Here is a 144,179-nt window from a genome sequence, read left to right as displayed (position 1 = left end):
TTTTTCATTTTAATAAAATCCAGCTTACCAATTCTTTCTTTCATGGATAATGTCTTTGGTGTTGTATCTAAAAAGTCATCACCATAACCAAGGTCATCTAGGTTTTCTCCTGCGTTATTTTCTAGGAGTTTTATGGAGCTTTTTCATTTTGGTTTTTCAAATTTTTTCTTTTTTTCTTTTTGAGAAATAAAAACTGTATATATTAATGAATGCAACATATTTTTATATATGCATACACTGTGAATTACCACAATCAAACGAATTAATGTATCCAGCATCTCACATAGTTAACTTTTTTGTGTGTATGGTAAGAACACTTGAGATCTACTCTCTCAGCAAATCTCAAATATGAAATATATTATTATTAACTATAGTCATCATGTCATACATTAAGTCTTCAGAACTTATTCAACTTATAACTGAAAGTTTGTACCCTTAGATTAATATTTTCCCTTTTCCTCTACCCCTCAGCCTCTGGAAACCACCATTCTAATCATCATTACTATGAGTCTGACTTTTTTTTTTTAGATTCCACATATAAGTGAGATCATGCTTTTCCCCCTCTGTATCCAGTTTATTTCACTTAGCACAATGTCCTCCGGGTTCATCCATGTTATAAATGGCAGGATCTCCTCCTTTTTTAAGGCTTAATAATACTCCATTGTACATATATACCCACACCACATTTTCTCTATCCATTCATCTGTTGGGGCCACTTAGGTTTTTTCCACATCTTGGCTGCTGTGAATAATGTTGCAATGAACATGAGAATGCAGATACCTCTTCGAGGTTATTATTTTATTTAGGAGTTTTAGAGTTCTGTGTTTGATATTTAGGTCTATGATCTATTTTGAATTAATTTTTGAGAATGGTATAAGGTCTGTAGATTCTTTATTTTGTACGTGGATTCAGACATAGGTCTGTCTGGGTTGAGAGTCTAGGAATTTCATCTATCTAGAAGAATAACCCCTGAAAACCTCTTTCTCCTTGCTGGAACATACTTGCTTAAAAATGAAACGCAAATAGAAGGCAGCATAATGAGGTTTTCCATCAAGAAGCTAATAAGAGAAGAAAAATGTTCTATTTCTCTTTTGTAGATAATGGGGCTTACAGATAATATTTTGTGTCATGCTAGAGTTCCACTTTACAGACTTTTATGTCCTCCTCTTGAATGTTTTTTATTCCCACAAAATCTCTATTCCAAAATGCCTTTTAGAACAAGACAGTGCCAAATGGTATGACCAAGCTAGTGAAAACAACGAAGACAAAATAATTTAAGGACCTATTCCCACAGATGACAAAACTGGCCAACGATCAATATTCAGTGAGACTCCCTTTCCATGAAAAACCATTTTTTAAAGTAAATAAAGCAGTAGACAATCCTGATTATGCTAGTAAGATACATAAATAACCACATATTTTATTTGCTTTCTTAAAAATAGCATTATTTATTAGAACATTTATTAAATATGTACTATCTGCCAATTGAGCTAAATTGATCACATAAGTTATATCATACAAGCATCACAATAAACTAATACACAGACATGGCAAAGTGATCATATAATTTATAATCCAAACTAGGATCACATTGAGAATGAGGGATGATGCCATTAATAATTGGGCAGCACTATAGCCTTACACCTGGACTCTCTCTCAAGCAAATACGGATATGGTCACCATTTATCTCAAACTTTATAGCTGAATAAAGTGAAGACTTAAAGGATTTAAATGGCTTGTCCATGGTTATGCCACAATGAAGTAACAGTTCTAAGACCTGGCCTCAGATACACCTGACACCAAAGTCCATTTTGTTAGATTGTAGCCACTACAAGCAGAATGTACAATGCAGTGTAGTGGTTCTCAAACTTGAGCATATGTGAGACTCACGTGGGGTGACCTGATAAAATTCACATTCCTCGGTCCCACCCCAAGAGGTTAGGGCTCAGGAAATAAACATTTTTGCAAGCACATGGTTCTTCTACTTGAACAAGCACTTATGAGCCAAGATTGTATTTTACTAAACTTAACATGGTCAAAACATGAATAAAGGAAAACAAAAGGCAAGGCAGTCAAGACTTGGCCTGCTCCTACTGTAACACACAAACCTTTAAAACTCTAAGAGAAACACTATAAAGGGAAGTACTTTGTCAACTGGGGTTAGATTAGCTAGTCTGTTATCTCATTAAGACATGTCCTAAAGTATTTTTTAAATAATTTCTCTCCCACTCAGAAACTTGTTGTTTACATTCTTTATACTATTATGTTCCTTGCATTCACTCCAAGCAGAATCAAGCTGCTTTTCTCTTGCCAGCTTAGTGTTGGAATTCTTCCCTTTCTGAATTGTAAAGATTACAAACTGTGTTGTAAATTATAAACTCCAACTAATGCCAAAGAATAACATGTACATATTTAAAAGATGCAAACTAAGCCATAAATTAATATTTTCACTCTCGTTAGTTCAGTAACTTACATGGCATAGTGAGTAGGTCGTGCCCAAATATTTATTTATTTAATTTGTGACAAAAAGGTTTAAAAACCATCATTCCATGGTGGACTAAGTTGAGAATAACTCCCAAAAAAACTGAACAGTACCCACTTTGGTTATTTCAACTGCACTTATTTAGCTAATTATAATATTTTCCCCAGATTCCCCATGGAATTAAATAACACAAACTGTCACAAATCCATTTAATTAGCAGAAGGGTCAGCATAACATATGTGTTCAGGAAAAACCTATCACAGTTGAATTCTCAGCTGCATCCCATTGGCAAGCATTTGAGTTTAGCTAAAGTATTCAGGGGCAGCATTACAGAAGAGATATAGAGAGCAAATGAAGTTAACAGAACGTTAGAAATCTAGTATTCCTTTTCTCTCAATGTGTAACCATGGGGATAACAGTACCTCTATTTTGGAAAGTGTCCATCTCTAAGAATCACAAAGTATTTTCATATTTCTCCATAAATGATGTAATGTCCCTCAAAAGTTCAAGGAATTTGTTACTTAGTGATGAAACCAAAGCATAAAGAAATCAGGAGATACCTAATATCATACAGTAACACCTCATGGTCAAATATATAAGTAAAATTGAAACTATAATTAAAAGACAAATACCTTAATTTTTTTTAATTTTATTTTTGTTATTTTTTTTTTTAACATCTTTATAGGAGTATAATTGCTTTACAATGGTGTGTTAGCTTCTGCTTTATAACAAAGCGAATCAGCTATACGTATACATATATCCCCATACCTCCTCCCTCTTGCATCTCCCTCCCATCCTCCCTATCCCACTCCTCTAGGTGGTCACAAAGCACCGAGCTGATCTCCCTTTGCTATGCGGCTGCTTCCCACTAGCTATCTATTTTACATTTGGTAGTATATATAAGTCCAAGCCACGCTCTCACTTCATCCCAGCTTACCCTTCCCCCTCCCCGTGTCCTCAAGTGCATTCTCTACGTCTGCATCTTTATTCCTGTCCTGCCCCTGGGTTCTTCAGAACCAATTTTTTTTTTTTTAAGATTCCATATATATGTGTTAGCATACGGTATTTGTTTTTCTCTTTCTGACTTAACTTCACTCTGTATGACAGTCTCTACGTCCATCCACCTCACTACAAATAACTCAGTTTCGTTTCTTTTTATGGCTGAAAAATATTCCATTGTATATATGTGCCACATATTCTTTATCCATTCATCTGTTGATGGACACTTAGGTTGCTTCCATGTCCTGGCTATTGTAAATAGAGCTGCAATGAACATTGTGGTACATGACTCTTTTTGAACTATGGTTTTCTCTGGGTATATGCCCAGTAGTGGGATTCCTGGGTCATATGGTAGTTCTATTTTTAGCTTTTTAAGGGACCTCCATACTGTTCTCCATAATGGCTGTATCAATTTACATTCCCACCAACAGTGCAAGAGGGTCCCCTTTTCTCCACACCCTCTCCAGCATTTATTGTTTGTAGATTTTTTGATGATGGCCATTCTGACTGGTGTGAGATGATATCTCATTGTAGTTTTGATTTGCATTTCTCTAATGATTAGTGATGTTGAGTATCCTTTCATGTGTTTGTTGGCAATCTGTATATCTTCTTTGGAGAAATGTCTATTTAGGTCTTCTGCCCATTTTTAGGTTGGGTTGTTTGTTCTTTTGATATTGAGCTGCATGAGCTGCTTGTATATTTTGGAGATTAATCCTTTGTCAGTTGCTTCATTTGCAAATATTTTCTCCCATTCTGAGCATTGTCTTTTCGTCTTGTTTATGGTTTCCTTTGCTGTGCTAAAGCTTTTGTTTCATTAGGTCCCATTTGTTTATTTTTGTTTTTATTTCCATTTCTCTAGGAGGTGGGTCAAAAAGGTTCTTGCTGTGATTTATGTCATAGAGTGTTCTGCCTATGTTTTCCTCTAAGAGTTTGATAGTGTCTGGCCTTATATTTAGGTCTTTAATCCATTTTGAGTTTATTTTTGTGTATGGTGTTAGGGAGTGTTCTAATTTCATTCTTTTACATGTAGCTGTTCAGTTTTCCCAGCACCACTTATTGAAGAGGCTGTCTTTTCTCCATTGTATATGCTTGCCTCTTTTATCAAAAATAAGGTGACCATATGTGCGTGGGTTTATCTCTGGGCTTTCTAACCTGTTCTATTGATCTATATTTCTGTTTTTGTGCCAGTACCATACTGTCTTGATTACTGTAGCTTTTTAGTACAGTCTGAAGTCTGGGAGCCTAATTTCTCCAGCTCCGTTTTTCTTTCTCAAGATTGCTTTGGCTATTCAGGGTCTTTTGTGTTTCCATACAAATTGTGAAATTTTTTGTTCTAGTTCTGTGAAAAATGCCATTGGTAGTTTGACAGGGATTGCATTAAATCTGTAGGTTGCTCAAATACCTTAATTAAAAAACAAAAAACAGTAAAGGATCTGTTTGGCAGATCCTCAAAATGTTCAATAGAGAATTACCATATGACCCAGCAATTCCACGTCTAGTTATTCCAAGAGAACTCAGAACAGCTATTCAAACAAAAACTTGTACACAACTCTTCATAGCACTACTATTGACAGTGATCAAAAAGTAGAAATAACCCAAATGAACACCAAACAATGAATGGATAAATAAAATGTGGTATATACATAACATGGAAGACTATTCAGCAATAAAAATGAATGCAGTAGTGATATACGCTACAACATGGGTAAACCTTGAACACATTACGCTTAGTGGAAGAAGACAGATACAAAAGGCCACATGCTGTTCAATTTCATTTATATGAAATGTCTAGAATAGGCAGATCTATAGAGACAGAAAGTAGATTAGTGGTTGCCTAGGGCTGGTATGGATGGGGGAATAAGAAATGACTGTTAATGGGGTATGAAGTTTCTTTTGGGTTAATGAAAATATTCTAAAAGTGGTTGTGTGATGGTTCCACAACTTTGTCAATATACTAAAAGCTACTGCATATGAGTGTAATTGTATGGTATGTAATTTAAACCTCAATAAAGCTGCTTAAAAAGTAAAGTGAAATAAAAATATAACTTACATTAGATGTCACAGAATTGTTCACTTTAAAATGGTTAATTTAATGTTACATGAATTTCACTTCAATTAAAAATATAAAATAAATACAACCTACAATTTGTTTTCATTTTGTACATGTCCAAGAAGTTTTCATTGATTAACATATCCCACTTTAATTACTCCTTTATTTTAGCCCCCAGTGCATATGCAATTTATATAATTATTCAAACATATCAAGATACGCAATGTTCAGCTATAGGCTTGACAAGAATATATAGTAAAGACATAACAACTAATTAATAATGCATCAACTTTATGCATTATTATAAATGATTAACCTTAAGTTGACATTTAGAATTAAAATTAAATTAAAATTAAAAATTAGAAGCAAAGCTAAGGGGGAGATATTGGGAATTAAATTGTTCAACCAACTCTGCATAAATTTGATCACATGATGGCAGTGTGGGTAATTGTGGACTTCAACTAAAGAGGAATATAAAATTTTGAATTTAGAGAAAACATACAAGAAAAATAAAGCTAAAATGTTTAAAGTAATTAAGCCTGTTAGAGTTTTAAAAAAAGAAAAGATATGGGACATTTTAGTACCAATCTTCATTTATTTAAAGGCTTTTAAACATTAAATTCAGCGTGCAAAAATTAATAAATTTTCCCCATAGTCATAGCACTATAAAACACAATACAGGTGAGAGTAGAGAAGAAATTATTTTGTCTTCCTTTAAGTAAAAGAATTTTTTATGCCTTAAATGTATCATGAAGACAAGGAAGGTTTTACATCCTAAATAGATAATTAAGACAAGCTTAAAATAAAATCAACAAAAAAGTGAAGAATTTTAAAAGTATAAGAAGGTAAAATATACACATATATTACAGGAACTTGATGTAAGTAGTTATCTCAATTGCGATGAAACTAGGTAAGTGAAGATTTCTGGGAAGGCATGAAACTTTAAATAGAGTCTTGAAGAGAGTTACAAAAACAGGTTGGCGAACTAGAGATTATCACATGCAAAGGAAAAGTGATGCAACAGAAAAGACATAGAAATGAGTGCAAGGAGGAAGTATTCAAGAGACAGTAAGAAGGCAGATCTGCTGAGATGAGGAGCCTCATTGTAAGAAATCGGAGAACTGGCAGGAAAATACAGGTAGCAGGGAATGATTGCAAGCCAGGAACCCCATTTAGCAACCCCCTCTTGGAAACAAATTTTGGATGAGTTAGGATTATGTCTGTCTGCACAAAAGAAAGACTACCAAACAAGCTTAGACAAGACAGAAGTTTGTTTTGGGCTCACATTAGAGAAGTCTGCAGGCAAAGGGACCAGAACTGCTTCAGCACTTTGATGGCATCATCAAGAAGTAAACTTCTCTCCAGCTCAATGTTCTACCACCCCAAGACTGGTGTACTTATCTCCATGGCCTAATACAGTTGGTAAGGTTCCAGATATTACACCTCCAACCCAAATAAGAGGATAATGAATGTGAAGATGAAGGGCATGCTCTCTTCCTTTAGACTGCCTGCCAGTCCCACCATTTATATTTCACTGGTGACACCTTGGAACAAAGATGGATGGAAATTAGCTCTCTGGTTCACATACAGATGAATCTCACTTTAAAATGATGACAAATATCTTCAAGTCTCCCTGGCACCAGCAGGTAATGCAAATCATTTCCATGGTCATCATATTCTTGTACTTGACTAGCAAGTATTTCTTACCTTTTGTCCATCTTAAACTTCCCTTAGCTGATCCCTCCTCCTTATTCTCAGACGATAATCTTGCTTTCAATTTTAGTGAAAAAGAGAATCAATAGAAACTGAATGATCCTATGTTTTTATGACAAAATGTAAAAAAATGTCCTTAACTTTACCTGTATAGTCTGCCTTTTTCCTAGCTCTAATGTACGTACTCTATAGAGTGGTTAAAAGTATAGATTCTGGAGTGACATACAGCAGGTTAGGAAACCAGCTCCACCGCTTACCAGCTTAATCCTCTGTGTTTCGGATCCTGTCCATGTAAAACAGAGATAATAACAGAACCTAGCTTAAATGGGTGATTTTGAGGATTAAATGAGTTAATATATGTAAATAACTTAGAATAGCATCTAATACATATTAAATGATGGCTAGTAGTATCACTATATGAGGACAAACCATCCACTGGCTCCACAGATTCCATTCCTTCTCATCTACTCAAAGAATCTCCTATTTTAAAATCCCCCTTTCTCTCCTGCATCACAGTATCTCCTTCTTTACTGGAACATTTCTGTTAGTATACACATATGCTATAATATCACCCATTTTAAAAACAAACTTCCTAGGTTCCATTTCTTTACTAACCTTACTAGGTCTTTTTATATGCTTCATTTTATAGGAAACTCCTTGAAAGATTTGTTTATACACTTGATCCTTGAACAACATGGGTTTGAACTGTGTGGGTCCACTTACACGTGGATATTTTTCAGAAGTAAATGCTACATTACTACAAGGTCTGTGGATGGGTGAATGCATGGATGCTGAGAAATGTGGATACAGTGGGCCAACTCTAAGTTATAAGCGGATTAACCTACTACTTCCTTACCTCTGATTTTGTTCTTTAAATGTAATTTTCAATTTCTCCACTGAAACTCTTCTTCTCAAGGCCAACAATCTTCTGCACCTTGCCAAATCTAATGATCAGTTTTATCACTTCTCATTTTACTGAAGCCCTTCTTAGTATTTATCAATCGATCATGCCTTCCATCTTGAAGCATGTTCTACTTGGCTTAGGGACCAAGACACACTCCTAGTTTTCCTCTAACTCCCTGACCACTTCTTGGACCTCTGTGCAGGTTCATCTCTTCTGCGCAATATCTAAAATTAAAATACCTCAGGACTCAGTATTTGGACTTCTCTGTCTATACTCACTATCTTGATGATATCGTACAGACTGATGATTTTCAATAACATTTACATTCTGAGTACTCTCAAATTTACAATTCAGACTTCTCCCATAAGTTCTAGATTCCAATGTTTAATTGACTACTCAACAGCTCCATTGGTATAGAGCAGGCTTCACAAACCTAATAAAGCTAAAACTGAACACCTAATTCTTGACAACCCCCCTCCCCCATAAATTTCCTCATTTTAGTAAATGGCCTCACAGTTCATCAGATGCAGAGACCAAAATCTAGGAAACATCCTTGAATTGGCACTTTTTTTCAGCTCCCTACATCCAACTCAACAGCAAGTCCTATTAGCTCTACCTCAACCTCTACACGGAGCTTGAATCACCTCTTGCCACCAATGTCACTGATGCCACTCTAATCTATTGACCATCATTTCCTAATGAGACACTACAATACCTTCTTTACTGGTATACCCGGTACTACTGGAGCTAGTAGAATAATCTTGGAAAACAATTAATATAGTTCACAGCACTGCCCTATCCACAACCACCTCATGTGTGCCTCAGAGTTCTACGCAAATCTAATAATGGCCCACAAGTTCTTACACGATTGCTGGCCTTATCTCAGATTACTCTCCCCCATGCTCACCACTGGCTTCCTTCTGTTCTTCAAAGGCATCAGCTCATTCCCACCTAAGAGCCTTTTACACTGTGGTTCCTAATGCTGAACATTCTACCACCAAATCTTCACACTACTTGTTCTCTGACTTCATTTAGGACCCTCTCTGCTCAAATGCCTCCCTCTCTGAACAGCCTTTCAAAACCGCCCTATCTACAATAGTTCTTCCCTCCAAGTCCCACGACTCTTTTAACTACTCTCTCTAGTTTTTGTGATAGCACTTCCATAGTGAAAATCATAGCGATTTCTTTTTAATTTACGTATCTTACTCTACGAAAATGTTGGCTCCATGAGGGCAGGAGCTACATGCCCAGCATTTAGTCTGGGTATGGCACAGGCACTCAAAAGCTATCTTTTAAAATTCACAATGTCAAGTATCACATTTTCTATTTAATCTTACCTATAAGTAAAAAGATGGACTAAAGCATCCTAAATGTCAATGAGACCTGTGTATTCCTGAAACTTGGTTATGCTTAACTAAATCACTGTGGTTCCAGACCACTGAAGGCAAACTGTTCGTTTTCTTCTTCCAGTAGAATACAGTGGCACCCCAAAATTGAACATTTTAGGTTGCAGAGATTTCAACAAATCTGGTAAAATCAAGAACAGTGTATATAAGGTAGAATTGTCATTAGGTGTATCACTGTGGGAGAGGAGAATATTCAAGAATACTAGTATTCCTTTGCCGGTCTTGCTCAGAAATATCTGTATTACATAATACCAAAAAAAACCCCAAAAGTAAAGCAGGAGTATAAACAGAAAACCAAAGTATGTCAGTTGAATGAACCAAGTTTTGGGAAATGGTTAGAAGTTTAAAAAATATATGAACGGCAAATGAAAAATAAATGGAATAGTATAAAATACTATTGAATCTATTGATACCTATTACTAGAGACAGCCCTAATATATGCTATATGCAATTGAAACACTGAATCATCTGAAGATTTTCATTCACCAAACCCCTTACCAAATATCTAAATGGTTGATATGTTGAAATCCAGGTACAGTAGTGGTCAATAATCCACGTTGTCTTTTTTAATTTATTTATTTTATTTATTTTATTTTTGGCTGCTTTGGGTCTTCGATGCTTAACGTGGGCTTTCTCTAGTCGCAGTGAGCTGGGGCTACTCTTCGTTGCAGTGCGTGGGCTTCTCACTGTGGTGTCTTCTCTTTGTTTCAGAGCATGGGCTCTAGGCGCACGGGATTCCACAGTTGTGGCACATGGGCTCAGTAGTTGTGCCTCGCAGGCTCTAGAGCACAGGCTCAGTAGTTGTGGTGCACGGGCTTAGCTGCTTCACGGCACGTGGGATCTTCCTGGACCAGGGCTCGAACCCGTGTCCCCTGCAGTGGCAGGCAGATCCTTAACCACTGCGCCACCAGGGAAGCCCAATCCACGTTTTAAAGTAACATATATGCAATGTAAGTCCTAGAAATGGTCTAGATGTGTCTTTCTCCTATATTTCTCCTTCTCTTTCTCCTTCTCCTTCCCCTTCCCCTTCCCCTTCTTCTTCATCATCAAAAAGACATTTATAACATTTACTATCATCATCATCATCAAAAAGACATTTATAGCATTTACTATATGCCAGACATGGTTCTAAGCATTTTACATACTCTAAATCACATAATCCTCATAACTTTGCTAGCAGAAAACATTATGTTCATCACTTAATCCAGGGGTCAACAAACAAAGGCCTGTAGGCCAAATCAGGCCAGCCATATGTTTCTTTAAATAAAGTTTTACTGGAATACAGACACACTCATTCATTTACATATCATCTATGGCTGGTTTCATGATACAATGGCAGAGCTAAGTAGCTGCAACAGAAATCATGTGGTCTACAAAGCCAAAGCCAAAAACATTTACTATCTGGCTCTTTACAGAAAAAGTTTGCCAGCTCCTGGTTTAATCTAATAATACAAGGCTTGGCTTAATTTTCCATGTGCTAGTTTAATGAGTATTTGGTCGATTGGTTTTCATAGTGTTATGGAGGTAACTTGAAACAGAGTTGTAGTGAGGATTCTAAGAGTTGCTATCAACCACTAACTTTTGGTCATTTTACACTGATAGTTTCAAAGCTAGCCAAGCCACTTAAACATATAAAAAGTCAAATGCTATGAAGAAAGCTTTTTTTTCATTTTTAACAATCTCTTGGGTAAAGTAATACATTCTTCCTGCAAAGCAGCTAGTCCCACTGGAGCCAGACCTGTCCAGTAGCTTGTGTCTGCCTTATATATCTTTGTATCCCCAGCACTTAACACAGCTTGTGGCATGAAGTCGGACCTCTATGAATGTGTGGCATGGATCCACCAACAAAATAGATCTTTCATATAATTGGAACTCTTTCCTCTGTCCGAGAGAATCATCAGATTGCACAACCGAACATGACATGATATATTCTAGGGATCTCATGACCTTATACATCTGCTTATAAATTTGGATTTCCTGAGAGAGGACTTCAGTTTCTATAAGGGAAAACTACTGATATGGCAAGAGACTTGAGAAACAAAGACCAAATGTTGCTAGATGTGATGGCATTATACAATTACTCTCCTGTATATCTTCAGATATAATTTGCATAAAGATATTTATCACCATAAAATCAATTGTTAATGTTATAAAATTATATCCCTTGAATTAATCAAAACCAAAGCTGTTGATTAATCAGATAGTGTTTTTTTAAATGCTTGTAACGTTTTAGATATAAATTATCTTTCTAAAATTATTTCTTCAAATTTCCTTCTTGGCCTTTAGGTTTCCAAAGCATCAAAAAATTAATCAGTCTTAGTCTTTTTTTTTTAAAGCTCTTCATTAATTCTATTGCTATAGGATACTGTGAGTTTTGCCAGTCTTTGCCAAGTCATTTCTAACAAATTTCATTTAGAAAAACCCCCTCTTAGCATATGATTCAATGATCTAGGTCAAGGACAAAAATAAACACAGGAAAAAAATAGAAGGTTAGCCAAACACTAAAAATAGTAAAACGAAGAAGTTCTAAAACCTTAATAAACAAAGTTGGGAAGCTTTTTGAGACAGTGGAGAAGGCTGAAGGATGTTGTGCATCTTTCTATTTTAGAAGTCTTAGTGAGGGTATGTGTGAGGAGAGATGGAACAAATTGCTCAATGAAAGTAATGGGATCATCCCCTCAGCTGCCTTCAGGGATGCTGTAAATCTGGATGTTCATTCTGTTTCTGTTCTTTTCTCTTCCTTGTGTAGCTCCCAGCGTTTGCATTTTAGAGCCCACTGTAGTTCATTACAAGGCACATTTCTCCTCATAGACAGAAGTGTTCTTCCAGCCAGTCCTCACAATCTGAGTTTTCTGCTTTTAAATACCTGCGTTTTCAGATCAAAAATCCAAGTCATATGTCCTGGAAAAAGTTAATGCCTTTATAATAAGAAGTGGTCTGTCTTTATTGGTCCCTCCATATTTTGCCCTTTTCTTGTGTGTTTTAGTCATCTTGAATCTGAGCCTTGGGTCAGACATGCCAGCTTGTAACCACTGGGAAAGTGAGAGAAATAAGGAGTGTAAAACAACTAAACAAGCTACCTGACCTTGCTATTATTAGTATGCTGTTCTCTTCCAGAGAACCTCTTGTGAAAGTCAGACTGATCTCCTTCACTTTTTATGCTGGGAGAAAACATGTTGAGAGCCCTTTTGACATTCTTAGCTTATTCAGTTATACCATAAGTGGCTCTCTTGTTTTTGTAAGGAAAATATTAATATTTCCGTTTAAAATGAAGTGGGTTAGTTCCTAGTCTAGTTAATGCTATGTTTGAAAGACATCTTGTTTTTTTCAGCAGTGTTATTTAGAGGAAATCTTACAAATAGATTTACTAAATAAATGAAAATTACAACAGGGAACAATAAAATATAGCTCGCATACTTTATATATTATGCTCTAACATTGTAGAAAATATGGATAATGTATATGTTGAAAATGTTGTTCCTTTAGATATATCTAGATTTGATTGTCAGTATGACTTTCTCGGTCAAAAAGAACAAGATTGGTAATGCTGCAGGGACTATTAGGCTAAATATGGGATGTTGCTCATTTTGCAACACAAGCAAAGAGAAGTAATAAGTAATTAGTATTATATATTCTCTCCTAAAATAACTTACACATACTTAACTCTCAAAACAGCCGATAAGCTATGAAATATTATTAGCCCCATTTGATAGATGAAGAGACTGAGGCACAGAAGTTAAATAACTTGCTTAGTAACACAGATAGAGTTTTATCTTGGTCATCTTCCACCAGTGGCCATGTTTTTCACCATTATATTAATAGTTTGAATTAAATTTTCTGCATTATAATAAACTGAAAAAGAGTGACAAGGTAATCATAGTTTAGGTAAAGTAATTTAGGTTAATACCTAGCTAACATTAGTTTCCTAGAGGATAATTCTTTAAAAGAAACACACAAATAACATGGAGGAAATGGTATTTTCAATGGAATAAAGGATTTTTAAAATATAAATACCATAAATTACTCATAATATTTCAAATGGTCTCAAACTAAGATGGATAGCAGGTAATTAAAGATTTTTAAGTATATTATTTAAGGAGTTGAGATCTTTTTTGTCGGAGATAATTACTGTATATCATACCTGCACGTATAATTAACTTATACTGTACATTCAAAAATGCATTTCTGCCAAAGTAATCCTCAGAAAGAAGAACACAGCTGGAGCTTTCAGTCTCCCTGACTTCAAACCATCAATATATTACAAAGCTACAGTAATCAAAATGGTATGATTCTTTCATCTAGTGAACTAGAAGGTAAAATGCAAATTCATTAAAGTCCAAAGTTCATTCAGTTATTCAGTCTGTATTTCTTCAGTGCAATAAGAAGAGTTTTAGGCACAGTAATAAAAAATTCCACTTGTAAAACAACAACAAAACAAACAAACAAACAAAAAACGGTATGGTGCTGGCACAAAAACAGACACATAGATCAAAGAAACAGAACAGATAGCCCAGAAATAAACCCACAAACAGATGGTCAAATAATCTGTGACAAAGGAAACAAGAATATACAATGGGGAAAAGACAGTCTCTTCAATAAATGCTGTTGGGAAAACTGGACAGCTACATGTAAATCAATGAAACTAGACGATTTTGTCACACCATATACAAAATAAATTCAAAAAAAATAAAATTCAAAATAGATTAAAGACTTAAATGTAATACTTGAAACAATAAAATTCCTGGAAGAAAACATAGGCAATGCATATTTGTAATCAATCTTAGCAGTATTTTTTCAGATCTGTCTCCTCAGGCAAGGGAAAGAAAAGCAAAAAATACCAAATGGGACCACATAAAGCTAAAAACCTTTTGCACAGTGAAGGAAACTATCAACAAAAGTAAAAGGCAACTTACTGAATAAGAGAAAATATACTGCAAATATATCCAATAAGGTGTTAATATCCAAAACATATAAAGAACTCATACAGCTCAATATCAAAAAAAAAGAATCTGATTTAAAAATGGGCAGAAGCCCTGAATAGGCACTCTTCCAAAGAAGGCATATGTATAGCCAACAGACATATGAAAAGATGCTCAACACCACTCATCATCAAGGAAATGCAAATCAAAACCATAATGAGATATCACCACACACCTGTCAGAATGGCTATCATCAAAAAATACAAGTGCTGGTGAGGATGTGAAGAAAAGAGAATCTTAGTACACTGTTGGTGGGAATATAAATTGGTACAGCCATTATGTAAAACAGTATGGAGGTTCCTCAAAAATCTAAAAATAGAACTACCATATGACCCAGCAATTCCACTCCTGGGTATTTAGCCCCCCAAAACAAAAACACTAATTCGAAAAGACGTATGTTCATCACAACATTACTTACAATTGCCAAGATATGGAAGCAACTTAAGTGTCCACAAACAGATGAATGGATAAAGAAGATGTAGTGTGTGTGTGTGTGTGTGTGTGTGTTTGTAATGGAATATTACTCAGCCATTAAAAACAATGAAATCTTGCCATTTGTGACAACATGGATAGACCTGGAAAGTATTATGCTTAGTAAAATAAGTCAGAGAGAAAGATAAATACTTTATGTTTTCCCTTACATGTAGAATCTAACAAACAAAACAAATATTAACAAAACAGAAACAGACTCACAGATACAGAGAACAAACTAGTGGTTGTCATAAGGGTGGGGGATGGGTGAATGAGAAAAACAAGTGAAGGGGACTGAGAGGTACAAACTACCCATTATAAAATAAGTAAGTCACAGGGATGTAATGTACAACACAGGGAGTATAGCCAATAATATTATAATAACTGTATCATAATTATAGTATAATCTATAAAAATATCAAAACACTATGTTGTACACCTGAAACTAATTTAATATTGTAAGTCAACTCTACTTCAGTTTTAAAAAATGTACTTCTGCATACTATAAAATGCATAAGGAATCAAATCTAACCAATAATAAGGTACACTGTCTACCCTTCACAGAATGATTCACTCTTCTAATAGAATTTGGAAAACATGGGTAAATATTATTAGTAATGATGACATGAAGGTCTGAGATCCTTCATATTTTAACAACTTGGTGATCTTTAACATCTTTATTCTCTTAATTTTATCAGAGAAAAAGTTCAATTTTGAAAACGAATGTTAGTCACTTAAACAGGGGCACTTTTTCCCCAATAATAAGGTGTAGTTCCAAAGACCAGGCATAGGGAGCAGGCAATAGCAGAGGTATTTTCTGTAGATAATTTAAAACAATAATAAAATCGACTTCCAAGTCATTCTGCATTTTATTATCACTGTGTGCGGGCAATTCTAAATAATATCCATGTTAAAGTATTCCTCAAAAAAAAAAAAACCCTTTCTTGCTCCGAATTCTAAGCAATTGCTGATGTTCCTATCAAGTTTTAATAATGTTTGTATAAGCTTAAGTTAGCACATTTTTATTACTTATTCTTGAATAAACACTGAATTCTACATGCAAGTTAACCTGGAGAACTCCCTCTTATATATTCAACCCCCGACACATATAGATTCAGCTACCCAGGTTCAATGCAAGAGTAAGTTCCAAATGGCTCAGAGTTGGAGTTACTGAAGCTTTCTCTGGGTGCAGCTGCTGTCTCCAAATTTCGATTATTACATAATCTAGCTTTTAAAAGTAGATTTAAAATAAAGAAATGATCTCACCGTGATTTTGAAGACCAAGAAACAGAATACAAGCTACTTCAATGCTGACACTTTATGTGAAGACTTGGAGACTTTACTGGTTTTTAAAATTCTTCGACGGAGACATTTGAAAGCCCCTAGAATTTATCCCAAGGAAACAAAAGAACTGCAATTCTAGACTGTACTGCAATTTCTAGAAGTGGTTGTAAAGTGGGATTTCTAAAAGTGTCTGCCAAGCTTAATTTTTACAGGTTAAGACTTTTCCTAACAATTTGTATATGTTTGTTCATGTCGAAGAAGATTTTCAAAACTAAAATTACTTAAAAAGGCTCTTCCGACGAGGTCACTGTCAACTTTACAGAAGTTAAGGCTGGAAACTACATACCATAATGTTATGAAATATTGCAACAGACCAATAAGTATGTATACATTTTCTGTCTTTATTCAGAAGACATATTAATGCAACTAAAAATTATTATTCCATTACTTTTCTTTGTTGTATTGCAATATTTAATGTATTTATTCATTTATTGTCTTTGAATAATTATATATAATCACTTTTTTCTTTTCTGGCTATTATTATTCCTTATTTTTTCATGATTACTACTAAAATTAATGTTGTAGACGAGAGTAATAAAAAATGATATACTGTGTATGTGTGTGTCAAATACACTAGACATGCCACTGCAAGATAAAAGAATCTGATACAAATTCAGATGTGAGGCCATCAAAATAACTTTTGATTTGTGTGTAATGAAGAATTCATTCCCTTGATACCACCTTCTACATTCGTTGACTCCACTTCCTCTCATCTCTCCCTTTTCAAGCATCACCAGATTTATGTGCCTTCCACTCTCAGGAACTGGTCTTGCCAAGGTCACTAATGACCTCATTTTATTTAATCTCTCTGTAGCACAATTCTCTTCCCTTTTGATTTTCATAACACCACTCTCTTATCCTGAGTTTTCTCTTGACAATCCTCTCCCCCCGCAATGGTTTCTGCCCTGTAAATATTGGACTGCTCAGATTCTCTGCTTGGTCTCCTCTCTCTCCACACATTATTGGTGAGTCAACACATTGATTTTGATGGTTTTAGCTACTAATTATTTGCTGAAATTTATATATCCATCTAGATCCCTTGAACTCACCCTCCATCCACCCCTAATATCTATACCTAAGTATCACACAGGTTCCTTATAGCACAACCAAAACTAATTCACATCTTGTTCCCCAAATTACTTCTATATTCCCTAAACCAGAAAACCTAAACGCACCCCAGATTCCTTTCTCTCCTTCATCTCAATGTGTAATTGGTGATCAAGTCCTGTTGATTCTTTTTCTTTTTTATGCATTCCCCACACCACCACCTCCATCCCACTGAGACTACCTTAACCGCATCTTCTCTCACCTGAATTACTTGGTATTTCCACCTCCAGTCTCAAATCCCTTAAAAGAGATTTTTCACTATATTCCCAGGGTAATGCTACCAAAATGCACATCTGATTAAATTACCTTTATGGTTTTGGCTCCCCACCATTAACTATAGAAAATCAGAACTCCTTAGTAAGACATATAATCAGACCCTGATCTGACCCTCTCTTGTCATATCTCTGGGAAATCCCAATACTTACGTCAAATTATTTGGAGTTTTCTGAGTGATCCTCTATGTTTCATATATCTTTATCTGTATTTCTGCCCAATCCATTCCATTATCTACTCAATGAAAACCTTGCTATTCTGATCATCAGATCAAGCATTAACTTCTCTTTAAAACTTTCCTCAAAAGCAACTATACTCCAATAAAAATTAATTTAAAAAATAAATAAAAATAAAAAACCAATAATAAAAGCCCTTACATCTGAGAAAAAAAAAAACTTTCCTCATTACCACAATCAGTAAAATTAAACACTCCCACCTTACAGTTTCTATGACATTGAAACTTACACTTATATATCTTCTAACTCTTTCTAAACTGTAAACTCCCAAAGGGCAGCTACCCTATCTTAATTATATTTATATCTCTAGCACCTTAATAGCATACTATTAAGCAGACTGTTGATAAATGATTCCTGAATTTAAAAAAATCATTTATTGCAGCCTTAGATTTCTTTTCTAATTTTATTCTTTATTTTTCCCACCTTGGTTATCTCTACAGTCCTACTTCATTTCCTCACACTAATTATAGACTAACAAACACACATTATAGCTGCCTTTATTTAACAAGCATTTACTGAGAATCTGTATTACAACAACATACTTTTTTTTAGGGGTACGTGTGTGTATGTTGTGTGTGTGACTGCATGTGTGTGTGTTGGGGGAGCTGGATATTAAAGTATAAAAATGTGGTCCCATTTCTTTATTAATCTTGGCCCTGCTCCTCATGACCTCTATATATTTATTTCATAGGCAACGTGAATAACTTCAATGGGGTTAATTAGCAAAGTCCCTTTTCAAAGGTAAAGTTTTAGGAAGACAATGACATATTTCAGGGCCCCTTCACAAGCATGGGCCCTCCCCATAGAAACCACAGGTATTTATATTCATAATTTATTTCATGCAATAGCACTGAAGTTGCTGTAGGCACTTTGCATCATAATTTTATTTTCTTTTTTATAAAGCACCTCCCCGGCCAAATGTAAAAGCTTCAGAGACAGAAAACCTGGACCCATCCCCTGCCCCTATTTTTAGCAGTAGCTACTACCTATTGAGCACTGTCCTATCACTGCTATGTATTTATGTCTACATGTATCAGTATATTCAGCAGCCCATAATAACAGTTAAGAGTTCTCAGTGTACTAGATGTACTGTGCTAACTGCTATTGAAACATCAATGCACTGAATTCTCACAGAAACCCTGTGAGGAGCATTGTCATTGTCCCTTTTTTACAAGTGGAGAAAGGGAAGCACAGAAAGATTAAGGAATTTGCCCCAAATCATACAGCCAAGATCTGAAGGCAAGCATTCAGGCACCAACTCTTCCTACTTAGCCATCACCCTATATAGCTTCAGTCATAATTCACCCTCTCTGTGTTTTTTGATGATTACAAGTCCATCAACAAGAAAATGCTTTTCATTTATTTAATATCTTAGTTGAGACCCTACAAAGAAATATCTCTGGACAAGAAAGTAATGCAAGTGAATTATGCCCATGTATAAAAATTTGGAGGATGGGAAAATCGTTACCAAGAAAATGCAGAGTGGGGTAAAACGCCAAAATGCAAGCTTTGCCAACTTAATCATATTAAGACGTTTTGGCCCTCAATGTTGAAAACAGCAAGCTACCAAAGTTAATATAGGAGCAAATCAAAGCTATGAGACCAGAGAAAAACTGTCCACCATAAAAAACAAATTTGTTATATTCTTTCAATTTTAGGCAACGTATTGCAAATATCAGCAGCTAATATTAAGCAACTTTACAGCTCTGGGCTGGCCTGCTCTTGGGAATAAAATATTTTAAATACTCGTGAATACTATGTATCATACTGTCTTATTAGCCTCATTTGTATAAACTACCATGCCATTGTCGGTTTTTAAATGTGTGGAGTTTTTTTGGCCAAAAGGATAATATCATTTACTTCTTAAATTTAGCTTCATTTCAAATTTTACTTAGTGCTTCACTGAAATCCTTGTGTGTTCCTGGTCTCTGAAGTAAGATAGCCTTTGAAATTCCAACGGTCAAATGTAGCAACTGAATGGAACAAAGGTTCCCAAATACCTCCCACTGCCATTTTAAGCAGGTGTTGCTAGATAACCATATTCCCAGCCACCTCAGTGTGTCAGATTCAGGGACATAATTTTCTTAAGCAATAACAGAATTTTCATTGAGGCAATTTGTCTTCAATGCATGAGATGTGAACTGCTCAGCAATCTCCAGATTTTGTCTGAGAAATCAAGCAAAGACACTGGCAAATAGTGGCTTTGACTATTTTGATCATAGGTACAAAGCAATACGATGATAGTGTCATTTGGGAGTCCCATTTACATAAAACAAATTTATAATTGATGTGCCACTTTGTGGTCACCAGAGTTAATGAGCCTTTTAAGAACATCTACTCAATAACAATAAAGTACCATTTTTACAAGATTTAGTGTTGGAAGAATTAATGCACTCATAACCTGACCTTCAGCTGCTCCTTTGATGGCAACTACTGTACTGTTTCATTCTCAGAGATTCTCCAGATTTGAAGTTGACATTATAAAATCAGCATTCTCAAGAGTTTTTAATAAAATTGGGTTATTAATTGTGAATGGATAGAGCAGGCTGTTCAGCATGCAGATAACTTTAATAAGGGAGGAATTTTTACCAAGATTTAGATAATGCTCAACTTCCAAAGCACCCCAATAATTTGTATTGATAGTCACATGCTAGAAATGATTGTTAATGCATTACCATAACTGATCTAGGAGGCTATTCACCTGTAACCTTTTTTTTTTTTTTTTTTTTGCAAAGTAAGTATGCAGTTAAGGAGTTAATAACTACCATCTCCCTTAGCCCCCTCACAATGACACATGACAAAATGATATTCAGTGGGACAGTAAATATCCCACTGCCCTGATCTTGGACAGACACAAAAAAACAAAGCACTTACAAGTTCATCCTAAATAGCAGGGTGTCAAGACTCTTCCTGGGCAACTGTCAGTTGTTAACTCAAGCCTGCATTACAAAATTGCATTATAGGGCCTAGTAGCCTGTGAAACTGTTTTCCGACATATCAGCTTCACAGGAGACGTGGCAAAGAGTCACCATGTCGTCCTGATTTGCCAAAGAGGGTAAACAAACCTCCTTTGACTGGCAGATGCAGGAGAAACTATACTTTTCTATACTGGTTGGCAGAGTTTAAATTGAAGGGAAGTAAATATTAGGTTCAACAAAATAAATTAAGAGAATATTCAAGTTTATCTAACAGCTTCCTGAAAAAGTATAGGGGTATATAAGTCTATGATGAAATATCAAACTTTAAAACTGGAGACCAAATATGAATAAAAGGGCCTAAATATGTAATTATTTGGGAAGAAGCTTCTCTTTTTTGTATGTGGTAATGCAGGTCATCCTTCTAGAGAAGCAGACACAAAAATGAGATGAGACAAGCACAAGAATTATCGGGGTGGGGGGAGTGGGGGACTGCCTATGAAGGAAAACAAGATGAAGCTGGAGGAGGCTGGGATGGGAGAGCTATCCCACGATGATGCATGTGACCCCTTAGAAGGACACAGGGATGAGAGGGCAGAAAGGAAGCAAGCTTTGCACTGTAGTGCAATCTAAGAAAGTTTTGGCCAAGTTGACTGGGGAATCTTTGAGCCAAAGTCTCCATCAGAGGAAATGCACATTTCGCAGGAATGGGTCCACCTTAGTATCCAGGCTGCACTCAAGTCACTGGGTGTGATAAGCTCCTGGGAATGGTGGCCTCAGCACCAAAGCCGTGATGGACAGAGTGCAGCGTCTGGAGCCAGCAGTCAATTACACTCTCCAAAGCAGGAAATGTGAGAGGGCATTTTCACAACCATCACTTAGTATGCCTTCAGTTACTATGCCTTCACGAGACTAACCATTTTAATAAAAGTCTGAGCTTCCATTGGATAAACCAACATGAGTGATTTTATTTCACACTTAGAAAAATCAAATACTTTTCTCTTACTGATAAAAGAAAATTACTGTAGAAAGCTCAACTAGGATAAACAAAAGATTTCAAATGACCATAAAAATAGAAAATCATCCTCATTAATCAGTCCTTTCAAATTTATTCCTTGTTTGCTGACATTAACTGCTTTTAATACATGTAAGCACGCATTACTTTTAAGATCTTAGTCTGACAAGAGAGCAATGGCATCAACTGAATAAAGCCAGTAGAGCACATCAGTGACACTGCTCAGATATTCAAAACAAAGTTTCAAAGGACACGGGACAAAGGTACATAGAAATTTATGGAATTAACATGTGGAATATAAAATGTGTGTATCACTATGCCATGAGTTTTATAACAAGGGACAAAGATGAGCAGGAAAGACACCTCCATACTAACCTAAGTATAATAGAGGAGCTCCCCATTTTGCTGTGATATTGCAAGCTGTCAAAGGGCTGGCTAGAGTTGATGGCATCTGTGTATACTGGTAGAAACTTGAATAGATGGGCTGTTTGCGTGAAAAACCACTGATCTGGGGCATTCTTTTTCCTGAGTGCACAGAAAGTAACCATCACAATCCTAACAGGAGCTAAGTGACAAGCTCTAGTGTTGATATTGAGAGTTTAGGGCTTTCAAATAAAACTGCTCACATGTTTTGCTACCTTATGACACTGTGTGTTTTCTGTGAAATCCGGAAATCTGGGCCAATGGTTTAAGGAGCCTCTCTGATGTCACTGAGGCAACTGTATGCTGTGTGGAAGTACTGTCTTCCGTGAAGAGCCATCTGAAGGTGGTTCAGTACAAAAAATAGTGGAAATAGAAGATTCAGTCCCAATCTTTCTGAATAAACTTTGGAACAAAAAAGAAAACTGTCACACCATGAATGCTAGTTGCCTGCCCCAAATAAAAGGAAGAGATTTAGATTAGGTACATTTTCAAACAGCTCCACAGAGCCCTAAAATTTTCCCTCATGGGACCACTCTGAAAAAAAAGAAAGACTGAGATTGTGGGGCAGTGCTGTTTGCTGTTTTATATTTGTGTTCCATAAAAGATCTCATCCGAAGAAAAATTTTGAGGATTGAAAATATCCACATTATTGTGATTTCTAAAGCCTCTGCAGCAATACAATTCCAATCTTTTGATTAAAATTGTTAGTGGGATATTTACAAAGAGTGGGGTAAGGTAACCCTAGAAAATAATTTTTCTACACCTGTAAGTTGTTAAGTGTACCCAAGCAGCAGCTGTTGGTGAACAATACTATCTTATTTACATCCTGTCGATCATTACATAGTGTGAAAAGCTGAAAAAGTAGCCCCACAAAAGATACCTTCGTCCTAATCCCTGAAACCTGTGAATGTTATCTTATATGGAATAAAAGGATCTCTGCATATGTAATAAAGTTAAGGATCTTGAGATGGGGAGATTATCCTAGATTATCCAGGTAGGCCCAAAATGCAATGACGTGTCCTTGTAAGAGGGAGGCAGTGGGAGATCTGACACACAGAGGAGAAGGTGGAGCAGGGAGAAATTTGAAAATGCTGGCGTTGAGATTAAAGTGATATGGCCACAAGCCCAGGAATGCCAGCAGCCACCAGAAGCTGGAAGAGGCAATGGATTCTCTCCTGGAGCCTTCGGAGAGAGCACCACCCTGCTGACACTTTGATTTCATCCCAGTGATACTGATTTCAAGCTTCTGGCCTCAAAAACTGTGAGACAATAAATTTCTGTTGTTTTAAGCCACCAAGTTTGTGGTAATTTGTTACAGCAGCCAAAGGAACCTAATACACAGGAGAAAGACTTTCTTTTTCTGATGCCCTGTTTTCCATCTTCTGAAAACAACATAGGCGGGCCACAAACAAAGATGGCAGAGTTATGCAAAGCCACCTGGAAAGACCTCTGACTACTCATGTGTTGTAATCTCTAGTAACCTAAAAGAAAGGACTTTTTTTAAGTAAACATTTTATTGAAGTAAATCAGATATACTGAAAAATAAAGAAATCATGAGTACAGCACTCAATGAATTTTCATAGTAAATTAAATAAGCAGCACCAAGAGCAATCGTCATCCCTCTTCTAGTCACTAACCCCCCAAAGGGAATCACTAACTTGACTTTTAACACCCAATAGATTCATATTCCCTTCTTTCATGCTTTACCTAAACGGAATCATACAATATATACTCTTTTAGGTCTGTCTACTTTTGCTTAATATTTTATTCTTGGCATTCTCCTATACCATTGCACATAGTAGTAGACTATTTATTCATGAGACCACTCTGGAAAGAAAGAAAAACTGAGATTGTGGGGCAGTGCTGTTTGCTGTTTTATATTTGCATTCCACAAAAGTATTCCACATAGTATTTATCCATTCGTGGTCATTTGGATTGTTTCCATTTTAAACTATTATAAAGAGCATTGCTATGAATATTGGGGGCACGTGAGTACCTATTACTTTTGGGTGAACAGTGAGTGCCTGGGTTGAAAATGCTGGACCATGGGGTATGCATATTCAGAAAAAATGATTTTTTTAAAAAATTTTGTTTGTCTGTTTATTTTTGGCTGCATTGGGTTCTCAATGCTGGGCCTGGGCTTTCTTTAGTTGCGATGAGCGGGGCTACTCTTCGTTGCGGTGCGCGGGATTCTCATTGCGGTGGCTTCTCTTGTTGCAGAACACGGGCTCTAGGCACGCGGGCTTCAGTAGTTGTGGCATGCGGGCTCTAGAGCGCAGGCTCAGTAGGTGTGGCGCACGGGCTTAGTTGCTCCGCGGCATGTGGGATCTTCCCAGACCAGGGCTCGAACCCGTGTCCCCTGCATTGGCAGGCGGATTCTTAACCACTGTGCCACCAGGGAAGCCCCAGAAAAAAGGATTTTATAAGAATAAAAGTATAACTTCAAAGTCACTCTCATTTCATTATACAGATATTACTCAATTATACTTCTATTTTTTGACCTTAAAATAGTAGGTGAACTGTGAACCACCTAAGTCCTCTGATTAGATGCTCTTAGAAAAACTGGATAAACATAAGACTCTTACTTCAGAGTTTATCATATTTTTTAAAGGTCACCTTAATGTAGTAAAATATCTTTAAAAATTAGAATTAATAAAAAAGCTCGAATTTGGTAGCTGGCACTTTAGAATTTTCTCTTTCATATGATTTTCTAGGAGGAAGAACATCAGACCTACAGAAGTCCTTAGTAAAGGTGACATTTACCCCTAGAGGAGCATGGAATGCATCTTGATAATCTTGCAACTTCTCATATAATCCAGAAGGATGTAAAACTACAATGAAGTGCATGTTCTCAGACTTGAATGGGGGCAAAAAGATGAAAATATAATTAATCCAATTGTGTTTCTTTGGGACACTTCCAACATTTCCAGCCAGCAGAACAATGGTGATTTTTTTTTCTCTTTTCAGAGGAAATACATTCTTTTTCAACCATTCTACTTTGAATATATTTTGGGTTTTTTTTTTTTTTGAATTGCCTTTCCCTCCTCCTCCCTAGGACAGTAACGCTCTGAGCTCTACATAGGAGTGCATAAAAGATTTTATAAAACACAAAATGTTAAAGTTACAGAGAAAAGAGCTGGGTTTTAGACTAGAATACTATCAGCTTGGGACTGAAAGAGTCAGCGGTCTAAAGGTTTACAGACTCAAAATGAAAGCACGGCTATAACACCTAGCTCTGAAAATTAGGTCATATTAAGAGAACCATTTGACTGCTCACTTTGCATCTGAAAGTGCAATACTTGAGGAAATACGACTATTTTAATGGCAGGCTTGTGTCAGCAGTTACAGAAATAAGGCCTGATGCACTGAAAATAGTCTCCTTTCCTTGTTGTCTTTGTCCTTCTAAATAGTTTAGATTGAGTTGGAATTTCTGTCTTCATCCTACACCTTACTTCTCATCCAACAGTAGTCCCTAATTCAAAGCTAATTTGTAAAGGTCAAATTAAAGTCTGGAAGCATCCCAAGAACCCATGATTACACGCCAATATCATTGAATAGTTAAAGGCTCCACAGCTTTTGGCCAGGCACACTGGATTCCTTTTAATAACAGATTCAGTGAAGAAAAAAATAAAATAGATGCATCTGTTAAATAAGAAAACCCAAACTGAAAACAAAGAACCTACTGATTGCTTTCTCCACTGTAAAAGTACACAGTTGAGAAAAGATTATAAATACTTCCCTAGTATTTAAAATGTATGAGAAACAATTCATTCCATCAATCAACATTTATTAAGGAAGGCACTCTTCTAGGCACTGGGGATATTGAATAAAACAGACAATAATCGCCCCACCCTGCCATGAAGCTTACATTTTAAATGAAGGGAGACAGAAAATAAATAATGTATCGTACATCAGTGGTGATAAGAGCTAAAGGGGGGGTGGATAGTCTGCACTTTTAAATAGGTGGTCAGAAAAGGCCTCACTACACAGTGATATATGAGCAAATATCTGAAGGAGGTGACAGGGTTGGGGGAAGAAGGTGAGCCAGGAGGCTAGATGGGGGAAAAGCATCCCAAGGCAAAGGGAAAAGCTAGTCAGGTGTTTTGTGGGAGGAAGAGTATCTGGTGTTAACAGAGGAGCATTGTGCCCTGCAGTGGAGCAAGCAAGAGGGAAGCACTAGGAGACAAGCAGCAACAATGAGGAGTCAGATGATTGTACACAGAACCTTGTAAGCAACTGTAGGAACATGGGATTTTATTCTCAGAGACATGAGAGGCCATTATAAGTAGATGTTGAACAGAGGAAGGTATCACACAATTTGTATTTCAAGATATCACACTGGCTGCTATGCTGAGAAAAAAACTGAAAGGGAGCAATGCTAAAAGTGGAGAAAAGAGTTAGTAGACTCTTAAAACAAGTGAGAGATAAGGGGGCTTGGACCAAAATGTAGCAATAGATGTGCTAAGAAGAGGTCAAATTCTGGATCTATTTTCAAGGCAGAAGTGATACAATTTGCTGATGGGCTGGAGCATACAAAAAGAGGAGTCAAAAGAAATCCAAAGTTTTGGCGTGAGCGAGCACGTAGAAGGATGGAGTTACCATTGAGGAAGATTGGGGAGGGTCAGGTGTGGGAGGGAAGGTAAGGAATTTGTTTGGGGTTGGCTAAGTGTGATGTGCCTATTTAGACCAAAAGTAAAGATGTGGACTATGAAGATGGATATGTGAGTCTGAAGTTTAGGGGAGAGTTCCAGAGTGGTGATGAAAATTTGGGAATCATCAGCATGAAGATGGTATTTAAAGCCATAATACTGGAAGAAATCTCCATGACAGAGTATACACAGATAAGATATCCAAGGACTCAGTTCTGGGGCCCTCGGGTGTTTAATAGCGTATACTTTATCTGGAATCATAACAAGAAACATTCCACAGATAGTCACAAAAGGATTCTGGATGAAATAAATGATCCCTTAAAATATTGCAAAGTAAGACCATACAATGAGTGGTGATTTTTAACTAGATGCTTTCTAAAATTCCTTCCAAACACTGTTTGATTTTTATGACTAGAAATAAAATCTTCCTTTATCCTAGTAAAATTCTAATATATAAATATTTGATATGAGTATGCATAAGTATGATTTATTTATACCTCGCATATGAGGGTCAGTCTTTTATTGTTCAGATAATATCCTATAGTTAAAAAAAATACTGCTTGGATTTGAAATTTAAGCGTTTGGTGGATGTTTCGACAAGCTACCATTAGATTCATGATGATCAGTGATCTCAATATAAAAAGAATATTAATACACTGCACTAAAGAAGATACACAGAGGGCAAATAAGCATGTGAAAAGTTGCTCCACATTATATGTCATGGGGTACTGCAAATTAAAACAACAATGAGATACCACTATACACCTATTAGAATGGCCAAAATCAGGAACACTGACAACATCAAATGCTGGAGAGAATGTGGAGCAACAGGAACTCTCATTCATTGCTGGCAGGATGCAAAATGGTACAGTCACTTTGGAAGACAGCTGGTAGTTTCTTACAGAACTAAATATGTTCTTACCAATCAATCCAGCAATTGCACCTCTTGGCACTTACCCAAAGGAACTGTAAACTTATGTCCACACAAAAACCTGCACACAGCTGTTTATAGCAGCTTTATTCATAATTGCCAAAACACGGAAGCAACAAAGATATCCTTCAGTAAGTTAATGTATTAATAAGCTGGTACATCCAAACAATGGAATATTATTCAGCACTAAAAAGAAATGAGTTATCAAGCCATGAAAAAGAACAAGGAGGAAATTTAAATTCATATTACCAAGTGAAAGAAGCCAATCTAAAAAGTCCACATACTGTATGATTCCAACTAATTGGCATTCTTGAAAAGTAAAGCTATGGAGACAATAAAAAGATCAGTGATTACCAGGAGCTGGAGTGGGGGGAGGAATGAACAGGCAGAACGCAGAGGATTTTTAGGGCAGTGAAGATACTCTGTATGCTACTCTAAAGATGGATATATGTCATCATGCATTTGTCCAAACCCAAAGAATGTACACCAAGAGTGAATCATAATGTTAACTATGAACTTTGGGTGATTATGATGTGTCAATGTAGGTTCATCACTTGTAAAAAAAACAAAAAACAAAAAACAAAACAAAAATGTACCACTTAGTGAGTGATATTGATAATGGGGGAGGCAATGCATGTGTGGGTACAGAAGGTATATGGGAACTCTCTGTACCTTCCTCGTAATTTTGTTGTAAACCTAAAATTGCTCTTTTAAAAAAGTCTTTTCTTAAGGACATTCATTAGATCAAAAGTATCCTGTGCTTTCTTGTTTAAATCCCGAGTTGATTTTACCAAGAGACATAGAGATACTGAATATTCTCCCTTTAATCTGATACAGCTAGATTAAGTCATATGAGGAGAGATTTTATAAGACTGATGAGTTTGATAAATGTTTATCTTTTTAGTAAAATTAAAATTAAAGTCACATATGTGAAAAATATTAAAAATTGAGAATTTCAGAAAATCTAACAGTATTTAATGATATACATACATATCAATCTCAATATGGCACCTTCAGTTTAGACTACACATATCTTATGTTTGTGTGAACATCCCCTAACCTCTATAAACCCTGGAGGAAAATGTCTAATACACAAGATCCCACGCTATTCCTCCTGCATGGACTCTGATTCTTTACCTTTGGAATGTACTTATAACATTAAACATAATACCTTTTACCGCTACTTTCACGCTGTTCATCTTTAGAATTAAATTCACCACATAAGACTTCTGTAAGGTTGTGATATTTCTACTGCCATGTACACATCAGTAGAACATCTTTTCTATCCTTTCTTAGCACTCACTTTCAAAATTACCCAAGATATAATCTTAAAATGAGAAACAAAGCTTTTTTCAAAAACTGTGTCATTAAAGAGTTAATACTCAAATGCTACTGAACTGTACATGACGCCATAAGACAATTTCATTAAGAACTACATCTCTCTTTTCTCAAGAAAATACTGTATCTCAGTCAAGTAACATGTTCTTTCCTCACTGTAGCCCATTTAAGCCAGAATTTCAAACATAAAAACATTTAATCTTAAAAGTTTAAAGAGTCTATGAGAAAGTAAATTATTTACAGAGAATATACTCTTTTTTAAATAAACATTCTTCCTCATGAGAATTAAAGAGTCAAATAACTCTATGGAAGTCCATTAATCTCACATCTTCTTGGAGGAATTTTAACAATACAAAGGTAAGTAAGGGTTCATGTCTTAAAATGAGACATGAATACCCACAACAGCTAACCTGGACCCTAAGTGAGCTTAGCAAAGCCTAGGTGGTTTATTGGTCTAGAATGGCCTTACACATGTCTGACAGCTGGCTAGTTATTGGCTGGCATGGGCCTCTCTTCATCTGGTGGTGGCAGGATTCCAAGAGAACTGGAAACAATCAAGGTCTCTTGAGGCCTAACCTTAGAAAAGGCATACTGTCAATTTTACCACATTCTATTCATCCAAGCAAATCACAAAGCCAGGCCACAATTCAAGAGGTAGGAAAGTAAATTCCACCACTTAAAGGGAGAAAATGAAAAGACATCACAAATGAGTGTAGATGATGGGGAGAGGGGTGCTACTAAGGTTGGAACAAGAAGGGACGTGTTAGGAGATGGGGACACAGGGGTAGGCAGGGAGAAGATCAATACTGGAAGCCTGGAGACCAGCTAAGAAGCTACTGCAACAATCCAGCAGAGAAATCAAACCATTGATTTTCAAGTAGCAAACTCCCAATACACACTGCCTGACGAAAACTTCATCCTGATGAGCAAGCATCTAACACTCAAATAAGGCATGCCTTACCAACTCTCTCTGAATATCTTGCATTTACATGTTCTAATCCCCTTGTTCTTGTCAACAAGCAAGTTTAGTTTTTTTCACAAGGCAAGATATGGAATAAAAAAAATGAACTAGGTAAAATTTGAATCTGTAGCAATTCCTACAATTAATTCTCAATTTATATAACATGCTTTTTAAACTCCAAAGATATATACAAATTTGAGGTATTATAATTGTTTTCAGAAAATCTAAAGATTCAAGTTATAAAAAATATCTGCAATAAATGATTCACTGAACAATCAAACTAGTGACAAGGAAATTGGCCGTTGAAATAACAACAGAAACGTAACAAACCGTTCATAATGATGAAAGCCATAAACTTGACAGCTAGCACACGCAGCAGCAACATGCTTTAATGGATGGTACTTGAACCATTTACAGCATTTTTTTTAATAGATTCACCTATCTTTTACTTTCAGTTCATTAATTATACAAGAAAATGATCCCAAATAGCTAGGACCTACCTTACACGTTTTAACTTTATGGCTATAGAAGATATGTCACATTCTCAAAAAAATTTTATAAGACCAAAAAAAATGTGTTGCATAACTAATCCCCAGACCCTTGAAGCTTGACAGGAAAAAGTGGAAATTTTAATTTTATCCATAAACATAAGCCTTAGAATTACTCGAGCTGAAAAAAAATGGTAAATAAAAAGTTCTATAACTTGCTTGCCTTTCTTGTAACCCATGTCTTTATTGTTTCAACCTTTTCTGTCTGTGATTCAGAAGCAACCTTGAGAGGTCATCAAGATCATACCAGAGTCTTTAAACAGAATCATACTGTATGAAGCAAAGAACAGAAAAAGAGCCCTATTTTAAAAGTTCAGTAGAATAAAATTCTATAACTTGCCTTGGAACTTCATCCCAATAATTCTCATCATCACCAAATGATTGGACTTATTCATTGTCTATCAATTCATACTTCCAAGGTTTTATTACATGAGTGAAAGACATAAGCTTTATAACACAGCAAATTTAATCCGTGATTTCATTCATTCAATAAACGCTGTGTGTATCCACAACATGCAAAGTTCAATAGGTATGGATTAAAAGTAGTGCGATAATTAGGGGACAAGAGAATGGAACATTTGCTGATTGGCTGCCATGTGTCAGACTATCTGGGGGGTACATTTTAATTTCTCATAGAAACTACAGGAAGTTCAGCAGTTCAGTAATTTGCCCAAGGTCATAGCTAATATGTAGCAGAGCCTAGATTAGAGCACAGAACTATCCAATGTAATGCTTATACTTTTTCCACTGTACCATATTTTTAAACATGTCAGAGAGCTCATTTAAAAAGGTAATAAGAAGTATTTTTACAGAACCCTTAAAACTATTTTTTACATTCACACCATAACACACATCCCACAGCTCTGGTTACTTCAGTTCTAGGCTCCACGCTTGCCATCCCCTCAAATCACATAAGCATAGCATATTTACCCTTGAAGTGCAAAAATAGTTAAGTATATGAAATTCCAAATTATTCTAAATTATGCCTTAAAAAGCTTTAAAATCTTTCTAATTATGGATAAATATAATGTGAGCAGCGACAAACTGAGGTAAAGCCATTAAGGTTATACTATCAGCTGAGAAAGGTTTGAGAAACCAGATTATCACATTTCTCCCCAGATTGTCCACTTTTAAGTCCTACAGCCACTGGAGCTCATTGGTACATCTAGAACTTAGAATTTAGCTAAATCTGATCACTATACCAGTGTGCACTATTTTATATCCATTTTCATAATAATTTCTATTGAAATATGTAGTCAAATTTTAAAGTGTCTACAGTCAAATATATACAACTATTTAGTAATGCTTTTTAACTCTTAAGTAATCTATAAACCAATCTTAGCATTACTATTTAGTAATGCTTTTAATTCTTAAGTAATCTATAAACCAAACTACACAGAAACCAATGATACCAGAGTTGGCCTTTTGCCTGTCCTAGAAAAAAACATGTTTTATCTGATATGTTTTAGACTACCACTTACCAGGTTTTATCTGATATATTCCAAAAATCACTCCCCAGGCAATTATGATGTGTACCAAAGGTGGAGAAACATGGTTTAGATTATGATTGTCAATTTGTCATTTTTTTCCTTTTTAATTTACACTATAAATAGAGGAGGTTTTGAGCATAAGACTTTTCTGTTTATTTTACGCAAAGTATTCTTAGTAATACTCTACAAAGATAAAACTATCTATTGTTTTACCTTGTTTTTCTTCTACTAACTTTACTTTTGCACTAAAAAGCTCTTGCTATTATCTCTAAAATGTATCTGTGTGTGCTTTCTAACTTTCAATCTGTAATACATTAATTCCTGGTGATCAGTTTAGTCTATGAGTTGGATTTTTTCTTATGTAAATTATCCTGTTAAGTTATGCATTTTGGTATAGTACTTATAAGAAGTCCTCAATCTCTTAGTCACAAAAGATTTTGTGGTGAACATAATAAGTGTAAATGTATCTACTGGTAGACTATTGGAATATTAAGTATTACATACTTTGCTACAATAAAAATTGGAAAAGACATTTCAAAAAGATTTATAGTTTCCCTTCAAGCTTAGGATATTAGAATATTCAGTCACATTTTGACAAACACTGACAATATTTTTCATATTATATTGAAAATTATTTTCCTCTGAAATCATCTGCTCCCATTCAAGATTTAATATTCAGTATATGTAATGCTATACTGAAGTAAATTTGTTCAGAAACAGAACTACTGCACAAGAACACATATAAAACATATTTCCATTGCAAATCCGCTTCCATGTCTGTTGCCATTAAGAAGCTGATTTGGGGGACATAACCTAAGGTTTCCCAACAGCTCCTATTACTACTGTATCTGTCTCATTCTAGCTTCCCAATGGGGTCACCACTGGGACTGAAACCACTGGAAGCTAAGAAATGGAAAAAAGAGATAAAGTCCAAAGATACAGCACCTCATATTCAGAGAATTAATAAATATGTATTTGCTTATGATAAAGCAGATTAAATTCATTTTAAGTGTTTTCCCCCATGTATAAAAATAAAATCTCTAAACAGGATATTTTTTTAATCCTTTAAAGTTTTAGTGTTGAAAAAATGTGTTTACTGGTGAAATCTGAATATGGTCTATATTAAGTTAATAGTATTGTATCAATGTCAGTTTCCCAGTTTTGATAATGTATGACAATTATGTAAAATGTTATCATCAGAGGAAAATAAGTGAAGGGCACCCTGGGTTGGGGGGGGGGGAACCACAGTATTTTTTGCAACTTATGTAGGTACAATGTTATTTCAAAATAATAAGTTTAAAAGTGTGTTTTGTGATATTTACTACTATATGAAGTTGCTTTCAGACTTTCTATTATTTTAGAATTCCATATCCATAAGTCATCATCAGGAGATAAATAATCAGAGCTCCAATACCCAATACCATTTTGGTGCAAAAAGATATAACTAGCACTTCTTAATTTGTGTTAATTTTTTTTCTCTTCTCTCAAAGCAACTCTTATGAGCAAATATTTCACAGCTTTAAACTCTACTATATTTTCTGAAATGCCCTTTTACTTGTGGGTCTTTTCAGAAACTTATTTAATGAAGGTGTAATTGATGTCATCATTTCTTCCTCATATTTTCCCAAGAAGTTAATTCCCTCAAGCTCTCTTCGGGTGAAACACTTTCAACCTGAATTTCCTTATGAAGATAGGTCACTGAAATACACAACATAAAAATAAAATATTTCCCCCTTTAAAGAGAGTGATTATAAGTTAAATAAATGTATACTGACACAATATTTACCAGCTATTTCTCATCATCATTACATATCAATCCTGTCTCAACTTGATGTTTAGACATGGCTTGTAGCTCTCACTGTCAGCATGGACTTGTTCAATATCTTGAACACTGTAGCTGCTCAATAAAAAATGTTATACAGAATTTGGTATTATCTATAATTAAAAGTAGCTATTGTTCTAGGATATTATTTCAAAACTGTGCCCAATCACTTACAATTTGCTGTACTATCTTGGATAATACTTCATAGTAATATTTTAAGTCCATCTTGATACAAATAAAATGCATGTCGTTAATTTTTAATAATTAAGGTAGTATTATAATACTGTAAAGATAAGAAAATATATGGGTATATTAATTTTACTTCTAAGCATATATTCACTTAGATTCTGCCTACCACTGTCTAGCATATGTGCTAACATATAAGAAGATTAAATTTTAGAAATATTATTGAAATTCAGTAGAATATTTCATTTATGACCTAAAATTTGCATTTACCAAAATGTCCACCTAGTCTGTACTCCCTTTCGCTGTTTTAAACTTTAAGCACATATAAAAACTACAAGTGGTCACATAAAATACAGCAAGAAAGAAGTAACTCAGGTTCGTTCTCCTCACCTTTATAACCAATGGGCTAACTTGGTTGATTTCAAATCTACTGTTTCAATGCAGGATTATGTAGTACTACAGGAATTGGACGTATGAACTCCATCTGAAACAAGTGCTAATGATTTGAAACCTTTATAAACTGACTCTAAAAATGAACAGGAATAGCTGAGTATGCTACCTGTCTAACTGGGAGTTCTCCTAGTAAACTTCTGAGTAGAATTCAATGCTTATTTGAGCATATAAGTAATAAATATCTGTTCATTTGAAGCTTACATGTATTATTGAACATCGATCACAACTACAGAAGTTATTTAGAGTTCAGAACAAAAATATTTTTCAAGGAGTAGTTTATCACTGGCATTGTTTGCAACTGTCAGGTCATGGTATTATTTTCTATTATTTTCCAGAAAAGTGGCCCCTTTATATCCTTTACCGAGGTCCTTCACCCAGACTTGCAACTCTACAGTATACTGAACCATATGCTCTTTCCTAAAAGGACCACACTCATTTCTCTCCTCTGCACCTTTTCTTTGTCTATTTCTTATTTGGGGAACACTCATCCCTTTCATCTCTCATTATTTCCAGCTGTCAAAATCTGATCTCTCATCTTTGTTCAAGTTGTTCAAATACTATATAACCCAAGGATTAGACTCTGTGCAGTGCTGTGGAAAGTATAGTGAATACGGAATTATAAGACCTAATTTCTGGTACCTCCTATCAAAGAAATACACTCCATTGCTTACCAGATGTGCAAGCTCTCTGGGCCTCAATTTCTAGAACTGAAAGTTTACGCTAGATAGATTCTAAGACCTCTTCCAGTTTTTTGAAAACTGCAGTTCTATGATATAATATATATCCTTAAAATATTTGTTCTCTTTATTTCTACACAGCAACTAATTGTGTAGAAATTAATTTCTAATTCTTCCTAAACAATTTCAGGGAATTTGGGTTTCTGGTGGTGAAGTAGAACTAACAACAGGAATCCATGAATACTGAGGATACATAATGTACAGTTGGTGGTTTGATGGTGACAATAACACCTAAGAAAATGCTTCATTGGTGAGAGGAGATCCAAAATGAATGAAAAAGAACAGCAGAGATTACAAACAGCAAGAGATGAGACCTCAAAAAAGGAGGCAGTGTGTGGTGTTAGCATGTCGGCGAGGGAGGAAGGGTGGCGGGCAGGGGTGTTTGAGATATAGGAAAAAGGATCAAATTGTGGTGAAACAGATGCTTGGTAAACCAAAGACCTAGTAATCAAAATGAGTCTTGAAAAGTGAGGTGATTTTTGCATTAGTCACGGTCGCACTCTGTGAGAGAACAGTGCCTTATGATGTATCCAGCGTACCTTGCCTCCCCTGGGAAGTAGCATCTTATAACCCTGTTACCTATGAGGGGTGGGGCATAAAGACACAAGAAGGATATTTCTCATCTGTCCCTTGTCCCACCTGTAACTCTAATCAATCACTTCAGCTGTTCTCAAACTACAATTTATTTTCTTTAAAACACAGAGACAAGTGTTCCCGAAAAACATTAAAAAATTATTTACAGAATTATAAGTAGGCCTTTGTTCCCACTTCATGACCGTTTTAAAAAACCGTGGCCAGGACTTTGAAAATGGGCAGTGTCAGCCATCCTCTCCTTGTAGCTCATGCTTAAGACGACATGAAAGCAGGCTTAAAACACTGTATCACACATTAAGATGAAGTCACACACCCAATTTCTATTCTCATAATAAATTAACCTCTCTGAGTTCAGCTTGTGCCTTATTAAATAATAAGGAATCATTAACTATTCTTTAAAACCCACATTTCCCAACCCTATCCTATCTCTCTCTTCCTTGGTCTCCCTCTCTTTTTTTTTTTCAAGGAACAACCACGGGCAAAATTATTTAATTTTCCCTTGCTAAGTTATGGGTAAGACACTGTCAACCAGTAAAGCGGTCAAGACACCTAAGCAAAGTGAAAGTGAGATGAGATGCCAGGCAAGCAGCCTTTGAGTCATGCTAATAGTAACAGCTAAACGTGATGGTGGTGGTGTTGATGAGAGCAACCAGGTATTAAAGATGTGCCATGTGGTAAGGGTAAAATTTCTTAAGGATTTAAATCCCTCATTAGGAAATCTTGAGTTTCCTTCTTGGAGATAATGTGCCATTGGTGAAACATCAACTTCCTTTATTTGAAGCCTTGCATCAGCTATGAAAATTAAAAATATATAAATGAAACATAATTTATTTACCACATCGTAATACTTTGTACAGCATCATCAAATAAACCCTCTTCTTTCTAAACCAGTTTCAACGGCCTATTTTCCTCTTCGCCACTCCACTTCATAAAAAGAAGTGAATTAATATCTCGCAATTCAAACAAATCATTTCAATTTTATTTATTTTTAATTTCCAATAGCGCATTTTTATATATGTGATACACCCACACATATATATATATATAAACTGGGAAGGCATTTTATAACTTTTGAGCCTTTTGGCATACTTCCTGGAAGTCTCCATAATGACTACAGTTACTCTTAATTGCCTTCAACATACTTACATGAATGCTACATTCAGTTGAATTATTTCCTGGATTCCCTCTAATTAATCTGATAGCAGCTGTTTTAAGCCTGTGCTGATTAACAGTTGCAAGACAGCTAAATGCCTAGTACAAGAAAAGCTCTGTGAAGCTTATGTGTGTTCATCCACATAACTTTATCTTATAAGCGTCAACATTTCAAAGAGGATCTTCTATTTTTAGTTAACTATTAGTTGTTTATATAACTCAAATGGTTTCACCCTAATATACTGAAATATCATCTCAATATATTTAATAAATATCCTAATAGATATTATGGAAACTCAGCATTTCAAAAAATAAATATAAGAACATGTTTTAAAGATTTAAATAAACCTTAAAGAAAACAACAACTGAGGAGGTATTTTAGTATGTATTTGTACTGGTTTTCTTGTCCTAGTTCAGAAAATGTAAACTTTAACATACAAATGATACATTAAATAAGTGACTCATCTAAAGTAAAGTGCTACTATGAATATTTTTAAGGTCAAACTACACATACTTGTTGATATTTTATTCCTTTTGACCAACAAATGGTAATTTGATGCATTTCAGACATACATTGAGCTTAAATAACCACAACTCAATGGCATTTTCCGTAAGTAGCAATTTTAGGCTACATTGGCCCGTTAGAAGATTAAAGCTCTGATTCTGTCATTCCTCTGTAAAAGCAATCGAAACACGGTATTTCCTAAGATCCTGAGGCCAGACCTCATAGTCTAGCATAGTCCTCCTCTCCATCCTGGTCTTTGGCCAATCCATATTATTCCTGCCTAATTCCCATTGTTTCAGCTCACCCAGCAAGTGTCCTTTTTTCCCTGAGTTGTGCTATTTCTTCACTCAGCCTGGTACAGCCTGTTGGAATCCTTCAAACGAAAGCTTAAAGCCACTTCCTCAAAAAGCTATGTCAAGATTCACAAACTCACATGTCTGTCTGCAGGAAGCATAAATAAGCTATCAGGGCTGGCTGTAGACCCATGAGAGGTAGCTGAGGGTCAGCTCCAGATATCTGCAGTGGGCAAAGTTGTCAGATATCATGATTTTCTGAAATATTCCAGAAATCAAGAATTTAATGTGTGATATCCTGATTTTTAAATGTTGGCAACAAATATGATATAAATTCCAAACACTTCAGAGGTCAAACTGTACACATCTGTTGACCAGCTTCTGCCTCTCAACAGATTGTGGCCTCTGCCTCAAATAATCCTAAGGAGGAAATGACATCTACACGGTGTATTCAGCTAATCCTTACGTAGACTCTGTCGACACTGTAGTACAGGTGTGTGTGTAAATACATCCCACAGGAGTTTTGTACATAACAGAGTTCAATAAATATTAACTATTAGGAAGCAGCAGCTACAGGGTAATGCTTGACAACTCAAGAACTAGAATTCATATCCTCACTTGGCCACTCACAAGGTGTGTGCTCTTAGTCAAAATGCTTATACTCTAAAATTTGCAGCAAAAATATCATAATCTATCTACTTTGTAGAATTGTTGTGTGGAGTAAATGACATAAAATGTGTGCAGTACTTAGGAAGGGGCCTAGCACAAGTTAACACTCAAACAAATGCTAACTGCATTATTACTATTATTATTAGATGTACAGCAAATGTATGTGTATTTTATTACATAATATACACATTTAACAAATTTTTACATAATTGTAAGTATGCCTTCTATTCCCACTTCATGCCCCTTTTGAGAAATCATTGCCAGGACTTTCTTTATAATACTCCCAAACATGAAACAACTCACCTAAAATTTCCGTTCCAGGAGGATGAATTAAAAATAGCTATGTATTTACGTGGGAAAATGCCATACATACATACATACATACATACACAGTGACATACACAACAGCATGAATCAGTTTCAAAAACATTATACTGACCAAAAGAAGCCAGACATGAGAGATTACCTACTGTATAATTCTATTTCTATGAAGCTCAGTAACAGTCAAAAGTAATTGATAGTAATAGAAATCAGAAATAGGTTATATTTCACGTGTAGGAATTGGCTGAAAGGGGCCTGAGGGAAAGATGTACAGTGATAGAAATGTAATTTCTTGATTAAGGTATGAGTTACACAGTTAGTAAAACTAAAAAAAAATACCACTTACTTAAAGACATACATTGCATAAGAAGACAATTTCACCTCAGTATAAGAATTTAAAAGGTGTTTATTAAATAGTTGTTGCACTTTCCTGAAGACACCAACTTAATAGTAACAGAAATGCATTTTTAAGTTATAAAATAATATTTGAACCCATAAAATCAGAAAGTTTCTTAATCCCATTTATATTATATAAAGGTCACCAAGAGGTTTTTAAACAGGGCCTAGTTCTCCTTCATTAGTTGCTTACGTGAAGTATTGGGGGAAAAGACCAAGGGCTTTTTATGTCAATCTGCTATCACTTATTAACTTATAAATTGTAGATGAACTCTACAGAACACAGTTAAATCTTTAAAATTTTGGAAGTACTTTGGGGATTGTGAAGAAACTCAAAGACACCTTAATATACAGTCAATCTAAGTGTTTGAAATTACATTGAATTGGTATTGACCTAAAGGCATATTCTGAAAGTTATTTTGAATACAAAAATAAAATTGTAAGGCTTTCAAATGATTTTAATTCTCTAAAATAGAGTATAGGAAAAAAATTAGGTTATTTGTCTTCTAAATAAAGGTAACTTGCTACAGTTTACTGTCATAAAATTCTCTGTTTTTCAAAATATTTCTGATCTACACTAGACTCTTCTCAAGTTCAGAAGAAACTGGATGATTTTTTCAGATCTTCTATTTCTAGTTCATTTTTACTGAATGACAACAGATGTTTAACTTTAGAAAGAAACAGTTTTCATGGCCAAATGAATAACTATCTTAACAGGATTCTGAAAACATTTAGACGAATTGCAAATCTTTATGTTAAAGTGTACTAAGTAGAAGAAAATAATCAGCAAGTATAGTTCTTCAAATAATTAGGTCCTAAACTTTTAAAAGTATGTCAAGTACACCCTAATGTACTGGAATTTATTTTTTTAACTGAAAGCACTAATTAATTTAATAGGTTTTTAAAATTAAGTATAAAGTGATGAAAAATTGTTCAAAATATTGAATCATAAAGAAAATAAAAATATTCAAATGAGAAGCACCTCCAGAATGGTGTAATATTGACCTCTGAAAATCTACTTCTTTATGACAGTTAAAAGAACACTGGAGAAAATTGTCAAAATCAATTTTTTCAGACCTCTGAAAATTAACCAAAAGCTGGCAACAATCTGAGGAGTGTATATTCAAGAAAAATGACCGAGTCTCAGTAAGAACAGTAAGCTTTGTGGCATCTTAACTTCTCTATTCCTACCCCCTCTTCGCAGTTCTGTGTTACCCTTGAAGAAACAGTAGCCTAGCAGCCAATGAAGGGGGAAGGCTGGATTTGGAACGCCTCACAAAGCTCCATCTCAACAGGACTATCGCTATTTGATCTGTCTTGCAGCTCCTTTAAAAACCCCCATTCAAGGACTTCTCTTTATTTGACCTGACTCAGAACTCACTCAGTGAGTAAAGTGGTTTCTTCACAATGTTTTGCATTTTTGCAAAACTAATCACCAGCAAGTGTTTAATATTTCATCTTCCTGAGGTGGCAAAACCAGATGGGACAAACAGGAAGATAACCAAAACATCTAAAAGGAAAATGTAGGGAATAAGATGGCCACAGGCAGCTTTGAAAGGGCATGTACAGGGCTGTGTGCATATCCAGAAAAGACACAGGATAGCCCGAATCTTTCATTTCTGGCTGACCCTGAGTTTCTGCACAAGCCAGAAGTAAAGGCCCAGGCAAAGCTGTCAAATGCCAAAGTGTTAAAGGTATTCTTCAACACACACAGAACCTCTAGGAAAAGGCTGGGAGACTTACTGCTTCAAGGCTTTTTCTAAAAAAGTCTGTCCAATCACTAGCTAGCAAATAAGCTAACCAAGCAGAGGCTTCAGTGGAATATTTGAAGAAATAATGGCTGAAAACTTCCAAATTAGATGAAAACCATTAACCTATATATCCACTAATTTCAACAAATTCCAAGGATAATAAACTCAAAGGTAACCACGCCTAGACACATTAGTAAAACTGCCAAAATTCAAGGACAAAGAGAGAATTTTGAAAACAGCAAGTAAAAAACGGCTATCCCACACAAAGGAGTTTCAACAAGATTAACAGCTGACTTCTCATCAGGAATCACAGAGGCCAGAAGGCAGAAGATAAAATATTAAAGTGCTAAAAGTAAAAAAAAGTCCGACCAAGAATTCTATATCCAGTAAAACGATCCTTCAAAAATAAAGGAAATATTAAGACATTCCCAGATAAACAAAAACTGAAAGAACTTGTCACTAGCAGACCTGCCCTTACTTTAGGAAGAAATACTAAAGTAGGTCTTTTCAGCTAAAATAAAAGGACACCAGACAGTCACTCAAATGCACATGAAGAATTAAAGAGCACCATTACAGTTAACTACATAGGTAAATATAATGAATAGTTGAAATGTATTTTTGCTTGTAACACTTTTTTTCTCCCATGTTATTTAAAAGAAAACTGCATAAAGTAATAATTATAAAACTGTGTTGATGAGCTCATATGGTATAAAAGAGGTAATCTGTATGACAATATAGCACAAAGAGAAGAAAACAGCTATACTGAAGCAGTTTTGTATACAATAAAATTAAGATGACATTAATCCAAGATAGCTTGCTTTAATATGTTAACTGTAGTACCTATGTCAACTACTAAAAAGATACTCCAAAATATATAGTAGAATAATAATAGAAGGTAATTGAAATGGTCAAATTCCCAGTATGACAAAGATGACTGAAACAGACTCAAGAAGAAATAGAATATCTCAGTGACCTATAACAAAAAAACCCATTAAATTAGTAATTAAAAACTTCCCACAAAGAAAATCTCAGGCTCACATGATTTTACTGGTAAATTCTACCATATATTTAATGAATAATTAACACTAATCCTTCAGAGACTATTCCAAAAAAATGGAAGAATATGAAACACTTCCCATCTCATTATGATACCTTGATTACCCTGATACCAAAACAAGGAAAAAGACATCCCAGTAAATGGACATTACTGATTAATATCCCTTTATAAATATAGATGTAAACCCCCTCAAGAAAATAACAGGAAATCAAATCCAGCAGCATATAAAAAATTATACACCACTACCAACTGGGATATTTCCCAGGAAATTAAGGCTAGATTCACATCCAAAAATTAATCACTGTAATACACCATATTAATAAAATAAGGACCAAAATCACATGACCATCTCAAATGATAAAGAAAAAGACTTTCAAAAACTCCAATACACTTTTCATGATAAAAAAACAAATTCAATGATTTAGGAATAGAAGGACATTATTTCAACTGAATAAAGGGCATCTACAAGAAGCCCAGAGCTAACATCATATTAAATGCTTCCCTTTGATCAGAAACAGTACAAGAATTTCCACTTTTGCCATTTCTATTCAACATCGTAACATAGATTCTAGCTAATGAAATTAGGCAAGAAAATGAAATAAAAGGCATCCAAAATGGAAAGGAGTAAGTAAAACTATTACTATTTGGGAATTCCCTGGTGGTCCAGTGGTTAGGACTCTGCGTTCTCACTGTCGAGAGCCTGGGTTCAATCCCTGATTGGGGAACTAAGATCCCACAAGCTGCGTGGCCAAAAAATTAATTAATTCATTTTTTAAAAAAACTGTCACTATTTGCAGATGACACAATTTTTATATAAAGAAAATTCTAAGATATCCTCACACACAGACAAAAGCTATTAGAAATAATAAACAAGTTCAGCAAGGGTGAAGATTCAAGATCAATATACAACAACCAATTTGAATTCTGCACACTTGCAATGAGTGAGCATTCTGAAAATGAAATTTTAAAAAGCAATCCCACTTATAATAGCATCAAAATAGTAAAACACTTAGGAATAAACTTCACAAAGAAAGTACAAGACTTGTATAGTGAAAATTACAAAATATTTGTTGAAAGAAATTAAAGAAGACCTAAATAAATGGAAAGATATCCCATGTTCATGGATCAAAAGATTTAACATTGTCAAGATGACAGTACTTGCCAATTTAATCTACAGACTCAAAGCAGTCCCTATCAAGATCCTAGTTTCCTTTTTTGCAGAAATTGACAAGCTGTGCCTAAAACTGACATGGAAATGCAAGGACAAAAATAGTGAAAACAATCCTGGAAAGAACAAAGTTGGAGGACTCATACTTGCCAATTTCAAAACTTACTGGAAAGCTACCATATGCAAGAGAGTGTGGTACTGGCATAAGAACAGACATTCAGATCAATGGGATGAAACTGAGAGTCCAAACATAAACCCTCAGATTTACAGTTAAATGATTTTTGACAAGGGCACAAAGACAATTCAGTGAGGGGAAAAAATAGTCTTTTCAAGAAATGACCCAGGGACAAGTGAATATTCACACACAAAAGAATGAAGTTGTATCCCTGCTTCTTATCACACACGAAAGTTAACTGCAAATGTATCAGAGACATACAGTCGCCCCTCTGTATCTGCGGGTTCCGCATCCATGGATTTGACCAACTGCAGATCAAAAATATTCCCAAAAAAATTCCGAAAAGTTCCAAAAAGAAAAACTTAAAATTGCCACACACTGGCAACTATTTACATAGTATTTACCTTGTATTTACAACTATTTACACAGCACTTACATTGTACTAGATATTTTAAGTAATCTAGAGATGATTTAAACTATAAGGGAGGTATGCAGGTTATATGCAAATACTATAACATTTTATAAAGGGACTTGAGCATCAGAGGATTTTTGTATCCACGGGTGGGGGGGGTTCTATAACCAATTTCCCGTGGATACGAAGGGACAAATGTAAATGTCAAAGCTAAAACTATAAAACTTACAGAAAATTAGAAAACACAGGCATAAACCTTCAATATACTGGGTTAGGAAGTAGTTTCTCACATATGACACAAAAAGCATGAGCAGCAAAAAAAAAAAAACACAGATAAGTTGGGTATCATCAAAAACAAAACCTTATATTCTTTAATGGGTACCATTAACAAAGTAAAATCCACCCACAGATTGAGAGAATATATTTGCAAAACACATTTCTGGTAAGGGACTTCTAACCAGAATATATTTTTAAAAACTCTTGCAAGTCAACCCAATTAAAAAATGGGCAAAGGATTCAAAAAGACATTTCTTCAGAAAGAAGATACACAAATGACAAATAAGCACATGGAAATAGGCTTTTCATGTGCTAAATTATTTTATTATGCTGGAAAGTGTTATATTTAAAAATTACTTGAAATGAAAAGAACATCCATTAACAGCAATATTTTGATAGATATTTCACTGTGATGGGAATTGATGTTTATAAGGACTGATGTTCATATACTCGGATCTTATTTAAAGGTGCTAGTTCACATTTTAAAAGGTGCTAGTTCACATTTTAATTTCCTTACATTAAACACTGACTTTGACTGATCTCCTTGTGTGAACTCATTGGCTGGTGGTCTGCAATGACTAATTCAAAGTCTATCTCTCAATTTAGAAAAATGAAACTAGGATGCAATTAAAAGTGACAAAATGATTAGTACTAGTAAATGTACAAACCAACCTAAGATCTAGTCACAGGCCAAAATAGAAGAGTGAACTGATGAGATACATAAACACTGGAAACTCTCAAGCCCTTTGCAAAATTACAGTGTCAAAAAGAAACAAGCTATACACAAAGGCGTTATTACATAAAACAATGTGAGGTAGTACATGAAAAGAAAAATATATTTTACAGGTAGATTAAACTTTTAGAATTACTAAAACATATAACCGTGGCTTAAAATAATTCAACTCTTAATTAAGCTAACAGAAAAGATACTAAAATGTTAATGACATTCAATATTTGTAGGAGAGCAAAACAACCCACATCTTAATTACTTCTCTAACTTCATCTTTGCTGCAAGTACTAATAAGTGAATAAAAGTTTTCAGTGCTGATGACAGGAAAAATTAATTAAATGTACAAATAGCTACCACATAATGTAAATCCTCTTCAAAGCTATTGTAGGTGAAGGTAAAATTTAATTGTGCAAATTTCAGAAAAAAGATCAAGACACTTGGGGGTTCTTCGTATGAATGAGAAAATAAGCTAATCAAGTCAGAAGAAAACCTTTTTATAGCCTATATCAAAATCTCTTCCTAACTTCATATTAAATGTGTTATTTGCAAACATTCTATTTTTGGTTCCATCTGTGATATTTCATAATGAGTGAACACTCAACTTAGTCTAATCTAGTCTTGATTAGACTAATGGATAAAAAGCCAACAACTTTTCCTATATACATATAACTGTTATGCTTTCAGCTTATAAACCTAGTTAAGAATGAGATTAATTCAGGTTTTTAGATAATATAAATACATAGGAATTTAAGAAAGTGGGGGTTATTTAAATGAAAATACATAGCTAAATAAAATATTTATGCTCCAAATATATTAATACTGAGCATGAAAACATGGTGCATGTAAAAATCTTCTTAGAAAGTATCCTAATCAGTGATTTTTTTTTTTTGAACAAATAGCAACTTCAACAGCCAATGTAAAAACTGCCAATGTTCAAACAAATTCAATTTAATTACCCACACTGCTCTTCTCCAACATTTACACAGATAATGATCTCAGCAGATTTAGGACCACAAGCCTGCTTCTTACAATTGGGCAGCCGCTCAAATCACCTGAATATGCAAATAAAGTGTCATGCGAAACGTCCCAGCTCTGTCTCTCTCTCTATCCCCACTGCTCTATTATGGGGAAGGTAAGCTTGTCTCCACTATTAATGGGGCAGAAATATCCACGCCTATAATAGCAACATGGTATCTGGGGGCAAGAGTAACTTTCCCATAAGGACACTCTGTGTCACTGAGGCCTTGATTTTGTGACAAATAACCACAAAAATCAGGACATCTTTGTTGCAAAGAGGTGTCAGGGTCTCAAAAATGACTGGTCACCTGGAAAGTTAAGTCAACTTCACAGTAGGTCTGGGAGACTAAAATGTGCATACACCATGCACTAATAGTATAAGTCAATAAGGTATATGGTCAATAAGGTAATGTAATGTTTCATGTACAATGTTTATGTACAAAGTATATTACCAAATATACACACAGTACACTGTATTTAAACATAATGTTCCCCAAGTTAAAGTCCTTCACATGTATGTTGTACAACACCTATCTTGCATATAGCCACTGATCATTTATTAAATAGCAAATAATCTTTTGAGTTTTAAAAAATTAAGTGCTAAAAAAAAAAAAATTAAGTGCTATTCCTTCTGATCAAAAAAGAAATCTAGGTTAAATACTTCTCTGATATAATTTTGCAGCCAACCACACATCACCTTTGACATAAACTGTCCTGTGAGTAGAAAGTTTTTTTTGTTTTTCCATAACTCCCTTCACACTATAGGCTTCCTGAGGTCAGAGAACTTGTTTATTTTGTTTACTTTTGTACCTCCAGAAGTGAGCACTGGTCTATAGTACCAGTTCAATAAATAATTCTTTTACAAATTAAATCCCTTTAAACTACATGAGAAAATAGAAATAAAAGTTCACATCTTAGTCTACCAATGACTATTCTTAGAGTGTACTCTAAGTTCACTAGTCTCATATTTTCAAGTGAAATACATCAACCCTACAGAGACAGACAAAATGATATGAATTTTCTTTAATAATTGAGTGGACATAACTAATGTATTTTTCACATCTGACAAATCAAATAAGATCCTACTTTCTGAACATCGTAAATTCTTAAGCGTACAGAGAATTTTAAACCAATAAATTTAAGTGGTGATTTTCGTGACAGTTTAATAGTGGTGATTTGTGCCTATAAATAAGCAAACTCATTCTCCCTCAGTATTTCTCTGGTTTTTGTATTTTCACTATGGAACACAGTATCAGTACTCAGAGAAGCTGAAATTCAAATGTCATTTGATATTAAATATATGTCACTCAATTCAGAGTCTTACCAATTCAAATTATTCAAAAATAAGAAATTCTTGAAACATCCATAGGTTTGCAGGAATGCAAATAAACCTATGAGTCATTGCTAGTATATTCAAGATACTAATGCAATCAATTATTATTCACTGCTTATTATCAGAAAGCCAACATGGCTATTCAAAGTACAATTTCAATATCTGTGGCCTTATTTATTTCAATATATATCATATATTGAAATGTTAAAGATTCTTAAATATGCTGGTATATGCTTTCAAGTGAAATGGCACCACAATAATAACTTGTCCTCTTGAGTGTAACAAATAAAATGTTGTTCTTCAACAGTAAAAGGAAAAGTGACTGGCGTAGGTAATTATGAAGTTTTGGGAAACATACCTGTCAACACCACAAGAAATGGCATATTCCAAAACTTGCATAGATATTCCAGTGTGAGCAGTTAATTTCCTCAACTTTCTATTAATACTGCAGGCATCATGATGATAACACTATATCAAAGATCTTCAGAGAGAGCTCTGCCAGCTCGCATGCTATTGTGCCATTCTCCATCAAAGGCAACGCCTCAGGAGAATGCCCACCTTTCAGCAGCAGAGCAACACTAATGCCTCCTGATGGCAACTTCATTTCTGATAAATATAAAACAAAAAAACATTTTAAAAGAACTGTCCTGACATATATCAAGTTCTCACTGGCCTCACAAAAGCATTTTTAATACTGTTAAGCAGCTGGGTTCAGTCAGATACTGTGTAAATTACTTCCAACAGTTTCACAAACTTGCTAAAGGCTGGAGTTCTACAGCTGTGTAGTTGGAAAAGTCACGTTCCAGTGTAACTTTCAGAAGAAGCTTACAGAAGATAGCCACCTCGGCATACACATCTTCATATCCTTCCTAACATTTGGCACAGGGCTTCCCAGTTAATTTGGATGTGATTAATGAATACACAAATAAAGATATATTGCTTGGTATTTCAGAAATAATTCAGAGGCTGTGTCAGAAGATGTTTGCTAAGATCAGAAAAACATCTCCCAGTGGAAAATTCAGGAGTCATTCATTTAGGCACAGTTTGCTGACACCTAAATTCCTCAACGCATATCTTAAATCAGTGCAGCCCTGGACTCTGTAACTTTAAAAAAGGCCATGGTTAATGCTATTATTGAGTACTTTCTTTGTACAAAACATGGAGGTAGGACTTAGGAGACAGAAATCTGGGCATGACATGTTTTCTGTCCCTTAGGTGGTGGTAAGAGGACAGGATAGGACATTACACAAGTATGTAAAACACAAAGCAAAGGAAGGTAATTTAGGCTACTTTCAGAGTATGCTGATAGTCCAGATGATGAAATTGAGGGTCACAGGATATTTTTTAATGGAATCCATTCAAGAGGCAATATGAGCTTAAATTGAGGGGCAGGTGAAATGAAGTAAGCATAGATTTGAATAGCTTTGCAGACAATGAGTTTGAGATGCAAGAGAATAATCTTCATGAATTCAGGCATACTCTTGGAAGATAATTTACATTTTTTAAAAAGAGGCAAAGGGTGCCCCTAACACTGAAAAACCAAATGCAGCTGAGATTCCATGGTAGAAACCTAAGTGGTGTAGGCAGAATAATGGCCCCTAAAGTTGACCACGTCCTAATTCTAGGAACCTGTGAAAATTTACCTTATATGGCAAAAGGGCTTTGCATGTGTGGTTAAGGATCTTGAAATGGCAAGATTATTCTCGATTATTCTGGTGGGTTCAATATGGTCATAAGGGTCTTTATAAGAGGGAACCAAGAGGGTCAAAGTCAGAAAAAGATGTGGTGACAGGAGCAAAGGTTGGAGTGGTGCACTCTGAAGATGGAGGAAGGGGCCACAAGGCAAGGTACACAGGAAGCCTTTAGATGCTGGAAAAGGCAAGGAAATGGATTCCCCCTTTAAAGCGTCCAGAAGGAACACAGCTCTGTTGACACCTTGATTTTAGCCTTTAGGACCCATTTTGGACTTCTAACCTCCAAAGAAAAGGATACTAAATCTGTGTTTTTTGAAGCCACTAAGTTTGTAATAATTTGTTACAGCAGCAATGGGGAACTAATGTACTAAGACCCACAGTTAGAGGGTGGAAGGAGGAATTAGAGGCAAGGATAGAAAAAAAGAAACTATCCAAAAAGTCAGAAGGCAACTCAGAGATGGAGGTATCATAGTAGATATCATAACTGGGGAGCTGGTTAAGCCGGAATGAGAGAGAGATCAAGGAGAATGAAATCTGAGGAAACTGATAAATCTAAGGATTTTAACAGGTCACTGGCAATCTTTGAGTAAACAATCAAAGAAGGTACATTCATCATCTGGTAAATTTTTTGTCACCACTTTATTTAATAAATTAAATAAATGAGAGAATACCACGGAGTCATCCTAGAAAGCAGCCAATGATGTCTAAATGAAGCTAGGGTTCCTGAAATATAACTAGTGGGTAAGAACATGGACACAATATTAGAAGACGGGGGAAATTTCATGAGGTTTTACGAGGTGAGCTGAAGAAAATAAAGCACAGTGAAAGAGAAAATCCCTTTAAGAAAGTTCTTGGTCACTCTTTCCAGCAGGAGCTATGAACTGCTGGGAAACTCCCAAATTAAAAGGGCAGTTTGGGACAGCCCTGGCATGCATACAGCAGCTGAGTGTATGCCTTAGTTGGCTTTAAGTCAAAGATGCAGCATCAAAAAAAAAAAGTAGCAGGAGTTGGTGGAAGTGGTACTGGACCACAATGCTGGGCCCTGATGATAATTCTTACCAGCTGACTATGACCTTGGTCAAACCCCCTCCAACCCCTGGTGGTATTTCCCCTCCTAGAACAAGATGCAATTGAACAAGATGTTCTCCAAAGTCCTCTCAGTTACTTTAACATTAGTGAGAATTTTCATTCCCTCTCTCTCCACCAACCATCCCCTGCAAGTCTTCCCCTTCCTAAATTAATAAATTTCCCCTGGCAACACCTTCTCTTCAAATAAAAGAGGAATAAAGCTGGAGACCTAATGCTATCGAAAGCTCTGGCTCAAAATATGAACCTTGCTTCAAGCTTACCCTACATCTGTGCATACTGGTTAAATAATGAGCCTATTCGCTTCTGTCATAATTTAAGCCAGTTTGATTTGGATTTTATGTTTCTTGTGATCAAAAGCATGCTAAGTGATACAATGTGAAAGAGATACCTCCTTCCGTCACTAAACCTCACCCAATTTCTGCCCCCCATCCCGGGGCACATGTCATCTTCAGATGCACAACTCATCAATTACCTTATCCTGAGGCCTCAGAAAGCCAGAGGTATGGTGAGGTTTAGAGCTAAAGCAGGGCTGGGGGATATCTTGGTAATACTGCTTGCAAAAGGAAAAAAAAAAGTTTCTTTTTGCTTAGGCAAAATGTCTCCAGTCAAAATGACCCACATTACAATATACTGCTTTATCATACGGATCTGGATTTCTGTGTACATTCGTAACGCTGTTTGGAAGGTATTAGTCTTCTGAGAAATTTCTATCTTTGAGCAACCTAAAAAACTTTGCAATTTTAGAGAATGGTATTGGAACTACAAGTTAAGCAGTAGCTGAATAATGGCCCTTCAAATGTGTCCACATGCTAATCCCCAGAACCTGTGAATGTTACAATGAATCGCTATTCTTTATTTATTTACTTACTTACTTACTTACTGATTTTTGGCTGCATTGGGTCTTCGTTGTTGCACGCGGGCTTTCTCTAGTTGCGGTGAGCGGGGGCTACTCTTCGTTGCGGTGCGTGGGCTTCTCAGTGCGGTGGCTTCTCTTGTTGTGGAGCATGGGCTCTAGGCGCGCGAGCTCCAGTAGTTACAGCACGCAGGCTTAGTAGCTGTGGCTCACGGACTCTCGCGTGCAGGCTCAGTAGTTGTGGCACACAGCTTAGTTGCTCCGCGGCATGTGGGATCTTCCCAGACCAGGGCTAGAACCCGTGTCCCCTGCATTGGCAGGTGGATTCTTAACCACTGCGCCACCAGGGAAGCCCGCTATTCTTTTTTTTTTTTAAAAATCCAAAATGTTCAGAAGAAAACAATCCACAAACAATATGAAATACAATGGAACTTCTCTACCTTTCATATGTATACATGCACATGCCTTAAAAATCATATCTAAGTTACAACATACCTAACCTTTCTTATTTAGATAGTTTTTAATCAGGTTAAAATATCTCGGTTAGTCCCAAGTTGTTTCTTTTTGATTTTAAAACAAGATAGGACACGGGCCTTAGCCATGTTTTGTTTTTAATCCTTTACTAAACAATTTTCTGTGTTTGACAGCTTTAAGTGTCATGTTTTTGTGCTGGATTATATCTTGCCTATTGTCAACTCAGCATCATCATGGCGCTTTTGTAGTCTCCACTATTTGACAAAGGGAAACCGTAAGTAAATTTTCTAGAATCCCTTTCCCTCTATGTCTCAGGGTTGTTTCGGCCAATTTGGGGGTTGAAGAGAAGGACAGGCCATTAGTCTCCATAGCAGTTGCAGCGGCTCCTGAGTGAAGTCCTCCCGTGAATCACCTGCTTAGGTTCACAGATAATCAGCAATGACTTCCCTCCCATCCAATGTTCTGATTTCATGAACTCCAACAGTAGTTTCCCTGACCTCTCTGTCTTCAGTCCTTCCAATGGTTGTACAATCCTATAATTCCCTGACTTGAATCTCTTCCAACTTGCAAAACCTGGAGTGGCTCCTGCTTTCCTGATGAAACCCTGACTAATACACACATTTACTGTTTCTATTAACCCTGTTAGATCATGTTGTGTTGCTATTTGAATAACAAAGCAGCTGGATCAAGCAGTGAGTGGTATAACTCAACACTGCATTAATACTTATGTAAGGGACTTCCCTGGTGGCGCAGTGGTTAAGAATCCGCCTGCCAATGCAGGGGACACGGGTTTGAGCCCTGGTCCGGGAAGATCCCACATGCTGCGGAGCAACTAAGCCCGTGAGCCACAACTACTGAGCCTGCTCTCTAGAGCCCGCAAGCCACAACTACTGAAGCCTGCAGATCTAGAGCCTGTGCTCCACAACAAGAGAAGCCACCGCAATGAGAAGCCCGCGTACCGCAACGAAGAGTAGCCCCCGCTCGCCGCAACTAGAGAAAGCCCGCGCGCAGCAACGAAGACCCAATGCAGCCAAAAACAAACAAACAAACAAACTAATTAATTAATTAATTTAAAAAAATAACTTATGTAAGGGGAAATCATAGAAAGTAGCAGTCAATCCTAACGCGGGCTCTGCAACCAATTAGCTGCATACCATTAGGTACATCACTTCATCACCACAGACATCAGTTTCCTCAACTGTGGGGAAGGGGCAAGCACAGATTATCTTAAGGGTCATTTGAAGTTCAAATACAGTGGGCCCTCTGTATCCACGGGTTCGGTATCCTGTGGATATCAACCCACACACAGTCGGTTGAAACCACAGATGACAAACCCGCGGATACAGAGAGCCGACTGTATTTGGACTTCATAACAATATGTGCCTGGCTTGAATTTTACCTCAGTTTACCCTAAGATTGTTATAGTTGTTTTAGCCAGCTTGTTTACACAGTCTTAGGAAAATCTTGATAGTTTTACAATATATTCTATAGGACATTTTTAGTTGTCACACAGAAATTTACTAAAAAATTCCTGCAGTAAAGGAAGAAAACATTAATCAGCAAGAAGATTTAAATTCATTTGCTCGAAATCATACCTTATGTGTAACACGTAAACACACACACACAGGAAACATTTTGAATTACTTGATATATCAAGATTCTCCTCCCAAAAAATCTTTGGATTAAAGTATCCTAAGATGCATGTGTTTATTTTCTCAGCCAAATCTGCATTTCTTTAAGGGAATAATTGATGACTTTTTAATAGTATAATATCAGAGGAGTTTTAAGATGATGAATACGTCCAAATCTATTTTCTTTGGAGCACTGACATGCAACTCACAGACAGGGACAGATACGGTGCGTAGTTTGATTCCATGGCTTTTGCAGAGCTCCTGGAGCTATGGGGTAAATATCAAGGAGCCAGGTGAATACAACTCCGGGTGCCTACTTTTAAAATACTTCCATTGATCCCTTAATATAAACACAATGGGAACTCTGTACATACTGTCTTATCTTCCAAAATTTCAAAAATATTGGTCTATAATTTCTCAGAGAGTACTAAAGAAACTAGAATACTGAGTGGACGGGGAGTGAAGATCAGAAGCTAGAGGTTATGTTCAAGACATTACTCAAACTGTAAGTCAGGGGCTTCCCTGGTGGTGCAGTGGTTGAGAATCTGCCTGCCAATGCAGGGGATACGGGTTCGAGCCCTGGTCTGGGAAGATCCCACATGCCGCGGAGCAACTAGGCCCGTGAGCCACAATTGCTGAGCCTGCGCGTCTGGAGCCTGTGCTCCGCAACAAGAGAGGCCGCAATAGTGAGAGGCCCGCGCACCGCGATGAAGAGTGGCCCCCGCTTGCCGCAACTAGAGAAAGCCCTCGCACAGAAACGAAGACCCAACACAGCCATAAATAAATAAATAAATAAATAAATAAATAAATAAATAATTTTAAAAACCTGTAAGTCAGAAGAAATTTTTGTCTTATTTAGCTCAGGAACTTAAAGGCAAATCTTGTAATCACTTAAAAATTCCATGAGACTTTGAAAGTTAACCTATTTAACATACAAAATTTATGAGAATCAAGTTATAAATCATTAGCCCTACATCATATGAGAAACAATAAACCTCAACTAGGGCTCAGAAATTCTCAGGCCTTAACCAACTTTCAGAGTCCAAGATGAAATCACATTTGATGTATCTGTGACCGTATATTCCCATGTAAAATACAACTACTGTAATAAACAAAATTCTTATTCTTGACTGCTCATTTGGTGAAATTATTTTACAGAAATATGCCAATTCTTACTGCCAGTTTTATAAGACAGAAAACTTTTTTGGTATTAACCAATGTCTTTCTATGCCTATAATTTGGTTATGCCACAAACTTAACACTCCTTTAGCTTTGTTACCGTTGTTTGTCCAAATAATATTAATCATCCTTCTTTAAAATGTAGACTTTTAAGGTTCCATGTCCAAAAACAAGCCTTCCCCAAATAGCAATCCCCCTTATTCTGCAAGTTTTATAAATCCAAAATTAGGCTAATTAGTTCTAAACAGGTATAAACTTTTCTTTCACAAACCTTTCCCATTTTTGAAAGTCAACCTCCCCTCACAAAACCCGATTTTAAGCTTGCTGACATGACTAAGCTATGCCTCTGGAATCATGATTTATCTTCCTACCATTTGATTTGTAATTTAGGTGTCAGCAGTTGAAATCATGATCAAAAGTGAAAAGGTGCCTAGAGCTTTCAGGCAGTCATGATAATTATGTACATTACTAAACTGCTCAATCATATCTAGACCAACAATCCTGTCACCATTTACAACTCCAATGATCTTAAAACTCTCCCCACTGAAAGAGAAAATTGCTTGGCAGTAAATGACATGTCCATCATCCAGTTATATGTCAGTTCAACATTACGAAAAGGTCATCTTCTAGAGGAGGCTTAGCAGAAACCTCTCTGGTGAAGATTAATTATTTAGCTACCTGCCTGAATCCTAAGATAAAGTGACTAGTAATGTGCGCTCGGGAAAAAAGTCACAACACTGACAAGGATATTCAAAACAGTACCAAAAATGGACCCCAAACCTTTTCCAGTTTGTGTATTCTGGTTTAAGACCACATATCTCCTGTTTCACAGTAAACTAGACGTTTACATATCTTTATTTATCCTGCGCTTGGTGTGACTGGTACAACTGGTTTAGAGATGTCTCTAAGCACATTATACATTATGTGGATTCTGCTAATAGTCTATTAGTGTTGTTCTGGGAGATGATGGCAACTTGCTATTCTCTCAGCTTCTAAACACTCTCCTCCTACCCATCATTTTGAAAGGTCTGCCTGATATATGGGTGACCCACTGCAAATAAACTGATATTGGGAGGTCATAGTTTACAGTGTATGAAATCCAGTATCTAAGGTCTTAGAAGTGACAGAGTGGGAGGATATAAGGTCATAAGAAAAACTTGATTTTTTTCTGTCTTCCTTACACAATCGCTATTTATAATACAGTTCTAGAAATATCACTGAGTATATATAAAGAACAGTGATCTCTTTATCATCATAATTCCAGAAAAGAGTTTTTAAGTTTCACGAAGAGCTATCTGATCAAATTCCATATATGTGTAATTGAATAAATGTCTCTGCATTATCTTAAGTTTACACATCAAATACTTTTATTGAGCACCAAATATGTATCAGATACAGTGCTAAACACTTTACTAGTATTATCAACAATGGTATGAGAGATGTATTATTATTGTTCTTACTTCACATGTAAGAGAACTGTGGACTCTAAAGTCTAAATAACTTTTCCAAAGCTTCACAACTAGTGGAGGAGCAGAGCTTCAAATTTAGGTTTTCTTTTGAACTTAGAGCTCTGGGCTAATTTTGAAAAAGATAACATTTGTCCTTAAGCTCACTAGTTTTTTTCTTCAGTAACTTCCATCATCCTCTAGCCCAACAAGTGACCCCTCTATTCCCGTAATACTTTTTCTCCATTCAGCACTCACAATCTCTCTTCTTTCCTTCCTATCAAAACTTCCCCAAACATAAAGCATCACTCTTCCAACAAGTATCTGCATGTTAAAGAGGGGGTAGCTGTTTGGCCTGAAGAATAAAGGTGTAATATTAGAACTCCAGTCATTGTTAAGCCTGTGTAACAGGCCATGATCAAAGGTGAGGAAGACTTCCCTGGAGTTCATTAGATAACATCAGGTAGCCCATGACTTGAACTGGAGACAAACCTAATGTAATGTACCACAATACTATTTATTTGACAAGGTTCTCAAGAAAGTCATTTCCAGTATCAGGAAAACATTGGAGGATTAGATAGCAAAAGACGGGGTCCACGGAGAGGAAACTATAGCTATCTGATCTTGGATTCCTATCTACTGTGCTGGAAATTAACTCCACAGAATATAACTTCAACTCACAGAGATGTCACATTTGAAAATTCAGTTGGAAAACTATCATTCTCCTAATTTCAGGAACTTAGTTAAAACTGGGTCTTAAATAAACATGAGATAAGGCAGGGCAGGATGGTGGTTGGCAAGCAAATCTATGGTTCACAGATAAAAGAATGGAAGTGAAGTCCTAAGAGCAAAACCTGCCAAAGGATCCTGGATGTTAGACCAAACTTTAAGATGTGGCCTACATATGCTGAGAGGCAGACTGCATGGGCTGAGGGATGCATCCAACCACTGGTGTTGGCCAAGAGGACACAGAAAGAATTATGGCTGAAGATAATGGTTCATGAGTCATCTTTCAGAGGCCTGAGGGGTAGACAGCAGGACACAAGCAAAAGTCTGGTGCCAGTGTAAATGATCCAGCACACAAATAAGGCAACAAGACATGAAGCAACTCTAGACTAGGGCCTGGCAACTGTGTCCACTGATCTGAGAAGCAGCTGGTTTCAATAACCACTGCCTGGTGGAGGATATCTATTATTTCAAGGACGGGATTGTATAACCTCTTTACTGGCTTTGGGTCACTTTTGTGGTTTGAGTGAAACAGCATTTGGTGGCAGCTTTACCCATTCCCCACAAAGGATATAAGATTCTACAATAACTGGCAATTTCAGTTGAGGACCAGTACCTCAAAGAAGACTTTCTGTGAAATGAATTATCTCAACTAAAGGGAAAAAATAAAACAGAGTCAACAGGAGACAGGATTTCAAATGGATTGGAAACACTGCAGCCAAGGAAGGCAGTTGGGGGGTGGGGCGGGAAGCTATGACACTGGAGAAACACTTGTAAAGATCATACATATCCCAAACAGGACCACTAAAAGAATGAGATTTAATCATAAGATTATACAATGTTCTCCCTCTCCCTTTCCACTCCACCATGCCACCAGGGTCGAGTCTAACAACAGTAGATAACAACTGAAAGAGTTGCAAGACATAGACTCTTCCTGAAGAGTAGTACGTAGAGAAAACTAATGGCAAGAGAGGGGAAAAAAAAAAAAAGCAAGGACACTAGACGAATTTAGAGCCGCTGGCATCTACAGCTACAGCTAATATCACACACACACCAACTACTACCCAGATTAACATAAATCATCATACTAGAGGGCCATTTATCTTAGTTCCTAGTACCTTATACAGCATATCTAGCTTTCACCAAAAATTTACAAGGCCTCCAGGAGGCAAGAAAGAAACACAGTCTGAAGACACAAAGCAAAGATCAGTATGGGATTTGGAGATGACACATATGTTGGAATTATCAGAGGAGGAGTTTAAAATAACTATGATTAATATGTTAAGGTCTCTAAATAACAGAGTAGACAAAGGCAAGAACATATGAGTAACGGATAATGTAAGTACTGAGATGTAAACTCTAAGAAATAATCAAATGAAAGTACTAGAAATCAAAAACACTGTAACAGAAATGAAAAGTGTCTTTAACAAGCTCAAGAGCAGGCTTGACAAAGCCAAAAAGAATCATTAAACTTGAAGATAGGGCCATAGAAACTTCCCAAACTAAAATGCAAAGAGAAGAAATATGAAACAAATAGAACATCCAAGAACCACGGGACATTTCAACACGGGTAACATATAACTGAATTAACAGAAGGAAAAGAGAGGATGGAGCAGAATAAATATTTGAGGTAATAATGGACAAGAATTATCCTAAATTAATGACAGACACCAAATCAGAGGTCCAGGAAGCTCAGTGAACACCAAAAAATTATCAAAAAAGCTACAACTAGGTGTATCATATTCAAACTGCAGAATACCAAAGACAAAGAGAAATCTCGAAAGAAGCCATGATGGGGAGAAGCGGGGAATTCCTCATAGGAAAATGGAGGAGAATTACAGGAGACTTCTCACCAAAACCATGCAAACAAGAGAGTGTAGTAAAATATTTAAGGGGATGAAAGAAAAAAAACCCAACACCATTCTAGAATTCATTATCCAGTGAAATTACACTTCAAAACTGAATGAGAAATAAAGTCTTTCTCTGACAGACAAAACCTGCAAGACATTCCCTGTAAGAAATACTAAAAGAAGTTTTTCAGGCAGAAGTAAAATCACGTAGGTCAGAAACTTGGTTCTACATGAAGAAAGGAAGAGCATCAGAGGAGGACTAATGAAGGTAAAATAAAATATTGTATTTTTCTTATTACAATTTGATCTAAAGTGTTAACTGTCTAGATTAATAATAGTAACAAGGTACTGAGTGATTATAACATGAGGATAAGTGAAATGAATGACATCAATGTTACAAGGGACAAAAGGGGAGAATTGGGAGACGTAAAGCACCAAAACTACATATGAAGAAGTGCTAGTGTTATCTGATGGTAGACTTAAGTTAGATAAAAATGTATATTTCAAAACCTAGAGCAACAACTAAGTTTTTTAAAAGAAGTATAATTGATATGCTGAGGAGATAAAATGGATCACATAAGTGCTCAATTAAAACCAAAAAAGCAGAAAAAGAGGAGAAATGAAGAGAAAGAACAAATGCAACAAATAGAAACCGGTTACAAATAAGTGGATATTAACCCAACCTTTTCAATAATCACATTAAATATGAATAGGCTAAATACAACATTTAAAAATAGACATTGTTAGAGTGGATTTAAAAAAAAACAAGACACAAATATCATATATGTTATCTACAAACAACCCACCTTAATCATAAAGACTCATAAAGGTTACAAGTACAAGGATGAAGAAAGATATACCATGCTAACAGTAATCAAAAGAAAGAAAGTTCCAATTCTGTGACGACAGTATGAGGAGCTCGCTCTGTAGAGCATTCTCCAGTGAAACAAGCACAATTGGTAAAAAATTATTTTTAAAAAACACATTTAAAGTATCTGAAAATAGTCCTAAGGAATACAGCAAATGAAGAAACATTATTCATGAAAATATACTATGACTCAGTAAAGACAGCCAGAGTAAATGGCATTTGAACCACGACCTGCTCCCTCCCTCCCACAACTCACCTTTGCTGGCTCAGCTAGAGAGAAGCTCCATTCTAGGTGGGTGTGAATAAGAAGAGAATGCTCCCTCCCTGCTCAGTTCCCAATCTAGGGTTACCATATCTCACTGGGAGGGGAAGGCCGCCAGCATTTCTCATTCCTCCCAATTCCAAGATGAAGAGTTTAAATTGCTTGTTAGTCCAACTGAGAAGTCAGGGTAATCCTTCCACTCACTCACCTCCCCTTATTGGATAGAAGCTCAACTCCAAGTGCAAGAGATAAAGAATACTGATGTCCTGATCATCCTTGCCCCAGCTCATTCCCCACACTGGGAGAGGCAAAGCAAGAGCATCAGAAACTACTTCTCTGCTCAGTACTTGGAAAGAAAGCTGGATTTTTATTTTTTTAAATTGTACTGTATTAATTTCAGGTAATGCAGACTTCCAAATGTAGAAAATTATGAGTAATATACAGGTGCACTGTTTAATGATAAAGGGGTCAAGCTCTCAAGAAGACATTACAATCCTGAACACATCTGCACCTAACAACAGAGCATCAAAATACATGAGTCAAAAACTGATGGAACTAAAAGAAAAAAATAAACAAATCCACTATTACATTTGGAGACTTTGACACCCCGTATGTCAGTAAATAATAGATCAATGAAGCAAAAAACCAGTAAGGGTATATATGACTTGAATCACACCATCATTTTGGTCTCATTGACATTACAGAATACTCCATCCAACATCAGCAGAATACACATTTGTCTCAAGCTCACATGGAACATTCACCAAGACAGACCACATTCTGAGTAACAAAACACACCTTAACAAATTTAAAAGAATAGAAATCACTCAATGTATTATCTCAGACCATAATGGAATTAAACTAGAAATCAACAACAGAAAGATAGCTGGAAAATACCCCCAAATATTTTGAAATTAAATACCACACTTATGAATAATCCATGATCAAAGAAAAAGTCTCAAGAAAAATTTTAAAATATTTTGAACTAAATGATAATGAAAATATCACTTTTCAAAATGTGTGGGATGACCGTATGCTAACACATATATATGGAATCTGAAAAAAAAAGGGCCATGAAGAACCTAGGGGCAAGACGGGAATAAAGACGCAGACCTACTAGAGAATGGACTTGAGGATACGGGAAGGGGGAAGTAAGCTGGGACAAGGTGAGAGAGTGGCATGGACATATACACACTACCAAATGTAAAATAGATAGCTAGTGGGAAGCAGCCGCATAGCACAGGGAGATCAGCTCGGTGCTTTGTGACCACCTAGAGGGGTGGGATAGGGAGGGTGGGAGGGAGGGAGATGCAAGAGGGAAGAGATATGGGGATATATGTATATGTATAACTGATTCACTTTGTTATAAAGCAGAAACTAACACACCATTGTAAAGCAATTATACTCCAATAAAGATGTTAAAAAAAAATTTGTGGGATGATGCAATGAAAGCAGTGCTTAGAGGGAAAATAAGAGCACAAGATGCATGTATTAGAAAATAAGATCTAAAATCAATTAAAATGGCCTTGGATTTTTTCAATGAAATTTACAATGAAGAAAAATGTCATTGTTAATGTCATTGATATTTATTGAAGATCTTTCATATGCCTGGCATTGTTCTAGGTGCTGGGGATATAGGAGTGAACAAGGATGGAAAACCCCTGCTATAACCTAGCTTACATTCTAATGGGGACAGTCAAAAGCTAAACGAGTAAATGAGTAAAGAAAGTACATTTAGAGGGCCAAGGGTGATGTAAAGAAAATTGACCTGGGTAATGTGACAAGTGTTGGGGGGAAAAGGAAACACTTGGTTGTGTGACTGGGATAACTGTATCTGAGGATATGACATTCAACAGAGACTTTCAAGATTGTTATGACAGTCTATGTACAGTATTAGCCTTAAGCCTTTCTTTCAAACTGCTGAGTTTTTTTTTAACCTTAGGGAATATGTTTGTCTTTAATTTTTTTCACTTTCCATGTTATGAATATATATCTATTATACACATTGAGGTTTATATATATTTAACCATATTTGATTATAGGCAAATTCTAAAAGCAGGCACTTCTATATTTGCCTAAGCAAATCAAGGTATGTATGCAATTAAAGAACAGATAAGAGCTTTTTTAAAAAGAAAAAAATTACTAGTATCAGAGAGATATGTATTTTAACAACTTGAAATTTGACATTTTAATTACAACAAACAAAAAAATAGTCAAGACATATTCCAGATCTTTTCTATTCAAGAGAAGAAAATGGTAATAAGGATCCAAAAATATGTGGTTAAGTTTGCCCAAAATTATATCTTTCGCAAAACCCAGAGGGTTGACACTTTAAAATTATTTATCAGAGAATGATGCCATTGGCAAATCAATATAATTGAATTAAAAAGCAAGGTTAATCTAGGCATTTTCTGATTTCTGAAATTCAGTTAGGTGCTTGCTTAAACAATCTGTACTAACAGGTTGTTTCATTTTGTGTGGACAAAACTAATGAAAACTAAATAGATGCGCACACAAGTATTTTCTTTATTTATGAATTTTTGTGCAATAGCTATATCATTGCTGATCTCTGTAATTCAAATATGCCACTTAGGCAACAATTACTTTTTTCCCTGGCATTCTGCAGAAGGAGTAATGCACAAAGATTGGTCTCTAACCCAGGGCTGTGACCTCTTTTTATGCCACACGGAATTCTCCTAAACAGTTCCTATAAAGAGAACCACACTATCTCTGATGGTCCAACCTAACAGGCCACACAATCAGCTGAACAACTTGAAGTAAATTATTTCACCTCACATGACGGAGTTACAGCAGATGACTTCTGACATTCTGGGCTTCAAAATTATTTTGTTCAACATTGTTCTTAAGAGAATTCTTAGTATGTTTCTGATCCTCTTTCAGCTGTAGTCATCTTAAGCCTTGCATATCTCAGCCCCTGCTTTCACAGTGAGATGTCTGATTGCATTTGGTACCCAGGTGGGTATGAATATATTCTTAATCAGTGTATTCTTCACCTCGAGGCTTACTTTATTTATTTCTAATTATTGTATCCAGTTCAGCTTATTTTTTCATTCATCTCCTCAACTCGAGTAACCACACCATGTCTTTGCTCCTCTAGTCTGTCATGCAGCCTTTATCTGAACACGTAGCTCTACAGGGACGCCTAATTTCCAGGCTGCATCTTCCCACAGCCACCTACATCCCGATTTTAACCGTCTTCAGATTGAGAACATTGGCAGCAGTCTGCGCAAAATGAACAGGATTTTGACCATCATTACCACATATTTTCTATTTCCTTGCCAGGATAATTAATGCTTTACAACTTGTCAAAGGTGCATATTATTAATTACAATAGGCCACACCTTTTCTATGAGCTTCATTATAATATTGCCAGCTTTATTATTCATCAGTACATACCATATTCTGGTCTTATTTTATAGGGGCCCTGAGATTAACATGTATTTGCATAAAACTTACTGAATTAAATTGAGAGCCAGTTATCAGCCTTTTAAGTTGAAATAATTCAACTAACTTAAACCTCTACCGTAGTTTTAAATCACAACGTGTCAGTATGGTACATATGGTCGGCTATTATTTAAGCTCAAAATCTAAATAAAACAAGTTTATTTGGGCTTGAGGAAATTGTCATTTGTGCTTTTTTATTATCTGCACTTATGAAGAAGGCTGGTGATTAATTTCATAGTCTGAACATTTCTAACTTATGAGATTTGACCAGCTGATAGGAAAAAGGTAGGGGTTTTTTTTCCAAATGGCCATCTGTACCTATCAGAAATTTCACATCTAATTTCATTAGATGCAGGTGGCAGAAATAATTAACACAGCTCTTCATTACATAATAGATCTAATAGGACAGTGGGCATAAGGAATAGGGGTTTGTGCAATAAATTTCAATCAATTTGATATTAACTAGTTTTTTTCTAAAATAGTTTGAGCTCTATGCTTCTGTTCTTTTCACTTTTCCTTTTGGCCTACATACTCACCTTGAGATGTCTAATAGAGCATACTGACCTCCACAGGCATGTTACATACAGTAGAGGACTTAAAATTTGCTGAAGAGTTGCACCAATATTGCAAATAAGACCTCAGGGCTGGCTCCCTCAGCCTCTGCCTTGCCACCATTCTCTACTTTTCTCTCACGTTCATTCACTGTTTATTGTTACTAATAGTTGTATATATGTCCCAATCCAATGGACATATATTCACCTCTATCGTCATCTTACTTCACTTCTCAGTTGTATTAAATACATTTAGTTTCATCTTCTTTAATCACTCTGGGCTTCCATGCAATCACTCAACTTTTCCCCTAACTTTTTTGCATCTCAGTTCCCTTTGCCAGCTCCTAAAATGTTGAAGCACCCCAGGCCCATCCCACAACCTCTACTTTTTTTTAACCTTTATTTTTTATATCTACTTATACTCAGCTTGAGAGATCTCATCCACGCAAATGGTTTTAAATACCATTCACATGCCAGTGACTCCTTCCACTTAGATACCCAGTCTTCACCTGTCCACTGATCTGACAGCAGACTCCTTGAAAAATCCACTTGAATTTTCAATGGGCATCTCAAATTTATCAGGTCTAAAACTGTAATCTCTCTACCCCTAAGTGGCCACATCTCAGTAAAGCCCCACGATGAACTCAGTTTTCCCCAAAGCTTCGAAGCCATCCATGGTTCTATTTCCAAACTGTCACCCAAACCAATCTTTCTCTCTCTATCTTCCATTTACCAACCTAGACCTAGCAACTGTGCTCTCTTGCTAGAAAGACTTCAGTAGCCTCTTACACCACAACGAAAGTAATCTTTAAAAAAAGTGAATCAGATCTTATCATTCTTCCATTTACTAGACTCCAGTGGCTTCACGTTACACTGAGAATAAAATGCAAGTTCCAAATCATGACCTACCATGTCATAGCTAATTCTCCAACATTTTCTTCCACTTCACCCCCCTAATTATTGCTCTACAGCCTTTGAAAACTCCACTGTTTGCCTCACTGTATGAATCTTGGTCACAACCTGTCAGCCACAATGACCTTCATTCTATTTCTTATACGTGTCCTGTTTGCTCCTGCTGCATGTCTCTGTCATTCACTGTTCCTTCTGCTCGGGATGAGCTTCTCCCAGATTCTTATGTAACAAGCTCTTTGTTTGTTAGCAAGTCTCAACTCAAATGATATCTCCTCAAAGAGACTTCTTCTGACCACTCTACCTGAAGTAGCTAGCTTTGTCAACCACTATCACGCTACCATGTTTTTATTTTATTCACAACATGAAGTATTACAAAATTATCTTGTTTATTCAAGCCCCCTAGGCTGTACTCTCCATGAGAAAAGCACCTATCATTTTATCCCCAGTGCCTACAACAGCAGCCAACGCATACCAGACAACTTAAAACATTATATGTTGAATGGGTATGAAATGAAAAAAATTACTAGATATTCTACTTTTTGAAGAAGAAAACTATGTCGTATATTTTTTAATAACCCCCTGGCATGTTCTGTTAAACACACAACCCAAACGATCACTATAAAAGCAAATAGCTAGAAGACTTTAAGAAGAGTTTGTACAACCTGATAGAAAATAGACTGACTCTTTTCATTTGCACTCCTCCAAATATTTTCTTCAAAAAAAAATACTTGTTTAGAATTTTTATCTCTATAATGACTTAGCAGGCTATTCGAGAGCAAAACAACACCAACTAAAATCATTCTACCCATTGATTCCCTAATGCTGAGAAAAAGCAACAATAGTGGAGAAAAAAACATCCTTCTCCTTCCACAAACAGTAACTGCAAAAGGTTACTATAACCTCTTTTTTGGTTACAAAGTGGGATAGAAATTTAAAACACCTCATATTTATTTGCTTCCAATGAATACCAAACTTTTTCAGAAAATATTTTACTTTTTCTTAATAAAAGCACATAGCTTGCTTAATATCCATTGCAATTCCAGTATATTATATAAATGTATAACTATATAATCACATAAATAATACTTAAAATATCTGTATGAAATAGTAGAACATGCATTTACATTCATATACAAAGGAAAACAGATTCTCATTAATGCTGTATGTATTAATGCAAGCTCACTTCTGTTTTTTATGTTTGTAATTCCCAGAGATGTAGCATCTAAATTAAATATAACCATGAGTTTGAATATAAGTTTTAACAATTTGTCATTAAACACTAATTTACAGATGGGGTGGCATAACCACATGGCAACATGAACTAAGCGTCTCATTTAAAATAATCTCAAACAGCATCTAGATACTTTCCTTAAATCAGAACATCTGGTTTTAACATCCTTTTTCCTAGTCTTGAACTTTTTCTCAAGGTTTCTTCACAACAGAAACATGTTTGATTTAAGCCATGTTGTCCACTGACATTTTCTATCCTCTTCTTCGTGATGCTACCTCATTCTACTGTGAGGAAAACTGGTTTGATTTTATGACCAAATTGTGTAATGGAAAGTATGGCACTAGGCACAGAAAGGAGTGGTTAGAAGACACGAGTCTCTGTCATCATGAGTTACTCATTACTCTGCCTCAGAAGCTTTCCCTACCCTGTGCTCTCAGCAACCTCCTCCTTGGGACTCTTCTCCTCCCTTCCACCTAATGGAGAGTTTTCCTCTGGAGCTGTCAAGCATCACCAGAAGATTTGTAGAAAAGATAATCTGAGAGAGCTTTCCAGAAAACCTTCCAATTATGTCTAAGGAAGTGTCAATATGATTCTATTTTTCCCATTTATTGAACTAAACTATTTATTAAACAATAAATATTATAAAATGTAAATCAAATTCAGGATGATAAGAGAACTAATGGCATGTACCTATAAAGTTTAAATATTCTTCCTCAATTATACCAAGCCTGACTTCTTCAGGTTAGGATGATACGAGGTCTGCATAAGTTTCCAAGTTTCAGAGAAATCTATTTTTTAAGTCACGAAGGAACAGATTTGAAGAAGCATAAACAACATAAAACTAAAACCAAAGAATGTAATCAAAAATTAAAATAACTACACAAATAAAATTCATTATATGCAAGTTTCTATGTGAGGCATCAATTTAGTCAAGCATATGTTCTTGTCTAATTCAGAATATGTCAACAATGTAATCACTCAGGTGGTGATCATAGGAAAGAAAATGTGATAAATACTATTCTGTACCTGCCAGCTTTATTCAGAACACAAACATTAAACTGAAAAAGAATCCAGTATCACATGCAGGTAAAGCACAAGGGGATACAAGGTCATTAATAGTTTACTAATTCCATATTAAAGCAACAGAATGGATGTGGATTTAGGAACAATATGCAGAATTTGAGAAGGGTTTATATGTGAACCCAAAGCCTGAACCTTATCATTAGAGAATAAGTAAGTTAAACTTGAAAAAGTTCCCCTTAAACATACTAAGTACTGAAAGGAAGGGTGGACTAAACAAACAACCAACCCTCAAAATAATTTTAAAAACCAGCAAACAAAAAAGCTAAAGAAGCAAAATTATTGTTTTATCAACCCCATGCATACTACAGAATGAGACCCTCTCCAATTAGCTTCTGTAGACTGTCTCATCTCAGACAATTAGAGCTAGTTGCACAAAAATTGTCTCATTCAAAACATGCTTTGAGAGGTTTTACAAGATCCCAACGGAGCTTCCAAACTTGTTTTGTTTTCCTAATTGAAAACTTAGAAGGTAATAACCTCCTCTCAATTCAGAGAAAGCTGGAAACCCTAGGATACAAAGCAGTTTCCAAAGAAATTTAAAATAAAATCATGTATCATTAAAAATTGAACAAAACAAACCAAGCACGTCTCCCAAAGAAGCAAAAACATGCCTTTGAAACAAACAGTAAGTCACCACTGTTCACTGCAGAGCGGCATGTCAGTTACAGAGTGGCAGAATGAACGTGAGAGTTGCCAAATTGAACTAATTCACGTTCTGAATTAAAATAAAACACCCTCAATGTCGTAGGCCACTTCTATTGCCCAGCATTCCTAGGGTTTGCTGTGATCTGTCTTGGGACACATGGAAACACTGAAAGCTGCTTTGGCTCATACTCCGCTCCTGGCAGGCACCTTTCCACGCAGGATTCCTTTCTTGCATCTGGTCCTCCTTCATGGAATGACCTACATACGCACACATGTGGCCAAAACTCCAAGGATAAGAAGGAGTAAAAAGCTGCACAATTTCCATTACAAGGAAGTAACTGAAAAGCTGCTCTTTCGAGCAAAAGAAATGCCACACCTCAAGATCCATTTCCCAGGGCAGCCTCAGTGCTTCTGGCTTCAGCTATTACAATTCCAGTAGGGAAGCGCATACAATAACCATGAATAGTCAGGTCATCCTAACAGCTAAAGAAAAAACTTTAATTCTTCCTTTCCAGAGAAATGTTAACTCCGATAAAACTACTGATTTCATGTAAGTTAAAGTCATTCATATGCTCATGTAACAATCAGTCACAGAACGCTATGTGCAAGGCCCTGGGTAAGGGCTTGTAAAGGTTATGAAGTTAAACTATATAGACATCATTCTTCAAGGAGCTTCCCATATTGGAGAAGAGTTATGACACGCACATAAATTGCCACCGGAAAATAGAGTGTTGTGATGAGATTCCGTAGATGTGCTTAAATCCAGCAATCAAATACAAATATGTATCGAGCACTAATTATGCAATGACTCCTTTTAAGCACAGTGATTCTAAAAGACATATACATAAACATGTATATTTTTGCACTCAATGAGCTTATACTATTTAGTTGTGTAAACAAAACACAGAGGTTAAAAAGCACAGCAATCACATATCCTAATCATTTTTGAATCCTCAGCACGTGGCACATGGCGGTTCTTTGATAAATGTGTTTTGTGAATGAATAGGTAACTGTGTGTATATTTGTACATATACATGTTTGTATGTGAGTGTATGTGTATATGCATGTAGGTATGCATATGTCATATGTTACAATATATTTTAAAAGCCTGACACCTTTAAAAATGCCCCTTTGTGTTCATTTGAGGTAGTTCAATGAAATTAGCAAAGAAAGACTCATTGATACAATCCTCCACTAGAAACACACATGATAGAAGAAAGTCAAAAGAACTCTGAGGAGGAAATAGGTACTTTAGGAAGATGCTCTATATCAGGGGTCCCCAACCCTGATATCATTAGCAGAGAGGTTTGACTGCACAGAGACCATAATAAATCAATTGCTTACAGACTCTTATCAAAACCCTATCAGTGAGTGACAAGTGAAAACAAGCTCAGGGCTCCCACTGATTCTGCATTATGGTGAGTTGTATAATTATTTCATTATATATTACAATGTAATAATAATAGAAATAAAGTGCACAATAAATGTAATGCGCTTGAATCATCCCAAAACCATCCCCCCCACCCAGTCCGTGGAAAAACTGTCTTCCACGAAACCGGTCCCTGGTGCCAAAAAGGTTGGGGACTGCTGCTCTATGTGAGAGATCTACTACAAGAGAGGGGTTTAGTTCCAAAATGAGGTTTTGATGTTATATGTAGGGTGGGCCAGTCTGAACCCAAACCATGAAACGTACACCATATTGAAAACCTATATATTTATTCGTCCACTAAGAATACAGACTAGAAATACAAAATTAGCTATTAACTCTCAACGGAATTTTAAATTTAATAAAAGCAACTGGAATCACCTTCCACCTCTCTTTCTCTCCACTGTACAACCAGCCACTGGTTTTTATTAATTCTATATTGTACTAGCAATCAAACCCATCTCTTCCTTCCTATTCCTAATGCTACCACCTCAATTCACGACTTTCTCACCTGGACTACGGGCCCCATTTCCCACTCTCTGGTCTCAGAGCTCTTTCCAATCTATCTGGTCAGGCTAACCCTGTTACACACCTACTTAAATTTCTTCAGTGGTTCCTGATTTCCTACAAGATAATATTCACATTTCTTGTCTTGTCATACAAAGTCCTTTGTGAAATGGCTCTTTTTCCACCTTTTCTCCTGACATACTCCCTCCTTCTTTCACCCATACTGTGCCCAAATGTACGTGTATTCCAACCATATTAAACTCTTTCATGTAAAAGCTACTCTAATGTACTTCTGTGATAGACAAAATAATGGTTCCCAAAGGTTTCCATGTCCTAATTCCTGGAACCTGTGAATATGTTACCTTACATGGCAAAAGGGACTTTGCAGATGTGATTAAAGATCTTGAGGCAAAGAGATTATTCTCGATTAACCATATAGACCCTAAATGTAATCACAAAGGTCCTTGTAAGAGACAAAGAGAAGAGTCAGAATCAAAGATATGACAACGGAAGTAGAGGTCAGAGAGAGAGTTTGGAAGATGCTATGCCACTGGATTTGAGTTCAGGAAGGAGCCACAAGCCAAGGAATGCAGATAGCTTCTAGAAGCTAGAGAAGACAAGGAAGGAGGTTCTCTCCTGGAGCCTCCTGAAGGAATACAGCCTTGCTGACACCTTGATTGATTTTAGGACTTTATTTTAGGACTTCTGCCCTCGAGGACTGTAATATAATAAACCTGTGTTGTTTCAAGCCACTAAGTTTGTGGTAGTTTTTACAGCATCAATAGTACACTACACTTGTATGTCTCATATCACTTATTTTTTTGCAAGATCTTTAACAACAGAGAGAGTAGATTGTTCATCTTTTTAATCCTCTGAATAATTCAAATTGCTTGTTTATAGTATGCTTTGTTTGAAAAATATTTGCTAAGTATAAAAGAGTAACTATAACTGACTAGTGAATATGAAAGGACAATGCCTATAGCACCACCAGTTCCAAAGTTATGACAGCTACATGGGTTTTATAATGTGAAAAAGCATGCAGCTACAAAAATAAGCACTCCATATGCTTCCAAAACCATAATCACCAAAGCTATGTGGGAACTGTATCAACAATTTTCAGAATATAATTCATGGATGTGGAAAATGAAGAATGAAGTGATCAAACCTAACAAAGAAAAAGCATTTCACATTCTTTTACTAAAGCTTCCTATAATTTTGTTCTTAAAGGAACAAAGGAATCCAAAAGTCCAATTCTACAGTTATCTAAGCATTTTAACCTCTGATGTCAGAGGTTAAATGGCAGATGTCAGTCAATGTTATTTGAGCACGTAGTACAGTAGGAACTCAATAAATGTTTGTTAACAACTGTATGCAGAACCTATTACTTTGTCCTTTGGGAAGATGAAGGGGCTTCAACATTAGGTCAGAAATGCATAAAACCCTAAAAGAAACTAACAGGCAAATACAGCTGTATGCATTATATACATAAATACTCATAAATAGAAGCAGAAATTCTCTTCAAAGTTTTTTAGTGTGTTAGTATTTGTCTGTGTGTGTGTGTGTGTGTGTGTAATATATGCCTTTAATTTGAAAATATATTTATAATAGCTAGAGCCCTTTGGAAATTTTTTTTAAATACAAAACATTGCCAACCAAGAATTTCCTTTCAAATTGGACCCCATTCTCTTGGGATATGCAGGTAAGAGCCATTGCTTTTTCAAGTTAACTTTCCCTGATGACTAATGCTTTATATTAGCTTGACCATCTCGGACCCCTCAACCTCCTCTTCCAGGCCCAGACCTCTAGACCAGCAGGAAAATCTAAGTGGTTTATCATACATTCATCCTTCCATGTTCTTATTATCCTGTTCTTATCCTACCAGCAGCTCTTACCTAGTGAACAAATGATAAATCTTTACTGACTTTTCTTCCTTTTGATACCTGAATCATTACAATAAAGAGACCTTAATGGCAGCAACATATGTTTTAAAAATAATTTTTAAAATACTTTATAGTATGAATGCACTTGTTTGCATAATTTGAACTCTGATAATACAGAGCTACAGACTGATACGATGATATCGTTAAAAACATAATTTTTTTGTCTCCTTAAATCTCAGTGAAAATTTCTATTAAAAATATCTAAAAAAAAGAACAGAAATCTATATACTTTTTTTAAACGTAAGGCAGTAAATTGGAAAAAAATGTTTGGAAAATATTAGGGTCAATTAAAATAATTTCTGAACAATAATTCATTAGAAGTTTTCTTCTCATGTTTGTTTTCTCTGTTCTTTCTGTGATTAATTACTGAATTTTCACCAACTCTGAAAAGCCACCAGATGGCACTGGAGAGTCCAATTACTTTATAGGACACATTTACAGGAAAAACTGGAAGAATCGTCTTTTCAAGTTGAAGTTGTCTTTTTTTCTAATATGAAAATATACTGAAGAAAAAATATTAATTTGTCAGAATATTAAATCTTTTCTTGTCATTGATAACAATAATTTTTCTTTATCATTCACAACATATTCATATCATATGTGAAATACAAAGTAACTGGAACATACTTTTAGGAATCAAAGTAAAATACTAATGATAGAACTTCACTGAAATCAAGGTAGCAATACTAATAGGAAAATATTTTACTAGTTTGTAAAATATAAATGATCAGTGAATAGTGTTTAGGATACCCGCAAGAGCCTTACACACACTTTTTAAAGAAATCTTTATGTATAACCTCAGAGATTTTAAAGTTTACCAAAGTTATTCATTGTCATTGCTTTAAGGCAACATTTTCCATGCAATGCAGCACTCTAGATGTCTTAAGAGACTACAACTCTACAAAAGGAAATTTGCCATAAGTAAGCAAAAATAGGCTAAAACATGGCTTAGTATTTTGAACTGCCAAACCTAATTTCACTTAGACATATCACCACCTGCAAGGAAAAGTACCTTATTTTTACTTGAGCTTTGTAACTATATAGCATGTGCTTTCTAAAAAGACAAAAATCATAATTTTTTCCTTAATCGAACCTCTGTTTTAAACTGATTACACCCTCTTCTCTGTAGCTTTAAGAAAACTGTGTAGCATGAAGTTAAATGTAGCCACCTATTTCTGGCTACAGACTCTGCCCATCTAAATTTGTTTGATCAATGTGCAAAAATGTAAACAATGTTACAGAAAATAGGTACCATTTTATGTACTGAGTATGCATTCACGGTGTTCAATAAATGCTTGTGAAATGAACAAAAGGATAAACTTCTATTTCCACTGATGATGTTGCAGTTCAAAACTTTAACTTTATGAAAACGGAAACCGAGGTCCCGAGAGGTTCAAGGACTTGTCCCCAGTCAGCAAGGCTTACTAGGGGTTGGATTGAAATCCAAGTTTCTTAAGTTCCAACTCTGCAGGTTTAATAATATTCACCAGAACAACCTAAATCACTTCTGTAAAAATAACTCAAAGCATGTGTTTTTAGTGATCATTGCTGTAGACAAAAATTGGCATGTCAATATTAGTTTTATGTAGAAATGTTCTGCAATAGTCAGCATGATTAACCATGGAAAATTTTAATACACTTGTAAGCCACCTTTCCCACCTGTTTGTATGAAATGAGGGAATGAAAATTGAATCAATATTATCCTACCTTCAGGAGATTAGTCTATGCAAACATATTTTAAATCTAGGTCAAAGAATTTTTGATTGGAGAAAATTTTATCCTTTCTATAGTACAATGAAGATCTTGGTCTTATTATCATGACCAAGAGCTTTATACTTGTTGTACCTAAATAGAAAAAAATAACAAAAGTAATAATTTCTAAGAGTTAAACTTTACAAAATAAACAGCCCTTATATCAATAATATACTGATTTTGTGTAATATTTACACATATATTTTTTAATCTGACATCTTCTTTCAGATCACAAGACGAGATCATCCTGGATTATCCAAGTAGACCCTAAATCTAATGACAAGTGTCCTTATGAGAGAAAGGCAGAGGGAGACTAGAGACATAGAGGAGAAGGCCATGTAAAGATGGAAGCAGAGACTGGAATGATGCAGATACAAACCAAGGAACCACCAGAAGGTGGAAGAGACGTGGAAGGATTCTCCTATAGCGCCTTCAGAGGGAATTTGGCCTTGTTGAGACCTTGATTTCGGACTTCTGGCCTCCAGAACTGTGAGAATAGATTTCTGTTGTTTTAAGTCCCCCAGCTTGTGGTAATTTGTTACAGCAGCCATAAGAAACTAATACATCTCCAGACCAATCAATCCATCAGCTTATTATTTCCAATGATTGCCACAGCTCATATGCTCCAAACTGAACTCACTCCATCTCCTATCCCTGAAAAAACTCTCCTTCCTCCCCTCTCTCTAATTGACGACACCATCAATATAACTTCTCCTCAAATTATTTCACAACCCAACTCCAAATATTCACTAGACCCCATTTATTCTTCTTCAAAAACATGTTTTCAGCCCCTGTGACTGTTTGTTTTTCAGGCCCTTAGTATAGTGGAACATCATTTTTATTGAGTCCCTGACCGTCACTCTGGAATCCCATTACAGTCTTTCCTACAGGGACTATTATCTGTCCCAAAACAGATCTGACCATGTCACTCTCATGTGTGACCCTTTATAGCTTGATTGTCTGTGTTTCCTCCTCTGTAAAAGCAGCTTTACTGATGGACTGGTACAAACATTTGTATAGCACTATCAGATATATATCAAGGAGTTTCATCTTTATGGTGTATAGAAGACACCACAATAAGCAGATCTGCAAATCAGAGGCCCAACCTCAAAGACCAAATTTTCTACTAAAGGGATCTGCAAAGTAATTAAATAGCTCAGCCAAAACTTTTTGTTCTAGAAGATAAAACCCAAAATCCCTTGCAGTACATATGAAACCCATTATACTCTATGCCCCATCTACTTTCTGGGCTTCATCTTAGTCACAAAGACCTACCGACAGTCCCTTTATTTAAGTGGTTCTTCCAAGTTTCTGTTCTTTGAAGACCTTTAATATGATTGATGGCACTGCAATCCTCCTATTGCAGAATTATTTTCTCCATCTCTTTTTTTCAAACGTTCCACTTCTAGTCATCAAACTCAATGGATTCTAACTTTAAAGCTACTTTGTCTTCTGCCTTCCCTGTTCTCACTGCTGTTAGAGTCAGGAAGTCATTTTTGTGTCAAACATTTTTGGTCAAGAGGAAAGCAGACTCCTTTAGGATTCCACAAGGAAAAAGGGTTATTTCTGAAAGTGTATTTGCGGGGTGCAGATGAGTCTTAAAAGTTATCAAGATCCAAAGCTTCACTAGATTCTGTTTCTTCTCTTTCTCCTTCCCAGCCTCCCTCTTTCTTTCTCCTGTTTTCTTTTCCCTTTTCCTCCTTTTCTCCCCAATTGCTTCTCTTTATCATAGACCACAGATCACACTGTCCCTTCAGCAAAAATTTTCAACTTCCCTTTCTTATTTCCCCCATTCCCATCTAATTCCTGATAGACCATTCTTTCTCTAACCTCTAGTCTAAATTCAGTAAGTTTGTTTGATTGACTGAGAAAATTATCAGTTGTGGTAGAGAGAATAATGCACCTCCCCAAAAATGTCCACATAATCCATGGAACATATAACTATGTTATATCACATGGCAAATGGGACTTTGCAGATTTGATTAAACTAAGCATCTTGAGATGGCAAGTTTTTCCTGGATTATCTAGGCAGGTCCAATGTAATCACAAGGGCCCTTCTAAGGGAAAGAGGGAGGCAGGAAAGTCAGAGCCAGAGAAAGAGATGTGATGACTGAAGCAGAGGCTGGAGTGATAGGGGACCATGAGCCAAGGAATGCAGGTAGTCATTAGAAGGTGGAAACGACACTGAAATAGATTTTCCTCTAGAGCCTGCACAAAGAACTCAGCCCTACCAATCTATTTCAGACATCTGATCTCCAGAACTATAAGATGATAAATTTGTGTTGCTTTAAGCCACTAAATTTTTGGTAATTTGTTAAAGGAGCAATTGGATACTAACACAACAGTGTCCTAATTTCCAAGCCACCTCATGAATCACCCTCAAGCCTACAGTAGATGGCCCATGGATCAGGGGTTCAACCTCTGGTCCAGCAGTGGTCACCTCTGTGCTGTCTCTAGAATGAACATCAATTTTGTAACATGATTTAAAATGCCTACCACTGACTGACTCCTCACTGCTTCTGCCTCTCCTATACTTCTCCCTTTAAATATACAGAAGAATATACCTTTTACTATCCCCATGATACACTGTCCTACTGATATATTCATTAACTTGGGATATTCCCCTCCCCAATGAAATCCTACTCAACTTGCAAGATTCATCCATATTGACTTTTATCGTCTACATGTAAATTCACCATGAACCAGGCATCAGTCTCCACAATTGATGTTAGTCTATGCCAACTCTATGTAAAAGTGTATTGACAACTAAAACTGAACAAGTAAGTTTATGGTGAAATTCTTAAGTATATCACATGATTATTAAACAAAGATACTGGATAATTTTATTGTATTTGTCAGGTGTAAGGTCCATTTGCTTGTTAGACTTATTCTAATTAAAAACATTTCAAATGAACATTAAAATTATTCTAGATCTAATTGCAAAATTTATTTTAAAAAGCAAGATAAATAGAAGAGAGGGATTTTTTTTTCCAAGAAAAAGTAAAGTGCACTTTTTTTAACTTCAAAAAGTAAAGGAAAAAAGCCTCAGAAGTTATCCCAAAGGAAAAATAGGAGAAATGTTTCGTACTTTTTGACATGTTTGACAAACTGGGAATAAACACTTGGTAACATAATAAAACGCAGATGCTGGGGGACTAGGTTGTCTCTTAATCATGTGGAATTAAGCTGACTGACATCCAGGAACACCCAAGAGAGCTGATATACATAAATCACATTGGCATGAGGTGGAAACACCCCACTAGACTTTCTCACTCCTATTCAGTTAAATCTCCCTTTCTTTATACAGTAGCATAATTTCTTTTACTTCAAGAAATGATGATCCAAAAATAACACATACAAAGATTAGAACCTAAACTGTGTCTTTGGTTATTTAACTACCCATATCTTTTACAAATTATCTGGGCTTACAGTTATGAGTCTGGGAAACCCTCAAGAGACTTGTTTTCCTCTTGCTGTCAGGAAGAATTGCATCTAAATCATTTTACACAAACAAGTGTCCATTGTCAATTTCTAGAATGAAGAGAAGATCAACTCCCTGTGGCAACCCTTTTACTCTCTAATAGCTGGCTGCTTTCGGTAGCCTTAATGATTCTTAAATACATTCTAGAATAAGATGTAATCTTTGGTTTATATATTATAGTCACTTCCTCTTCTCCATATGCGCTAATAATTGTGAATACTTTTTTTTCTATTCTGAAGTCACTTGCTTACGTTTCATTTATCAGTAATCATGAACTACACCCTTTTTCATGGTGGTCTATGTTGAACAATACCATTAAAACGAAAACGTCTGCATGATTACTATACTTCTTTAAACCAGCAGTAAGTCTAGTAAAATTTCAATATAATAATATTTAAAGAATCATTTTCCTGCCCTTCTAACAGATTTTGAAGTGCATTTCAATCTCATCAAAACACTCATGATTTGCAAAGGTTCACTGTCTTCATATAAACCCTTAGCATATCTTAGACACTTTTTGCTTCAGTGGTCTCATATTATACATTATACTACTTTCTATTTAATAAAAAAACATTTTTTCTTAAATGTCTTTATTTTACCTTTATTTTTCTAATACTGATATAACCCAGGCTCAACATTAAAGCCACTCATTCATTCATTCATATAATCATTACTTCATTAAGACAGCTCCTTGAACCCTGACTCTGAAACACACATCATACTTGGCACTGTAGAGCTTATATGCATACATAAATCATGGTTCTTGCACTTGTCATCTTATATTCTAGGGATGGATGTGAGAGCAGGGAGAAACAGACAAAAGGTCTAGATCTCTTCCTCTTCCCTAATCTCTACATCCAGGTCTCTCTAGCTTCATTTCTCTCCAGTGTCCCAAACTCTTACGCCAAATCACAACTCACACTTCAGTTACCCAAAAGTGCTATACTAATACTTTGTATGTATAGATTATTTCCCTGCCCCTGAATCCTATTCCAAACTGTCTTAGTTACACAAAAGAAAAATAAATATTTAAGAACAGTCATTATTAACAGAGGCCATACTATCCTCTTGGAATGACCTTGTAAAGAAATAGAATTTCATAGACTTTAACCCTTCAAGCAAAGTCATGGTAATATTTTTATAGTTAAAAACAAGTTCTACAAAGACACAATGGAAATACTGAAAACAGATGATTTCATTTGCAGACAAATACACTAATAAAGAAAATGGAGGGAGGGAGGGAGGAAAGAAGGAAGGGAGAGAGAGAGAGAAACAGACAAACCAACCAACAAGAACACTAAGTTAACCTTTCTAAACTGGTTGAGATACAAAGACCCTCCAAGCAAGAATTTGTTTTACATGTGGTTTCCATACAGAATTCTACAAATGACAGCAACTCTGATTGCTACAATGCTTCACGCACTTGAGAAGAATGGGTAATATTGATAGTTTTTACCTCTTTCTTCAAATGCTGCTTATAAAAACTAAAAAGAAGGTAAAAAATTGTTCCAAGAGAAAAATCTATTGTGTAAAAAAGGCTGAATATCTGCTCCCATAGATATTAAAGGCCTTGATTCTAAACGTATGCAAAACTTCAGAACATTACCTGAGAGACCAGACTAAATCCTTGACTGTTATAATTATATACATACATGAAGTGCTATTTAAAACAAAACATTAGAAAGTTCAAGTTTTAATATTTCAATCAAGAATGTTATGATAATATAATTGCCTTTTTATATTTAATTTGTTCCTTAAATTACTAGCAATGGGGGTGTAAGCCAGTGTGATAAAAATAATAGATTTCCAGCTTGTGTATGAAGAGCTCCTATTGCTTTCAAATTAGTTCTATTAATGAGAAGCAAATACCTACTTCTAAATTTTTATGGAATGACCATATGTGTTTACCTAAAGTAAACACCATACACAATTAACGTGCCTTAAAAAACTCAAGTGTCACTGTAGGCGATATAATCATACTTAATATATTCTTGGTTATTAAAATAGCAAGTTCTGGTTTTCTAATGCTCACAGTGAATTAAAAATAATATTCTAGCAAAGACACATGAAAAACATTGGGTTTTGAATCATGTTTACTGAACTTTCAAAAAGGTTTACAAAATTGAAAATAAAAAAGAGAATTAAATAAGAAGAAAGAACAAGGATAAGTATCCCTCTTGGTTAATATGCAAGATCAAACATCAAAAATTGATTTTTATTCCCTGGCCTTGGTGCCTCTGGTTTTGTAGGTTGGGCTGCGCGTGAAGATTGAGCCATTAATCTTTTAAGGAGAAGATGCCGAGTGCACTCCTCTTCTACTTGATCTATGGAGATCAGTAATGACGCTCTTCAGTAAGCTACATATCTGCTTCTTTCAACAAAGGTGCCATGGTAACAGGCATCAGTTGAAATGAGTGCAAGCTATGAAAGTATATGGGTAAAGTAATATTATCTAAATTGCACACTTAATATTCAAAAATCAAACAAACTTCCATCCAGTGAGACCTTAACACAGATACTGGGGGAAGCTATCTTAATTCACATTATACAGAAAAGTAAACAAATCAAACATGCCACTAAATCTCAGTACCTGCCTTGTCATTTTTACATTATTATATATAAAACACATTCAGTTTTGGACGTATTAAATAGCTATGCGACAACTATATTCGTAAATAGAAGAGAACAAGGTCTGAGAACTTTTGCCAAACTTAGGGCAGCATTTTATTCCCACCCTCCTAAAGTAATCAGATCATTAAAATAAAAGTTGAACTTGAGACAGGTCACTGAGTTTTCTCAGGTCTCTGGAGCAGGAGGAGATATGAATTTTCCAACTGTCCCACATTTCTAGCTTTGCTCCCATGTTTCTCAAATATACAAAGTTAAGTTCCAATTTAATAAAAATTTTCCCCAAAGTAGTATATAGAATGGACCTGTCACCAACTATTTGATGATGGAAAAAAAATCACATTTGCATTTTGATAAATAAAACATAGACTTAACATACACAAAAATTTTAAAAAATTATATAATAAAGTATGACAACCAGAAAACTGAAGTTTTTAAGACTCAATCAGTATTTCCATTTTGGAAAGTTTCATTTTGTTATAATACTTATACAAGATGAGTGTTTCTCTTCTATGTGACCAATACCTCAAAGATCCATGTTAAGTGCTTTTAATGTAAACTGCTATTCTAGAAAATATCGCTGTTGTAGAAAATATCGCAGCTTTCACCACAATTTACTTCCCCCTTCTACCTACTCTAACTTCCATGGATATGCTATGCAAAAGCTACTACATCATAATCCTGCCCTAGGGCTTTCTCTCATTCAAAAATATCCACCAAGAGGAAGAGACGAAATTAGTTGTAAACAAAGAAACACTATTCTTTTCATATTGCCTACAACCACATCAATGGCAGATACAACAACTATACAACAACCAAAAAGTTCTAGAGCCGATGGGCTCAGTCAAATTCCTTTTACTCTCATCCCTGTACCGTCATCCCCCTGGGCATGCACGAAGTACTTCCTAGTCCCTCCCCAGACTCTCTCCCAAGGCAGGGCTCATGACAGCAGACTGCTCCCTATCTCCCTTGCATGTGGCCCTTTTCATTATAGAATCAAATATGAGTTTGAAGCCTCTTAACCTAAGGGACTGAGAATGGTTGCTGCAGCCCCATCTCAGTCCTTTCATTCCTTCTCCATTCTGAATTCCAAAGATACTTTTGTTCATGCGATTCTTGATACCACAACACTCTGTAGCCTCTTGCACATGGTATCTTCTTTTTCCCACTGTCTCTCTAGAACAGATAACACATTCTAGTGCTAGCAACTAAACACAGTACATTCCTTCCTCCACTGTACCCAAAAGCTATAGCTTCAAAAATTCTGTTACCCCCTGTAAAATGTGAGTGTGGTACGACTTTGCATTATCAGTGACTTGTTAGACATAATATAACTTCACACAGATAACAGTATTTATTCAATTGTCTCATACATTTTTCTAACTCCAAGTATCAACAGACAACTGAAAACCAAGAGGTATGATAACATGTAAAATTTTCCTTAAGTCTCAAGATTATTCTATTTAGCAGCTGTTTTCATATTACCATTCTACTTTACCTCTATATTTCCTACTAACATATTAGGATGCTTCCCCATGACACTTTCTTTAATAACTCTGGTGGTTTTTTAATACACTTGCAAAATAATTAAGCAATCAGCTGAAGTAAAATCCTAAAAAGAATCTGCCCTAAGCGTAGCTGACATTGAAATGGTGACAGTAAATGTTAACATGAAAAAAATTCGCAGTATTTCCATGCAGAAATTTAAATGACACTCTTTATAAAGAATGTTGAAAATCATACTATAAAATGAAATCAACCGCAAGCTTTTGGTACTGAATTCATTCCAATTCATAGTAATTAACGAAACAAGCCACATCTTTTTCAACCTACTCTGACCTTTCTAATTCCCTGTGAGTTACGCTCCACTCATTTAAAGATAAATCTACAGTATTTCCACAATATGGATCCTGGTTAATTCTCAACCTCTCCACAAATGGTACATGTGTAAATGTAGCATCAGCACGTCAAGCCATAATGAGCGAAAAGGAAGGAACACTGCTTACCAGAACCTCTTTTGGTCACAACCTTCAAACTCTGAGTAAAAGTAGCATATAAGAGAATCAAGTGCGGAATTGGAGCTTTCATCTTCCAGCTCTTAAAGGCTGTTCCCTAAAGCAAAGATAAAGAAGAAAAACACACATTTTTAAAATACATAGCAATACATTAAGATTTCTGTTAGGCTTTTAATCATGCACAATTGGGGCAATTAATTCCACAAATAGAAAGAATGTGAACAGAATCTGTATTCCTTTCTCCCTTAGGAACCTGGGGTTCAAAACCAGTAATACCAAAATTATGTCTCTATAGGCCCCCTACAATGTTTTAAAATCTTATGCCCAATTAAGGTTTAGAATTTCTCTTTATTTAGCGGATCGAACTGTACTTAAAAAGTGGAAACAATCCCTTCAAAAGTACTATTTCATTAACAATTTATTTTAAATATAAATCACCAAACACTGACATTTTTTGATGTTCCATGCTGCAACAGACTATGGTTTTACTCAGTATCATTCTTTCCAATTGAGAAAAAATCTACACCTCTAAAGATTTAATTATAGTTTTACAATTTTCTTTTTAAAAAACTCTAAAAGATACTTCCAGAGAACTTTAAGACTTTGTCTCCAACGAAATAAAGTACAATGTATATGAAAGCTACAGAAAGATACATCATTTCTTCCTATTACAAGGCTCTCAGAGGGATAACAGAAGGGACACTAGCCTAGTGTTTGGATTTCAAGAGGGAGAAATATTTCATTTGAAATTAACTGAAATGAACATTGTCTTCCCCAGAAAATCATCTCCCTTTTATTTTTGTATAAGACTGAGATAGTAGAGCTGAAAGACTAAATTTCAAAAAGTAGCAAGTCAGAACACAGTTCAAATATATTGTCAATCCATGACAGCACAGGTTTCCTTGCAAGACAGTTGAGGACTGATCATCTTCAGCTTTCAATCAGTATGACTTTATTAAAGATGAGGAAGCTGAAATGGTGATTTGACAGTCACATTTTTTTTTTTACTCTCCTAAAGCCTCAGAAACCTGAGTATATTTAATGATTAATCCATTCGCATTAATAAAAGTCTGTTAAAACACATTTTAATTCACAAAACAAAACCAAATCCCATTCACTTGCAGTAAAGTGTCACCATTATCATTTTAGTCAGAAAGTCAGGGAATTTTTAAAATAGCATTGAGAATAAGCTGTTTTAACTCCAGCTCCTGTAAATGATGATAGCCTCTTTCAGTTTTGTAACTGAGCACCTGGAGTTCACATAAAGACATAAATGAAATCTAGTCCGAAAAGCCGACTCATCAGACAGACACATCTGACGAACTGCCACATTAAAGTGCAAGCCTGACTCAGGCATGCATTCCTAAAACCCGAATCCCATTTCCCAGCCACCGCACTAACTGGAGCGGCAGGAAATCTTCAAGTTGATATCTTCAGCCTTCAGGTTAGCAGTGAGAATCAGTTCCTCTCTCAGTGTGAGTTTAATCAGCACTGCCCAAGAAACTCCAGGATCCAACTATACACTGCAAGACCTTCCAGCTTAACTACCTTATTACTTTACTCTTGTTCAAGATACTATTTCCTCACTCATTTCGTTTCTATAAGGCATACAGGCTAGTTTATGATTCTCTTTCTTAAAATTAAATTGGTTTGGAAAGCATCAATTTGGTAACATCAAGATCCTTAATTGAATCTCTCAAAACAGTTGTATATTAGGGAAAACAAAAAAGAATTATGGAGCATTTCACACATTCAACATCTTGGTCAACCTACAGTAATCTTTAAAAACCTCTTTAAGGCAATTTATTGTATTTTATATGGAAAGACAGATTAAATATGTCTAGTCATAGACATTCAAGCTTTGCTGTAGTTGTTGCATAATTAAAATTCCTACCCAGAAATCCCAATGCAATCTATATATAAACATTTACTGAGGTTCTTGTCTATTTTCTTATTGTCACATAGTAGCTCATACTATCAGAGACCTAATTTCAAGAAGCTTCAATTTCTGGGTGGATGAACCTGAGATTGTTTGCCTATTTCCTGTTAAGAATACCATTCACCCAGGCAAAACTACAGAGATAGAAGGCAGGTTAGTGGTTGCTAGAGGCTGGGGGAGGGGAAACATTAGGAAGGTCTGCTAATGGGTACAGGGGTTCTTTGTGGGGTGGTGATGAAAATGTTCTGAATTAGACAGTGGTGATGGTTATACAACCGGGTGAATATACTAAAAACTACTGATTGTACACTTTAAAATGGTGAAGTTTATGTTATGTGAATTATATCATAATAAAACTTACTCTAAAAACAAAACAAACAAAAAAAAGAGTACCATTCACCACTTGGCTTCACATAAATCACTACTAAATGTTATGCAAAATGAGCATATCACAGTGGTTATAAGCAACCAGTCTGTCTGGGTTCTTAACCCCGTTTTGCTACCTATCAGCTGTGTAATTTTGGGCAAATAACCTCTCTGCAAATAGTTTCTTCATTGACAAAACAGGTATTATTACAGTACATATAACACAGTGCCTAGAACAGCAGTGGCACATAGAACAATCGGAATAAATGAAAGCTACTGTTGTTACTGTTTTTACTGCAGTTGACTGCTGTCACCACTATCATTACTATTATATTATTAACACTATTATAGACTCAATTCACATCCCTCTCACCTGTGAAACTTTCTGTATATACCAGCTTTCTTTACATGCTACCCCACACTATTAGCTTATCTCTTTAACTGTATGTCTTTTACTCTACCAGACAAAGTCCCTCCAGGGAGAACGTGTGTTTTATTCATCTTTTTTATTCAATGCTCAAAAAATATTAGCTGAAATAAAATGAATGAATGAAAGACTGAATGTGGTTGCTACTATATGCAGCTGAATTTTGGCATTCAAACTCATCATTTGATAAACACTTATTAAGCACATACGCGATGGTGCAGTGGGGACACAAGGACAATGTAATGCACCCTAATAAAGAAAGCTCACAGACCAATAAGGGAGACGAATACTTACCTACTTAATTAGACTAGCCCTACTGCCATATGGTGAGTATAATGTGCTGAGGGAGTAGAGGGAGGAAATCTATTAATTCTGCTCCTGGTTGGATCTGGTGAAGTCATAGCAAAGAGCTTTCACAAGAAGCAGCATTTCAGCTAGGTCATAAAGGAGAGACTTTCTAAGGGAAAGGGAATTCTGGGTCTAGGACAAAGGATGAGGGAAATTGTCAGTCTGGTAGGCAGAATAAGGCCCACCCCTAAACATGCCCACATTTGAATTCCTGGATCCTGTGAATATGTTACCTTACATGGTGAACAGACTTTGCAGCTATTGTTAACTTAAAGATTTTGAGATGGGAGACTATTATCAGGGTAAGCTCAATGTAATCACAAACATCCTTATAAAAGGGCAGTAGAAGAATCAGATTCAGAAAGAGGAAATGTAAGGATGAAAGCAAATGTCAGAGATCAGAGTAATGCACTTTGAAGATGGAGGAACGGGACATGTGCCCAGGAATTTTTGTGGCCTCTAGAAGGTGGAAAAGGCCAGGGCACAGATTCTCCCCTGGATCCTCCAGAAGAAATGCAGGCACGTTAACACCTTGATTTTAGTCAAGTGAGTCCAATGCATTTTGGACTTCTGACCACCAGAACTATAAGATTAAAATTTGGGGTTGTTTAAAGCCACTAAGTTTGTAGTAATTTGTTATCGCACCAATAGGAAACTATTACAGCAAGGATGTGAAATGGCAAGTTTCAGGAATAAAGTGTAAATAGACCACAACTTAGGGGCTGTAGGGAAAGAGGTTGAAGATGTCAATGTAGGATTCTGAAGAGCAAGATATGCTAGGTGAATGTTGGGACTTTTCCCCCATGCCCCCTACAATGTTTTCCACTCATATTCTAACTTCATCATCCAATAATATTTCATGCAGCTTTACTTTCTTTACCTTTTTTTTAAATCATGAAAACAATATGTATACTGAATACGTTTCTTCAGAATACACAAGATGACTCATCTGAGATTCTGACCTATCCCCTTTCACATACTCCTAAGATTCTCTGCAGTATAGACAATGAAGAGCCATTGGATGCTTATAGGTGAATAATCTGAACTGTTTTAGAAAGTATAGTTTGAAGGTAGAAGAAACTAGTTAACAGGCAGTGTTACAGGAAGATAAGGAAGAGGGTCAGCCTTAATGCAGTAGGGGTGAATAGTGGGAGAACAGAATAGATTTGGGAATAAATAGAGCTTAGTGATATTAAAGGAAGTGATGTTAAAAGGAAGCTTCAAAAGTGGATCTGAGGCATACAGTTTGAGTAACAAGGTCTATTATGATACTATTTACCAATATAAAGAAATACAGAAGATATTTTGGGCAATGAGGCTGCAGAAATACACGAAATTATATTTAGGGCATGTAGATTTCAAATTGCCTGTGGAATCTCCTATTAGAATTGTCTTTCAGTTAATTAAAAATATTTGCCAGAAGCTCAGTAGAGAGGTGGAAGATAACAATGTTGTAATTGCAGCTGAAGTTAAAGACATGGATTAGGATAAACAGGAAGAAAGTGTAGACCACATAGAGAAGGTGAAGAAAGCTTATGCTTTCAACTGTGAAGCCTACAAATATTTACGATACAGTCATAGGGAATCAAAAGGGAGAAAAAGTGAGAAAGTCAGGTAGTAAAGGGAATGTGAATCAGGAAGGATATGGGTCAATGAAGCAAGCAAGGATGTTTAAGGACACAATCATCAGAGCTTATGTATTGTAAGGATAAAAAGAGGCAAGTGCTTGAAAATTAAGACACTGCTGGTGATACTGACCAGTCTTGTAATTAGACAAATGGGGGTATAATCAGAAAATTTAAGGAGGATAATCAGTTTCATTTGCTTGATTCTAAATGGTAGGATGTGGAGCCCACAGTTGAGAGTAAAGAAGTTGAAGGATAACTGTAGTTGAAAACAGGGAAGACTAGGACCTGTATGTAAACCGAAGCAAAGAGAAGCAGAGCCAGAGAAAGGAAGTGAATCTAGAAGGGAAGAGACATTAGTCTGGGGAAGCTGGGACACCTCCTCTTATAGGTGGAAGAGAAAGAAAGTACGTATGTAGGAATACCAAGGTAAGTTTAGAAGAGAAATAGAGGGAAGTTGTACTCATTTATTTTATTCCACTTACATGGGTCGTAAAGCAGAGGGAGTTGGTTTTAGAATGGGAATGAACTGGATTAAGAGTTTTCCTGTGTTAGGTTAGGCAAGCTACTTCATCTCTACAAGTCTCAGTGTTCTCACCTAAAAAGCATAGACATAAATATGTGTCATATTTATTTCATTTGACTTTATTTCATTTTTTACTTATTTCCCCCCCGCAACATAGTAAGGTACTAAATACCTACTTCAAAGTTTTACAACCTTTAAATAAAATAATTGTCTTTATGGTGTTTAACAATGACATTTAACTGTAGAAATTTTTAAACACCAGCTCTTTTCCTATGTCTCTTTTCTCTCCATTCCTGGCTGGTACGTAATAATTATTTATGCTCCAACAATGATCCATTATATTTTATTTAATCCTTAACATTTTTATATTACTAAACTCAAGATTATACCATTTTTTCACTCTTAATAAAAAAAATTTTAAGTATCCATTTGTGCATGACACAGATAAAGTATTTTACCAAGTGCACCATTTAAATAAAGTAATGCATGTTAAAGTTGTGGAATAGAGTCTCTATGGAGAGGATCAACAGAAGCTCTTACAGACTCTGCAACTAAAAGTTACCAAAAAAGCATGATATTTAAAATTAGTCCCAGGGAAACTTGTTTGTTATGTCATGGAACTATGACAACTATCTTGAGAAAAACCACCCACTCACAAATTTATAAAGATATCTATAGATTTATTTTAAATTTTGTGAGTGCCCACTGTGTTTCAAATGCTGTTCTAAGTAAGAGGGATACAAAATCATTAGGAAATGGTCACTGTGGCCAAGGATCACATGGAAGAGAAACACGAAAAGCAACAATTATAGCAAGGGATAAGCATTTTAAGAGAAGAATTCTCAAGTCTATGGAAAGTGCTCAGGGCTGCATGGAGAGGTCAAGAAAACATTCTCAGATGAGGTTGATATCTGGGCTGACTTTTGGCCAGGGTGGAAAGGGTTTAAAAGTGATGGGCAGGAGATTACAGGGGGAGGAGAACAGAGAGAGTACATGTGCATTTTTCAAATTTCCACTAGTGAAAACAAAACTATATATTTGACAATCTACTCAGTACAGGTTGGGTAGCAGAGAAGGGCCTATGTTCAGATCATCAAAAATAAGTTTTAAATCACTTGGGTAATTTTTTTATAAATTGGCCCAGATACATTTCTAGGATTTGCTGTTGTTGCTATTGTTGTTTGTTTGACACAATCCTAACCAGAAGATCATTCCTTCCTATAGAGTGTGGCTAGCAAGGGAATATGAAGGTTCCAGATCTTATAACCATTCTTCAATATTGATCATCAAATGCTAATTCATAATCTAAGAGGCCAAAATGAGAATAAAGTCTTCATCATATGGTTCTTGACAGATTCTCCTACAAGGTGATAAAGAATAGTCAGTAGTAGGGGCTTCCCTGGTGGCACAGTGGTTAAGAATCCGCCTGTCAATGCAGGGGACACGGGTTCGAGCCCTGGTCCGGGAAGATCCCACATGCCGCGGAGCAACTAAGCCCGGGCACCACAACTACTGAGCCTGTGCTCTAGAGCCCGCAAGCCACAACTACTGAACCCACATGACACAACTACTGAAACCTGCACGCCTAGAGCCCATACTCTGCACGCAACAAGAGAAGCCACCACAATGAAAAGCCCACGCACCGCAACGAAGAGTAGCACCCGTTCACCGCAACTAGAGAAAGCCCGCACACAGCAACAAAGACCCAATGCAGCCAAAAATAAATAAATAAAATAAATTAAAAAAAAAAGAATAGTCAGTAGTCAAATAACTATCCAAAATGCATGTGTTCCTTATTTAAATATTGTCCTGAAAATTACACACCAGAGTACCTTGCTGTAGAGTAACCTGGCATAAAATGCTATGGAACGTCCTACAAACTAACAGACTGGAGTAGCGGCTGCAGTTACTGCGGGATAATTGGCACACCAACTGGGTGGCTCCAGTTGAGGCTCAAAACTTAACAGAAGAATCTTGTAAGGAAAGGACTTGTTCGATTCTCACAAAGTCTGGACCATATCCTTCATTGGGAAGCCAATGGTGTTTAAGGGACTAAGGGTGATAAAGCAGCTTTGTATTATAAAGAGTTGACTAAACTTCTTTATAATCTACTAAGAAAATGAGGCCAATAATATAAATAAAAAGTGTAAAAGAAGATATAAAATATACAATGACATAAAACATTTAGAAAACTTTAAATTTTACTAAATTTGAAATTTTACATAATGGGTGGCTTTCTGGGAATGTAAATTTCCAAAATTTACTAAACAAAAGAAAAATATGAATAAAACAAAAACCATTTAAAAATCCTAAATACCATTAAAGTATAAACTCCAAAAATTTCTGACTACAGAAAATAATACAGATGAGTACTTTCAAACTTTCAAGGAACACGGTGTGTTATAAGGAACAGAAAATCATGATTATGGTTGTAAAAACATAGAAAACCTTACAAATTTGACAAAATAAAATTAGAACTAACGTAGTAATTTAATAAACTTTATAAAACTAGAATAACACTGGGAAGGGTAGTTAATGTTACCACTTAGCTTTTATCTAGAAATCCTAGGCAGTGAAATGAACCAGGAAGTAAGAATAATAGCTATAAATATTAGAAAAAGAGAAATGCAGAATTTTCATATTTATAGGTTGGTTATAAAAACATTTTTAAAAGACCATTCCATTATAAATAGAGAAAAATAATGTCCTCCAAGATGAAAATATTTACCATTTTGTCAATATTGATTAAAAAAGGCAAATTTTTCCAAGTGGAATTTTTATTTTGTTTCTTGAAAAATTAAGTCTAAATTTTGAATGAAAAAACAAACAAGAGAGAAATTTAGGAAAAAGAAGATGAATTAAGTAGACCTTGCCTTGCAAGATACCAAAAGGCATTTTAAATTCTAGACTAGTTGAAGCATATACTATAGCCACAAAAATTGATAAACTTATGAATGAAAAATATATACTACACTGCACCAGATATCAGAATACATAGGAACAATAAATGATAAAGAAAGCATGTATCATTAAACAGAGAAATGAAATTTGTCTGTGGTAGTAAAAATTGTGAGATGGCCCCCCAAGATTCCTACCCCCTGATACACCCTGTAGAATCACCTCCCTTTGAGTATGGGTGAGGCCTATAAAGGTAATGGGATATCACTCACATGATTAGGCTATATTATATGGCAAAAGTGAAGATGTTCTGTAGTTGTAAAAAATAAACTAATCAGTCAATTTTAAGTTAATCAAAGAGAGATTACCCTGGGTGGGCCTACCCCAATCAGGTGACTCTTTTAAAAAGGGTCTAGAGGTCACAGATGAAATATGTGAGAGAAATATGAAGTAGCAGAGACGTTCTCCTATTGGCCTTGAAGAGGAAACTGCCATGCTGTGAAGCGAGCCATATGTCATGGAATGGTGTGCAGCCTCTAGGAGCTGAGAGCCTCAGTCCTACAACCACAAAGAACTGAAGTCTGCCAACAACCACGTGAACTTGGAAGAGGACCTCAAGTCTCAGATGAATTCGGCCCAGCTGATACCTTGATTTCAGTCTTATGAGACCCTCAGTAGAGAACCCAGCTATTCTGTGCACAGACTCTTGGCCCACAGAAGTTGTGTGATAATACACTTGTGTCGTTTTAAACTGCTAGATTTGTGGTAATCTGTTATGGTGCAATAGGTAACTAACACTTCACCTTAAATAGTCATAAATCCAGATAGAGATTTATGTGAAGAGAAATTTAATAAAGCATTACGTTTCTGATTACTAATAAAAAGAACTATTAAATTGTAGGGGATACCTATAAGATGAAATATTATGCAGCCTTTGCAAATAATTCTTGAAGTTAATCACTTGGAAAAATAGTCACAATAAAATGTGAAGAGAAAAACAGAATACAGTGCTGTATAGAGAGCATGATTCTTATTATGAATAACATGAATATAGATGATAGAAAAACTACTAGAAAAAAATTACATCAAAGCATGCAATATTGATCTTAGCAATCATAAGTAGTTATACTGATTTTGGCTTCTCTCCATATTGCTAAATGTTTGCCCAATTTAAAAAAATATATAAACATATACTGCTTTTCATAAAAATACATGTTTTGTATCATTTTAAAACTTCCTTAGAAAAAGCTTTAAGATTTTAAGTGTCCATCAATAAACGAATGGATAAAGAAAATGTGAGATACACACACATACACACACAATACTATTCAGCCTTGAAAAAGAAGGAAATCTTTTAATTTTTGAATGAACCTTTGAGGGCATTATGCTAAGTGAACTAAGCCAGGCACAGAAAGACAAATACTGTATGATCTCACTTATATGTGGAATCTGAAAAAGTCACACTCATGGAAGCAGAGAGTAGAACTGTGGTTTCCAGAGGCTAGTGGGTTGGGGAAATGGGTAGATAAGGTCAAAGGGTATGAAGTTTCAGTCATGTGGTGTGAATAAGTTCTGGAGATTTAGTGTACAGCATGGTGACTACAGTTAGAGTTGTATACTTTAAAGTTGCTGAGAGTAAATCCTTAATGTTCCCACCACACTAAAAATAATGATAGCTATGTGAGGTGACACATATGTTACTTAGCTTAAATGTGGTAATCACTTCAAAATATATACATCTATCAAAACCTCAAGTTGTATACCTTAAATATACACAATTTTTATTTGTCAATTATATCTCAATAAAACAGGAAAAATAATTTTAAAGAAGAAGAGTTTTTACGGAATCAAATTATCCCAAGTTTTTTTAAAGAATCTGGATGATTTACTACTATTATAACTCTATAACTCAAAAATATAACATTTCTCAATCCAAGAGCCATCGAGATAAACCACACTGTGCTAAATATTTTGTCACTACAACAATTTCCAGTATTATCAGTCATAAGATCAACTTCAATGGGTCACTAATAAAAACACTAAGATAGCAATCAGAATCTAATTAAAATAGATTCTGGACAGACAGACACACGCCCCCCCCCCCAACATTTCCTGGTCTGTTTATAATACCCATTAAATTGCTTGGAGCAGATAAATAGGTCCTAAGTATTGACTGGATAACTGAAAGAATGAGATGTATACTAGAGAAGAGTGATTCCCATAAAAGCATACACAGGATAGTACTTTAAAGAAAGATTTGAGACTCTGGAATGAGCAATAGAGATTACTGGATATCCTTCTAATGGAAAGTTGGGTCTCTGGGGATTATCTGAGCCTATATGTGCACCTTTGTCTTTGAATATGCTATTTTACAACTCTATGAAGATAAAGTAAACTTCTAGAAAGCTAACAGCAATGCAAGTAATTCTTATCCCTAGAAATGCAAATCATTTGTGTCTAGTGGGATGCAACTGATTATTGCCCTATGCATAGACCAGTTGTGGTAAATCCATTCCAAAATTCCTTTATTGCATATAAATGTATGGTTCTTTGACACCTCCTCTGAATTGGTTGTAACATCTCTTTCAGTTCCTTCATTAATAAGTCAAATAAATAAATCTTTGACATGTGCTCATTTTATAGTTTTATGAGTCATGATTTTTGAAAATTATGCTCTATAACTATATTCATTTACTATAATAAATGAATGCTTTGAGATAAGAAAATTAATTTTTTTAAGTTTAAAGAAGAAATTACAATAAGCTACTCTCAGTTAGATTTTGTATTCCAGTCGGTGCTTAGTATCATGATACTTTAATCAGAAACCATGTGAACAACAATATAAAGACACTTTCAAGGCAGTTAACTAAGAGATTAGTGGAATTACAAAAACACACAGAAAAAGTCTACTTCCATAACATTATCATCAACAAGACATAAATGTACTTTGAGACACTAGGCCTTTCTCTCAGCTTTGGAAAGGCAGGGGAACTACCCATCTTAGGGGAACAGTGACAAGGATGCAAGCTTCCTAGAAAAAGGCCTCAATATCAAGGTCACTGGAAATTTATGCAATCATCCCTTGCAAAGCCTAGAGTTGCTTAGTATAACCAGCTATAGGTTAGAAAATACCCGGCACTAGCTGGTGCTTGTCTGTAAAGAGAAACCCGAAGAAATACACAATGAAGGTGGCTAAGTGCATACACTCAGGAGTAAAACTGCCTGTGTTTGAAGCCCAACCCAACTTCTTACCAGCTGTGCAGAGTTGGACGAATAAATAATATTTAATATCTCTATACCTCTATCCTCTCATCTGTCGAGTGGGCAGGGGAAAAGTCTCCACATCAGAGGATTACTGTGAAAATCAAGTATGATAACGTATGATTAACATTAAAACACTGGTGCTTAGTTAGGTGTGTATTACCCTTTATTGTTATGAGCCACTGAACCTTTACAGGGCTATGCTAATAACTACAGACTTAACTGAATTACCTATATGTAATAATTCTAAACTGAAATTACCGGGAACTATTGGAGAAATGGAAATATTCCATACGCTGCCAGAAAATTCTATAAAATTCAATACAACTCATACTTACTTGGTGACAGGAGAAAATCCAGTAAATGGATGAACCTGACTAGCTAAAATGGAAAGTGCACTGTGCACAGGAATAGAGAGCATAAATAAAAACACTACACAGTTTCCATCTGCCACTTTTCTAATTCACCTTTCTTCCACCTTTCATATTCACCATGCCCGCCACTGTAATTCAGCTGCAAAAGCTCATACCAAAGAAATTTGGGGGGTTCTAAAGTCAGCAGATTGGATGAGGCAAGTTACAAGCCCAGGGAGGAAAAGCAAATATATTCCATCATCGCTCTTGTGGGCTGCAAACATGATCCTAGCTGAGTGGATTTGCCCTCCTTTGTGAGCTCTTCCTGCCAATGTATTAAATGGATAGTTGGATAAATCTTACTCTTATCACATTTCTCTGTGTTTAAAATTCAACATGTCAAAGAAACTTACTGCAACTCTCAAGAAAAATTGGCTTTATGTTAATTAGAACTGCAATATTTGATATTTGTTATACGTGACAAAAAATACTTAAAAGCTTTCTTTTTCCAGTTAAACTCAATATGCCCACAGACATAACTTGTGAAGAGAGTAGGATAGTGGGAGAAATGTTAAGGAAGGAAGCGCTCCTCAACCCTGGCTACATCTTGGGATCACTTGGGGAACTTTCGAAGAGGCAAATGACCGGAGTACTGCCAAAACTGCTGGCTCATGATCCCCACTCTGAAAACTGAATGTCTAAGCATTTTTTAGAGTTCCCTATGGCAGGCTTTCTCAACCCCACTGCTATTACCATTTTAGGCCAGACAGTTCTTCGTTATGGGGGGCTGTCCTGTGCATTGCAGGACATTTAGCGGCATCCATGGCCTCCACCCACTAGATGCCAGTAACACCTTCCTCAAGTTGTCATTAGCAAAAATGTCTCTAGACATTGCCAAATGATCTGTGGTATGGCTGGTACCTCCATATCACAAGTTTAATCACTAATCAGAATAATTAGCTCCATCAGGCAGATAAAGATCAATTCTGAGACCAACAAACTGGTTATCTTTTATAAAGGTGCTTTGTAGTCACCCCTGGGTACTCAGTGAGAACATGACCACCAAACCTGCCAGGAAAAGAAATTTGTCCTATGTGTCAGGAGGTCAACAGAATCCTTTTATAAAGGAAACAAGACACAATGATAAACCTCTATACTTGTTTTTAAAAGAATTCTTAAAATTAAAAGACAGTGAGTGCATTTGTGTAAGAGAGAATAATTGATGACCCTCAAAGATTTCCAAGGACTAATCCCTGGAATGGCTGAATATGCTACCTTACATGGGAAAAGTGACTTTATAGACGTGATTTATCTAAGCATCTAAGGACATGGGGAGATTATCTTGGATTCCAAGGTGGGCCCAATGTAATCACAAGGGTCCTTATAAGAGGGTGACAAGAGCATTAAACTTAGGGAGAAGGCCATGTGATAACAGAAGCAGAGATTGGAGTTATGAAGCCATGAGCCAAGTTATGTCGGCAACCACCAGGAGCTAGAAGACTAAGGGAACAGATTCTGCCCTAGAGCCCCTGAAAAATCAGCCCTGCTGACACCCTGATTTACAGCCCCATAAAACTCATTTCATGCTTCTAACCTGCAGAACTGAAAGAGAACAAATCTGTGGTGTTTTGAGCAACAAAGTTTGTGATAAGTTGTTACAGCAGCAACAGGAAGCTACTACAACAATGAAGAAGCCAGAAACTTAAAAGAAATATTCTAGTTTATCACCATAAATATTCTAGTTTACCTATCAATATTTGTAGATATTTGTGATAATTATTTACACATTCATATCTGATTTTGCATATTCTTATTTCAGTATTTATTAATGACAACCGATGACCTTTTTTGAACACTTACTTAATGCCAGGTATGTATCTAAGTACTTCACATAAATCAATTTGTTAATCCTTACAAATTTTCAATTAGGTAGATGTTATTGTTGTCTATATAAGTTACCATTCCCAAAGCTATACAGCTACAAAATGTTTTCAGGTCTTCCACTGACAATACTTTAAATAGTCAATAATAAATAAAACAAAGTTCTGAGACCTCTGATGCAAATATATCCACAAACAAAAACACATACAATCCATATCCAATGATTCACCTGCAGGCAGTGTTATTTCTTTGGACAGTGTGTGTTTACAGAGTCCATGCATAGACTGAGATTCTTTCCATGTGATGTTTCTGTGGTTTTCAACTAGGTATTTTCTCCAGTCACTCAACTCAAAGGTATTCACTATCTGAGGGTCCTGCTTCTTTACCGCAGAAGCTGCCCTATCTCCTCAAAGAGAATATAAATCGCTTTATGCCTGTCTGATCTGGTTGCTACGTAACTTCCCAGCACTTAGCACATAGCTTTCCTTGCTTGGGATTCTTCTAAGAATTGAATTCTAAGATTGACTCCTCTTCTTCCAACCACATCAAGAAACATAAATTCTTGCCACCTCCACAAGTTCGCAAGATCAGAGGTAAATCAGCATTTGGTATCTACTACTTTCCAGAATCGACTTAGCAGTTCTGCATGTCATCTTGCTCTCTGGTGTTGTAACGGGTATATAAACTCCTTGCCCCACATATGCCATGCACTATCCTACATACTGGAGTATTGGAGACATAACAGGAAACAAGACAGTTCAAGACCCTTCATTCCTGCCAGGCAAAACACAAGCAGACAAGTAAGCAACACACTTTGTTTAATGATAAATTTTGTGAGGAAAATAAAATAGGAGCACAGGAAAAAGAGTGATGTGGTATAGAAGTTACCGTTTTAATTTCTCCAAGGTCTTGCCTGTAACTTGGAACTTAAATCATGAGAGGGAGGCAGTACATGCGGAGATGGAGGGAAAACATCACAGGAAGAGGAAGAGCATATGCAAAGGCCATGAGACCAGAACAAGCTCAGCATAACTGTACAAAAGAAAGAAGGTCAATATGGTTGGAAGAGATTGGACAAAGCGGAGAGTGGGACTAGGTAGAGCATGAAGAAGAGGCTGGGGCCAATTCATGTAGGGACTTGTATTTTATTTGTAGTAAAAAATAATAATAATTCAGAGTTTAAATAAGGGGACTGCTGTGGGTCATCCCAAAAGATGTTTAAGTCCTAAACCTAGGTATCTGCATATGTGACCTTATTTGGGAATTGGTTCTTTGTAGATGTAACCAAGTTAAGATGAGGCCATGCTGCGTTATGGTAGACCCTAAATTCAATTACTGGTATCCTTAGAAGGAAAGACACATATTCACAGGGAGGAAACCATGTGACAATAGAGGCAGAGACTGGAGTGATGCCAAGAAAAGCCAGGGTTTGCCAATAACTACAAAAAGCTAAGAAGGGGCAAGGAAGAATCGTCCGCTAGAGACTTCAGAGAAAGCATGGCCCTGCCAACACCTTGGTTTTGAACTTCTAGCCTCCAGAACTGTGAGAAAATAAATTTCTGTTATTTTAAGCCACTCAGTTTGTGGTAATTTGTTGCTGCAGCACTAGGGAACTAATACAGGTACTAGTAAGATAATATAAATTATTTAAACATTTGCCTTGGCTACCATGTAAAAGAAGGACTATACTGGGTCAGGAATAGCAAAAAAAGATAATAATTAGGCTGGAGGCTAATGAAGTAGTTCAGACAAGAAATGATATTGGCTTAGAGTTTTAACAAAGGTAATGATGGAAAATCATCACACTACAAACAACAAATGCTGGAGAGGGTGTGGAGAAAAGGGAACCCTCCTACACTGTTGGTGGGAATGTAAATTGGTACAACCACTATGGAGAACAGTATGCAGGTTCCTTTCTCCTAGGTATGTATCCAGAAAAGATGAAAACTCTAATTCAAAAAGATACATGCACCCCAATGTTCATAGCAGCACTATTTACAATAGCCAACACATGGAAGCAACCCAAGTGTCCATCAACAGATGAATGGATAAAGAAGATGTGGTGTGTGTGTGTGTGTGTGTGTGTGTATACACACACACACACAGACAATGGACTATTACTCAGCGATAAAAAAGAATGAAATAATGCCATTTGCAGCAACATGGATGGACCTAGAGGTTATTATACTAAGTGAAGTAAGCCAGACAGAAATCTGTGTGAAATCTAAAAGAAAATGATACAAATGAACATATATACAAAACAGAAATAGACCCACAGACATAGAAAACAAACTTATGGTTACCAAAGGGGAAAGGGATAAATTAGGAGTTTGGAATTAGCAGATACATACTACTATATATAAAATAGATAAACAACAAGGACCTGATGTATAGCACAGAGAACTATATTTGATATCCTGTAACAATCTATAATGGGAAAGAATTTGGAAAATGTATATATATAGAAAACTGAATCCTGTTGCTATACACATGAAAGTAACAGAACACTGTATATCAACTATTCTTCAATTTAAAAAAGAGAAAATCAACAGACTTAGTGTACAATTTGAAGATAATAGTAACAGGAGTTACAAATATATTAGGTGTGGTCAGTGAGTAAAAATGAAATCAAAGATCACTCCCAGGTTTAGCCAGAGAATAGAGGTGTATTGTGCTACCATTAATTGAGATGGGGAAGGCTAGGGGAATAACAACTTTGGGAAGTTGTTAGGAGGATGTGATCCTTTTTGGATACTTTAAGTTTGAGATGCCTTTAAAATATCCAAGTCCATTTGATATATTAGCACGGTAGGCCTGTAATGATCCCTGCCTCTTGGTTGTGGGATGAACCAAGTGACTTGTTAATAAGGCCAAAGTGACAGGATGTCACTTCTGAGATTAAGTTACAAAAGACTGATTTCCATCCTGCTGGCACTCTCTTACTACTTATTCACTTTTATGAAGCCAACTGCCATATTGTGAGCTGCCCCATAAAAAAGCCCATATGGCAAGAAAGTGAGGGTGGCCTCTGGCCAACAACCAGAGAAAAACTTGGTCCAACAACTTTTAAGGAACTGAATCCTGCCAACAACCACTGAGTGAACTTGGAAGCAGATCCTGCACCAATCGAACCTCACGATGACTGCTGCCCCAGCCAACATCTTGACTGCAGCCTTGTGAGAGACCCTGAGCCAGAAGACCCAGCTAAGCCACGCCCAGATTCCGAACCCCCAGAAACCATGAGATCGTGTTTCATTTTAAGACACTAAGTTTCTGGTAAATTTTTTTATGTAGCAATAGATAACTAATACAGATGGGGAGAATGTGGAAGGAGTCTGAGCTGCAGACATATATTTAGGAGTCATCAACATACAGATTTTATTTAAAAACTAGATGTCGTCACTTATGGAAGGAAGATAGAGAAGAGGGCTCATGATTGAGGCCTTGAACTAAGATTTAGTGAGGCCAAACAGAAAAATAGGAATCAGCAAAGTAAATTAGGAATTAACGAGGTAGGAGGAAAACCAGGAGAAACCAGTCAGAAAGGTAGTATGATGACTTCAGGAATGCTCAACAACTTGGGTGAAGGCAGGAAGCAGGTGGATAGTTGGATTTCACTGGGTTTGGGGTTGTTTTCAAGTGAGTATAGTAGAAAAAATAGACAGGCAAGAGTTTTAAGAGTTCAACAGGCTGTAATAGTGTTGGACCATGAAACTGCACCAATAACTTGCTCGTGTATATGATGTCCATGCCAGAACCATATTTTTTCTAATAGTTTAGACTTGCCAATATAATGTCATGCTAATTGAAAGCTAACTTGGTTCAAGTACTCCCATAGAACGGTTTCATGATAATGATTAAGAAGTAGACACACATAATTTGACAGACTGAAAAGATCCAGTTCCCTTTAGCTGCTTGTGTTTTAACTGAGTCCTGGGTAATATATCCAATGTTTGCACTTAAAAAAAATGCTTTCAGGCTTGATGGAGTCTAAATACTCTCTCATTTCCTGCCTGGAAGCTAGTCTACTGTTCTCTCTCTGTTAACTTCGATGCAAACTATGGACTTGACATTGCAATTTAACAGGATTTACAGCTTGTTCTTGGGAAAATAGGCGCAATTTTAAACTCCAGTAGATATTACTGCAATCATGCCAGCAGAAAACCTAATTCTGAGAAACCTATGGGCTTCAAGGAAAATAGATCAAAGAATAGTTGCTCATCAACACCATGCAGAGAACCATGTCATCAACTATTTAGTAGACAAAAAATGTACCTAAAATATTGTATGGGGCAACATGATGAAAAACCACACTGATATTATCATCCCCAATAGCAGGATCTAACCTTCCCTGCTGAGGGAATTTCTCAATAGACTACACCATCCTTCTGTTTTCCATCTACAAATGAAATGCTTTGAGCCAGAGGGGTAGAAAGCCCTCTTGATCCATATTTGTCAGTACCACTGAAACCACTGTTTTTTTACCTAGTATTTATCATTTATCTTCTATAACAGTTCTTTCTAAAAGCTCAACTATGTTTCATTAGCAATATTCAACCCTTTAGAATGCTTAATGATATTATCCATTCAGCTACATTAATTTGATTATTTTTAAATGGTGTACATATATATACCTATTGCTTTTAAAATCGTATTTATCTAATAGAAAAGCCTTTGAAAACATCAAGTCTGAAAAGAAATGTTTAAAGGTGCCCTTGGAAGGCATTTCCCAAGATAATTCTATCAACATAGGCCCTGCCTTTGCTCCTAAAATTTCCTCCATTAAAACATGACAGGTTTGGGAGAACCCCAGATCTTCTGTACTATGATATACATGCTTTGTTCCATCCCATTCTTGTTTTTCAGGCCACTTCACTTAAAAATTTAATTCATGGTGATTGACACTCCCACTGAAATTTGTCTGCAATTAATATATTCTAGCAGCTACTATCATGCATTCCTTCTCTTCTCTTTGCTCACTTGGACTTTCTCCCCTAAAGACATTACTTGTTAGAAATACGCTGGGTTGACTATTTTCCTGCCAAAAGCTGCAGATTCTAATTAAATAACTCAGAGAAAAGCAGTCATAACAAAAAGCTAAATTACAAGGCCTTGGGAATGCCACTGTTTCCAGGTGGGGAAGGACAGCAGGGATGATATAAACTTCCGTTGGCCTCTAAGAGGAGACAGAGTGGCATAATGAAAAGCCTGTTTAAAAAAAAAAAAAAGAAAAGAAAAGCCTGTTGCCCTTTGTGTCCTAATCCTGGGTTTGAATCCCAGCTATGTTACTTCAGGGAAAAATAGTTCATATCCTGCAACTGATTTTCTTTATAAGACTAGGAAACATAATAACAGCCTTGCCTATCTCAAAACGCTCTGTAATGTAAAACAGTACCCTTATTTCTTCTGTGCCTATCATATATTCCATGTGTAGCATACTAACACTGGAAACTGACTGAAAAATACTATTTTGTATAAGCAGCATTTCAACCCATTTTTCAACAGACATGAGTTGGTATCCTCATTTATCCTCATACTGTATGAGGTCAAATAATTTATAATTAGATGACTTCCAAAAATAAGCAGATACACAGGACTGCTTTAACATACCAATTTAATGGATCATTCACAAGTCTTTAGCCTTCAAAGATCAATAGCACTGCTTCCTACATAAACTTTGGTAGTTGGAGGTTTTTAAAAAGTAGGGCCGCATGTCTAAATCACTACTTGAGGAAGCACCATATTTCTTAGAGCTAGAAAGCACTGCCTGAATTTCCTTGTGTATATTCATACATATAAGCAAGAGTGCATTTAAAACCCATTGTAAATGTTGAAAGGAAAAGATCATCCTTCAGTTGTACTCAGTAACAATGCTTTGTCTGGAGAGACAACATGTTCTTCCAAAAGTCCAATCAAAACTCTATTATTTCAATTATACTAATTGATTCACCACCAGAGGCTGATGAAGGTTGAGCTTGAGGACCCTTAAATTACACAGGACTCTTAAAGCCCTGTACTTAATTCTGTAGTTGCAATTTTGCATCCTTTCTTCTTATAGAGTAGGGCCAAAATTGTATAAGCTTCAAAGCCCATCAAAACTAGATTCTCCCTGACTCACCATACATACTTAAACTACTCACTCTCATACTTCTTGTCAAGTTGACTAAACATTTTCACTTCTCTAAAGACCTCAAAACATTGAAAATATAATGAAATAACAAGCTCTTATTCACCATTTGGTGGAGACAGTCCTTCTACATGGATTACCAGATGGTAATTTACAGCACAGACTTTTGGAAAGTAGTATTGATGTATGGAATAATAGGAAAAGCAGTAACTTGGCAGTTAAGAGACCTAGATGCAAGTCTAGAGTGTGCCACACCACCTGCTAACATTAAGATCTTTGCAAAGTCATTTAACCCCTCTAGGCTTTAGTATTCTTATCTTTGTGATAAAAGAATTAGATGAGATTAACACTACAATTTCCTCTTGGAAAATTTAAAATTATATATTCTAGCAATATTCTTCAAAGTCATATCATTTTAGACTGAATCTCATATTGCCACAAACAGATGCAATAGCAATAGAGCACTCTCTTCCTAATGCTTACCTATACTCAGGACCCTGGGAAGTGTCCCCTAGAATGATAACTTTGGTCAGCTTGCTTCATCATTTTGAAACACAAGAAGACATACTCACCGTAATACAACATGCTTCATCAAATGGTCAAACAGTCTATATGTACTACTTTAATTATGGGGCTAGAGAGCAAAATTTCACATGTAAATTACTGTCAATGTTTCCTTACTTGTTCTCATCATAGTGATATTCACTATATCCAAGTATAATTAAATAATATTTACTTCTTGGATAGCTTTCTCTAATGTGGCTCATCCATTTCTCCTCTTCCGTATGTACGTGTCATTCCTCCATTGAGAGTTGGAGTCCATACCTCCACTCCTCTCAAATCTGGGCTGCCTTTTGGACTCAAGCAATAAGTAGAATACATCAGAAATGACATTCTATATATTCCATGTCATGCAGCACTAAATTACTAGAATATTTCTGACACTAAACCAAACCCCTTTTTTCTTTTTTCTAAATCTACCTATATAATACAAATACAGGCTGTAATTCAACTTAGATCCTTACACCATTGATTCTTTTCATGTCAGGTATAAAGGAATGGGTCTCTGTGGTATTTCACTTCACACTCAGTGACCTCATTTGACACTGCAGCTTTTTTTTTTTTTTTTTTTTTACTAGCTATGGCACTCTTTTGATTCTTTCTTTGTTTTTTTAATATTTCTTAGGGCTATCCTCTCAGCTTCAGGTATCCAATCAACAAATGAATAAGTGATCTTTACACCGAAAGAAATAGCTATCATAGTTAGACTGCCATATATAAGAGAACTAATTCAATAGGTTACAAAAACATTATCTTACAAGCAATGTTATACTGATTAGGAATTTCAAAGAATTGATGATTTGACAAACAGCTATAGTCATTCAATGCCTAACCACAGCAAAAAATTGATATTAATACTCCAGAGTCAAGGAAATAAACAAAACAAAGACCACTTGTTTTTCACATAATTTCTAACAAACACAATTTTACTCTATGCACTAATGTTAAATTAGAACAAAGGACATTTCCTTCACATAGCTCTTGGAATTCTTCATAAGGTTTATGACTGGTAAGTGCCAACAGGAGCACACAGTACCAATTCTTAGTGTCATAACTGTGCCTGGAAAGAGAACCAGTTCTAAAATAACTACTATCCAAGTAGCAGATGTGTTTGTAGATCAACATATTGACTTTTGTATAACACAAAATAAAGATCAAAGTGCACAAAATCAATGTAGTCAAGATGATAGAAATCAGAATTTTGTAGAACTAGACCTATAGTTAGAACTCCAACTAAACTGAGTTACATTTTCATGAACATAAAATTCGAGATGATAAATAAAAACCTCCATCACATGTTTAATATTCATGGACTGTTTAGGACACTTGAGAAATTAGAGCCTACTACATCTTTTAAAATACAAAAAATAAAAATGCAGCAAGGGATTTATTCAATAACATTATGATCCTCTATGTAATAGATATATTCTAGGTATGCATATTTGCATAATAGTAACATCTGAGCAATTATCTTTGGTTAATTCAAGGTTAGTTATGTGGAGTCTAAATCCTCAGACTTCCAGAAAAGCAAGAGTCTGCTTATACTCCATGATTATTTTTTAACTCTTTTGCATTCTCTTGTAGATAATTTTTGAGTTGTAAAGAATTTTATAGGTCATTGCATAAAATCCATGCTTAGCTTGTGAATATGTGTACACATGCACTCACACACAGACCACATATTCAGCCAAAATTCATATATATATATCAGTCCTGAGTTCCTTTCATTATACCCTTCTCCTCATCATCAGATAATTCAATTGAGAAGACACTGAAAAGTTCATAAAGTTATTCAATTATTCATGTAATTTTCCAGTGTCACTTCAGAACAGCAGCAAGTTTGACCATGGATGATGGTGGGTTTTATTTTTTTTTTTATGATAGAGAAAAGGCCCTACCACTGATTAGACAGCCAAAGTCAATGACATTTTACACTGAAGTCAAGAATGGGCCATTTAAACCTATTTAACCTAAGATAAATTGAATGGAATGGAAGTCTTAGTGCTTGTCAGACTAATTTTTAATTGATTTGATTTCTAGTTTTCTAGAAGTTACCAGTATTTGGGTTGTACATACATTCAAGTCCAGATTCTTCGACTTGGTCTCTCTCCAAACTCCTTTTCTTTCTAAGTCCTTGTTCAAAGGATTTAGTCTCTTTAGAAACTAGCTTTCTGAACCTTCTGTTTGTGAAAAAGTAGAATGCATTCTTCCCTTGCCCCATCATAGGGTCAGTTTGGAAAAGAATCAGAAAGGGTTATAGAACATTAAGATTTCTCATTAAGAAGATGAATCTCCAGACATATATTTTTCTACTGGGTACAAATATAGTACATTACAGTGGTGAGAGCTTCCCTTCCAAAGAAACACGCAGGAACCTTCTCAAGTAGGAGTTTTACCTACATACCAACTTGTGATTTTATTAACAGTTTTAAACACATTTATTTCAATTTTCCTCAAGCATGCCAAAGAGGAAGACTGGAAAAAAGAGAAATCAATGAACTTACCCTTATGTTTTTCAATTATATTCTATGGAATCCTGAATCTCCAAAAAACTCTAGCTATTATTCCATAGTATTTTTCAATATGAAGACAGAGCTTATGTAAAATTACCAATACTTTACCATTTTAAGTCAGTGTAAGAATATTAACTTTCAAATATTCAAATTACAGTCTCATCTTCATCTTTGGAATGTACATATTATCCAAAGAGCAAAGAAAAATACCAGAAAGTGGTACCAATTAAGTACTATAACCATTCCATTAGCTGTTTTTTTCCATTTTCTTTTTTCACTTATATTTTCTTATATAACTTGAATCACTGCAACAAGTCAGTTAAAACTGTATTCATAAAGATCACAAAATCATAAATATTTGATCAATCTTACATAATTTATATATTTACAATTGTAAGAACATTGGAAAGCTATGACTTAGAGCCGGGGTCAGCAAATGACAGCCCACATGCCAAATCTGGCCCACTGCCATTTCTGTAAAGCCCACAAGCTAAAATGGTTTTTGCATTTTTAAATAATTGGGGGAAAAAGAAGAATGTTTTGTGACAAGTGGAAATTATATGAAATTCAAATTTCAGTGTCCATAAATAAAATTGTACTAGAATACAGCCATGCTAAGGATCACTCTCTATTTGTGAATCAAAACACCATGTTGGTCCTTTGACACTATATTTGTTTTTTAGATGAACAATTTTCAGAGAAAATGCAAATCATGAAAATAGCATGTCCAACAGCTACATGACTTAGATAAATAGTGAGGGGGGTTTTCCCCACATATTCAGATATCTGAAAATTCAAGTGCCTTTTAGGAATGGCAAAATCTTTAAGAAAAAGCTTTATTTATACAATATTAAGTAAGCAAATTACCGAGCATATTTAGGTGCCCCTGAAGTGCCTGTATTTGATAACTGAGGAGCATGTGGCCATCTTAAGAGCTACATAAATTCTTTTAACTCACCCACCTCTATGGTAGTAATTTAAGGAGTAAGAAGGTAACATTTCTGATTTTCAGTTTGACTTCCGATAAAATTACTTAGGACATGGTACTGAAAAGTCATTCTTTGAATAGATATTATAATTGCGAAGTGTACAGTTTTGTGCCTCAACAGGTTAGATCTTTACAAGAGTACACTTCTCTATTCATGTCAAGCCACAAATCAGAAAACAAAATTATTATCAATTACAACACTTAATCTTCAATCTATAGAAGAGCTCAGAGGACATAGTATCCTCTCAAAACAACTTCCCTGACCCTCACCATGTACTTCCCTTCCCCCCAGAATGAGATATTTTCTTTCCCTCAGTAACAAACTTCAGATTTCAACAACAGTCTCTCCAGCTCTGACAATACATATTCCTTTCTCAAAAACCTTATGCTTTCCTTATTAATCAAGGCAACAGATCAAATTTTAAAACTTTGGAGTTGGCTTTTTCTTTCTTGAGGTAACATAGTGTCCAGTGGTTACTGAAGTATGGATTAAGCCTATCTGGGTTTGAATCCACCAGCAACTGGTGTGATCTGCTTAAGTCTACTAATTCTCAATGTCCTCATCTGTAAAATGGAGTTGACAACAGAACCTACCTCATTGGGTTGTTGCAAAGACTAACTGAGTTAACACAAGTATACAGGAGAGTTTCTGGTACTTGGCAAACACTCAGCATGTATTAGCTACTACTAGCATTTATCATCTTCTAAGACTTCATAAAAAGTCTTCCTGAAATTGAGTCACTCATACTATTTCCCCGTATCAGCTAAGCAAGAAAATTCCAAGTCCCTTGCTTTTCCCTAAGAAGTTGATCCATTTTCCTTCAGCAAAGGTTTTCTTTCATTCATGCTCACCTCTTAACACATGATCAATCTAACAACTGCATAGCCCTGTTTAGCAGAGTGTCCTAACTCAATACCATACTTTCCCTACCACAAAGAGAGAATGAACTTCCTTTATTTGGATGATGGTTGAGACGGTAAGTATAGTTGGAGCTCAGGATGGGAGATGAAGAGGTGGACTGGGGTAAAGGAGGAAATGTTTTCTTCTTTGTCTCTTCTAAAAGAAAAACGTTGTCATTTATGTCATTTTATTTATTTCAGCTTTAATGAATTACAGGCAGACCTCATTTTATTGTGCTTCGCAGATACTGTGTTTCTTACAAATTAAAGCTTTGTGGTAACCCTGTGCGGAGCAAGTCTACCCGTGCCATTTTTCCAGAAGTATTTGCTTACTTCATGTCTGTGTGTCACATTTTGGTAACTCACAGTATTTAAAGCTCTCCACCAGAAAAAAAAAATTATGACTTGCTGAAGGTTCAGATGACAGCATTTTTTTTAGCAATAAAGTTATTTTTAAATTAAGGTACATCCACTTTTTTAGATATAATGCTATTACATGCTTAATACACTATAGAGTAAACATAACTTTTATATGCACTGAAAAACAAAAAAATTTGAGTGCCTCAACCGCGCTATTTGCTTCACTGCAGTGGTCTGGAACTGAACCTACGACATCTCTGAGGTATGCCTGTATGTGCCGTGTTAAAATATCTGATAGGTAAAAGAGTAACTGAAAATTAGTATGCCTTACTTTAAAAGTAAATCAGTCCTTGCCTTTACGACTTTAGTATTTAAAGTATCAAATAAAATGAATTATTCATTATGTTACTTTAGGTCATTTAGTTCATTAAATATTCTACCGAAGCAAACCCACCTTATCTTCAAAAATAATTACCCTTTTAGAGTCATCTACAAATGAAAAGGATACCCCAGTGTTATGCTCTAAATGTTAAGATCCTACTATGGGCCTTACAGAGAATTTTACAGAAGGGCAAATTAACCTTACCAACTAGAGAGAGCAGCTACTGAATGCTACTTTAGAGTGGACCAGTTTATACAAGGATTTTCATAACGTAATTGATATGTACAAGACTGAAGCATCAGTGGTTAGCACTTGTCAAATAATTATCTTCCTAAAGTTTATTAAATTTTTAGGAAAAAATGGAACCAAATTTGACTTTAGAAATTCAATTATGCTAAAATTTTCAGCACACTAAAAGTATCTTGATGGACATGAGGTAAGTTTAGGTACATTAATACAACATATCAAAGAAGAGACCTTTTCTAGATTTGTTAAATCATTCTAGCATAACACCATAAAATGCTTGAGTATGTGTGAGGATCTGATCCCGATAAAAAATAAATCAACTTTGTTGGTATCTTGGTTCTACGCTCCCAGGTGAAAAGAGATTAGCAATTTTATTTTACATTTATTTAGAGAAATTGTGATTTAGTGGCAGTCTCACTGCTATGTTTCATAAAAAGGAAATGTGGCTGGCAACTCTTGTATTTGTTAATTATATTAAATAGTTCCTTTTCTTTCTATTAATTAGACCTTTTTCAAACTAACTTTAGAGAGCTTTTACCAAGAATAGGAAAGGATGGGGTGAAATGTGCTTTTGCATACCCTCTAGTGAGAATACAAATTGGTATAAATTATCTGATAACAATAATTTAGCAATGTATCACAGCTGCATCTTACTTGGGGGGTAGGCTTCAAAGTTGGTGTGGATGGTGAAAATCAGACCTACTCAAAATTATCCTTGAGAAACCATTTCAGTTATTTTTAAAAATATAGTACACAGAACTGATAAGTAGAAATCAGCCAGGTTTTCCTCTAGTGTTGAACAGATTGCTATTTCTTTTGGTGGAGACCTAGATAAAGTGGTTGGCATGTGTTTAGGATCCATGTTGTACAGAAAAGGAAAATCTAACTTTAATCACTAGAATGAAACTCAGCTAAGCATAATCTCGCACTAACGAGGGGCATGCAAACAAGGAGAACTGAGATAACACAGGACTAGAAGATCCTCACTCGTGCTGCTCCCTTCCAAGACTAAGGTCACTGACTTAGAGATAAGTGCAGTCCAACTACTGAACTAGACTTTATTCTTCTCACACTTTTTATCTCTTGCGCCCTCTTTCTCCACTACTGCATTCTTGATTTCTCTTGTCTCTGATTACTTCTGATTAGACATAGCTGAATCGGTATAAGTTAAGGGCATGAAAGATGTGGTTCCAATCTATGTATTAAAGCCTTAAAGATGTACATGTGATCCAAGAAAACAACTTCAATTCTAGTAAATTATCCTGAAAAAAAAACCAATAAAAATTACAACAAACCTTCATGAACAAGGACCATCATCAGAGCATTAATTATAAGAGCAAATATAAGATCACAAGGATGGTTCAACATTCGTGAATCAATCAATGCAATATACCACGTTAACAAAAGAAAAGTCAAAAACCACATGATCATCTCAATAGATGCAGAAAAAACATTTGACAAAATTCAACATCCATTCATGATAAAAACTCTTACCAAGGTGGGAACAGAGGGAACATAGCTCAACATTATTAAAGCCATTTATGACAAACCCACAGCCAATATAAAACTCAATGGCAAAAAGCTAAAAGCCTTCCCGCTAAAATCTGGAACAAGACAAGGATGCCCACTCTCACCTCTTCTGTTCAACATAGTATTGGAAGTCCTAGCCACAGCAATCAGACGAGAAAAAGAAATAAACCATATCCAAATTGGAAGGGAAGAGGTAGAATTGTCACTATAGGCTGATGACATGATACTATATATATAGAAAACCCTAAGGGCTCCATACAAAAACTACTAGATCTAATAAACGAATTCAGCGAAGTAGCAGGATACAAAATTAACATTCAAAAACTGGTTGCGCATAGCACAGGGAGATCAGCTCGGTGCTTTGTGACCACCTAGAGGGGTGGGATGGGGAGGGTGGGAGGGAGGGAGATGCAAGAGGGAAGAGATATGGGAACATATGTATATGTATAACTGATTCACTTTGTTATAAAGCAGAAACTAACACACCATTGTAAAGCAATTATACTTCAATAAAGATGTTTTAAAAAAAAACAAAAACAAAACAAAACAAAAAACTGGTTGCATTTCTTTACACTAACAATGAAATATCAGAAAGGAAATGTAAAAAAGCAATACCTTTTAAAAGAGCACAAAAAAATAAAATACCTAAGAATAAACCTGTCCAAGGAGGTGAAAGACTTATACATTGAGAACTATAAAACATTAACAAAGGAAATGAAAGAGGATTCAAAGAAATGGAAAGATATCTCATGCTCCTGGACTGGAAGAATTAATATTGTTAAAATTGCAATACTACCCAAAGCAATCTACAGATTTAATGCACTCCCTATCAAAATACCCATGGCATTTTTCACAGAACTAGACCAAATAATACAAAAATTTATATGGAACCATAAAAGACCCAGAATTACCAAAGCAATCCAGAGGAAAAAAAAACAAAGCAGGAAGCATAACTCTCCGAGACTTCAGACAGTACTACAAAGCTACAGTAATCAAAACAGTGTGGTATTGATATAAAAACAGACATACAGATAAATGGAACAGAATACTGAGCCCAGAAAGAAACCCACACACCTACAGTCAATTAATCTTTGACAAGGGAGGTAGGAATATAAAATGGGAAGAAGAAAGTCTCTTCAGCAAGTGGTGCTGGGAAAGTTGGACAGCTGCAAGTAAATCAATGAAGTTAGAACACACTCTCACATCATGCACAAAAATAAACTCAAAATGACTTAAAGACTTAAACAGAAGGCATGACACCATAAAACTCCTAGAAGAGAGCACAGGGAAAACATTCTCTTACATAAATCATACCAATGTTTTCTTAGGTCAGTCTCCCAAGGCAATAGAAATAAAAACAAAAATAAACAAATGGGACCTAATCAAACTTACAAGCTTTTGCACATCAAAGGAAACCATAAAAAAAAGACAACCTACAGAATGGGAGAAAATATTTGCAAATGATGCAACAGACAAGGGCTTAATCTCCAAAATATACAAATAGCTCATACAACTCAACAACAAAAATACAAACGACCAAACCAAAAAATGGACAGAAGAACTTAATAGACATTTCTTCAAAGAAGACATACAGATGGCCAGTAGGCACATGAAAAGATGCTCAACATCACTTATTATTAGAGAAATGCAAATCAAAACTACAATGAGGTACCAACTCACACCAGTCAGAATGGCCACCATGAAAAAGTCTACAAATGACAAATGCTGGAGAGGCTGTGGAGAAAAGGGAACCCTCCTACACTGTTGGTGGGACCGTAAGTTGGTGCAGCCACTATGGAAAACACCAAGTGTTTTCCATAGTGTGCCACAACTAAGCCAGTGTGACACAACTACTGAGCCTGCACTCTAGAGCCTGTGAGCCACAACTACTGAGCCCATGTGCCACAACTACTGAAGTCCACGTGCCTAGAGCCCGTGCTCCACAACGAGAAGCCACCACAATGAGAAGCCCACTCACCGCAACAAAGAGCAGTCCCTGCTCGCCACAACTAGAGAAAGCCTGTGTGCAGCAACGAAGACCCAATGCAGCCAAAAATTAATTAATTTTTTTAAAAGATGTACATGTGATCAGACAAAATAACTTCAATCCTAGTAAATTATCCTGAAAAGTAAAACCAACAAAATTTCAACAACACTTCATGCAAGAGGACGATCATCAGAGCATTAATTGTAAGATCAAATATTAGAAAAATTTTAATGTCCATCAATGTAGAAAAGGCCAAATGAATTATGGGATATCCATAGCATGACAATCATTGCCTCTGTCTGCCCAATACCTTTCCACTCACTTCTCATAACAGATCCTCATGGCTCATTCCTGGACTGATGAAATCTGGGCTACTTATATCCCTGGCCACATTCTGGTCCAGAAATAAACAAATGACCCAAATGTCCAACAGAGGTCTTCCCTGGAATTCCTCTAATTAGAGGTAGAAGGGAAAGTCTTTTCTTCCCTGAATATGAAGACATAACGATGCTAGAATGGAGTTATTTGTGTTCATGTTCCCTTCTAAAACAGGAAAAACCTGCCTAAGAATTCAAAGGTGGCATGAAGAGTTAAGTCCAAAGAGTGACTGTTAATGGTGTTGAAGCCCCTCATTTCTATAATTCCTAAGGCCTCTTCTATAGTGTCTTTCTTCTGCTTTGGTTACATGAATCAAGCTGTATACTTTCTGTATTTCTGAAATCTAGTTCAAGTTGAGCTTCAGGAACCTTAAACCAGAAACTTGATTGATATACTAATATTCTGTAGAGCCAAAAACCATTTTGAAGACTACTCTGAGACAAAAAATGATTATGGAATAATGGAAAACATAAAGCAAAATGCAGATGGGATGCAAAGTATGTGTGTGTCCATGTGCGTCATGCAAGTTGATGTGTCCGGAAGAGAATCTGTCAGGTGTAAACAGTGGTTATCAAGGAGGGATAAGATTATAGATAATTTTCTCCTTTCTTATATTAATTCTCTTTTGAAAGCTATTTGGCTTTTGAGTGGGGCACTCAAACTACAGAAATATATTTTCTCACAGTTCCTGAGGACAAAAGCCTAAAATCAGGATGTCAGCATGTTTGGTTTCTCCTGAAGCCTCTCTCATTGGCTTGCAGATGGTGTTCTACTCTGTTTCCTCACAATGTCTTTCCTCTGGGTGTATCTATGCCCAAATCTCCTCCTCTTATAAAGATACCACTCAGATTGGATTAGGGTCCACCCTTATAACCTAATTAACTTCTCTCTTTTTTCTTCTTTCTTTAATTGAGGTAATATTGATATATAACATTTTATTAGTTTCAGGCCTACAACATAATCATTCAATATTTGTATATACTACAAAATGATCACCACAGTGATTCTAGGTACTATCTGTCACCATACAGTTGATGACCTTCACCCATTTAGACCACCCCCCAACCTCCTTCTCCTCTGGTAACCATCAATTTATTCTCTGTATCTACGAATTTGGTTTTTGTCTTTCAGATTTCACAAAGAAGTAAGCTCATACACTATTTGCCTTTCTCTGTCTGACTTACTTCACTCAGCATAATACCCTAAAGGTCCATCCATGTAGTCACAAATGGGAAGATTTCCTTCTTTTCTATGGCTCAGTGTATGTCCAATGTGTATATATATATCACATCTTCTTGGTTACTGTAAATAATGCTACAATGAACATAGGGGTGTGTATATCTTTTTAAATTAGTGTTTTTGTGTTCTTGAGGTAAATACCCAGAAGGAGAATATCTGGATCATATGGTAGTTCCATTCTTAATTTTTGGAGGAACCTCCATTTTTTTTTCCATACTGGCTGCAACAATATACATTCCAATCAATGATGTATGAATGTTCCCTTTTCTCCACATCTTCTCCAACACTAGTTATTTCTTGTCTTTTTGGTAATAACTATTGTAACTGGTGTAAGATGATACCTCATGGTGGTTTTGATTTGCATTTCTTTGATAATTAGTGATGTTGAACACCTCTTCATGTGCCTGTTGGCCATCTGTATGTCTTCTTTAGGAAAATGTCTATTTAGATCCTTTGCCCATTTTTAATCAGATTTTTTTTGATATTTAGTTCTTCATATATTTTGGATATAAATCCCTTATCAAATATATGATTTGCAAATATTTTCTCCCATTCAGTAGGTTGCCTTTTCATTCTGCTGATGGCTTCCTTTGCTGTGCAGAAGCTTTTTAGTTTGAGGTAGTCCCACTTGTTTATTTTTGCCTTTGCTTTTGGAGTCAGATCCAAAAATTCAATGCCAAAACTGTTACCAAGGAGCTTACTGTCTATGTTTTCTTCTAAAAATTTTATGGATTCAGGTCTTATGTTCAATTCTTTAGTCCATTTTGAGTAAACTTTTGTGTAGGGTATGAGATAGCAGTCTAGTTTCATTCTTTTGCATGTGGCTGCCTAGTTTTCCCAACACCATTTATTGAAGAGACTGTCCTTTCTTGGCTTCTTGGTTGTAAATTGCTCATATATGTGCTGGTTTATGTCTGGGGTCTCTATTCTGTTCCATTGATCTGTGTGTCAGTTTTTATGCCAATACCATATAGTTTTGATTACTATAGCTTTGTAATATAGCTTGCAATCAGGGAGCATGATACCTCTAGCTTTGCTCTTCTTTCTCAAGATTGCTTTGGCTATTCATGGTCTCTTGCAGTTCCATACAAATTTTAGAATTGTTTGTTGTAGTTCTGTGAAAAATGCCATTAGAATGTTGATAAGAATTGCATTAAATCTGTAGCCTGCTTAGGGTTGCATAATTTTATGATATTAATTCTTCCAATCCATGTTCATGGAATATCTTTCCATTTATTTGTGTCTCCTTCATTTTCTTTTCATCAATGTCTTATGGTTTTCAGTGCACAGATCTTTCATTTTCTTCGTTTAATTTATTCCTAGGTATTTTATTCTCTTGATGCATTTGTAAATTGTACTGTTTTCTTCATTTCTCCTTCTGATGGGTTGTTACTAGTGTAGAGAAATGCAGATTTCTATATATTGATTTTGCATCCTGCAACTTTACTGAATTGATTTATTACTTCTAACAGTTTTTTGACGGAGTCTTTAGCTTTCTATATATAGTGTCATATTATCTGCAAATAATGACAGTTTTACTTCTTCCTTTCCATTTTGAATGCCTTTTATTTCTTTTTCTTGCCTAACTTCTGTGGCTAGGACTACCAATATGATGTTGAATAAAAGTGGCATGAGTAGTCATCCTTGTCTTGTCCTTAATCTTAGAAGAAAAGCTTTCAGCTTCTCATCATTGAGTATAACATTTGTTGTGAATTTGTCATATATGGCCTTTATTAAGTTGAGGTACATTCCCTCTATAGCCACTATGTTGAAGGTTTTTATCATAAACGATATTGAATTTTGTCATATGCTTTATTGGCATCTATTGAGATGATCATGATTTTTATTCTTCATTTTATTAATGTGGTGTACCACGTTAATTGGTTTGTGGATGTTGAACCATCCTTGCACCCTGGGAATAAATCCCACTTGATCATGGTATGTGATCCTTTTAACATACTGTTGAATTCAGTTTGCTAATATTTTATTGAGGATTTTGGTATCTATGTTCATCAGGGATAATGGCCTGTAATTTTCTCTTTTTTTGTGGTATCTTTGTCTGGTTTTGGTATCAAGGCAATGCTGGCCTCATAGAATAAGTTTGGAAACATTCCTTCTTCTTCAATATTTTGGAAAAGTTTGAGAAGAATACGTATAAAATCTTCTTTGGTAGAATTCACCAGTGAAGCCTGGGCTTTTGTTTGGTGGGACTTTTTTTAAATTATAAGCATACTTGCAGGTTCAGTTCCAGACCACCACAATGAAGCAAACATTGCAACAAAGAGAAACACAAATGTTTTGGTTTCCCAGTGCATATAAAAGTTATGTTTACACTATACTGTAGTCTATTAAGTATGCAATAGCATTATGTCTAAAAAACAATGTTCATACCTTAGTGAAAAAAATACATTATTGCTAGGAAATGCTAGCCATCATCTGAGCCTTCAGCAAGTCATAATCTTTTTGCAATAGTAACATCAAAGATCATCATAATGAATACAATAATGAAAGAGTATGAAATGAAAAAGTTTGTGAGAATTACCAAAATGTGACAGACAAAGTGAGCAGATAGTGTTGGGAAAATGGCTCCAATATACTTGCTCAATGCAGGGCTGCTACAAACCTTAAATTTGTAAAATAATGCAGTATCTGTGAAGCGCAAAAAAAAGAGAGATGTGCCTGTACTGATTCAATCTCCTTACTAGTAATTAGTCTACTCAGATTTTCTATTTCTTCATGATTCAGTCTTGAGAGATTGAATGTTTCTAGGAATTTATACATTTCTTCTGGTTGTCCAATTTGTCGGCATGTAAGTGTTCACAGTAGTCTCTTATGATCTTTTGTATTTCTGTGATATCAACTGTATCTTTCAATTCTGATTTTACTCAAGCCCTTGCCTTTTTTTTAATAAAGAGCCCCAAATATTTTTTATTATTTTGACTTTAAACTCTCAATTTTGGATTATTTACATAAATAAGAAAAAAACCTCATATGTTTATCTAAGTTGCTACCTTTCCTGATGTTCTTTATTCCTAGTAGGTGCCTGTTTTTATCTGGTAGCAATTTCTATCTGAGGGACTTCGTTTAACATCTCTTGTAGGGCAGGTCTACCAGTGATAAATTCTTTTAGGTTTTCTATTTCTGAAAAGACTCTATTTCACCTTCAATTCAGAAAAATATTTTTGCTAGTTATGGAATTCAAAGTTGCCATTCTCCCTTGTACGTTAAAGATGTTGGTCTACAATCTTCTGGTTTGCATTGTTTCTGCCAAGAAGTATGCTGTCAGTCTTATATTTTCTTCTTTTTGTATCGAGCACTCTTTTGTAGCTGTTGCTGTTGTTGTTGCTGAGTCTAGCTAAAGGCTTGGCAATTTTATCATTTCAAAGAACCAGCTCTTAGTTTCACTCATCTTGTTTTTTTTTTCTATTTCATTTATTTCCCCTCTGATCTTTATTTCCTTCCTTCTACTAGCTTTGGGCTTCGTTTATTCTTTTTCTAGTTCTTTTAGGTATAAAGTTAGATTGTTTAAATGAGATTTTTCCTGTTTCTTGAGGTAAGCCTGTATCACTATGAACTTCTTAGAACTGCTTTTGCTGCATCTCATAGATTTGGGGATGCTGTATTTCCATTTTCGTTTGTCTGAAGATATTTTTAAATTTACCCTTTGATTTCTTCATTGATCTATTGGTTGTTCAGTAGCATGTTGTTTAATCTCCACGTATTCGTTATTTTTCCAATTTTCTTCTTGTAATTCATTTTTCGTTTCATACCATTGTGGTCAGAAAAGATGCTTGATATGATTTCAGCCTTCTTAAATTTACTGAGACTTGCTTTGTCGACTAACATGTGATATCTCCTAGAGAATGTCCCATGTGCACTGAGAAGAATGTGTATTCTACTGCTTTTGGATGGAATGTTCTATATATATATATATCTATTAAGTCCATCTAATTCAACATGTCATTTAAGGCCCATGTTTCCCTATTGATTTTCTGTCTGGATGATTTATCCATTGATGTAAGTGGGATATTAAAGTTCCCTAGTATTACTGTATTGTTCTCGTTTTCTCCATTTTAGGTCTTTTAATAATTGCTTTATATACTTTGGTGTTCCTACATTGGGTGCATAAATATTATAAATATTATATCATCTTATTAGATTTATCCCTTTATCATTATGTAATGACCTTCTTCATCTTTTACTAAGGTCTTTGTTTTAAAGTCTATTTTTTCTGGTGTAAGTATAGCTCCACCAGATTTCTTTTAGTTTTCCTTTGCATGGAATATTTTTTCCATCATTTCACTTTCAGTCTGTTGGTGCCCTTATATCTGAAGTGGGTCTGTTGCTGGTAACACATAGATGAGTCTTGCTTTTTAATCCATTCAGCCACTCTATGTCTTTTGAATGGAGAATTTAATCCATTTACCTCTGAAGTAACTACTGATAGGTATATACTTATTGCCATTTTGTTAAATATTTTCTGGTTGTTTTCATAGTTCCTCTCTTTTCCCTTCTTTTTCTCTTGCTCTCTTCACTTGTGATTTGATGACTTCCTTCAGTGTTATATTTAGATTCCTTTCTCATTATTTTTTGTGTATCTCCTCTAGGTTTCTGCTTTGTACTTTCCATTAGGTTCACATATAATGGCCTATATATGTAACAGTCTATTTTAAGTTGATACCAACTTAAGTTTGAACACACTCTAAAACTACATTTTCCTCCCTCCTCCCACATTTTATGCTTTTTATGTCATATTTTACATCTTTTTCTCTTTTATATCCCTTAACTAATTATAATTCTCTTCCATTCATCGATCAGCAATTGATAATCATATATTTTCTACTGGATTTTATTATTTTTACTTCTTTACATTAAAAATTTTAATTCATCTGGAATTCATTATGATCATAGATGCCGACCATAATAGTCATCATGTTTTAAGTGTTATAATGTTAGGCACTATGCTAAGACACTTACATATATTTTTAATTTATTCTGACATCTACTTAAGAGTTACTACTATTATTAGACTCATTTTAAGGATGAGAAAACTGAGGCTTGGAGATGTAAGGTAACTTGTTACTAAGTGGCAGAGCCATGATTCAAATTCAGGTATTACTGACTCCTACAACTACACTATCTAGAATATGATCTAAGTATGTCCTTTTTATGTTTCACAAAATTCCTGTTTTATATTATGAATTAGGATCTATATTTTCCTTAACATATTGAAGTATATTTAATCAAAAGAGAGACATTTTTATTTTTATACATTTTATGATATTTTATTTATGAGAATTATTCTTATAGAGCTAAACTGAAACTTCCTACATTACTGCTTTTCAGACCCAACCATCTGAGCTGATAAAGGGATGGTTCACCTGGGTCTGAAGAAAGCGTAGGCACTTTGACATTCACCAACCTAAAATTAAGTTTGTTCTTTATTGGATAATATAATGTTCTACATCTGAGACTTTTGGTTGTTTGATCTGCCAACTCTCAAAAATCCCTGTTTCCTATTCATTTTTCTGTGGTTATTTAAGGCTTGTTGAATGATGCAGTAAAAACCAAGGCCATTTGGAGTTAGATATTAGAAGTAAGAGTTTACACACCAGTTACTCTGGTAGTTTCCAATTATTAACATTTCTGACTTATAAATATTTGCTTATAGAAATATTTAATATGTGAACACAGCATTTTTATTTAGTTTTTCAATAAATAATAATGAAGATCATACCATCATAAGGCCATGTGATACTGGCTTTTCTTTTATTACGACCTAATATTTCCCATTCTGCAAGTCTCCAAAGTGAGTGAGGTTTAAAATTTTTTTAATTTTTCTCTTCAAAAATTATTTTTTTAAATCAGAGTCCTAAAATCATAAAAGATGATTTTTTTAATACCTCATGAAAAAGTAGCGTAAGGTAGCTAATGAAGCTAGGCATAAAGGATCTAGAGGACATTAATGCTTAAAAAATAGGCAAAAATACTTCCTAGGTGCAAGACCTCATGGGGTCCTTGATTTATGGTTGTACCACCTTAGCGATGCCAAGGTTCATCAGTGATTCAGGAGGTTTCAGCCTGATCTCTCCATGCTCAAGCAGCCCATCAATCTTTAATCTTGTTAATCATTTCATTATGGGCTGAAAAATGATGATATTCACTGCATTTACTAGCTGGATCTATTCTTCAAAAATACATTTTCGGGCTTCCCTGGTGGCGCAGTGGTTGGGAGTCTGCCTGCCAATGCAGGGGACACGGGTTCGAGCTCTGGTCTGGGAAGATCCCACATGCCGCGGGGCAACTGGGTCCGTGAGCCACAACTACTGAGTCTGCGCATCTGGAGCCTGTGCTCCGCAACAAGAGAGGCCACGACAGTGAGAGGCCCGTGCACCGCGATGAAGAGTGGCCCCCGCTTGCCACAACTAGAGAAAGCCCTCGCACAGAAACGAAGACCCAACACAGCCAAAAAAATAATAAATAAATAAAATTTTAAAAAAAAATACATTTTCCATATTTCCAATGTGGTTGTCTGAAATGTAGTTGGTACAGAAAAGGCAGATCAAATGCATGTTTCTTTCCCTTTGTTTGTCTCTTTTCAAAATAATGAGTTGGGGTCCTAGTAACATCTAATGACGACTAATGAGGTATCTTTTTTATAGTATGTTTATGAACTCATGAGTTTTTAAATCTTTGGTGTCCCAATTCGCTGTAGTTGTTACCCTTACTGGTGATCAAATGGTCTCAACTTATGCTCTGCCCTCATTTTTAATTGAAGACGGAAAGCATTGCATCCAGAGCACCTTCCCTGCAGGAGATAATGAGGTGCTGGTGAATCCTTGTGGTGCTTTAAAAAATAAAAACCAAAAGAATCTGCCTTCCTGGATAAGGAGAAAGTATATTTTCATACTTATGTAGAGTTAAAGGCATTACTTTTAAATCAAACTTCTATTTCATAGAAAGAATTTGGGTTAGAAAAAGAGGGCATTTAAGAATCTAAGACTGAAGGAGAGATTAAAAAAAAGATGGTTTTGGTGGGATCTCTTAAAATGAGAAGCTTTCATGAGGGTTTTAATTGATAGTAAACAGCAAGATATAATAAAAATAAATTATGACAAATCACCGGGGAAAGAAAGCAGCACATACTTGTAACAGTCCTTATTTTAATTTATGAGGAACAGTCAACAATCCTGAGCATTCCTTTTTTTTTTTTTTTTTAATTTTTTTATTTTATTTACTTATTTTTGGCTGTGTTGGGTCTTCGTTTCTGTGCAAGGGCTCTCTCTAGTTGCGGCAAGCGGGGGCCACTCTTCATCGCGGTGCGCGGGCCTGTCACTGTCGCGGCCTCTCCCGTTGCGGAGCACAGGCTCCAGACGCGCAGGCTCAGTAATTGTGGCTCACGGGCCCAGTCGCTCCGCGGCATGTGGGATCCTCCCAGACCAGGGCTCGAACCCATGTCCCCTGCATTGGCAGGCAGACTCTCAACCACTGCGCCACCAGGGAAGCCCCTGAGCATTCCTTTTTACTTGAAAACCCCTGTCTCAGATCATGTGCTTAATCATGATCACTTTCTTATTTCCTACCTGCAGGAGTTCCCCAATCTGTGGCACTTTGACAATCTTAGCCTCTCTCTTTTGCTCTTTGACAACTGTACACCTCTGACATCTTTCAAAACCATTTCTATTGAATTACCTGTACTATTTAGTTCCATCTCTAATTTTACTCCCATTTTCCTGTCCCATCTTTCTATCACCTAGATGAAATTTCTACTAGAAGTCCACCTCTCTCTTCAAATATTTTCTTTTCCTCTGAAATCTGTTCTTTCTCTTAATTTTTTTCTATTTCTCCGGATGGCACCATCACCATGCCAGTTATGTAGATTCAGAAACTGTGTAATTTTTACTCCCCTTGTTCTCTTATAGTTAACCAAATACAAACTTCTGCAATTAGCTCTTGCAGTGAGCCCCTTACACAAACCCAATCATCTCCATTATTAATTTGTGGTACGCCAATCCAGGTTCTCATGGTATCCTGCAAGGACACCTGCAATATCCTGAGTCACTTTCATCTTCAATCTAGCTAGCTCACATTAACAAATAAGCTCCCTAAATTATACCTTCTCATTTATAATATTTCAGTCATCCCACATTGTCTAGAATGTAATCACAGGCAATAATGGTTACCTGGCTTTTCAAAGCTTACATGTTTTCATTTTGTCTTCCTAAATGAACTTTAAGTGTATATTTTTCTCTTGGTATGTGAAAGAAAAAACAAGTGGGCTATTGAGGGAGAAAAACAGTAATAAAAGATAAAAAGATACAATAAATTAGAAAAGGGAAAATAGTAATCTACATTGTGTGAAATGGTGAATAAAGAATAAACTGTAAAGCAACCTATGTGTGTTGAGTTTTCAGGACCAGTGAGAGCTCCTATGGCACCTTCGGACAATCTAGAAATAGGAGCCTTTCCTCAAGACACTACCAGAAACCATCTTAAAACATCAACAAATCAGTGATGTCTCCAAGGTGGAGGCACTGCGGAAAGCTGAAGTGCACCACCTTCATAGTCATGAACAGCAGCCCTTTTTACATTCTATGACTATGCCGTCACTGTGAAGTCATGTCTGTCATTTGGGACTCACTTTCCTGATCGGAAAAACAGCATACTAATTGTGGCTCTAACTGCTTCACTTGGTTAATTACAAAGATAACAACAGTAAGTGATCTATACTGGTGTGGAGTGCAGGCTTGAAAGAAAGCAAGCTGTTAATGGAAAGCAAAGCTTTACAGATGATTTGGAACTATGGGAATTAGGAATTCTGTGTATGTTTTTTTTTTAATTGTATTGTTTTATACAGCAGGTTCTTATTACTTATCTATTTTATACATATTAGTCTATATATGTAAATCCCAATCTCCCAATTCATCCCCCCACCACCACCCCGCCTCCGGCTTTCCCCCCTTGGTGTCCATATGTTTGTTCTCTACATCTGTGTCTCTATTTCTGCCTTGCAAACTGGTTCATCTGCACCATTCTTCTAGATTCCAAATATATGCATTAATACATGATATTTGTTTTTCTCTTTCTGACTTACTTCACTCCGTATGACAGTCTCTAGGTACAGCCACGTCTCTACAAATGACCCAATTTCGTTCCTTTTTATGGCTGAGTAATATTCCATTGTATATATGTACCACATCTTCTTTATCCATTCGTCCATCGATGGGCATTTAGGTTGCTTCCATGACCTGGCTATTGTAAACAGTGCTGCAATGAACACTGGGGTGCATCTGTTTCTTTGAATTATGGTTTTCTCTGAGTATATGCCCAGTAGTGGGACTGCTGGGTCATATGGTAATTCCATTTTTAGTTTTTTAAAGAACCTCCACACTGTTCCCCATAGTGGCTGTATCAATTTACATTCCCACCAACAGTGCAAGAGGGTTCCCCTTTCTCCACACCCTCTCCAGCATTTATTGCTTGTAGATTTTTTGATGACGGCCATTCTGACTGGTGTGAGGTGGTACCTCATTGTAGTTTTGATTTGCATTTCTCTAATGATTAGTGATGTTGACCAGCTTTTCATGTGCCTCTTGGCCATCTGTATGTGTTCTTTGGAGAAATGTCTATTTAGTTCTGCCCATTTTTTGATTGAGTTGTTTGTTTTTTTAATATTGAGCTGCGTGAGCTGTTTATATATTTTGGAGATTAATCCTTTGTCCATTGATTGGTATGCAAATATTTTCACCCATTCTGAGGATTGCCTTTTCGTCTTTTTTATAGTTTTCTTGGCTGTGCAAAAGCTTTTAAGTTTCATTAGGTCCATTTTTGTTTATTTTTGTTTTTATTTCCATTACTCTAGGAGGTGGGTCAAAAAAGATCTTGCTGTGATTTATGTCAAAGAGTGTTCTTCCTATGTTTTCCTCTAAGAGTTTTATAGTGTCCAGTCTTACATTTAGGTTTTTAATCCATTTTGAGTTTATTTTTGTGTATGGTGTTAGGGAGTGTTCTAATTTCATTCTTTTACATGTAGCTGTCCAGTTTTCCCAGCACTACTTATTGAAGAGGCTGTCTTTTCTCCATTGTATATCCTTGCCTCCTTTGTCACAGATCAGTTGACCATAGGTGTGTGGGTTTATCTCTGGGCTTTCTATCCTGTTCCATTGATCTATATTTCTGATTTTGTGCCAGTACCACATTGTCTTGATTACTGTAGCTTTGTATTATAGTCTGAAGTCAGGGAGTCTGATTCCTCCAGCTCTGTTTTTTTCCCCTCAAGATTGCTTTGGTTATTTGGGGTCTTTTGTGTCTCCATACAGATTTTAAGATTTTTTTGTTCTAGTTCTGTAAAAAATGCCATTGGTAATTTGATAGGGATTGCAGTGAATCCGTAGATTGCTTTGGGTAGTATAGTCATTTTCACAATATTGATTTTTCCAATCCAAGAACATGGTATATCTCTCCATCTGTTTGTGTCATCTTTGATTTCTTTCATCAGTGTCTTATAGTTTTCTGAGTACAGGTCTTTTACCTCCTTAGGTAGGTTTATTCCTAGGTATTTTATTCTTTTTGTTGCAAAGGTGAAGGGATTGTTTCCTTAATTTCTCTTTCTGATCTTTCGTTGTTAGTGTATAGGAATGCAAGACATTTCTGTGCATTAATTTTGTACCCTGCAAATCTACCAAATTCACTGATTAGCTCTAGTAGTTTTCTGGTGGCATCTTTAGGATTCTCTATGTATAGTATCATGTCATCAGCAAACAATGACAGTTTTACTTCTTCTTTTCCAATTTGTATTCCTTTTATTTCTTTTTCTTTTCTGATTGCTGTGGCTAGGAATTCCAAAATTGTATTGAATAATAGTGGCAAGGGTTGGACATACTTTCCTTGTTCCTGATCTTAGAGGAAATGCTTTCAGTTTTTCACCATTAAGAATGATGTTTGCTGTGGGTTCGATGTATATGGCCTTTATTATGTTGAGGCAGGTTCACTCTATGCCCACTTTCTGGAGAGTTTTTATCATACATGGATGTTGAATTTTGTCAAAAGCTTTTCCTGCATCTATTGAGATGATCATATGGTTTTTATTCTTCAATTTGTTAATATGGTGTATCACATTGATTGATTTGCGTATATTGAAGAATCCTTGCATCCCTGGGATAAACCCCACTTGATCATGGTGTATGATCCTTTTAATGTGTTGTTGGATTCTGTTTGCTAGTATTTTGTTGAGGATTTTTGGATCTATATTCATCAGTGATATTGGTCTGTAATTTTCTTTTTTTGTAGTATCTTTGTCTGGTTTTGGTATCAGGGTGATGGTAGCCTCATAGAATGAGTTTGGAGTGTTCCTTCCTCTGCAATTTTTTGGAAGAGTTTGAGAAGGATGGGTGTTAGCTCTTCTCTAAATGTTTGATAGAATTCACCTGTGAAGCCATCTGGTCCTGGAATTTTGTTTGTTGGAAGATTTTTAATCACACTTTCAATTTCATTACTTGTGATTTGGTCTGTTCATATTTTCTATTTCTTCCTGGTTCAGTCTCGGAAGGTTGTGCATTTCTAAGAATTTGTCCATTTCTTCCAGGTTGTCCATTTTATTGGTACAGAGTTGCTTGTAGTAGTCTCTTAGGATGCTTTGTATTTCTGCGGTGTCTGTTGTAACTTCTCCTTTTTCATTTCTAATTTTATTGATTTGAGTCCTCTCCCTCTTTTTCTTGATGAGTCTGGCTAATGGTTTACCAATTTTGTTTATCTTCTCAAAGAACCAGCTTTTAGTTTTATTGATCTTTGCTATTGTTTTATTTCTATGTCATTTATTTCTGCTCTGATCTTTATGATTTCTCTCCTTCTACCGACTTTGGATTTTCTTTGTTCTTCTTTCTCTAGTTCCTTTAGGTGTAAGGTTAGGTTGTTTATTTGAGATTTTTCTTGTTTCTTAGAATATATTGCTATAAACTTCCCTTTAGAACTGCTTTTGCTGTATCTCATAGGTTTTGGATCGTCCTTCGCTCTTAGAACTGCTTTTGCTGCATCCCATAAGTTTTGGATCATTGTGCTTTCATTTTCATTTGTCTCTAGGTATTTTTTGATTTCCTCTTTGATTTCTTCAGTGATCTCTTGGTTAGTTAGTAATGTATTATTTAGACTCCATGTGTTTGTGTTTTTTACGTTTTTTTCTCTATAATTTATTTCTAATCTCATAGCGTTGTGGTCAGAAAAGATGCTTGATATGACTTCAATTTTCTTAAATTTACTGAGGCTTGATTTGTGACCCAAGATGTGATCTATCCTGGAGAATGTTCCATGTGCACTTGAGAAGAAAGAGTACTCCTCATGCCAAGGAGTACTTCCCACAACTTCTGCTGCCAGTGTCCTTGTCCCTGCAGTGAGCCCCAGCCACCCCCAGCCTCTGCAGGAGACATTCCTACACTAGCAGGTAGATCTAGTTCAGTCTCCTATGGGGGTCTCTGCTCCTTCCGCCTGGGTCCTGATGCGCACACTACTTTGTGTGTGCTCTCCAAGAGTGGAGTCTCTGTTGCCCCCAGTCCTGTCGAAGTCCTGTAATCAAATCCCGCTAGCCTTCAAAGTCTGATTCTCTGGGAATTCCTCCTCCTGTTGCCAGACACCCACGTTGGGAAGCCTGATGTGGGGCTCAGAATCTTCACTCCAGTGGATGGACTTCTGTGGTATAAGTGTTCTCCAGTTTGTGAGTCACCCATCCAGTGGTTATGGGATTTGATTTTATTGTGATTGGGCCCCTCCTACCGTCTCATTGTGGCTTCTCCTTTGTCTTTGGATGTGGGGTATCTTTATTGGTGAGTTCCAGTGTCTTCCTGTCAATGACTGTTCAGCAGTTAGTTATGATTCCAGTGCTCTCGCAAGAGGGAGTGAGAGCATGTCCTTCTACTCCACCATCTTCTCTGTTGTATGTTTGTATTTTTATTTTGTTGTTGTTTTGTGTCAGTGGTAAACTGATTATGAGTAAAAAAGGTAAAGGCTATAAAAGCTGAGATAGATGAAGAAAAGGCAAAAGATAATGGAAAAGTAAAATAAAAATTAGTAAAATCTTTTTTTTTTTAAAACACTGATTATTATTATTATTTTTTATTATTATTATTTTTGGCTGTGTTGGGTCTTCGCTTCTGTGCAAGGGCTTTCTCTAGTTGTGGCAAGCGGGGGCCACTCTTCATCGCGGTGCGCGGGCCTCTAACTATCGTGCCCTCTCTTGTTGCGGAGCACGGGCTCCAGACGCGCAGGCTCAGTAGTTGTGGCTCACGGGCCTAGTTGCTCCGCGGCATGTGGGATCTTCCCAGACCAGGGCTCGAACCCGTGTCCCCTGCATTGGCAGGCAGATTCTCAACCACTGCGCCACCAGGGAAGCCCAAAAATTAGTAAAATCTTTATTGCAAATTTATCTGCTAATTTGTCTACTGCATCTTCTGTAAGATAAAGAAAGTGAAAGAAATAATTTTTCTCAGGGGAAGATATGATTATATAACAATATTAGTAATAACCAAGATTTAATATTTACCATGAACCAGGCATCATGCTAAGTACCTTTTTTCATTTGTTCTTCTCAGTCATGTTATAAGATAGATGCTAATACCAGCCTATTATGTAAATGAGAAAAATGAGAAGTAAAGGCAGAATGTGAAAGAGATTTTCTAACTCTAGAGGCCCCTCTTTAACAATACTAGGCTGAATCCTAAAGAGGTGCTTCACAGGGAATGAGCATTACAGTCTAGCAAGAAATAAAATTGAGATCTGCTTATTAATTCAATGGGAATGAATCCAGGGTACACATATGCAGAAATTCAAATGCTAGAAAATAAAAAGCTTGATGTCAGTTCTGATCCAGCATGAAAACAAAAAGAGTCTATACAGTATGGAAATGTGTCAAGCATAGGAACAAAATGGAGATATTATGACATTGTTTTTAAAAGGTGATTAAATATGAGTCCATTTAGTAAAAGTTGGAAACATCTGTACATATACAACCTTGAAAGTCTCCTGGAGAAGAGAAAAGCAAAAAAATCGGGGCAGGGGGCAAGGAGGGGAGACTTAGGTACAGTTAAGGGAGAAAGATTTCAAGTTATGGGTGAAAGACACAGTGATTTAAAAAACAGAGGAAGTTATGAATAAATTACATAGAAAAAATACTTAAGTGTGTGAGGAGTGTATGAAGAACAGCTCTGTGTGTAAGAAAGCAGGCAAAGGGAAGGAGAAGCCTTCCTTAGGCAAAGATTGTCAAGGAGGTGGCTTCCAGACCAGCAGCATTAACAACACCTGGGAACTTGATAGAAATCCAAATTCTCGGGCCCCATCCCAGATTCACCGAATCAGAAATTCAGGGGGTGGAGCCTTCAATCTGTGTTATTACAAACCCTCCAAGTGATTCTGATGCACACTGAAGTTTGAGAACCACTGGTCTAAGGAACAGATACAAAGAGAATCCAAGAAAATGGAATTCGACTGACTTAAATGACAAATATTGGAGGAAGGACAGAAATAGGAGCACATAATACAAAGAGCAAATGACCACTAAAGTTTAGAGATGCAGTCCATGGATTCTGATAAAAGGGAAACCAAATTCATACAATATTAGCATAAAAAAGAGGGCTTAACATGATTGGGAGAAATGTATTACAAATAAAGGAACTACATTCTCAACTATTTAAAGTACCCAATAGAACTTCCTGTGATACTGGAAATATTCTCTATCTGCACTGTCCAATGTGGTAGCTGCTAGCCACATGTAGATATTGAGAACTTTAAACAAGATTAGTTCAACTAAAAAACTGAATTTTTAATTTTACTGAATTTTAATTAATTTAAAGTTAAATGGCCACATGTTGTTAGTGGCTACCACATTTGAAAATGTAAATCTAAAGCTAATTTCATATGGGTCAGTGAGACATGAATAATGCTACCATGGACTTTCATCTGTGAAGATATTTAATAATACAAGATCTGCACTGGGAGATATGTAATCATGAAAATGAATTAGGGAATGTCACATTTGTACATGTAGCTGTCCTACATCTAAAGAAATATAAAAGAAGGAAGCATTTAATATCTCTGGTTCACTGACTCTATGTCTTTGGAAGGGCTTCCAATGTTGTCCCACAGAAAGATAAGGCTGGAAGTAACGGGAAGTTATCCAACAAAATATACTTAGACTCACTTTGTAAGAATATAAGATTTGAAATTTTATATTTAGATATCTGCTATCAGATTTATGACAAAAACAGATATAGATGGGGACGATCTTCAGGATGATTACAGAAACGTGTGAGTGAAAGTAGACATATTAGAAAACAAAGTAGGGCTTCCCTGGTGGCACAGTGGTTAAGAATATGCCTGCCAATGTAGGGGACACGGGTTCGAGCCCTGGTCCGGGAAGATCCCACATGCCACCGAGCAACTAAGCCCATGAGCCACAACTACTGGGCCTGCGCTCTAGAGCCCATGAGCCACAACTACTGAAGCCCATGCACCTAGAGCCTGTGCTCCGACACAACAGAAGCCACCGCAATGAGAAGCCCGTGCACCGCAACGAAGAGTAGCCCCCTCTCACCACAACTAGAGAAAGCCCCTGCACAGCAACGCAGACCCAACGCAGCCAAAAATAAATATAAACAAAATAAATAAATTTAAAATTTAAAAATAAAATTTAAAAAAGAAAGCAAAGTAAAAGTCCCTATCTTACTAACAGTTAAATTAATTTCTAAAAAATTTGTAAATTTTTCAAAAATGTGGACAGGGAATAAATTATTCCTGGACAAGGAGATAATTTAATAAAAATACATATTCAAGGGAAAGAATGAACTATTTCCCTTTTAAGATTTCAGATTGTGAAGGAGCAAGTTAAAATGGTCTAAGAAATATACTCCAGGGAAGGAGAATACTGAAACACCTTAAAGAACAAAATGAATACTTCCATCCATAGAATCATTTAATGATGAGGAGAAAAGATTTTTAAAAATAGAGGTTAAGAAATTATAAGAATTGGAGCAAAAATAGTAGAAATCAAAGAACAAGTGAGCAAAGTATGTAGAATAAGAGCCAAGGTGATGAGCAAAGGTAGAGGTCAGACAAGAATAAAGCACTACCTAGAGACAAGCTACAATGTTCCAGAAGAAAGCATTGTGTTTTACAAGATTAAAAAAGACAACTGAAGATGCTGAAGGAGAAATAGCTGATAATAGCTGATAAGAAACAGTAATTGATAATAGCTGATAAAAAAATGTCTTTAGGACTTACTCTCTCCCTCTCTTCCCCCCAACTCTCTCTTATTTAAACAATGACTTCAAAGACAGGAGAAGATACAGAGGATATAGGAAGAAAGATGTGGGTGAATCCTCAGGCAGCAAGGAATGAAAAGGCTTTGATATTACTTGTCTTCATGGCTCAAAAGTCACCAGCACAATGAAGTTGCTAGTAAGATTTGAGGCCTAATTGCTGGAAGAAAAATAGACTTACTAGCATATCACAGATTTTAAAATGTATTAAGATGGTTACCAAAGGGGAAAGGGGAGGGGGGATAAATTAGGAGTTTGGAATATACACACTACCATATATAAAATAGATAAACAACAAGGACCTACTGTATAGCACAGGGAACTATACTCAATATCTTATAATAACCTATAAGGGAAAAGAATCTGAAAAAGAATATATATGTGTGTGTGTGTATATATATATATATATCTGAATCACTTTGCTGTATATCTGAAACTACCACAACATTGTAAATAACTATACTTCAATTTTTAAAAAATGTATTAAGATAAGGAAGTTATTAGAAAGCAAAGATCATTGGTACCACTCAACAGTGACTACAGGTTTTGAGAAAGAACAGGGCTGCCCTGTTTGTAGTAGAGCATGTGAGAATCAAGATGGCATGGTGCACTATTAGAAAACATAGACTTGGAGAACGTAAATAAATAACAATCCCTGGCATAAGAGGAAGATTTGGAACATATGCATCAATTTGATTCAATGAAAACTTTCTTGTTGGACACATGACATTTTTAAGATCGTGGAGAGAGTTCCACACAAGTACCTGCAGTTTGATGACATTGTATACCCATGAGATCAGAAAGTCTATACTCACTGAACTGATGATGAAAGAAATTCAATAGGCAAATAAATGAGAAAAGCCATCCATGATGTTCCCTTTCTTTATATATTTCTTTTTCTATAAAGGGCTCGATTGTAGTTTACGCTTCCTGGCCTCTGTTGCAAATGTTCAACCGTGGTAAGTGAAAGCAGTCACTGACAACAGGGAAACAAATGGGTGTGGCTGTTTTGCAGTAAACCTTTATTTGCGAAAGAGTTAGCCAGCAGGTCTGGTCTGTGTGCCCTAGCTGGCCTACCTCTGGTCAACAGACATTTTTAAAAAGGGGTAAGCTTCTGAGAGAAATGAGATATAAAGATGCCAAAGAGATAGAAGCATACATGCTAAACATGAATAAACCTCTTTCTTGAAGCTATTTACTTACTCAAACATCATTACTGCAATAACAGAAAGAACTGGAGATCAGAATTCAAAATAGAGAGAGCATGCCTGAGAAATTAGAATAAGAATGAACAATCATATACAGGCAAGTTGTGCTGGCTTGTCTGTTGGCAACTCAATACCTTTCCTCCTGCCGTGTTCCCTCCCTGTATCACAGGGGCCAGAAGCCTGGGTATCTATCACATTTTTCAGAATCTTGTGTCAGATTTGCAAGCCAGGGAGAAGCTGAAGATTTATTATGGCTTCCCTGGTGGTGATGGGCAGAGGAGTGGGCTTCTGCAAACATGCAGGTTTTACAGGAGCCACTGGGCATTTCCCTACAAATCACCGCCTTCGATGATACAAACAGTGGTGAAAATTGTTGGCGGTTTCCTGTGGTCTATGCAATTTTCTCACTCTCTAAAAGATTGTAGTTAAACAAAGAGCTAGTGGCATCTTCCCCTGAATTTTATTCCCCCAGCCTTACCAAGTGGTTCAGTAATTCACTTAATTCTTTGTATCAAATCCCTTCACTGCTTGAACTCTATAGAGCAACACATCTTTTTGCAACCAATCCCTGACTAATACTGTATTATTGTAGAGCTAAAGATGTAAAATAAGAGGATGAGCCAGGGGGGAAGAATATTTTATATGCTTCAGAGGTGAGGAAGTTGTGCAAACAGACTGGGATATGGAAATAAAAAGAGCAGAAATGAAAGAAAATGTACAGAAAATGTAGAAAATATATCATTAGAATATTAAGTAATGGTGAACAATTTCTGAGGCCAATATTTCTACAAATTAGTTATTTTTAAAATCTGCATGCTGGTTTATGTGGATCATATTATCTCACAGTGTAAAATATAAAAGCTAATATTACACATTGTGCATCTTCTTTGGGCGCTGCAATTTTTTCACCACTGTTAAAACCATCCTGAAGGGAAGAGATAGTTATCCTCTTCTTGCCTATTAAGAAACTTTGGCTCAGGGAAGTTAAAAGACTAAGACTAAGGTTACACAGCTATTAAATGGCAAGGCTAAGATTTGAAGAACTCCCTGGTCCAAAGCTGGAATCCTTTCTGTTCTAACATGCCCAGAAGTCCACTTGCACTTTCACAGCTGGACTCAAACAGGGTTCAGCCTGAAGAGCACAGAAGAATTTCAGTTAGATATTATTTTGAAGATATATTTTAGAATTAAACTTATTCTTCCATTCATTTATTCATAAAATATAGTTATTAAAAACTGATTTTGTACCAGGTAAACAAGGCCGACATGATCCCTGCCCTCATGGAACTTATATTCTATCTACAGCTGGAGCAACACTGATGATGATGTAGTATCTCCTGATGTGAAAATAAATGCACAAAGAAATAAATGTCTATATAACTTATAAGAGAATGGAAATCAAATATCAGGAACTAAAGAAGGAAAGACCAAAAATTCTTTTACATAGAAACTTTAAAGGCAACATTTAATTATAAGGCATAAACTTAAAAACATATGAACCAAAAGCACAGTATTTGAAAAGAAAACTCAGGAAACTGATGGTATGCAAAAGTCCTTCTACTAACAAGCTGCTGGTTGTAATTATCATAAGATTTGGGGCAGAAAAGAGCAGCTATTTAAGTAGGAGACTCTACAAACTAATTAATAGACAAACATACTTGGAAAGAAAACACTTATAGAAGCTTATTAAAAGGAAGGTAAAAACAAAAGGAGAAAGAAGTAACAGGTATTTGATTGGTAATGATATTCTGAGGTGGTGTAGAAAGTCTATAAATACTTAAGGTTCAAAAGGACCTCTGGGAGAATAAAGCATACTATAGAAAAGATTAAGTGAAGCAGGTAAAAGGAAAATAATGAAATACTGAGTATGTCAAATTTATAAGAAATTGATAGGCCTGTGGAAACAGTGTCTTACTATATAAAATGTAACACAGAATCACAATTGAAGTCTACAGCCAGAGTTGAGAAATCCCCAAGTATATCTAGAGGCAGAGTTATCTCTAAATCATCCCCAGTGTTTAAGAAGCGATCCTCTGACCTAACAGACTGGCAAAGCAAATATATCATCTTAGTATTTTAAAAGTACTGCCACTAAACTTTTATTTTTTGGCTCATTTTCAGATAAGTATTCACCTACATACATAGGTACTTCTAAACTTATTTGTCCTAAGTCAAAATACTTATAAATCTAAATATACATATCATGATGTAAAGTTTCTGCCATGTAGTTATTTGAACTAAAAATACTTGGCTTTACCTTTGTAAGTAAAATAACAATGGAGTGAGTTCTAAAAAAAAAAGTCACTTTTTACCTACCAAAAGGATAATAAGTGTGTAGAAATGACTCATTCCATCATCCAGCAGGAAAAAGTATGAGTACCATAACAAAGGACCATGATGAAAGCTAACACTCCAAATGTGATATAAAGTAAAATTAACATATGTTATCTATTAAAATTAATATGCTGTATAAAGGGCTGTATAAAAAGCCTTCTCATATTTAATAACACAGCTGAGCTATTATGTACTGTAAATGGAAAAGCAATACATACTTAGAAAGATTAATGGAAAAAACAGGGAGTGAAGATTTAGGGCATTATTTCTTCTCATTTTAAATAAAGTTTTTAGTTGTTTTAACTTCAAGAATGTGCTTATTATTGCTTCTGTGCTTTAAGAATTTGAACATGCTAGGAAAGAAATCAACTGGTGTCTGATCACTTTCCTTAATGGTTACTTAATTTTGATGTTTTAACAAACTGCTATATCACTAGGTGTGTTTGCGTTTATTACATTTTCTTAGTCTACTACTTTCTGCCTCAGCAAGGTCTTGTGGAAAGAGCTCTGGAGAGTTACCTATGGGTGTGTGTGTGTGAGTGTTTTTAAAAAAACGTATTATTATGGTAAGAACACTTAATATGAGATCTACCCTCTTAAAAAAATTTTAAGGGCACAATACAATACTGTTAACTATAGGCACAATGTTCCACGGCAGAGCCATACAACTTATTCATCTTGCATAAATGAACCTTTACTCCTCTTGAACTGCAACTCCCCATTTCCCCTTCCAACCAGCAACTGGCAACCACCACTCTACACTCTCTTTCTGCAAATTTGACTATTTTAGATACCTCATATAAGTGAGATCATGCAGTATTTGTCCTGTGACTGGCTTATTTCACTTAGCCTAATGCCCGCCGGATTCATCCATGTTGTCACTTATGGAAGAACTACCTTCTTTTCTATGGCTGAATAATATCCCTGTGTGTGTGTGACATTTTTGTTATCCATTCCTCTGTCAATGGACATTTAGGTTGTTTTCACAGCTCGGCTATTATGAATAATGCTTCACTGAACATGGGAGTACACATATCTCTTCAAGATCCTGATTTCAATTCTTTTAGATAAATATCAAGAAGTGAGATTACTGGATCATATGGTAGTACTACTTTTGATTTTTTGAGAAACCATCATACTGTTTTCCATAGCAGCTACACCACTTCATGTTCCCAACAGAGTACAGGGTTTCAATTTCTCCACATCCTCACCAGTGCTTAGTATCTTTTGTTTTTTTTTTTTCTTAATAATAGCCACCCCACAGGTGTAAGGTGACACCTCATTGTGGCTTTGATTTGCATGACCTTGATGATTAGTGATGTTGAGTATCTTTCCATATACATGTTGGCCATTTCTATGTCTTCTTTAGAAAAATATCTATTCAAATCCTTTACTCATTTATTAATTGGACTATTTGCTTTTATTTTTGCTAACGAGTGAGAAGAGTTCCTTGTATGTTTTGGATTTTAATCCCTTATTAGGTATACGGTTTACAAATATTTTCTCCCATTCCACAGGTTGCCTTTTCACTCTGTTGATTGTTACCTTTGATATGCAGGAAATTTTTAGATACAGTTCCACTCATCTAATTTTTTGTTGCTGAATTAAGGCATTTTCGTTTCAGTACTAGCTCTGCAATATATAAACAGTGGGCCCTTGGACAAGTCACGAAACCTCTTTATCTTGATTTTTCCCTCTTAAGTGAGGTCACTGTATGATATCTAAGATCGCTAAAAATCCTAAAATTAAAAAAAATAATTATACTACCGTCATTAAGATACAGTTTAGAAAGTGAGTAGTTTCCACAGGTTAAACACTCATTTACTCAAAACTTGTATTAAGCAACTACTATGTACAAATCATAGTGAAGTGAACTTCTATTTATTGTATATGCAGGATCAAACTACATAGGCTTCTCCTACATAAGTCAACATAATCTAATCATCAAAGGAAAACAAAAAGTCTTTAACTTCAAGTTAATTAGATGATTTCATCTTTCTCCAGCTATTCTAATGCAAAATCCAAATTTTATTAAATCATCATAAAATATATCTATATATACACACATGTAGATATATATACACATATATGTAATATAAAATGAATGGTTATATATGGTTTGAACGTGACATAAATAATTTCACTTTAAAACTTTCTCTTTTTTTTAAGGATAACCTATAGGTACAGCTAAATTTAAAAGTATATTAAAACAATCTTTGTTCCAAAATAACTGAAATTTTGGGACTTCCCTGGTGGCGCAGTGGATAAGACTCCGCTCTCCCAATGCAGGGGGCCCAGGTTCGATCCCTCGTCAGGGAACTAGATCCCACATGCATGCTGCAACTAAGAGTTCACATGCTACAACTAAGGAGGCCGCAACTAAGACCCAGCACAACCAAATAAATAATAAAATAAATAAATAAATATTTTTTAAAGTAACTAAATTTTTCCCTTTTTTCTGGAAGAATACTTTCTGGATATATTTCAACAGCTTAAGCTGCTGGACAGTCAAATTATGTTGACTAGATATCAGATCAGGTAATAAGTTTAAAATTTTTTGATAAAAATCTACCCACCATTACTTTAGCTGAAAACATATCAATAGAATAGACTGCATTCAAAAAAATCCTTCATCGACACACTGTACACCTTAAACTTACACAATGTTACATGTCAATTATATCTCAATAAAAATAAAGTTTTAAAAAATCCTTCAAAATGAAGTATATTTTTCATTTTGAATTAGAACTATATTAAGAATTAAATAGCTTTAAAAATCACATTTGAAGGTATACTTTGTAAATTAAATCTTTTTTTGGTAATCCATACGTCAGCCATTTTATATTTATATAATAATCTTTTGTGAAAAAGTTTGTTCCATCAAATTTAAAACCACATTTTGTTGAATATGGAGTCCTGAACAATTTTAGAAGGACTTCTCTGTCATACCCACAATCTCCTTTTCCAAACACAAAGCTGAACTCATAAAATCAGAGAGTAAAATGGTGGTTGCCAGGGGATAAGTAATAGGGGAAATGGGAGATGTCAAAGGATACAAACCTTCAGTTGTAAGATGAAAAAGCTCTCAGGAACTACTGCAGAGCATGGTAACTATAGTTAGCAACAATGTACTGTATACTCGAAATTTGTTAATGGAGTAGGTCTTAAGTTTTCTCATCACAAAAATAAGTAACTATGTGAAGTGATACATCTGTTAACTTGATTGTGGTAATCATTTCACAATGTATACATATTATCAAATCATCAAATTGTACACCTTAATAAAACAAAAAATCATGTTGAACAACATAAATATATACATTTTTATTTCTCAATCACATCTCAATAAATCAGGAAAAATGGGTGGGGATTATATATTTTTTTTAATTGAAGTATAGTTGATTTACAATGTTGTATTGGGATTATATTTTAAATGAGCAAACTCAAAAGAAAGGGAAATACCAAGGTATTATTTCAAATCCATCCACTTATTCTATTATTTTCTCTTATTCTTTCTTATGTTTTTTTTTCCATCTTACTGAATATCATATGGCTTTTAATCATATGTTAATTTTATGGATACTGAAGTACAATGAGAACTAATAAAACAATATGTTTGGGGCTTCCCTGGTGGCACAGTTGTTAAGAATCTGCCTGCCAATGCAGGGGACAGGGGTTTGAGCCCTGGTCCAGGAAGATCTTGTATGCCACGGAGCAACTAAGCCCACGAGCCACAACTACTGAGCACACGCACCACAACTACTGAAGCCTGCGTGCCAAAACTACTGAAGCCCACACGCCTAGAGCCCATGCTCCTCCACAAGAGAAGCCAGTGCAGTGAGAAGCCTGCACATCTCAACAAAGAGCAGCCCCCACTCGCCACAGCTAGAAAAAGCCCGCGCACCTCAACGAAGAGCAGCCCCTGCTCGCCACAACTAGAAAAAAAGCCTGCGCACAGCAACGAAGACCCAATGCAGCCAAAAATAAATAAATAAATAAATTTTAAAAAAACAATATATCTTTCATATTACTCACAATATGTATATGATTAAAATGTCCAAAGAAGTAAAAAATAAAATAAAAAATAGAAATTGGATAATACAAAAACATTGATTTGAAAAGAACCAAAGAAAAATTCTACAAATAATTTAAAAGAATTTTAAATAAAAAGTCCTCAAAAGATGTGATAAATCATAGATTAGATATAGCTGAAGAGAATTAATTAGAAGATATTAATAAGGAAATTATTCAGAAAGTTGCAAAGAAAACTTAAGAGAAGGAACATATAAACACAAGTTAAAAGACATGGTAATGTAAAATGGAGGATATCCAACATACATACAATGGAGTCATAGAAGGAGAGACTAGAGAGGACATGGGAAAGAATATTTAAATAATAATGGTAGACAAAGTTCCAGAGTTGTAGAAAGACAGGAGTCCTCAGTTGAAGTTCCATGCCAAGCTCCAGTATTTAAATATTCAGACGACATAGTTATGGAAATACAGAAAATAAAAGACAAAATCTTAAGAGGAGCAAAGGGAAAAGATGGATTATCTGCAAAAGACAATTACACAAAGAATACTATACACAGAATACAATGCCCAACTAAACTATTATTCAAGGAAAAGAATGAAATAGACAAATTACAAAGGTAATTACTAACGTGTACTTCAGGAAGGAGGAAATTCAATCCAAAAGGAAGGATCAGAAACCGTAAGAAAAAAATGGTAAAATAAATATTTTATTACCATAAAAAAAGTAATGACGACTAATGGGAGTGATAACAACGTATAGGACCAAAATACCAGGCAACAATAATATGGAATACAGGAGGAGAGAAATCAGAATTTAAATAATCTAGTGTTCTTGTACTGCTTAGAGGAGAATAATGAATTCATCAATTATGAAGAGTATAAATTTAAAGGTAAGAGTTCATTAAAAAAATGAACATATAACTCTCCAGCCAGTAAAGAGATGAAAAAGAGAATAAAGAAAACACAATTGTTCATTCAGAAAAAGGCATTGTAAATAAAGGAAAGAATGGCATTATAAATAAACAGCAAAGTGAATAAAATTAAGCCAGTAATTAGGAGAAATTGGAATAACAAAATTAGACAATTCAACTATAATAAGAACTTTGCAAGAAAGTACTGAGATTTAATATTACAAAGTACTTTGACCTCATCATATTAAGATCATCCTTCACTGTGAATAAATATGTTCTATTAAATCGCTTGCTAAAACATGTATAAGCATCACTCTTCACACATGGGTATCGTAGGTCTTCATCAGGTATAATAATTGTTTTAAGAAAACTATTGAGAACATTCACTTGTAAAATTTTTGCATAACAGAAAAAAAGTCATACTCTTGTCAGACTACATCCCTCCTATTCTAATCCTGGCTTGCAACGATTTCTTAGAAAAGCTAGATATGAAATAGGGTATCGAAATTAAATGATTAGAGATATACCACTCATCAAAATATCCCATTTCCTTAAACAACCTGTTGTATATCTACTGTCCACAAACTGTACCTTTTCAAACTATTCAACCACTTGTAGAAACTTACCCCTTTTAAAGAGTTTCACAAGTTTACTACCCACTGGTTAGAAGAGAACTTCCTTACATTTTGTCCTCAATGTAATTCATTCAAGACTCAGGGAGTGCCTCTTAGTTCTAGTATTCTGACTTTAGTAAAAATAAGAATGTGTTGACCCTATTCATACAATTTTTTATTTTATAAGCTTTGATCATATCTTCTCTTAGGCCTCATTTATTTAAAAGAGGATTTTTAAAAATTTTATCCTGGTATTGAAGTTTTCACCCCCAGCTTGTTCAGTCCACTTTAAAATTTAGTAGATTATTCCCAACTGTAGTTTTTCTTTTAATTACAGATGTAGAAACACACTGGTTTTGTGTAAGCAGTATGTTTTCCGGTTTATTGCTGAGATAGTCACGTCAAGAATTTTGTACCTCATTATTAGTCTGCTCTACTTCAAAAGTAGAGTGTCTAAAGGCTCAGCTTAAAATCTTTGTTGTCTACCTTTTCTCCCAGGGTAATTTCATTAGTCCCATGGCTCTAAGCAGTATCTTTATGCTGATGACTCCCAAATTTACATTTCCAAAATAAACAGCTCCCCTGAACTCCAATCTCATATAGCCAACTACCTTCTTAACATGTGCATATGAGACTACAGGGAGTTCCCTGGTTGCCTAGTGGTTAGGACTCAGCGCTTTCACTGCTGTGGCCCAGGTTCAATCCCTGGTTGGGGAACTAAGATCCTGCAAGCCACGTGGCATGGCCAAAAAAAAAAAAAAGACTAAAATTCAATTTGAGAGAAAGCATTCAAGTAAAGATGCATTATTTTAAAAAAGAGAGAGAGACTATTACGTTTTTTAAACTTCACGTCTAAAAAAAAATCTTCCCCCCCTTCTACAACGTGCTTTTCCCCTGCCTCTTTCCATATTAGTAAGTAGCACCATGAGCCAACAAGTAACTCAAGCTAAAAACCTAGGACTCCATGATTCTTTTGTATCCCCATACATTTCAGGCATTGCCATGGATCGGTAGTCCCCAACTTTTTTCATGCTATGACACACTGAAGTAAACTAAGGAGGCTGCTCAAAGCTGGAGGTAACCAGCCTGGGAGTTTGGGCTGCCCCAGGTTCCACCCAGCCACCCTTAAGACTGAGATGATCAGTACCATGGTGCCCCATTAACCTGTTTGTTGCCACCAGTTGGGAAACTCTGTTTTAGACCTGACATACAAAACACATCCTGAACTCAACCCCCTTTTCCCATCTTCATCACAACTGTCTGTCTATCTATCTATCTGGCTGCACCGGGTCTTAGTTGCGGCACGTGGGATCTTTAGTTGCGGCATGCGGGCTCTTTTAGTTACAGCGTGCGGGCTCTTAGTTGCGGCATGCGGGATCTAGTTCCCTGACCAGGGATTGGACCCGTGCCCCGTGCACTGGGAGCACGGAGTCTTAACCACTGGACCACCAGGGAAGTTCCACAACCATTCTAACAATCCCTGCAGTTCAAGTATCTCAGAAAGCTGAAGTTAGCTGGGAACCCCGAGCATCAGTGCTAAGTGGTTTCTTGATGTGCTTGGGGGTTTTTCCTGGGAATGTGGTTCTTGGAGCTCTGATCCTTATTGTGAAGCCCTGAGGCTTAATTTTCTGGCACTCCTTGCAAGGCTGTGAGCCATCTAATTGACTTTAATAAGCCTCCTTTTGCTTAAACCAACTAACCAACACAATGGTCTCAGCTAGGCTGAGCAGTCACTTACCCAAAGAGGCCTTTCCCAACCACTCAAACCAAAGTATAAACTCAAGTCAATCCAATCCAGTACCATGATTTATTTTCTTTATAGAATTTATCAGTACCTAATATTTTCTCATTCATTTATTTGTTCACTGTATATGTCTCCCCAACTAGTTCCACAAAATTAAGAATCTTTTCTGTTGTGTTCATCATTTCTTCCTCAGTGTCTAGAACAGTGCCTATGAATCCTTGTTAAATGAATTTATATTAGTAATAATTATCACCATTTTGAGCACAGAAATATATGGAATCATCTTTTAAAAACAGTACCCAGTATCATAAGGATCCTTTTCCCAAGCTGCATAAGCATCAGGGTAGCTTAGAGGTTAACAGCACAGGCTCTGATGTGAATGTGCTTGGGTTCATATCCAACTTACACAATTTACTATCTGTGTGACCTTGGGTAAGTTACCTATGTGTCTGAGCCTCAGTTTCTACATCTTACAGTATTGTCATACAGATTAAAAGAGTTAATATAAGTTCTTAATTAGGGTCTGGCATGTTGAACATGTGTTACCTATTTTTTTAAACCAATAGCTTAGAGAAAATTAACTACTATCGATTCACCCCTGTCTGTCTGTCATAGGTGTATGGGAAGATGTAAATGCATTTCATCCTTCAGGAACTTACAATAAAGATATAGAGATAAGATATGCACTTTGGAAGAGAAGAAAGAAAGAAAGAAAGAAAGAAAGAAAGAAAGAAAGAAAGAAAGAAAGAAAGAAAGAGAGAGAGAGAGAGAGAGAGAAAGAAAGAAAGGAAGGAAGGAAGGAAGGAAGGAAGAAAGAAAGAAAGAAAGAAAGAAAAAGAAAGAAAGAAAGAGAGAGAAGGAGAGAGAGAGAGAGGGAGGGAGGGAGGAAGGAAGGAAGGAAGAAAGGAAAGATGAAAAGATAGGAAGGAAGGGAGGGAGGGAGGAAAACAAGCATCTAATAAATGGTTAATAAACGGCTGATACTTAAAAGTAGTTTCAGTTGAAGTAGTCGAGTTTATTTAAAAATATTAGGAAATGTAGGGACTGGAAGAATTGATAGGGTTAATATCATTATAGAGCAAGATATTGTGGGAGACCATGAGAGCGAGTCAGTAGGTGTAGGGATTTCAGGAAAGTAAATAAATAAGATGAAATAAAATATTTGAGCAAGAAAAGAATCAGTGATAGAAAAGACTCTAAAAATTTTGGAGCATCTGGAATCACAAAGGAGTGTGTCTGTATATTATCCCATTAACGATGTGCCACTGAAAATTATAAAATAAGGCAGGAGTAGGTGGTAGATGTACAACTGGAACATTTCTTTAACCCAGGCACTGTGCAAATCACAGACTTGTTTGTTCTCACCTCAATCCTATGAGACAGATTCCATTATTCACAGAAAAGTAAACAAAAGCTTAACAACTAAATCACTTGTTCTAGGTCTTAACAACTAGTTAAGAAATAGGGTTTAGCTTTATGCTGATGTCTGAGTATCACACACACAAATGTTTTCCACAATATTGCAAAATTTATATTTTTAAAAAATTATTTTAAAGACTATGTGCTGAGTAATTTGAAAAGGGAGAACCAATAGAAATGGAGGGGATAAAGATACCATTTTAAGATTTTAAAATATGAAGTGATAAGCGTTTAAACTAGGGTAATAGTGATGAGTACCATGGTACGATGGGAAGACAACTAAATTGGGCATACAGAATCATAAATGCTGGTTGTGAAAATAGATGACCTTTAGGGTTTATTTGCGATTAATGGTTTGATTCTTTAGGCTGAAAAGGGAAGAAAAATTCAGTACTATTTTCAAAGGTCCATCAAGGATTGGGAAGAAATCACACACAAACAGTTACAATTCTCCATTAATAATTACTTTCTTCTCAGGAAGAGTACTTCACAGATTACCATGTTCTGTAATATATATCATTACTTTGATTTATACCAAAGCCCTTAGGTAAAGAGATTACTGTATCCATTTTATAGGAAAAGAAATTAAGGTTTCTAAATATTAAGTAATGACTGAAGAAATAATACAATCCAGGTTTTCTCACACGAGTTATGGTCTTCCCACTCTTCAAGTTGCCTCTACTACTTAACAAATTGTGCTGCTGTTTACCATGTGGTGTTATAGAATCCAATGATTTGGCATCTGGAGAAGTGAAATTATTTATCTGGATGCATCCCATCTCCTTAAGTGTCTGCTGAACATATATTATTAACCTACTCCTCCTTGTGGTAACAGTTTTTTGTAATACGTACTCTACACTTCTTGGCAAAGAATTACAATATTTCTCTTACACTTTTTGCCCAAAGAAGACTCAGACTGACTCCACCAATTAAATCTAAAACATCTATTGTGTTTTCCAGTATATAATGGAGTCCATCTAACTGGACTGCTTCAAAATAAAATTTGAGAACGGAAATCTAAATGTCTCCCAATGAAGACTATAGAAAATGAAATCAGGAAAATATATTTTTTATCTTTCCATTCCTCGTATCAAATGCAGTGCCAACATAAGTACTTAAAATCCATAGACTCTGTTGAACTAGGGATCTACTGTCTCCTCATGTGCCCAGAGCTTGCACTAAACTGCATTATTCTTGGGCCTATCTTTGGCTGCCATCTTGTCCAGTATTAGCTTTGAGAAGTCAATTATGGATCTTAGTGCCCTTTACTGTTATTTTGTTTGCTCCAATAAATATTATTTAACCATCTTCAGCTAGTTGTTGGCTACCTTCTTCTCACAAGCATAGTTTTCCATTTTGCAAAATCTTACTTTCAGATCATGTCCCAATGAGATGTTCCACCAGTCTCTCTGTAGACAACTGAAATTCGCCTTCCTATTACCCAACCAATTGTTCACATATACCAATTTAATTTCATTCTTAATATTCTGATCAGATAATCTCAAGAATACCTCCATTTTGGAAACAAAGAACATAAACCCCCTATTTAAGAAGGAGAAAGAGGAATTCAGAACTATGAGTCTCTCACAAAGAACAGAATCAGCTTTAACTAAAAAGAAATTATGAAACAGCCACCTGCACCAAAATTCTTTGTTTATTCAAGAACTGTGTTGCAAAATTTCTTTCTTTGTGCTGATAAGTAAGGATGCAGAACACTTATAAAGCAGGGTGAAAAAGAAAGAACTTATTTGCTAAGTTGAAGTGAAGATATCAAGTGAGATTGGATTTGATTGTGTTCCGTTTTATATCACAAGTTACACATCTTCATTTTACTTTCTGATATTCAACAAAATGAGGTAAGAGATAAGAAATCTCTTGGCAAATTGTTTTACTACAGTCTGTTTACCCATCTAAAATATGTGTATATACTTCAAGGTTTGTGAAGCATGTTTAGATAATTACTTGAAGGCACAAAATATGACTCCTTCCCAGAGATCTTCTTTAGTCACTCCAGAAAACTGCAACAATCCTACCCAGATACTCCTTATCACTCACTTTTTTTTTTCTAGCCAATCACTTATCACCCACTAATCTATTACTTCTTATTCAGATAAAATCCATGAGGTCAGATACTTTTTTTTGTTCTCTGCTATATCTCCAAAAGAATGCCTGGCCCATAATAAGGTACCTAATAAAACATTTGTCAAATAAGTAATATAATGTTAACATGAACTACATTTCTAAAACTGAGTTTTTTGGGGCCAAATTCTTATGTCTTAGATATTCTGGATCCCATACTCTAGTTTTTGACGTTGTTCTAAAATTTTTTTTAAAGTTTGGATATTAGAACAGATGGATATTCAGAAACAAATAATGTAAAAGAATTTTCTGCCTGTAAATGCTATTCACAGCACTTTGTTTACTTCTGCTTTTGCAACTATCTGAATAGATTTCTTTATTTTTTCTTTTCCTTTTTCTTCTTTCCCTCTCTTCCTCTTTCCTTCCTTCTTTCCTTTCTATTTGGGCTTTTTAAAAAAAAGTCTGATACTTCTACTTGAATATGAACTATATGAAGACTGGGACATAGTCTACCTCATTCAACTTGTAATACCAGTGACTAGCAGAATGCCTGACACACAGGAGGCATTCGATACATTTTTTAATTAATTGTTTTATAATGAAGGAATTGGGGGTTTTTTGTAAGATTTTTCTTTTATTGAAGTATAGTTGATTTACAATGTTGTGTTAGTTTCAGGTGTTATAATGAAGGAATTGTACATCCAAGTTTCAATACGACATTTTTGTTGTTTCTTTAAGAACCAAAAAAGAAACACTAAAAAAGAAATAACATACTTTACTTGAGCATCTCTATACTAAAACAAAATGCTAAAGTTAAAAAATCCTGGGATATAACCCTTCCTGTATACAAGCAATTGAATTTGTGCATTATTTGCTCTTTTATTTTTTTTGCTCTCTTAATATTTAGAGAAATTAAAGGCCATCAGAAGCACTGAGGGCTCAAGCAACTCCTCCATATCTCCTCAGATTGTCTAAACACACAGATCTCTTTTGTTATGTGTTTCATAAAACTCATTTTTTATAGTACTCAAAAAAGTTAATGGGATGGACGAATCCATGATATTCCATAAAAGAATTAAGAAAATCCTCTAGTGAATATATGTCACAAAGTAATACCCATATAAAGCTCACTCCCGAAGGAAAAAAATATTGGAAAAACATTTTAAATTTTCTGTGTAATTTATGAAAAAAAAAAATAACCTGACCTCAACGTGTGTTGATACAGCAAGCTTGTTTTGCCTGTATCTTCTCCAGAGGATGGTTTGTGCTCCTGAGATACTCAATAATTATACAGGCTGGCTTAATAGTGATGGTCATTAAGCATAATGGAGAAAGTTAAAGGTTCGCCATTAGTAAAGACTTTTTTGGCCTTAAGTTTGGGACATAAACTAGGCCGTTTTAATGTTTACTGTGCATTTGTTCTATGCAATTGTAGGAAGTGGACTGCGTAAATTAACAGATAGGTAGAAGAGTGTTAGAAGGCAAGCAAACCTTTTCATGAATCTTCACTATAAGCCACCATTTTAATGAACAAGGTTCATACACATTCTAATTGGCCATCACTTCTTCCCAGTTTGATCATTTGATTCAGCAAATACATGAATGCTTTCTGTCATATAATATCTTAAATTTTTTAAAAAACATAAAAGGGCATATTATTCTATGGATAACTGATAACTAATATTTATTAAATCCAAGAAAAAATACTTGA

This window comes from Balaenoptera physalus (genome assembly GCF_965194825.1).
Source record: "Balaenoptera physalus genome assembly, chromosome: X".
NCBI classification, from domain to species: domain Eukaryota; kingdom Metazoa; phylum Chordata; class Mammalia; order Artiodactyla; family Balaenopteridae; genus Balaenoptera; species Balaenoptera physalus.
The sequence above is the reverse complement of the archived record's forward strand: the minus strand, read 5'-3'. Positions refer to the sequence as shown.